Source organism: Haplochromis burtoni, unplaced genomic scaffold (assembly GCF_018398535.1).
Source record: "Haplochromis burtoni strain Fernald_Lab_line unplaced genomic scaffold, NCSU_Asbu1 Contig_58, whole genome shotgun sequence".
NCBI classification, from domain to species: domain Eukaryota; kingdom Metazoa; phylum Chordata; class Actinopteri; order Cichliformes; family Cichlidae; genus Haplochromis; species Haplochromis burtoni.
The window spans coordinates 1,776,094-1,920,272 of record NW_024582419.1 but is presented as its reverse complement, the minus strand read 5'-3'; the positions used below and the strand labels follow the sequence as shown (position 1 = coordinate 1,920,272).

General features: G+C 41.1%; 4 protein-coding genes and 1 long non-coding RNA gene across 10 annotated transcripts in view; 4 read left to right on the top strand and 1 right to left on the bottom strand.

The window, feature by feature from the left end:
* pou6f2 (POU class 6 homeobox 2) overlaps positions 1-23,615 on the top strand; it is a 78,166-nt gene extending 54,551 nt beyond the window's left edge. For 2 of the 3 annotated variants that reach the window (XM_014333645.2, XM_014333648.2), the window contains 5 exons: positions 4,736-4,873; positions 9,724-9,933; positions 11,738-11,891; positions 15,686-15,854; positions 20,161-23,615. In XM_014333645.2, coding sequence (XP_014189131.1) covers positions 4,736-4,873; positions 9,724-9,933; positions 11,738-11,891; positions 15,686-15,854; positions 20,161-20,668 — 1,179 coding nt within the window. In that variant the 3' untranslated portion in view covers positions 20,669-23,615. The remainder of the gene's footprint in view (positions 1-4,735; positions 4,874-9,723; positions 9,934-11,737; positions 11,892-15,685; positions 15,855-20,160) is intronic. The other variant, XM_014333649.2, reaches the window with a different exon arrangement.
* A 12,558-nt stretch (positions 23,616-36,173) lies between these two features.
* Positions 36,174-38,022, top strand: otulina (OTU deubiquitinase with linear linkage specificity a). The gene is made up of 3 exons (XM_005922524.3): positions 36,174-36,413; positions 36,549-36,670; positions 37,367-38,022. The coding sequence occupies exons 1-3, from the start codon at positions 36,300-36,302 to the stop codon at positions 37,767-37,769; spliced, it is 639 nt and encodes a 212-aa protein (XP_005922586.1). The 5' UTR covers positions 36,174-36,299; the 3' UTR covers positions 37,770-38,022.
* Positions 38,023-38,854: 832 nt separating this feature from the next.
* LOC102308253 (ubiquitin thioesterase otulin) lies at positions 38,855-60,795 on the top strand. 3 transcript variants are annotated; one of them, XM_005922525.3, is made up of 11 exons: positions 38,856-39,187; positions 41,870-42,161; positions 42,843-43,409; positions 46,508-46,726; positions 46,967-47,257; positions 47,644-47,708; positions 47,841-47,947; positions 48,063-48,206; positions 50,946-51,077; positions 56,845-57,114; positions 57,571-60,795. In XM_005922525.3, exons 2-11 carry the CDS (start codon positions 42,010-42,012, stop codon positions 57,778-57,780), a joined length of 2,157 nt encoding a protein of 718 aa, XP_005922587.1. In that variant the 5' UTR covers positions 38,856-39,187; positions 41,870-42,009; the 3' UTR covers positions 57,781-60,795. The 3 variants fall into 3 exon arrangements, with proteins under 3 accessions (XP_014189137.1, XP_005922587.1, XP_005922588.1); XM_014333651.2 differs by lacking the exon at positions 41,870-42,161 and having other exon boundaries at positions 38,855-39,187; XM_005922526.3 differs by lacking the exons at positions 38,856-39,187; positions 41,870-42,161; positions 42,843-43,409 and adding an exon at positions 43,439-46,369.
* A 1,454-nt stretch (positions 60,796-62,249) lies between these two features.
* Positions 62,250-74,983, bottom strand: ankha (ANKH inorganic pyrophosphate transport regulator a). The gene is made up of 12 exons (XM_005922527.3): positions 74,357-74,983; positions 73,127-73,343; positions 72,801-72,919; positions 72,570-72,653; positions 72,315-72,485; positions 72,087-72,221; positions 71,400-71,492; positions 71,220-71,312; positions 66,242-66,371; positions 66,006-66,129; positions 65,715-65,814; positions 62,250-63,663 (listed from the first exon to the last, which is right to left on the bottom strand). The coding sequence occupies exons 1-12, from the start codon at positions 74,450-74,452 to the stop codon at positions 63,535-63,537; spliced, it is 1,491 nt and encodes a 496-aa protein (XP_005922589.1). The 5' UTR covers positions 74,453-74,983; the 3' UTR covers positions 62,250-63,534.
* Positions 74,984-89,393: 14,410 nt separating this feature from the next.
* myca lies at positions 89,394-128,911 on the top strand. 2 transcript variants are annotated; one of them, XR_001336317.2, is made up of 5 exons: positions 89,394-90,048; positions 90,391-91,115; positions 91,461-93,384; positions 121,695-121,885; positions 128,401-128,911. It is a non-coding gene; the product is annotated as an MYC proto-oncogene, bHLH transcription factor a (long non-coding RNA). The 2 variants fall into 2 exon arrangements; XR_001336318.2 differs by having other exon boundaries at positions 121,695-121,988.
* The last annotated feature ends 15,268 nt before the right edge of the window (positions 128,912-144,179 follow it).

The following is a 144,179-nucleotide window of genomic DNA, read 5'->3' as shown; positions in this document are numbered from 1 at the left end:
CCTGACAGACACAGAACGTGTTTTCTCATGTCACAGCTGATTACATTCACTCCGGAGTGGGAAAAGAGCAGGGAGGAGACAGAGATGTGGGGCGAGGACGGACGAGGGAAGCTTCCATGTTGCTCCAGATAAAGGACATTCTCCTCATACAGAAACAATAGTGGTATTGACTGATGATTTACCCTGCTGGGTCCACTTTGATTCAGCTGTGGCTGGATGATTGAGGGTAAAACTTTCCGATGTTTTTGTAGATGATTGTTTCTACCTGTAAAAAGTTTGTATGTAACCACTTTCAGCATCAGGTCAATTCTCTTTGAAATTTCCCTGTTAGGTTAAACGCACGTTTGATTCTTTTCTTGACTCACAGATGAGCAGAAAATACGCTTCGCACAAATCCCCGAGCCCGAGCGTAGACAAATCTGCCCCCCCCCCTCTTGCTTGCACCTCCACCACTTGTCCATTTATCTTTGCTCTTTTTTTGTCTAGTGCAGGCCCCGAAAAGGGGGGAAAAAAGCAATTAAGTTTAAAACGGCCACATGAAAAGAGCAAAAACCAAGAATAAACTCCAGTTGTTCGTGTCAGACGATTTTATTTTCAGGGGTCTCTCCACGGTTTGCGGGGACACTATTTTTCCCTCTATTCCTGAGATTACACGGGTTGCTGCACCAGGTGACCCTCATGGTCAAACAAGGCGACGGAGAGCCCGGCGGAGTTTAAAGACTCCCCCCTTCATACCGAAAAAGATGCATTTTTAACAATTTGCAGGCTTTTTTTTCCCTCCCCGCCAGACACATTTATTTTGTGTGTGTTTATCCCCGTGTATCCTTGCAAGTTTGCCTATATTAAACCAGGAGAGCGAAGCAGCTGGAGGGGGCTAAAGGTGACAAAATGTTGTCACATGATATAATGGAGGCTTTGAATTTGCTGGCTTGAATTTTACCTTAAAACTGTTAGTTGTTTTTTTTTTAAATAAACACACCGACGTGAGCTTATTTCAACACTTGCGTTAAACCGGAGCATTCCGATCTGCCAAAAATCTTCTCAGACGCACTTTTTCGTAGCGAATGAAAAGAATAAACCACAATGGTTAACATGCAGGCTCTACAAACTGGATGATCACTGTTTATCTCTTCCAACACATGCAATCAGTACAAATGCTAGGCCAGCTCTGTCATTTTGTGCCTCCCGCCGAGGTGTTGAGAGGAGTCACCGTGGCGGAAAATCACCTGTTTAGGTGTTGAACACAGCCTCGCCTCTCCTTATTCCTTGCTCTCCTTCCAACTGCTATCCATATTATCCCGTGCCAGAGACGCGGCAATAAAGCCTGCTCTCTTTTCACCTAGATTTACCCGAATAACATAGCATCTGAAAGGCCTATCATCGAATGAGGCTCAATGATAATATTTCAGATAAATCTGAAAGCTTCTCCAACAACCCATCACTCACACAATGACGCCGAGCGCAGCAGATTTTCAGGCAGACTCTGGGCGTGCTCGCCTGAGCAGATCACATTATCTGTGTGTTGATCTGTAGCCTCTGTTTAACTCTGTTTAACTGACCGTGTTGGCTCTTCTCTGTCTCCCCATTCACAATCGCAGCGCCCTCAGTGCTGTGTTTTCACCCAAATGGCTCAAAGAACTCTCAAGTCAGCATTTTACATTCACAGCCTGTCTCACCTGGGCTACCACAGCGGCCGGAGCAGCTTTTATTTCTTCTTCAGGTAGACGAGGGGAGGAGATCGTCTGCCTCTCAGTTTCTCAGTCTCGCTACAAGTCGCTTCATACTTGTGGTATTTTTCAGGATTAGCAGTTTTTAGGCTTTGCTGCTGATGATAACGTGGGCGATAATGCTGCTTTGTGTGCGTTCTGTGTGAAAGACAAAGCTGGTCAAATAGATCACGCCCTGTGATCTCCATTTCTTTTCTCTTTTTTTTGCTTTTCCTTTTTTGTTTTTGTTTTTGAAAAGACATTTTAAAAGCCAAGAAAGCACTACTGGGAGCAGCATGCCAGAGGAGGATGTGGAGCCGTTTCAGCTTTCATGTGTCACCGACTTTTCAAAACATTCTCGACTGATTCTCAAAGTTTTTCCACAACAATCATCAATTCACATTCGCCTTTGAGCGTATACGAAGTCAGCGGTGATGACTCCTTTTTATCCGTCTTCCAGGAAAGCATTACTGCTGTTATTTTTTCATCACAATAAAGGTACTTTTGCTACGAATCTCTCTACAATTTTTGCTTTTGTATAATGATAGTAATAAAGGTAAAAGTATAATCAAAGCTTTTCCAGACACAAAATTGGGCTCCATACGGCACAGTTATTTTTTTGGCTATATAATTAATAAAATTTCATCTTATCCTATCGAGACTCTTCATCCTCTTATGGGGACATTACATTTTGGCTTTTCTGCCTCTTATACTTCCTTCTAATCAATAAATACAGTTTTTAAACAACGGTCACAGAGCTGTGCTATGCTGTAAAATAAACCCACTGTCCCCATCTGTGTCTGTTTTAATTTGATGCTCAGTTTTTATCTTTATAAGGTCCAACTAATGCCAAATAGCTAGAGGAAATTATAAATGCACCCCAAACAAGAGCTCAGGCCTCCGGAGGATAAGCTTGAGTAAATTAAACCCCACTTAAAAGTTGCATCTGGAAAGCCAAAACCTGTTTAGTGGGAGTCAAAGTTTTCTGTACGTAGAAAAAAATCCATGTGTAATATAACCACTTACACTTTTATCAGGATATGCCATTTGTCAGTACAGTCACCGTTATAAATCAGGTTTTTCCTGGGTTATGTAGGAGCCTCGGGGGGGCTACTTTGTACCTAAGCACAATCGGTGTGTATGCAGTAAAGGCAGTGAGTCTGTGTTACTTGACAGAAAACTGTGTTTCCCTGTTATTTATGACTGTCTGACAAAATGAAACCCAATTAACAAAGCTGGTTAAATAACAATAATGTTGGTTTTATTGATTCTACTTAAAACCGCTGCAAAAAATTAAACATTTTTGCATGAAAAATCCTTTAAATATGTCACTGATAAGTAGTCACGTATAAAACCGAATTAATTGCTTACACTGCCAAATGCTTCCAGCCCCTTGAGATTATTAATGTGCACATGAAATTTGAATTATAATTTATCAGTGTTTAGCAAAGATGTGGGTCAAAGGGCAGTTTAGTAAAAGCAAATGCATCTTTTAGAGAAAATATAAGAGTAAAGTCTTACTCTTGTTTTTTATCTTCTAATGGGGACATAATGGAGATTCAAACATACTAAAAATGACACATTGTGTAAGAAATACTGGCTGCCATATGATACGTACATGCATCTCCCATTGTTGCTTCTGTACATTGATGCTCTTTAATGTAGCAGCACTGTAAACTCAGATAATCCTGCCTGTAGTCGATGTGCTGTAGCTGTGCTGCTTAGGTTAGTCTTTATTTCAGCTTGAATTCTCTTATGCTACATATATACAGCTAAAAGTAGGCGCGCAGTTTTTCAGCGTTTTGAGATGTTCAGATATCCAAAGGACAACTGCTGGACACATAAAAGACAATCTTGCGATTATCGAGGAAAAACTGGATGACTTTCAGACGAGAGGAGGCAATATCAATCACGGCCAATTTGAGGCCACCAACATGAAATATGATTTCATAAGACAAATGCAGTGTCATTCTTAATGTGCTTAACCTTTACTGTCAATGAAAAAGTATCGATCGCTCGGTGGCATTTTTTCATCATTTGATTTCGAAAAGTGTAATAATATATATATGGTGGTGGGGTACGGTAAAAGATGAATGGCGACTGGGTGATCTCAGATGAACAGAGCTGAATTCGCTGCAGAGAAAGTGTGGAAAAGTTGATGTTTCTGGGGAGACTTTTTGTCGCAGCACGCTGTATTTTAAATCTTGTAAATAAACCCTGCTTTTAATTTAAGCATGTACCCGACCAGCATTAGCAGCGGGGAGCGGGCAGCCTGCTTCTTAAGCAGTGTTTCTATTATTTCTCTATTCTGTTGAGTAATTGGGAGGTCTCCTATCTCTTCTTGGTCTTTGATCTACTTACTCAACCTAATAAGACTTTGCTCTGCTGCACTACAACCAAATCAGCAGTGCATTTTCAGCCCCCTAATAAGTGGTTAGCTTGATTTATATGGGTAATCTCAGCAATGTGGCAGAGCTCTACAACCTCTCCCTGATGCACCGAGCCTCTTTTCACAACCACAGGCCAGACCAGATGAGTCCATTACAGCGAGGGCAAAGGCGGTCATTTTAACCCTCCTTTGCTTCAGCTGTAACAGTGAGTCAGAGGATTTCTGAGTCGAAGCATATTGAAGCGGTTTTACGATACAGTGATGCATGGCCACGCCGCCTGGCTCTATTGTGAGAGCGGGAAGCTGTTGGGTCATTGCTGCGGGTGGAAAGACTCGGCTCGGCCCGTGGGGAGCCCCGGGGGCCAGAGAAAGCACTTAGAGTGGTAAAATGGCCACTTATTCACAGCCGCCCTCCTGTTTTCGCTGCTCCTCCCTACCCTCGAGCCTCCCACTGGGTCCAGGAGCACAGACCTCTGGGAACTATATGATGGACTGTGCAGCCCTCACTGCAGTTGGCCTATTCTGGCCCCACAAACAATAAACAAAAGTGTGACGCCTGTAAACCTGCATCTGTAGGAATCTGTATTGTGCTGTAAACATCTACACTGGTGCCATCAAACAATGTCTTCGCCCTCTCCAGATGAATCCTCTGGCCAGCCAGGCGGCGGTAGCGGCAGCAGCAGCCATGGGATCCATCGCCGGCTCACAGGTGTTTGGCAACGCCCTGTCAAACCTGCAAGGGGCCACCGGGCAGCTGGTCACCAACGCACAAGGACAGGTGAGTGCAACGAGCTTAAATATAGGGCTGAATAAAAACTCCAGAGAGCTCTAGAAGATGCTGGGAGTTCATCTATCACGTATAAAAAAGTGCAGCTCAGAATAAACCGTCTGATCTTTCCACGCAGACTTCTAGTAGCTAGTCTTAAAGTTGTTTGTCTACAATCCAGTAGCCGCCCCACATCATGTTAAGCATTTTGGGAATAAACAAAGCCCTTCCTTCTTTTATCCTCACGCGCAGCAAAACGCTGACCTTGTCATATTCACAGGGTGGCTGCAGAATTGTTCCATCAGTAGCCAGAGGCTTGAACGATGATGCTTGTCATTGCAGGGCCTTATCTAATGAATCATCTTATCTCAGGTGCACACAGCACATATTAAAGGAAGATTGTATGGACCGCGTGCCCTTTCGTGCCACATCGTGTTATTTACTTTAACCCCTGTTTCATCGCTGTTTCACACTTGCACTGTATGCTGATGTTGAAGCATTTCTTAGCACAAAAACATGCTGGATTTTAAAATTAACCGACTGCAGGAGCATTTCAGAGCCACCAGTTCGACCGCGCCTCACTGCGTATAGTAAAGTGTGTCCGAACTCTTGATGCTAAACGTTGCTAATGAGACAGTATGGACTTCCCTGGCTCACAAGGTGCCTGGAGCACTGGGAACAGATCACTGTGGATATGGACTTGACGGGATGCTCTGTGCTTTTGTAGTGTCTTGGTGGCTGACACTCCCTGACATAATCAGGTCACAGAGACGGTCAAAGCCTTAGGCTACATCCTTTGCTCCCCACCTCATTATTCCTCAGCATTATTCAGACGGAGGGCTCTGAAACATGCACTGCCCTATCAGAAGGTCCTGCCCCTCCTCCCCCCAACCACAGAAAATATTATACAGGCTAATGCGTACCTCAAACAAGGCTGGAGGTCTAACAAACACACACAGCGGCTTTATTTTGTCTTTACTAGAGAGCAGCTATTATCTTTAAGATGTGTCTTAAACTGAATTTAGGGACAAGTTATGTGTCATGTCTGTAATACATGAGTAAAAAGTTACCTTTCCTTGAATTTAAATTGTGCCTCTGTGCCGCTTCCTCTGCCAACTCTCCCAAAAGACCTTTTCATAAGCAAGCGCTCTGAGAACCTTGAGAAGTGTCAGACCTGGTGGATGTTTGGAGTTCAGTATGTTTTTAAATCTTAATTATATTGGCCCAAACTTTTTTTTATTCTCCAAGGGAAATCAATGAGGCTCTTTTATCCTCACTGCCTCTGCAACAGTGATTAACAGCTGCGGATAAAAGGCACAATTATTAAGTCACTGTCACTCCTGAGATCTTTTTTTTCTTTTTAAACAAATCTCTGGCCGTTTTTGAACCTCTTCTCTTCGGTGCAAATTCTTTTCTCGCTGTTTTAAAATGCAGTTAAAACTGCATTGAGCACTGGGGACATTAAGGGCTGTTTCCTGACTTAAATCCCTGAAACGATCCTGGTATGGTTAGGACAGATTCCTTGGCTTTGTGCATGAACATCACATCTCTCCCAGCATCTTCTACCTTTCACGACATGTGCTGACGCAACAGGTAAGAGTTGCACTTGCTGTTAACCTGCAAAGTTAGTTAAAACAGGTGAAGCTGAGCCACAATACTATATAGAGTTAATTGTATATGAATACAGGAAATAGAGATAGAATAGAGACAGATAGGAAAGAGGAAATATCTTCTGTGGTGCACCATTATTAGTCTGCTGTTTGAAGCTTTAATTTGCTGTAAGCGCTAGCTTTCTTTAGACTTGTATGTTGACACAAGTCCAAACTTCCCAAACATTTTCCTTCCCGAGTTTCAATTCACTGCATGAACAGTGGTGGAGAGAAAATGGGCAGAGATATTGCCTGGCCACCATGGCTAAAGACACAGATTGCCCTGGCCGGAGAGATGAGATGGCATTTCTGCGGAAACAAGAGCAGCATAATCTTAATGAGTTCTGCTGGGTGGATAGAGGCACGTTTCTCACATGTCATTCCACGAACTGGAAAGGGAAGCAAACATGGGAAGCCAAATAAAGGCGAGAAAACGGAAAGGCATGCGAGGAGAGGGAGTTAGCAGTGAATGGGAGGAGTACCTGAAGGCTGCGTATTTATGAAATGGTTGTGTGATGAAAGAAACCGACAGCTGGACATTTTCAAATAGGAAATGATTTTATTTATCCATGAAATTCAGGCTAGCTGTAGAGTAAGAGAATTCACTTCTGGTTGCTTCAGGGGACTGCAGGTTTGGAAGTACACAGTCAGAAAACATGAGCAGAGTAGCTTCATATATAAATATATTATCATAATAGCTTTAGCAATTGCTAAAAAAGACTCAAAAACAGGACTTTAACTGTGCTGTTAACTAGATAAATTAGTTTGTCACATAAAAACATTTTCTAGCTTCACTACTAGAGTAGCTTTGGTTGAATCATAGTTTAGCTCCCTCCCCCTGCTCTTTAAGCCGCCTTTCTTCTGATTGGCTGTCCCTTACAAACAGAAGATCTGAAGTGCTGGTGGGTGGGGCTTCTATGCTCACTGCCAGAGATAACGTAATTCACTCATTCACTAACTCGTGTGTAGAAGTATGTTTTGGAAAAATGTAGCTTTTAATTTGTAAAACGTGCACCACTCAGTTTTGTTCACAACCAATTAACTTATGCTTGCTACCTGCAGTCTGCACGATGCCATCCACACATTTTGTTATATATGGAAAAAGTTGTTCCAATAACCAAGCCTGCACCACTAAGGCAAAAAAGCAGGAGAACTGAAGAAACGAAAACAACTGTGTCTGAGGAGAAAGCCAGAAAAGGTGCATATTTTCCAGGTGTTTCCTGAGGAGTGATAATGATTAGAAGGAAAAAAGTTGCTTTGACTGACAGAGATCACTCACACATAAACTGACCTAATTGTTTGGGACTCGTGTTTTTTAAGGTAAATAAGGAAAAAGAGAGGTTCATTTTGCTCTACTATAACAAAGTGTCTCTTGCATTACGGTTAAATGATGGCCTTTGACCAAAGCGTTCTGCTCAACACTCACTGCTAAAAGATTAATTGTGGTCATAAAAAAATCATTGAGGCTCAGTGCTCAGAAATGAAAAATAAATAGGATTAGTTGATTCAGGACTTCCCATAAGCTTATACAACAAAGCCCTCCCTCCTGACCATAAGTTAACACCGAGGTACTTCACTACACTGTCACATCCCTGCCCTGCCCTTCCAGCCTGAGTGAAGAGTTGTGACAGCGCCACGAAACATCTGCCTGAGATATGCAGATGGTGAAGGATGGCATAGCGGGACGGGGATGAGAGCTAAGCTGTCAGTCGCCTGCTCTTTTATTATGCTTATAGAACAACCACTTAGTCCAATGACGATGAATAATTGAGCGGAACAAGTTCCCTGCCACCGTGGCATGCAAAGCGGGATCAGTGGGACTCAGGAGACACAAGCGTCAGGCAGGGCAATAAAATATGCTAAGTGGCAGAAGAGCATTACAGGGAATTTGTAAAGCCAGCGCGGAGAGAGAGATAAATTATCTCTCCCCTAATGCGAAGCAACGTAAGCAAATGAGCCGTGGCAGGGATGAATTACAGATTGTCGGCCCACCTTTCTCTCGCTGATCCCTCCCTATTATGTCAAAGAGACGGGGGTAGGGGGAAAGGGGAGGCGGACCGTGCGCTAAAACACATTAGCGGTGGTGGAAACAGGAGCTAGGGACCAGAGAAGCCTGTGCCTCTGCTTTGCTCTGGGCTGAGGTGCAGAAGCTCAGACTGAAATATAAACATAAAAAGAAAGCGTCCAAGACAGTGCAATCTTAGCAAAAGTAGCTCTTTGCCCGGTTGCCAAATAACAGAATTTAGAATGATGGGCGTCTCATCCGTGTTGAGCTGCTCTCTGGTGTAATGAGGCTTGGTGGAGGAGGGCGGCCAGCGGGGGGGCCAGGGCGACTGCTGCTCAGGAGCTGCCCAGAACCAGTCCCCAGATGACATTAACCTTCATCATGGTGAAGAGGCGCTAAGTCCCCCCTAAAGCGCCACTCTTGGCCACACTCTGGCAGCTCTGAGAGCTAAAATGTTGCAGTGACACTCTGCTGCCCCCTTTGATCTGCCCTTCCTGATTACAGCCACAGAGGAGAGGAGAGCAGGGGATGGAGGGAGGGAGGAGGAGGGGTGAAGTACCCCTGGGACCCTGAGAGTTGAATTAGAGACACGGGGTCCTGTCTCACTCTCTGCTGCTCCTCTTCTCTCCTCTTATTGTTTCTTTTCTTACTTGTTCTCTCCACTTCTTCCTGCCAGGCCTGGTGTGTGTGTGAGTGGGTGAAATGGGGGTCTCTGTCTCTCAGCAGCCTCACTGCTTCTCACCAGAGACAGACAAAGACACTTAAGCACAAACACACACACACACTCACAATCATCCCAGTCTTGGCCTGGTGATGGATAATACACTCAGTGGTGTGCACCATCACACACACAGGTATTCAGCGCTGACCTTTGCAGTGCGCTCCCAGCAGTCTGCTTTGGCTTCACTTGCTCTAGGCTGTAAAACCACCTCAGTGACAGATGATCAGTGGACACTTCTGCATGTTTTTTCCTCCCCGAATCACAAACAGACCAGCTCAAAAGCAGAGCACTCTCATTAACCGCAGAACATGAGATATGACCAGTTTAAACTTCATTTCCAATCAGAAACACATAAAAAAAAAGCCTAAAGACTCACAGCAGTAGATATCATTACAACTGATACCTCCAGTAGCATTTAGCCTCTCCGCTCTTTCTACTTTTTAAAACCACCCAGCTGATTTTGTCTCCTCTCTTACCCCCTTTGTAGATAATTGGAACAATCCCACTGATGCCCAACTCTGCAGGGCCCTCCAGCCAATCAGGGGGTGGCAACCCAGCACTGCAGGTACAGCCAATTACACCTCAGCTTCTGACCAACGCTCAAGGCCAGATCATCGCCACAGTGATCGGCAATCAGATCCTGCCTGTCATCAACACCCAGGGAATCACGCTGTCACCAATCAAGCCTGGACAGCAGGTAACATATATGCTCATGTACAAACACACTCTCACACACACGTATAAAAAGGAGGAAGGCTTGCAGAGCAGCTTATTACATTCTTAAACTCGTACTCCTCAAGTGATCACGAGCTATGTTTTAAAAACTGTCGAATGAGCAACACCTAGTGGAGTCAAACTAGAGTTAGCCTGTTTATTCATGAAAGCAAAAGCCAAGGCAGCTCTGTTTTATGATAAACACCTCATATTTTTCCCGCTTCAACACTCATAATGCTCATTTGCATCACTCCACTTGGAAAATTGTAGCTCCTGGTGCAATTTTCACAATGCATGCATGTGTGTGTGTGTGTGTGTGTGTGTGTGTGTGTGTGTGTGTGTGTGTGTGTGTGTGTGTGTGTGTGTGCTTGTCAACCAACCTTTCAGCTTCAGTCTCAGCGAGACTGCTAAACCCCTGCAGAGCCCAACATAAGAAAAAAAAACACACCACTTTTCATCACCCCACTTAAAACTGAAACACTCCTCGCTCTGTTTTCCACCTGCTTTCCGTTTCACTCACCCTCCTCCTCCTGCCTCAGTCACACTCTCCATCCTTACGATTTGTCCTTTCTGACCTGAACATGAAAAATTTTGTTTTATTTAAAGAGAGACACACAAAAAACCCCAGCTCTGTTTTTTCCTTTTTGTTTGAGTTCACACTGTAAGTAGGAACACTCGAGCAAACACCTCCTCCCATGTTCGGCGAACGCGTGCAGCACCAGATGCATTCACGCCGACAGTGAAAAGTTATTGACTTGATAATGATGATGTCAGGGCTGAATTATAGGGTAAAAGTTCACATTGAAGGCCTCTACAGTCCAGGATGGATGAACTCTTAGCGGGCGGACACCTAATTCTGGGTCCCTCCCCCCCCCCGAGAACGGCAGATCATACTCTTGAATGAATTAATGCATTTGTAATAATGTTTATGCTTTTGTCTACACTTCAAAGCCCCGCATGTACACATTGTTCCGCGGGCATAATTTACGGTTGTCACAGCCTGCAGTCTCGAATATTTCCAGTGAAGCTAGATAATTCTCTGAGCCTGTCAACAGTCCTGACAGTGTGTGCATTGCTGTTGACACCCCCCACCATCCAAACAAACACATGCCACAGAGAAAATAATTAATAGCACAGAAGGAGAAGAAGAAGCCTGCCCAGTTTATGGCGGAGACAGCTTTTAAGAGTGGAGACACACCATCTTGATCTTGTAAAAGCAATTCAAATGTGCATAAAACATGAAAATACACTGTTTCTTTTTTTTTTTCCATCAGAGCACGTAGCCTGCAGATCATGAATTATGTTTGATATGGGGACTGCTGTGTCCACATGTTTTTATTTAGGATTCAGGCTGCCGTTATTAGTATCAAGATACAGAGCAGAAGAAGATTCTTAATTGTTTTTCTGCAGATAGGTGATTATAAAGCTCACAGAGACAGTGGAGTGCCTGAGCTGAACAAGCTTCCTTTTAGACCCTCACTGCCAAATACAGTGGTAAACTACTGCTCTAGTCTATTGAGCAGACTATTGGCACTATAGTCTGCTCTGTCAGTGCAAATACTGCAGGCAGTAATCATCAGGTACAAGGTAAATCTAATTATATTCACCTTCTAAGTGGCTAATTTAATAGCTGCTGATTAATTGATTAGATTTGATATTGTGGCCCAATCACCATAATGACTTGATTACTGTAAATTCTGATTATTGTGACGATGTGCACAGAGAGTAAAACATGCTGTCAGTGTATCGTGTCAGCTCTCCCTCTCTCTCTCTGTGTTTGTGTCCAGCTGCCTCAGGCTCAGCAGGGTCAGACAGGCCCCGCATCATCTCAGCCCAACCTGCTCCACATGCCCCACAGACAGAGTCCTCTCCACCAGGCCTCTTCTTCCTCCTCCACCTCCTCCTCTTCCTCGGCTCTCAGCGTGGGGCAGCTGGTCAGCAGTAAGTGTCCAACACAGCTCAGCTCACAGCATTTTATAATGTGATTTATAACGAGAGGAATTACACAACTAGCGGGACGTAGCCATGGAAATATTTTTCTGTCATTCAATACAGCCGAGGTGGAAGGTTGTCGATCGCTGAAAGAGCAATGTGTTGTCATTATCCCCGGTGTTTCATTCCACATAACACTGCGGATTTCTCCAATTGTCAGAGATGTTTTTATTTCAAGTTGAGGCATGCTCTTATTTTCTTAAAGAATAAAAGTAACAACATTCCGTGTGTTAGTTCACATCTCAGCACTTTGTGACAAAGGTCTATATCAAATGCTTTGTGTGGTTGCATTACATTATTGCATCGTTCTATACCTACAATCTTTATTTATTATATGTTTATTTAACTTTTTTGCTCAATATAAGTCCATTTATAAGGAAATAAAAGTAGAAATAATATATTTAGATGTCGACAGAATTTAGTGAAACTGAGAGAAGATAAGCACGTCACAATGATAAAATGAAATAAAGAAAAACAGAAAAAAATGCCTTCCCCCAAATACTACCTTAATGAAGTCAGCATCTAAGCGAAGGCAAGAACTAAAAAACAACCTTAAAATGCATAAATATGATTAAAAACAGGGAATAGTACCATTATTGAACTATATATAAAAAATGCCATAGTATTGATGTATAGCATAGATGAGAACCTTCAGATGTACCTGCTATACATCAATACTATGGCAGTACATTGCCTAGCAACACAGCCTATGAACTACCTAACAACAGGCTAACATGACTCATTTTTAGCGTTTATGCACATATAATACCTTATAAAAACATTGTAGAGTTTTCATTTTATGACAGTAAAATCAAAAACAACTACCTAACAATAGGCTAAAAACACAGGGCAAACAAAACCATAAAGTGGGCGTGTACCAGTCGCAATAACACACAACTACTGAAAACTGATCTAAAGCAGCATTTTTAAACAATCAAAACCAAACCAAAACAAGGAAATCCAACACAGAAACCAAAATTGAGGACCAAATTTAAAGCTGCGGATTAAAACATTTGGTGTTCTAGTTGGAATTTAAAGCAGCTGGATTTATATATGAATAACCAATAATAAAAAGATTTAACGATCAGGAGTCAACATAAGCTGACACAAACTCAAACTTGTAAACTGTTGCAATCTAATATGAACACAATAAATATATATAATAGAAATAAATCGAATCACTGAAAGAGATGTTAATTAAAATTTTTTGCCCAATACTGCAACATCAATGACAGAAATCTCAGAAACAAATATATTAAAACCAGAGAAAATAAAAACAAAATCTGCGTTGCTGCATTAACTACATGTTTCTCCTTTTTTTCTAATTCTAATAAACAAACCTTTAGCATCGCTACTTCACATCTTCATTACTCTCAGTGTAGACAGCTTTTGACTGATCCCTGCCTGCTAGGATTGTTTTATTTTTTCCTTTACTGTCATTTCTTTGGTTTATTAGACAATCCAAACTGGCGTCTGTTATGTAAAATGAGCATAAGTTTCATTCTGCCAGCGCGTGGGCTTTGGCAGGGCCTTATAAATCACTGGTCCACAGCCTGTCAGCGTGCAGCTATTGCCTTTAAAAACTCTGTTTTATTCAGATAAATTTCATTTGTCAGAGTCGATTCTCTTAAGCTCCATGTAAACTCATTTCAAAGGCAGCTACAATGCCACTGAATCTAATTTAAAAAAAAGTCGCCATTGATCAACTTGTTGTGGACTTTGTGTTTAGTTTATGTTTACTTGCAGCTCAGAAAATATCTTATGAGGACAAAAATCATAGCGGGCCACTTGTATGGTAAATAAAATTAATGTTTTATGCTGAGTGCGAGCCATATCACTTCCTCTCAATATCACTTACAGCATTCATAGGCAAAGCAAAATCCCGTGACAGAATCAGAGCGACAGAAGCATTCGCTGGCCAAAAACAAAGTGCCAGAAACAGATTGAAAACCTCAAGATTTCTGTTAATAGAAGGACTAACGCCAGCAACATTTTTTATTGAGTTTGTTTTAATTTTTTTTATTTGCAGTGGAGAAGGACAGCTAAGCTACTGAAGCAGAAAAAAGTGCTCTCCTTAATATAATCTGGAAGAGTGTTAGGATTCATTTAAGCTAATGCAGGTGTGGATGCATATATTGCGATCAGACAGCTATTTGGAGGAGTAATGATCATTGATCACCTTCCTAATTTGAAGTAGACATTATTGGGTTTTGTGAACAAGAAACAGTTAATCAGAGTACTATTAAGCAGATACTGTAGATTCATCATCGTAAGCAACAACAATAACATTGTTTTTACATCATATCCATACAGCTGCTTCCAGAACAAAGATGCTTAAATAGCTTAAACCTTTTTGCGATTGCAGAGGCCCGTGGGATCAAATCACGTGTTCGGATAAATAGGATGTCTGATCATCAGGTTTGCCTGGTGTTCGCACTTTTCTGAGTCATGTTTTCCAAATTTCTACACTACAAACTTCATCATCAGTTATTAGCACTTCAAGTAAAAATAAAAGCATAAAAGAAGTATTTTTCTGCTAAACTGAAAGACAAACATTGGCACATAATAGCAAAAGTCTAGCCTGTAATTTATGAAGGCAGCATTTTCTTCCTAATTTTCCTTTCAAGCAGATACATTGATTGCTTCACTTGTTTTTGTCCTGTCGTAATTATTAAGAGTAAAAAGTGTATTACTGTTGTAAAGAAAAGTCAGCCTCCTTTTCTTTGTTTCAGTGCTTTTAAAACTGAGCCTTTTGTCCACTAATCTGTCTGTTTTTGTGAGGCCTCTCATTATTGCGAGGTAAATGAGAAGGTCTTTAATCTTAAATCGTGTTTGGGTAAAGAAAAATATGGATCCGGCTGCCGCTAGTCTTTCAAACCGCTACGCAAATAGGCTCCAGTGGGAATGATGGGAGGATGCTCATCACTGTGAAGATGATAGGAAGCTGCGAGTCCTCTGTGTGTTCACACGTATGGAGCACGGCGCATACGCTACACGTCACTTATGAGGCACAGCGAGATGGCAGGCCCATAGATTTTTGCTTAAATACGCTTGGAGGATTCCTTTAATAATTCATTGATAATGACCAGGATGAATAATTCAGAGGCACAAACTTTGCTTTAGTAAGCAGGATGCCAGGGCACCTGACATTGATGTACAACGTGAAATCACTTTTTATTAGCGGAGAAATTCTTCAGTGAAGTTTTCAAATGTGGAGCTTCGCAAACAGCCTCTCTTTGTGTAAAAGCAGGGTATCGTTTGTGAGCGAGGCTCGCCGCTGCTTTGTAGGCTTGAACTGTGTTGACTTGGGGGGGTCAGATGGGTGAAATAATTTCTTTATACATTCTTTAATGTTTTTCTGAGAAAGCCAGCTTCAAAATATATGTGTATTCATACAGAGAGCTATAGTAGCACAGCACCTATCTGTCTTTCCTTTGAATTAACAAGCCATGTGTCGTCTGTTTTTTGTCCATATGCTTTTATATGTGAGATTAAAGATTTACACTTGCCAAAGCCGAAGCCACAACACGCCTGTATTCAAACCTCAGATGAGTTTATTCTTCAAAACATTTCTCAGATATGTGTAGAGAGAAATAATAAGTTCTGACCCAGAGCAGGACTATTTTTTTTTAAAGTTGTTTAGAGGCATCATGATCGCATATGGTTGGATGTTTGCCTCATTCACTCTGAAAAATAAGGTGAGCAGAGGGCTAATAAAATGAGATGTGTGTGTTGTATTGTAGACCCGCAAACCGCCCCCAGCGAGGTGGACGGGGTCAACCTGGAGGAGATTCGTGAATTTGCCAAAGCATTCAAGATCCGCCGGCTGTCCCTGGGCCTGACACAGACTCAGGTGGGCCAGGCGCTCAGCGCAGCCGAGGGGCCGGCTTACAGCCAGTCTGCCATCTGCAGGTAAGGACAAACGCAGGGGGAAAAAATAAAAACAACTCGACTACTATTGTCTACCTGTATTTCTAATCAGTGAAAGCAGCGCAGCTGCAATGAGCTGTCGGGTGCTCTCATCCGTGTTTTAACAGGCATCGTTAACATATTAAAATACATAATTGGCTGACAAACGAAGCTCTCGTGTCTCTACTTAAACTCCTTCCCCTGACATGACAGCTGGCCGTCACTTATGCAAAATACATACACAAGTATTACACGGAGCACTTAAAGCATTTAATAATTACTAAGGCCCGGTGCTGTTCGCTCTGGCTGAACATGAGGGAGCTTGACGGCGATGATGTATTAATAAGACTGCCGTGTCTTACTGCTTCCACGAGGACAGTTTAGTCATAAATGGGACATTATACATTCATGAGACTATCAGACAATCAGTGTTTCATTCCTCCTGTTGTTCCACTTGACTAACGTTTTACATGCAGATACCAAATGAGCCACGTTTCCATTTCGAGACAGAATAATTGGGCCACATGGTGTCCAAATATTGCTTTTAAAAGAGAACTAAACGGTGTAAAATAGAAAACAAAAGTATTTTAAGTGTCCAGATTAGATATGGAAGTTAACGCTAACTGGGTTTTGTTTTCCTCAAATCTAATCTTCTCTTGTTTTGCATCCATCTCTTTCAATAAAAGTCCCTAATCTTGTTTCTGTATTAAATTTAATGTCCCTTCAAAGTGCATGTGCATTTGCTGATGACCTGTACTGTTTATGTGACACGGCACTGCCACGCACCTTTAAAAATTTCATCACATCAACATCAAACAGCCGATAAAATGTGAAACACTACAGGAGCGGGGGGTTCTTATGAGGCCCGCACTAATGTTTAAAGTCGTCAAATCACACATGAAATATTTACAGCCAGACATAATTCAAATATTTATAACACACATTAAAAGCCATTAGCTTCAAAAATAAACACTCTGTGGGCTGTTATTCATGCCGTTAAGACAATTTTTTTGTTGTTTGTATGACACTGGACATGATGTCCTGATGTTTTAAGTAGTGGGGCTAACTTCACATGCTTTAGTTTAGTTAACATCAACATAGACATGAAGTTTGAGGAGGAAACGGGACGTCACAGTAGCTCTGGGGCTGCGGCTCCCGACGTAGACAGTGAACAGACACTGACAGATGCTTCCATCTTGTCTGCTTTCATTGCTCACAATGTTTCCAGGCACTTTATTAGTTTATCTAAACAGGCACAGGCTTTACATGAGGGTAACATCAAGCCAGGGATGTGCCTGAGTGGCCCCTTTTGGGAAAATACGCTAAATGAAAACGTAAAGTAAATAAAATCGCTATCTTTTGTTTTTATTACAGGGTTTAAGATGGATATTTTGAATTGTTTCAAACTGCTGAGCTCAGGTTTAAAATATTTGATGGTTTAAACATATTTTTTATCCAGATGTGAACAAACAGTTAATAAAAATAACAAGCTTAGGAAAGAAGAACACCAGTCATATATATAGTTTTATATGGCTCATATGAGAGCTATAAACTAAATTCAGATTTCCATAATGGTTCAACAAACGTAGCCAAACATTTTAACATCAACATAATGCAGCCTTAACAACGACACAATCTAAATCAATCTAAACAAGCCGAGCAACATGAACAGTGTTAGTCTTTGAATAATTATGATGGTAACTGTCAAGATACATCATTTTGCAACAATTTAGAGTTTAAAAGGAAACAAGAACACAAAGTCTGGACTTGTAATAAACCTGACGTAAAATGAAGTAGAGTGAGGCGAGCTTGATTGTATGTATGTCCCACTCAGATAGCTCTCTGTGGGTATTGAATGTAAACCCTGCAGCAAACTGTAACTCAGTCCAAACATGCAGCATGTCTAAGCAGAGCTCCTTAGGTACTTTTAAGAAGAGCCAGAGAGGCTCGCTCCCTCGTGCTGATGCACTAGAGGAGGGGAGTGCATACCCCAGCTGAGCAGCTCTCAACTCATTTTAGTATCCGCAGTTCCTGTTGATCCATGAAATGTCCTGTCTCTGGTGACTCTTCATATTTACTAATGTATTCCCCTCAGTATGGAGCCCTCCTCTTTTTCCTGTGTTTAGGAGGAGGACGGGGTTATAAATAATACCGCCTGTCGACAAAGAGGAATGCACCAACGAGGTGTAGAAACAGAGAAAGTTCATGCATGCATGGGCATCTGGGCCTCTGTTTCCCTCGCTATTAAAAACCGTCTCTTTTTGCATTGTTTGCTCCACAGAGAGCAGTGCTTCAGTGTAGCTTTCTTTCTAGAGTTATTTCACTGAAAAACATTTGAAACCAACACTTTCTGTCCAATAATGTTTGGAAGTGATGCTTTTAAGAGTTGATGTTGTTAGTACCAAATCATCTGTAGACCTTATTTATTGGGTATGTAGTTAAATTTAAGGTTAACTAAAACCATAACCACAGCATCTCTGGTTTGAGACTAAATTTTGGTATGTTTCATCTTGCTACCTAAATCTTTGCTGCTTTCTGTAATCTGCTATCAAATAAAAGCAAAAATCCTGAGATAATCCAGAGAATGCTCAAATCACCAGTGCTCATGAAAAGAATAATGGAAAGAGGTAGAAAAATCATAAAGATTTTTATTTTCCTGGACCAGAGAAATAAAAATATTGTAATTAAACATCCTGATTTTCTCCTTAAATAAAAACTGCTGATACTGGACTACTTTAAATGGACATGCATTTGGAAACATGGTGAAAGTGTCGTGTCCGTGACTTTCTTTCTTGTCAAAATGAGAAATAGCCACAAAACCACACCACAACTTTTTTGGTACAGTTAACCTTTGTAGGTTTTTAGACTAAAAAACATTTGAAAATAACACTTGTCTCTGTCATGTTCCCATAATGTTTGGGAATAAGGCCTTTAAGAGTAACTGTTATTAGAAACATGTGTCGTTATGTCTCATCTCACTATCTAAATTTCTGTCACTTTCCATAACCTGCTATTAAAAAAATTATGACATACTTTGAAGAAATAAATGGAAATTACCATGCTAATATCACTAGTGCAAGGAACTGCTCATAGCGGTGTACTGTAATTGGACACTTGTTGGAAACTTATTAAAACTGCAGCGTCTGCCGTTTCTTCTCATGTTTTTTTGTCAACGTGACAAATAGCCACAAAACATTGTCACTTCAGCTTTGTTGATCAAGTTTTTATGTCCAAATAATATCTTCGGCAAATATTAGCTGCCCGGTTTGTGGTTTCTTTTATTAGAAATATGTACATTTTCGTACGATCAACTTTGAATTGATTACAGAACACAAACTGTCGTAAGGCTCGCAAAGTCCACAGTCATGGATATTTCTTTCAAAAACTTGTTAAAGTACTAGTGTCTTTAATAAAAAGGCAAATGTGCTGTTAGTTTATTAACAGATTTTCCAAACTCTGTCATGTCTTTCTTATCAAATACTTACCTCAAACTGCACTGTTGTTATTCAGTTCCATACAAGGAAAAAAGCAGTGAACACACTGATATTTGGGCTGTTGCCATTCAAACTCCTGAACAAAATGACATGATGTTGAATCCTAAATAGTTGTTCTTCCATTCTTAGTAAACATCATCTAATTCAGACTTCATATCATGTCCAAACTGCACCCGACAGTCGCTGAGCTGCCAGCTAGCATTGCTTTTTAAAACTCTGCCTTCCTCTCGTCTTACTTCCTGTGACTTGAGAAATGCAGAGAAATGGCTGAATTATGAGTAAAGTTGCAGGACTTGTAAATGTATTCTTATTAAATATAAAATGAGAGGTTGTTAGAAGATGAAAGAAAGGTTAAAAATGTATTAAATGTACATTTTGATGAATAATTCAAGCTCTTTTTGTAAATAAATGATGGTGCCATATTTAACTGCATGCATAAGTGGATTTTTGGGGGGAAGGTGGGGTGGGGGTTTATTTCACCTGAGCAGAAGATTTTTGTGATTTTGGTTCATGAGAAATATTTAAAAGAGCAAATATTTCGATTGCTAGCCATTGGCAATATCTCCTTGTTCCACTATTGCCAGTTTGGGACAGAGAACCAGAGCCTCGTCCAGAAAATTAACACATCACTGGCAAAGCATCGCCTCGAGCTGCTGCAGCTCAGGTGTGTCCAGGTGCAGGATGCAGAGTTTGTTCACCTGGATGTTAGTCTCAGTCCCTGTGGCATTCTGGTTGAGGAGACTTAAAGGCAGGCAGCTTATCCCTTGTTCTGGCAGGGCACCTAAGTAAGATTGTTTTTTCTCAATTCTCCCCAGACACACCATCCTGAGAAGCCACTTTTTCCTACCACAGGAAGCCCAAGAGAACACTATAGGTAACAGTCTTACAGGCAAACTGAACCCTGGCCTTTTATATCCTGCCAGGTTTGAGAAGTTGGACATCACCCCTAAAAGCGCCCAGAAGATTAAGCCCGTTCTGGAGCGCTGGATGGCCGAGGCTGAAGCCCGCCACCGATCCGGCATGCAGAACCTGACTGAGTTTATCGGCAGCGAACCTTCGAAAAAACGCAAGCGGAGGACCTCTTTCACCCCACAGGCGCTCGAGATCCTCAACAGCCACTTTGAGAAGAACACGCACCCCTCCGGACAGGAAATGACGGAAATAGCGGAGAAACTGAACTATGACAGGGAGGTGGTGCGTGTCTGGTTCTGCAACAAGAGGCAAGCCTTGAAAAACACAATAAAGCGTTTGAAACAGCCCGACCTCGGCGCTGCCGCACCAATGGACCCTCTCACTGATTCTCTAGAGGAGCTCCCGAAATGAACGAGCTCTCTGACCAAACAGTGGAGTGGAAAAGTGGCAGCCATTAAAAACAACAAAAGGTGGATGAACTCCTCTCGAAATGAGAACTGACAAAAATGTTGCCCAAGTCACCCGGATGGACAGTCATGAGTTTGCAAACGAAAAACTATGTGTTGTCAGTGTGATTACCACAATTATGTAAATTACCTTGGCGAAACCAAAAACATGAAAAAAGAGATTAATATCTGAGAATTATGTAAAAAACATACGGTGTGCTGTTTCAAAGAGTTTTTAGATTCTGGCCTTACAGACCAGACTGTCGCCCAAATTTTGGTTCCCACCAGGAGGGATTTAGTAGAGAGATCATACCAAATCGAAACACTATTTACCAAAGTCTGTTGCATCTGAATAATTTTGTAATGTAAATGTGCTCTAAATTTTTACATTTGTACTGGCAGAATCTAAGCTATATCTGTGAGGTTGAGTATACATTTTATCTTTGTCTCGCTTACTTTTTTCTTCATTGTTTGTATGTAAATACTTAAAAAAGGGAAAAAAGAAAAATGCTGTCTTCAAATTGAAATCACGCTGATTAAAAAAAAAAATCTCTTTTTGGACATAAAAAAAATTTAACCGTTGCTGTTAAACAATTGCATAATAATGTTGTTTGCCTCCGACTTGTGTTTCATCTGCAAATATTTTCAGTCACGGTGTAACTTTGTACAACTTTTACAGGTATTTATTAATAAGTTAATGAGATGGATTCGAAGGATGGACTTAAGAAACTATGGACTGTCACATGATAACTATGACGATGATGATGATGAGGAGGAGGAGGGGTTTCGGTGTCTGTCAAGTCTACTGCAGCTTTGTTTCGAGCTACTGTGTCATTCTATTGCCAAAGCCTGATAGCCAAAGAACACACACAACTTCAGCTCAAGGACTGGGGGAAAATTTTACCTTTTTATTTATCTGTTCCCACGACTTTCTCTCCCCTTTTTCTAAAGTGTTTTATTCTGTGGGTCAAGTTGAACGAAACAACAACAAAAAAAGAGTCAAAACTGTCATGTCAAACAGCTCCAAAAAGTGTCTGCCGTGATGAAAATGTATTTTCTTTTTGAGCCGATTTGCTACTGCATGCTTCAAATCGCACCACATGATAAGATAGTGTATATGAATTTCACCAGGAAGGCCAAAATTAACATTAAAAATCGGAATTTTCATAATTATTTTACATGAAATGAGCCAAACGTGTGGTTGAAGCATTTTTTGTTGCCACTGACCAAACATCAGTGTGTTCTTTTGCAAAGATAAATTGCTCTTTTACCACTGTATTTTGCATTCCTTTCAACTAAGTCAATGTCATGCTCATAAAATCAAAAAATACACCATCCTTTATCTTACACCTTTTAATTTAAGAGGTTAACTTGAAGTGTTCAATTTCAGTCCACTGATTTTTTGAGTAATTCACACTCCATTCCTGCGCGCTCTTACTTTGTCAGAAACGTCAATAATCCAGGGGGGAAAAAAGAAAAGAGAAAGAAAACCCTCTTAAACCGTCACTGCAAATATTTGGCTCCTGCAAAAACCCTCATATGAAAAAAAAATAGGTGAATGCTGAGAATAAGTGTCACATGTCAGAGTGAGTGAACTTAATTTGAAGTGAGGTGAAATTTGATGCAATTTATTCAGAATCATGTGTCTGCTCGATATATGTCCTTTCATGTCACATTGGTTATCTCAGTTTTTCACTCCTTTTTGTGAACTGCCAGGTTCTTCTGCGCTGCCTGGAAAACACACACCCACTGTAAATGGTAGAAAAACACTTGAAAAAGCTTTACATGTCTGTGTTTTTAAAGAAATCACTGAGGTTGTCTTGAAAAGGCAGAAAAGGCAATCGCAGACTGTGGAGAATTTCACTAAATTTTCATCTGCACATCCACAGCAGCTCCTGCTGTACTTCTTTTCACAGATATTTGTTTTGTTTTTCTTTTCGATGCATTCACACTTACAGATTTTGTGCATTTTTATTTTGCTTCTAGAAGAAGAAAAAACACTTAACTTCAGGCAAACCTTTGGCCAAGAAATAAACCTCTGCACAGATGTTAGAAAGCAGCAGTGGATCCGTTGTGACGCTTAACAATAAAAGCTGTAACCAAAACAAAAAAAATAAAGGACGACACAGAAAGGAGTCATGCCTTTGCTCAACTTTTCAATGCTGGACCAAAGCTCTATAGTTATGCACATTGTACAGAGAAATAGATTCATGATGTTGACAATCTTTAAAATCTGAGAAGAAAAGGATTGAAGAGTAGAATTGTACATTAGTTCATCCAAGGTTTACCTCAGTACTGTTCTTGTGAGAATCATAAAAATGCCATACAAGCATCCGCAGGTCAGTAGAAAAGATGAAAAAGATGACAACTCTGCACTGTGTGTGTCCATGTTCACCTTCAATGGGAAGGAGACGCTTGTGGGTTTTCTTTTTATTACGTGACACATGATTGTTTTATTTTTGTGAAGTGGTCTCCTGAGCCACATGTGACTCATCTTTTATATTGTTGTAGTATTATTTCTTTTTTTTGTGCCATACGTTCACCTCTCAGTTTCCACAGCTCTGTAGACCTACATAGAGGGAAAAGGAGATTACAGTAATGTTGCTCTTAGCTCAATTAGGATTATTTGTTTACCACCCTTAAATACGTTTGTGAAATTTTACTAACACAGACAAACTGGCTTGAAATTTTGTTCATAGTCAAAGAACTAGAAACCAAAGCTGAAGAGCCTGCAGAGGTTGATTTATTTTATTTTCGTTTTTATATATAGACTGAAAACTGTAATCTATAGAGCAATATCTGTTTGGTCAGTTAAGCAGCACTTTGTGTATTTCTAAAAAACAAAAATTTAAAAAAAAGCTTCAAGTCTGTCACATTGATTTGTACCATAATTAGTAATAAACAATTGTTTGACATGAGTTTTGTGTTTGTGTGTTATGATAGAATCTGTCATTTAAGGCCAGAACATAGTAACGTGTGGGAACCTGTGATTGTTTTAGCTAATATAGTTATGCTTTTTCTATGAAACGACATCCAAAATAGCCACTAGAAATATGATTGGCAGGAACTGACATTGCTAATGTGCTCAATTAATTCATAAAAATTTATTTCGCGCCACACTCTAACTTCTCTACATCACATTTTGACCAAGGTCGTTAGTAAGAGAAAACTCATCTGTTGAGATGATGCTGTTTGCACACAAAGCAGAGATGCTAACAGATCTCAGAACAGTGAAAGCAGCTAGTGGCAGCTTGGCTAGCATGCTGGTCTCTAATCAGTTTCCAATCAAATACAAGAGGTTTATCCACAATGCATATGTGCAAACAAGCCTCTCAGCTTGAATAGCTCAAGCCTTTTTTAACAGGACTCAGACACTAACCTAAGATTTCTGTTGTTGGACGTCAAGCAGAGTCAATCCTGCTTCCAGAGACCACAGGCAACAGCAGCCACAAGATGACGGGAAAAACACCCAATAAGCACTATAACAGAACAATGTTTGAGAACAAAGGAGAGAGAACATGTTCACAGTGGTAAAATTGTCTACTTTTAGATTTCACTAGGCAAGTGCCTTTCTTGCCTCAATGGAAATTGCACTGATATTTTTAAAATGTGCCTTTCTGACTAGAGAAATGTTTTAAATTTCACAAAACAGCTATCCGACGCACAATTATGTGCAAACCCTGCCTGTAATAAATCTGTAGTAGAACAGGAGGCTGAGCATGAGCCTGAAAATTATGCTCAGTGGTTTTTTTATGGGAATTTTCTTTTGTATACATACTGTAATTTCCTGTCACCACCTGTTTTGTTCTTGGTCTCCCCCTGTGCCATACCATTAAAAAACACCCTGGAAGTCCCCCTTATGGCAGATAAATTATCTTATGATGTAGAAAAAAACCGTTGACCTAACTAGCTTAGTAATTCTGATTATGCCAGCTCTAAATATTGCATTATATTTAAATTGGCTGGGGATTAAAATAGAAATAGGACAGAAACTTTTTTTCATTATAAATTGAAATGTGCAATATTGAAGTTTAATGCATTATTTAGTTCAGTCTAGGCAAGTAAGTGTTTTATTACACATTAATACAAAACATACCACTTTCTTTAAAAGCACTTTAAAAACCAACAACAAGACTGTTCAAAGAGCTATGCAGTGAAACCAAACATTAAGGACAAACACAGGCCAAGATAAAAGATATGGGGCCGCAAAGTTAAATAAAAGAGTACATAAAAACTGAATTAAATTCACAGTCAGCACTGGGTCAAAAGTCAGGAAGTAATTTATAACTTTATTTAATACACTATTATATCTACATGGCAGAAACTCAATTCATTTAGGCTTGTAAAAACGGTAAATAAGATCTGCTGAAGTTCACACTGTGTATCAGAAATGTTCAGGGGATGAAAGGTGATTTAAGCGAGTTGGTTGTTGGTGCTGGCCGCTCTGACTATTTCAGAAACTGATCTACTTCCCACACAACCATCTCAGGGTTTAAAGAGGATGGTATAAGAGAAAATATCCAGTGAGCGTAGGTTCTCTGGGCAAAAACGTTTCACTGACATCACAGGTCAATTTCAATTTCACAACCTTAAAACAGCTGCTAAATTATCTGCAGTGGGGGGGTGGGGGGGCTGGAGCCTATCATATCGCTACCATAGGGCGAGAGGCAGGTACACCCTGAACAGGTCACCAGTCTGTCGCAGGGCTAACACAGAGAGGCAGACAACCATTTGCACTCACATTCACACCTACGGGCAATTTAGAATCACCAGCTAACCTAACCCCACTTACTGCATGTCTTTTGGACTGTACCAGGAGAAAACCCACGCAAACACATGCAAAGTCCACATAAAACAGCTCAGGCCTGATGGTAGAATTAAATTCAGGAGCTTCTTGCTGTAAGTCAACAGTATTAACCACGGTGGCACTGTGCTGCTCTGCTGCTAATTAAAAATTCTAGCTAACCTCCAGCTAACGGCAACTAGCATAGGCGAGTAGCAGTTATAAGCCACATTAGCTTATGTCTCTAGTGCAATTTATGCAGTTTAGATTGATTTTGATAGATTGCCTATTTATTTCCCTGTTGGTTAACCTGTTTGTTATTGTACATCTTTTAATTGAAATTAGGTCATTATGGAGGAAAAAATGTAACAAGCTAGCAGAGGGTAGTAACATTAGCAACCATTTTGGCTTTGTAGCTACAGTTTGCTCTATTTATACACAAAATATTTAAACGATACTAATCATTGACAGTAAATACTCTGAATAAATGTAATCAAGTTGAAACAAATTTTTTTGTTACACTATATTTTCTCCCAAATACCGTTGAGCTATTTTGTGTTTCAGGGCACAAGGTGCTGTCGAGTTCAAAGTTTTGAGCAACATACAAATATCTTTTTAAAAAACATCTCTGATTCTCCTTTCATCTTTTCAAAGTCGGAGTTATTGAGAGTGCCAAATAAAATCACTTGTCCTGACTCTCTCTCTTTGGGAGGTCATGGTCAAGTGCATCTTGAATCACCCCGAACAAACTTCCACATCAGAGGTGATGTAGAGTTATTTGACCCGTTTGACCTATTGTTAATGGAAGGGTGGGTGAATGCATGTAACTGGCCATTTAAAGTGTTTTGATGAGAGAAGACGCTGTAAAAAAAAAAAAAGAGGCGCGTATTTTAATACTTACCTCTTTATTTGCATTTGCTTGGGGTCACCAGAGAAGAATACGTGTCAGGTTTGCTTCTCATCAAAGCTTCATGTGTTCGCCTCACCAAATAACAACAAGACAAGTGTAAAGAAGGAGAAATATATAAATAAACAGGGAGAAAGCCTTTTGAAACTAAACTCAAAAGTTTGATACAGCTTCCCTGTCCATGATGCCTTTGAAAAATGGGCAGGCTGCTGAAAAGAAAGTAGTAAATAAATAAATAATAATAATAAAAAGCACAGACAACATAAATTATTAACATTAGACTGAAAACTGATGTTCAAGATGCTTTTTCGTCTTCCTTTCAGCCCTCTCTCTCACTCCCTCTCCGCCCTTCATTTCAAAACGCTGGATGTATTTTTGAGTAGCGATGGCTGAGGTGTACGCAGCTCGAGCGAGTTATTTGATATTCTTTTGTTTTCCATCCGCGCCATTTTCATTGTCTTTGCCATTAACAATGTAATTGTGCAGATGCAGCTCCTGACCCATATCTGTTTTCTCGAGCTGTTTGTATTCTGCTGCTGATAAAAGTTTACTTTCCATCCTCTCTCTGCAGCAGTACCGCACGGCTTTTGATTGAAGTCTAACGGCTCAGTTAAAAGGAGCTCTCATCATATATTATGGAGTAAATGTCGAGCTTTTTATCAGTCATGAATCGGTCGTGAATAGGGTATGAATGTGTCACGCTGACAGGTTTTGTTCGTATTTGTGCGCAATTTTTAAGTTTTAACCACTTAAATCTTGTTGAATCAAGAACGCTGAATCCTATTGCTAAAGCCTGTCTCTTGTTGATGCTCTTCATCCTTTTTGTAAAGGGAATCAAACTATGTTGAGACATCATAAACATTTGAAAGCGTTTTTTTTATTAGCTGATCAAAGGAATGTATACAAAGGAATCTCCTCACACTCACAAAACTTTTCAAAAAATGATACGAATGCACTTAGAGCACCTTTATTAATGCTCTTTCAGTTTCAGCTTAGGATACTGTATGTCAGAATAAGACCAAACAGAAGATAAAAAGAAAAAGAAAAGAGCAAAATCAAAGGTTAAAATGTACAAAGCTGATCATCTTCATAAGACAACCTCTTCTTCTACGCTTGCCAGCCAATTTTACCTGTTCAACTGCTCATTTACATAAAAATTTAATCAGCCAGTCACATGGCATCAGTTAAATGCATTTAGGCATGTGGACATGATCAAGATGACTTGCTAAATTTCAAACTGAGCATCAGAAAGGGAAGGAAAGGTCATTTAAGTGCTTTTGAACGTGATGTGCTCCAGTGAAAAATATCCAGTGAGTTGCATCTCTCTGGATGAAGATGCCTGTTGATGTCAGAGGAGAAGAGGTCAAACTGCTTCAAGCTGATAGGTTGGTAGGTCAAATTACCACTCGTTGTAACCAGAGTAACAAATAGCTATTTGAGTTTGTTACAAAAGTAACAAGTGGCATCTGGTGTGGTGTTCTGCAGCAGCAGCAGAACACCACACCAGATGACACTCCAGTTAACTAAGAACAGGAAACTGAGGTTACAATTCATTATGGGTCACCAAACTGGAGAGTAACACATTGGAAAATCTTTCCTGGCGTAATGAGTCTTGATTTCTGCTGTCACATTCAGATGGTAGGGAACTTAGTGTAAGCACGAAAGCATGGATGCATCCTGCTTTATATCATCGGTGTAGGGGATATTTTCTTGGCACATTTTGGGCCCCTTAGCACCAACTAAGCATTTTTAAAACTCTACGGCACATTGGATATGAAGCCAACCTATCTGCAGCAACTGTGTGATGCTCTAATGTCAATATGGACCAAAATCTCTGACAAATGTTGTCCAGCACCTTGTTGAATCTAAACAAGGTTTAGAAATTAAGACAGATGTAAAAAACAAAAACAAAAGTGCCTGACCAGGTACTAGGATGGTGAAAAATAAGGTAGGTTTGTTGCCCCTGGTAACTGAGTATGCAATAAAGCTGAAACAGTTAGTCAAAAAACTAATAAATAAGTTATTATAAAATGATTTTTGTAGATTTTTAAAAAACAAAAACTCCCATAATCTAACCTTTTTTTCCAGCTTCCTTTCTAACTTTAGATTTTAGAAAAAGACCAAAGACCTAACTGATTACATGGATTAGTAATGTCTTCATTAAAAGTATATTAAAATAATACTTAAAAATTAAATTTGAACATGCTTACTTTAGTGTGGGTCAAGATTCTGACATCTTTTATATTTTAAACTTCCCAAACCTAACAAATATAATTCTGTACTGTATTTATGTTTTTCACCAACAAACACTTCTGAGCGTTTAGGATTTTATAGTAGATTGAGTTATAAGCGAACTCCTCTGAGTGTCTAATGAAGGATATTAAGCATAATAAGTGAAAATGCTTTTACAGTGTTTCACAAACTCTCTCTCACATGCCCAAATTCATAAGCCAAAAAAAGTTTACACTCTCCAATTTTTAGCATTTGTTAACAATAAAAAAAATCAAATAAGTTGTGTTTTTTGGTGAAATATCATTTTGTTTTCTCTTCGTGTTTTACCCCCCCGGTCATCCACGCCCCACCAGTGGGGCCCCTGCACCCCACAGTTTGAGAACCACTGGCTTGGAGAAATACACAGTAAAACAAAAGGAAGACTCAACACGTATTTTGAAGAAAACTCTTGGAAAACCTACATTTGATTCTTTTCTTCTTTCTTTGCTAAGATCTAAGTGCAGAATACAGTAGTCAGAGGCCTTTGTGGTGTGTGATGTTTCTAGTAAAGACAGTCGCCCAGTAAAGATGAGTTTTGATCTCGGAATCTTTGTGAATGATTGTTTTTTATATATAAATATATATATATATATATTTATTTCTGAACCTGCAGAAGCTAGCAGGAGCAGCTGAGGTCTCCTTAAGAAGAATTTAAAGTAAAACTGTAAGTCCTGTTTTTGTAGCTCAGTTTTTTGGGGAGTTTCTTTTTTTTGTCTTCTGAGCAGATTCAAAGTGAAGACTCTTGACTGTCTGACTGGTTGAAATAAAACATTCCTGTTCAACCTGCAGCCACCTGAAATTGTCCTGAATGGGGAGAGGGAGCAGAAATATAATGACACGTCGGCGCTCCAAATGGATTATGTTTCAATATCAGTCAGGACACAGAAACAGAAAGGTGGAGGGAGAGAGTGCATGTGTTGGATGCAGATGGTTTTAAATTGCTGCCTTTGTTTTCCATCAGGCATGATGCATTCACTTTCCTTATCTTTCAGACAATGCGCGGTGGGCTGATGTTCTGGGTAAATGAACTGTCTGTATATCCCTCACCCTCCGCTCCTCCGCCTTCTTGTTTTCACTTCCTCCTCGGGGTTGAGATGTTGGTACACTGACTGTGAAGCCCGAGCTGCTCAGGCGTCTCCCACTTTGCTGCTCTGCACACCCAGATGCCTCTGGGGGTGCAATTACCAATCCTCACATGCAATCGAGGTTGGCCATGCATATGATCCCTTTTGCTTTCACTCTTGTTTCTGTTTTGGTTTTTTTTTTCCCCTGCCCTTTTTTTCAGCATTATTAGCAATGACACAATGCGAGGTATTTGCAGGTAGAGGAGTTAATAGCCTGGTCTTTACAGAGACACCTGTCTGACTTGAGCAGCTGATTGCATCGGCCCATTTAACTTTCTAGCAGCCCGGGTTTTGAATGCATGTCTTTAGGCTGTGATGTCTCTGTTTTAGAGCGGGAGCGTGTTTGCAAAGTACCACGAGCAAACCTGGGGAGAAGCTGCAGCTGCGCGCCTGCTCACTCTGCTTCCCACCTGCTTCACACAAACACGATCTATAAAGAAAATGGTCAATAACGCTTCAATGAATAGTTCACATCCAGCTCTTTAATACAAGCTTTTAGCCGTAAAAATACAAATACTGAATGCGTCACTTTGAACAGAGTAAGCAGCCAGACACTTGGATATTTGGCAAAAATAAAATAAAATAAAACCTTTATGTGTAATATAGCTAAAGGCCCCATCACGAACTCGTTTTTGCTCCTGATTAAATACATAATGTTACTTTGACCTTGCGTTATATTTTATTATACCTTTACAAACATTTGTGAAAGAATAGGTTAGTGTAAAGAGCTCACAATTCAAGTGTGGAGCTGTAACAGGATGCTGCTCTTGGAACAAGTCAGTTTGTGAAATTTCTTCCCTTCAGCTGTAAGTGGTGTTATTGCAAAGTGGAAGTGTTTAGGAACCACAGCAAATGGACACGAAACTGCAGATCACATAAAGTTACACAGCGGGATATGAGAGTGCTGAGGTGCATAGTGCATAAGTTTTTGTGCATTAACATCAGCACAAAAACTGTGTGCAGCGAGCTTCATGGCATGGTCAGGCAGCTCCTGAAGGTGTAACAAGTAGGTGATGCAGTACTTTTGAAAACAGAGTAATACATTTAACAGTATGCAACAAAAAGAAAGTGGACTTACACCAATCAGGCATAAGATCATGAAGCGAGTAGGATATATTAGGGAGCAAGTGATCGATGAAAAGTGGTCCAAGAAGGAAAAGTAATTAACCAGAGACAAAGGTCATGGGCAGTCGAAGCTCAGTGGTGCAAGTGGTGAGCGAAGGATGGCCGGTCCGGTCCGATCCAACAAATTGTTCTGATAGAAACAATAGAAAGGTGTCAGAATAGACAGTGCATCAAAGTTTTTTGTGTATGAGGATGCACAGCTGGAGACCAGTCAGAGCGCCTATGCTGACCGCTGGGCAGCGCCAAAAATACCAACAACGGTCATGTGAGCATTAGAATTGGAACAGGGAGTAATAGGCAGGTCAGTGCTGTTCTGGCAGCAAAAGGGGCACCAACACAATACAATACACAACACAATATTTGGCAGGTGGTCAAAATGTTGTGCCTGATTGGTGTAATCCTCCAAACTTCAAACAAATATATCCAATTTTCTTTGTTTGAAAAGTGAAGTTAATGTGCCAGCAGGGGGCGACTTCTGTAGGTGCAAAAAGAAGTTTGATTGATGAGAAGACACACTCGGCTTATGACTTTAGTAAATACTAGTTTCACGTCTTTCAGAGCATAACATGTTATCTATTTATTTTAAATATGGACCCCACCAGAGTCCAAAAAAACAATAAAAACAATAAAGTTGGCTATGCTTTAAGATGGGACTACAAAACAAAAGGTGAGTCTAAGGCTTCATGACATGACTTCACTAACTGGCGGATGATGTCACAGTGGCCATGTCCACCTCTCGTATACAGACTGTAGCTCATATGCTTTGCTTCAAAAAATTCACTCATAATTTTACAGTTTTAATGACACAGATGATGTCTTTGAAAATGCTGTTACTCTGAATCCGGTGGCATTCATTTAGAAGTTGCTGGCATAAGTAGTAAGACCGATATTAAAGTGGACAAGTAACACTTTTTCTGAGCAGGTTTAATTGTGTAATAAGTCAAAATCAAATGAAATAAAACATTTTGTCACAAATTTAAATTGCTGTATCAGTATATCTCTTATCTCAATGGGTTAGGATTATTTATATATATACTGTATGTAAATAAAACACTTAAGAACTTTGCACCTTAATTATGTCTGTACAGTCTCTTAGAGCAGAAGCCATAGCAACGCTGAGGGCATGCATCCTTTGTCCTCTGACAGATGCCTTGGCAACTAAGGGAAAAAAATAGTTTACTTCTCTAAACAGTTTACTTAATAGTTTACTTCTCTAGTTTACTTCTCTACCCCCCCCCAAATCTGTATACTGGAAACACTGGTGATTTGGATAACACGTATACCATATTTATGCATAAAGAGTTTGGGGACTCATCGTATCCATTTAGCACTAGGAAATGTGCTGCAAACTTGTGACCTAATCTCATGACCAAACAGAAACGCCGCTCCATATGTTGCTTGAAATGGACGACCATGAGCTACACGCGGCAGATTAAAAAGTGAAACAGTTTCCCTTCTGTCAGGTAGTTTATACGCAGCACGTGAAAAGGCCCTCTGGCAAAGTGCAACTCTTCTGCGCATGGGTCATCGCAGCTTTAAGAGCTAGAGGAAAATGACTGGCCCTGCCCTCCATCATCCTCTCATCCAACTGACCTCTACGTAGGGTATAGTATACTTACAGCACACACAGAGGGGGAGAGGGAGAGAAAAGAGAATGATTGCATATCTGAAGGCATCAAGAGAGCGGATATGGATGGGAGAGGAGTGTGACATGGTCGGACACGTCTTTGCTTTCTTATTAGTGAAGGCCTGCGCAGACACTTTGGGCCTTTTTTATGGGGCCATGATGAAACCCCTCTTCGTGCATCTGCAGAAAATGACCAGGGGAAATCACAGATGAGAATCACTCAAAGACAGGCAGATGTCAACAGGCCCATAATGATAGCTGATGGCCCCAGAACACTTTCCCTTCTTCCCCTCTCAGCCTCACCTGCCCAAGTTGCAGTCCTAGAAAACATAATTAGAGGTAAAACAGAGAGACGGAAGCTTTAGCTCTCTGTTTTCTGTAACCAGTGCTCTTTGTTTTATACATCAGGGAGTCCTTTTTTTTCTCCCCCATTCCCAACCTCTCTTTCACTTCGTGGAGAAAAGGAGGAGGAGGAGGAGGAGGAGGAGAGCTCCCTCTGTGAGACGCCAAGGTGCTCCCAGTCCATTGTGCTGCTGGCTGTCAGGTTAAATTAGGGAGTACAGGCTCTGTGAGTGTAAAAAAATCAATACTTGATGGAAGATTGCTCCCCGGAAAATCTGTTTTGATTCCAGGATTAATTCTTGACCAAAGGCTCCTGCAAAATGACATGCCATTAGCCTGAAAATGAACACATTCTGCAGTGGAAATTGGATGGAAATGTGTCAGGTGATTGCCCCGGCTGGTTGTTTTGACTCTTTGAGCGAGGGGGACTGAAGGTGTGGCTGCTGCGAATGAGGCCTCCGGGCCGACTCCATTTCCAGAACAGAGACAACTCCACCGTGGCCTCAGAGTATTCTCAAGGCCATTGTTGTCCACGGCTGCAAATGCACTCCACCAAGGTGAAATGCATTTACCCGCTGTCCACTCTCTCCTGTGTTTTCCATAAAGCGTGGCATGAAGAATGAGAAAATCTGAAAATAAAACAAGGGGCTTGTTTTATTTTTTCCCCATTTCTCCCACTCTCTCTTCTCAACAGTGGGAAAAAGGGAGGTGAGATGCATTATGGATGAGTGAATAATGTGTTTGTCATGACGGATGACATTTCTTTCTTTGAAAACTTAAACAGGAAGCTGTAAAGATGCACCAGACTGTGATTCAAGCAGCGGCGTCTGAGCAGTTTCTTGCACTGAAATTATGTTTTATTGTGAAATACACAAGATTCATTTATTTTGCATTTATATTGTTCCACATTTTGCTAATCAGCTGTTTTTTAAATGAAAAAAAAAAGAATAAGAGGTGGGCAGATCAATACAAATAATGATAGTATCGATACCAGTGCTGATATTGGTATTACTTCGATACTAACATGATAAGATCGATACTTTGTTTCTATCCTTGAAGATCTTATTTAATAAAAATAAACCTTAAACAGACACTATGAAAAATGTCTGAACCGTTTTGTGTTGAATGTCAGGTCTACTTTATTTATAGTATGTAGCACATTTACATTCACAGTTTTAAAAAGCATGGACGGCTGAAAGGTGTGTTTGTGTTAAATAATTATTGTGAAAATTTTAAATCACAGGGAATTAGTGGTCAATCAAATGTGTTCACAATTTGCAAATGAATGATGATTCATCTGATAAATCATAACACACTGCTCTCACCTACATAAGCTGGTTTCCTAAGTCAAAAGTGTCAATATTGGTACTGGTATTGGCAATAGTGCTCGGTATCAGATCGATACCAAAATTTGCAGTAATGCACAGCACTAATAAAAAGTCCTTTACAACATGTCCTAAAGAGCTACATGGAAAATTACATTATTGTTTATTTTTCCGTCTTTGTGTTGTTCTGGTTTTTATATGATCTTGCTATATGCCACATATAAGCATATGCCACACCCAAGCCATGTTTTGACTTATTATTTGATTTAATTGGGATGCTGTAAGAATTTTCGCTAATCACTGCCTCTCCAAATAATCCTCTCGACAGTGCATAATTACAAACACTAAAGAAACGCCCAAACCCATATTTTTAATCCTTCCATTTTATCTTAAAAACCTTGCAATCAAACGTGATGATGGTTTACATACTCAAGTATGTATAAGTATGTTGCAGTTATTAAGTAATAAAACAAAATAAGCAGTACTGACAGATGAAGCATCCTCTGTGCAATTATGATGATTTAAAAAAAACCCACACAGATAAAATATAAAAAGAATTAGAAGACGAGAATAAAGCAAACAGACTGCAGGAAACCTTCTGAGCTGAACCACAGTGATGATGGTGATGATGATGGTGTTGATGTAGCGTGTGGACCACACTCAGTTTTAAAGTAGGTCTTCAGCGCCCTCTGCAGGCTCAAACTGTCAGTGGCTGCTGGGTAAAATAACTAGGTGGCAGTGCGCACCCTAGGATGTCATTTTACACATCAATACCACCGAAGAAGAGTGTTCTTTAAAGGGAAATTCCTCCCTTAAAATAAGACCTTCCTGAATTAACTTTTGGTTCAGGTGTATGCATACAAACCATCACAGACAGGCTGTCAGTGAAGCAGAAGCTCAGAATGTTCCTTTGCACAAATTGTTTCCTTCAAGTAAAGCAAAGATGTAACTATGCAGAGCGTGAATGTGATATCAGAATAATTCATCTTATCTGTAACTTGGCTCGGGATAGACTGGTGACCTATCCAAGGTGTGGAAGCTGTACTTTTCCTTTCTTTGTTTTTTGTTTACATTTATTAATTATTAGTTTTCATTATCTTAGAATTTTGTGTGTTTTGTTGTTTTTGTTGTTTTTGTTTTTTTTAAACTTTTAGTTCTTAATTTTAAGATCACGCCCAGTTTGATCAATATACTTTAACTTTTTACTTTATGTCACAATCACCTGTGTCACTTTCTGACATGACATTTTATTGCAAGATGGACAAATAAACTTTTTCCTATTAATACATATACAAAGACTTCTTTTTTTTTATTGTTTTCTTACAGGTTATTGTGGTGTTTTTTGTTTTGTTTTGTTTTTTTTAATTTCCTCCTGCAGCTCCTGAATTTGGACACACATTGGCCCATGAACTAAAATTAGTTTGGCACTCCCAGAAGAGGCGGGCGGATTAATCCAGATATCGATAGCATTGATACCAACACTGGTATTGGTATTAGATTAGTGTGAAAGGATTGATATTTTGTTTCTATCCTGTAAGCTTACTATTTAGCTCATTGAATTATGTTAAATTATTTCTTTTGGAAAAATATACATATACCTCAAACACACACTATGAAAGTTGTCTGAACCTTTCTATGTTGATTTTCATGTGCCTATAGTAGATAATCTATACAAGCTGAACCAAGGTGCTTCAGGGATGGGTACATTTACATTCCATGTCCAAATAATCCAGCTTCAAAATACACGAAAATCTGACAAGTGTGTTTTGATATGTTAAGTAAGTACTGTAGAAAGTAAAAATCACAATGATTTAGCAGTCATTAAAATGATGATGATTATCTCATCATAAATCATGACACACTGCTCTCCCCTACATAAGCCGCCTTTATAGATTAAAAGTATCGGCATTGGTATCGGTAGCACTGCCGTTGAATTGAATGACTAACGGCTTTTTGTACTCCAGGCCAGAGGGTGGCGCGCACGCACATACAGTTTTCCATCGAGGATAAAGCGCGCTTGCCGTAGAAGAAGAAGCAGGAGATAGCTTAGATGCTAGTGCGTTTAAAACGGTGTTTTTACTTTTAAATCGTCATGTCCTGGGTTAAAGCTCTGCCTGTGAGCGGAGACGATGTCTTCGACGAGAGTGCGGACGAGCTTAGTTTACAGAGTAAGGAGTGGACCTCCAACATGAAGAAGCGACTGAGGGTAAAGTTAGCTCACATCAGAAACGGATCCTGAAATGTTAACTCACACCGGCTCTGCGTGCTAAACGTCCTGTGTGTGTGTTTGTGATGTGGTGTGCTGTCCTTCTGTGTTTAACTCGCTCATGTTTTCTCTCAGGACGGGTATGTGGACGGAGTTGATACCGGGGAGGATGCCTCGCTTCAGGTGGGATTCAGCCTGGGCTTCAAGGAGGGAGCAGCTCAGACTGTGGCTGTGGGACGACTCAGAGGAATCGTCAGGTAAACCATCAATAACGTCATACATCTGCCCCGCATGTGACTTGTCACGTGATATTGTTTTCCTTACAATAACATGATAACATCTAATAAGATGTCACATATTAAAGTGACATCATTTCAAAAAGAGTTGAGGTGATTTGAGCTTTGTGGCATGGTGTGTTATCCTGCTGGGTAAACACAACAATTTAAATGCTGCTGGTATTAAGAGGCCCAAAGTGTGCCAAGAAAATGACCCACGCTGTTACACCAGCAGCAGCCTGAACACTTGATAAAAGGTGGGCTTGACTCAAATAGGATGTGTATAAAGTAGCCAATAAGGCACCAACAGGAATGGACTCTGCCTATAATCATGTAGTTTAGAGTCAGTCATTGTTCCTGTCAATAGAAACTGTCCAATGAGAAATTTTTACAAAGTGTTATTTATGTTTTTCCCCCTCAGTTTCTAAAAAATCACGAGATTGTAATAATTGCTCAATGAAGGATATATTAAGGATAAACAATCAAATATAACAGACAGCATCCACAGTGAAATCTCTGTAATTGAGAAGTCCTCGTTCATGCCACATGGAAATCCTCTCAGAGGTTTCAGCCTCATTCTTGCACAGAAACATCCCGAGTCTCTTTTGTACCGACTGTCATTGAAGTGTCCTTTGTGTGCCATTGAATGTGACTCTGTTGTTTCTTTGTGTCTCGCAGCGCTATATGGTGCTGGTGCCAGATCCAGCATCCGGAAAAGCCCGTCCCATCCTCTGTGACTGACCTTCTGCACAGGGTCACGCAGCATGAAGACAGAATAGCGAACGGTATCAAGAACGCTCTGGAGAATCCTCCGCCCAGTGTGAGCGACGTCTCCGAGAGCATGGAGGACCTGGAGGTGGAACGGGCAGACCGGGGCTGCTGCGAGCAGCGCTGTGAAGAGTCGGACTGCTGTAGGAAGGGAGAGACAATGGACTCGGACTTTCCTCACAGGCCACAAAGGATCTGCTCGGGGTCCACTGAGGAGCTGCACCTCCTCCTGCAGTGCTGCGTTGACGTGGTGTCAGAACTGGGAATGCCACAGGAGCTCATCGGCCACATAGAGGAACTGAGGAAGCTGTAGTGACTGAAAGGGTTCGAGTGATGACTGAAACTGTGACGCTAAATAGGCTTGGTGTGAAGATCTTTCTCACAAAAAAAACATGAAGATGTATATAATGTTTTATATACTTATGGATTTTTGTATTTTAAAGTGTTTGGAAATAAACTGAAATTTCCTGCTGCATGTTTGGATCGTTGCCTCTAAAATGAGAATAGTCTATAGCAGTAGTCCCCAATCTTTTTTGCACCACGGACCGGTTTATGCCCGACAATATTTTCACGGACCGGCCTTTAAGGTGTTGCGGATAAATACAACAAAATAAAACTAGTACCGGTACCGAAAAAATGAAGATTTATTCATAACACACGTGAAAAGACCCAGGAAAACCGAGTTAATGATAAAAACGATAACAAAATAATGCTGAAAACCAATAAAAACCATGCATTTCACACCTGAGCCTTAACTCTCGTGGCCCGGTACTGGTCCGAGGCCCGGGGGTTGGGGACAGCTGGTCTATAGAACTCAGTTTTTAGGAAATAATTCGGTTAACTTTCAGTATCCTAAAATGTCTTAGCAAATGAAATGACAGCGATAGAGCCATCAGTATTGACTTCCATTTTTGTTGGAGGTCTATATATATATATATATATATATATGTGTGTGTGTGTGTGTGTGTGTGTGTGTGTGTATGAGTTAAAAAAAAGGTTTTTGTTTTGTCTTATAAAACGTTTTCAAACAATTAAAGACTGAAGTGAAATTTAAATCAATTAAAAACAAAAAGCCAATAGGAAATAAACATAAAAACTAATAAGATATAAACCATAGCAACTCTGGTCCTGAGAGCTGTCGGCGATGCCTTTAATTGCATCTGCCTCTGTAGTTCGAAAGCATAACCTTATCAAATCGACTTTGATATGAACAAATAAAAGCAGCACGTACTCACATTTAAACACGATGAACGGTAAATGTTTGGCCTTTCTGCTTGAAAGACTTAAAACGTTAATTTTCTGTCAAACGTTTTGATGAGTGAAGACTAAAAACCGATTTGCACAAGTGTTCCTGAAATTCCTACTTTCACCTGAATGCATCAAAAAAGAACTCTCGGCGCACACGAGCATGACGTCATGCGCTCGGACCAAGCCGTGACCCGCTGCTCCTGCTAAGCTAAGGTGGTTCGTACCAACAGATGGTCCGCGTCAAACGCTCCGAAAACCCGCTTTCCTATGAAATGTGCCGCATTAAGCGATAACGGCGCAGTCGTAGGAAGAGCTAGTCACCGCGGCAGCAGCGTTTTCAGTGAGCGCCAGTTACTCTCCGGGAACGCATGCTTGTATTTTAAGTTTACCGCAGCTAGCTGGCTAGCTCGTCAGCTCACCAAAAGTGAAACAGGAACGAGACTGAAAGCTCCAGGAGTTTGACTTCAGCACAGCCAAAACAAGGTGTGTTTTCACGACCTGACCTTGTCTTTTATTTGTACCAGCTAAGAAGTGTGCAGCCGTTATTATTAATGTTACTTTGCCGTGTATGACAGGTGTAGCTGTGTTCATTTAATAAAGTCGTGTGGTTTAAAAAAAAAGAAGAAGAGGGAAATGCCCTCGCGACAGGAGTTTTTAGCCATACTGCCACTGCATTGTTTTACTGTGCTTCATCACAGGCTGCCAAAAGGTGTTTTTGTATGAGGATCACACGTTTCCATACTGTAATGTATTCAGTCTGTAGTCCGAATGATTTTCAGTCGGACTGAATTATATACTGAATGATATTCAATCTCTAGTGAGTATAGAGAATCCCACATCAATATGTGTGTGTTATTCTTTTATGTTATATGTTATTGATTAGCTTGAAGACATGCCATGACTGTGCACCCCAGCTGTGGACATTGGTCTTAGGGGCACACTGTTGGATTACATCACTTCTAAATGATAACAAACATCTATTTCTGCAAGAAAAGAAAGTGTTTACACATACGGGACAACACGGAGTTATGGTCAGAGGTTTGCATGCCCTCATCATGTGCATAAATGTCACATTAAATCTGAGCTTTTAATGATTTCTTTTTCCAAGGTGGAATGATTGTGCAAAAAAAAAACAACAACCCAAGAATCGGGTGCTCAAAAGTATACATTCAGCCTCAAATATATGCATTGATATTTGGTAAACTGTCCCTTAACAAGTGGCACCTTAAGCAGATCTTTTTGGTGGCCATGAACAATCGTTTGACTTAATTCTGGCTTGATTTGTGAACTCTGCTCTTGCCAGAATTTGTAGAGTTCTTTTAAATTTGTTGGTTTCCTGGCATAGACCTGTTGTAGTCCACAAATAGGATGGAGATGAGGGATTTGGGAAGCCCGTTCAGGAAGTTTAATGTTAGCCTGCTTTTTCTTATCTAAATGTATGTTTGGGATCATTGTCCTGCTGGAGCATCCGACTTGTGTCCAAGTTTCAACCGTCTAGTTTTTGATCTGAGGTAGAGTTGAAGAATTTGGAGGTAGTCATCCTACTTCATAATTCCATTCAGTTTGCGCAATTTACCACTGACACGAAAACAGCCCAGAGCGTGATACTATCACTGCCAGGCTTGACAGCTGGAAGCTTCGCTTTTACTCCTCCACACATACCTCTTGTCATTGTGGAGAAATACTCAATCCCTATCTCCTCAATCCCTATCTCGCCTGGCCATCAAACATGTATCCAGAAGGCTTTTGGCTTGTCTACGTGGGCAGTTGCAAATTTCATTCAAGCTTGAAGGTGTCAATTTTGGAGCAGGAGCTTCTTTCTTGGACGGCAACATCTTAGTCCATGGCGATTTAAAACTCTTCATGGTGGAGAATGATGCTGGTATTTCAGCAATTTCCAGTTCATGACAGGCTTAAGCCTTCGTGGTTCCTGAACATCCAAATCAATTCCCCCTCATCCGAGGGAGTCTGTTTGGGTCCTCTTCCAGATCTTGGCAAAATGGTGACATATCTGAATAACGGGTACTTATGTACAACTGGTTGAAGTGATGATCTTGGAATCTGCGGTTGTTTAGAAATGGCTTCAAGAGACCTTCAGTTCCTTGGACTTTCCTGTTGTTCAGCGTATAGGTCAGCTCAATGAGTGCTGTCAAACAAATCCTCTTTATGATGACAAAGAGAAACTACCAATTGTAGTCAGTCATGATCATTAACCAGAAGTTAATGGGCTTTGGCCTTGCCAATTTAAAAGGAAAAAAAGAAAGAAAATCCCAAATAAATTCAAACTTGTACATCCAATTCTTGTTTGTATTTTTTTTAAGTCATAAAGATCATTAAAAGCCAAAAATCATCATGACATTTGTGCTCATGATGAATGCATTTTAACTTCTTTATGCGACGTAACAATATAGCCGCGATTGACCTAATAATATCTGTCAACAAATTCATCAGTCAGGGGATAATTTTGGGTCTTTTTCTTGGCTCAGTGGGGGCCTTTAGGAGCACACTCATTGGTTCAGATATAATTAGCAAATAGTCTGTTACCTTAGGAAAGACTGGCTTATTCATTTTCCTAATATCTTTGGTGATTTTATAAACAAAAGTAAATTAAACCTCACTTAAAAAAAAAAAGAGTTGTTGTTCATTTATTTATTTTTATCACAGTCTGGCTGGGTGCTGTCTTTTTTGCCTCATTGGGCAACATTTAAGGAGTCTTGAGCTTTTCCATATAGTTTATGCATGTAAGCATGAATAATGTGGGGTAATCATGTTTGGTTATATCTCAGGGTTTTTCCATGTTGGATGTGACCTTTCAGGTCCACCTACAGTAAATACAATAAGTCTTTGTTGCCTTATTCAACAGAAATCTGTGTGTTGTTGTGTTTCCTGGATGTTTGAAAAACAAAATATTTATCGTGTTTGAGAAAATGAATCCCCGTTGAACATAAAAGCTTTATCGTTCATAATGGACAAAATCTGCATGTACCAAAATATTGTATTTTATTAAATACAACAAATTGTGTAATTACAGTAGCAGGAACTTGTTACATAACAAACTGTAACGTGTTAGATCACAGTCAGTGTGTTGATCACTCATTCTGTGCTTTTTAGCTGTCAACACACTTTTTATAGGACATAAACATGGTTTCTCCCTTGCGTTAGCAGCAGCTTATCCCTCCGTCGTCATCATGGAGTCCTGAAATCTTCAGGCTTCGGCGACTCGCCAGGTCGCTTGTGGTTGCTTTGGACCAGAGGCCTCTTCAGCCTACAGCCTGTCCGACCTCCCAGGCTGAGGGAGCGAGCAGATGGGGAACTGGTGCTGTTGTCGCCATGAAAGTCCCTGCGGCAGTTTGGAGGAAAGAAGCGGTTTGCTGACCAGTGACTCGAAGGCCACCCAGTTCACAGGCTGTAAAGCTGTGGCTGGCAATTGCGGTCCTGAAGGAGATGATTGCATGAGGTGAGATGACTGGGAAAACACAGACAGGGAAACTCAAAGTCTGAGTGTGTGAAGGGTGCTGGGTGCTAATAAGACTTGGTGACCTAATCTGGTACAACAGACACACTTTCACAGGATTTCCCAGCAGTGTTTCGTTTCTCAGGTTCCTCCATAAGCAGCAGACCACAAACAATTTTAGAGCTGACTCAGAACACTTTCAGCTGAGACTTTTAAACGCTTGAAGAAAGCTTTGGAGTTTGCGGTAATATTGGATTTAAGCATCTAAAACACGCAGACAGTACCTGCATCTGTGGTCACAAAAGCAGCATTAAATGCTGGAAAATGGGTGAAAACAAAATGATGATTAGATTTTCCCCTGTGGGTTGTGTAGGATGCACCATGTGACCCAATGACAGCACAAAACAGAGTACTGAGATCAGAAACAGGGTGAGGGGGACTTCCAAAGGTCTTAAAGTGTTTGTGGAAGTCAAAACATTTGTCATTTCATGAACTAACTGGTAATCAAAGAGATAATGTTTTGAACAAAGGTTATCTGCTTCCTCTCCACCTACAGGGTTGAAGGAATCCTGAAACATTTCAACAGTGTCTTATCTTTGGTCACAAAACATTGTTTTTCTGGGCATGAAAAGGGTGTAGCCGAGGCTCTGTGGCATTGTTAATGAATACTGTGTTGTCACTTAGGGATGAGGAGCGGAAGATGAGTCCTGAGACCGGAGAGCAGGAGCCTAATAACACTCAGGAAAATGGACCCTTGAAGCAGGAAGTCATTCAAATAGAGATGCCTCCGCCCTGCAACATGTCTGAAGAAAACGCCACCGGAGTACAAGATACAGAGGAATCTCCTGCTCACAGTCGTCAACTTCCAATGCAGTGCGCTTTGGGGTCTGTCCAGGATGAGCACGCCAAGGCAGATTCTGAGGTTTTAAAAGCACCAGAGATAGAAGAAAACCCCCCCACGCAATACAAATTCCCAGATGGCACCTCTCTGACACCTGAGGTGGTCTGCTTTGAAAAAACTCCGCATACTGAGGCAAACACAACAGTAGAGCAAACTGCAGCGAGCACAACTCATCATGACGAAGAAGAAAAAGTGACTGTTGAAGCTGCAGCTAAACCATCAGGGGAGTTTTCTGAAAATCACCAAGTGTCATCAGTGTCAAACATGCTGTTGGCTGCAGCTGCCCCGGCAGCCCAGCTGTCGTCTGCGTCTGTGGGAAAGCAGGAGCCTGAACCTGAGCCTCTGACATGGTGAGTTACATGAAATGAACCTGTAAGCTTAGAATTTAGCTTCCCTTTTATAATGATTTTAATATTTATTCTGAAGAGCTGGACAGAAAGTTCCAGTGCAGTTCAATGTCATATGTTGTCTGTATTTCTTTTAGAAGAAAATATGAACTTCTTAAAGCGCTTCTTTCTTTGTTGTGTGCGCATGTTTGTGTGCTCGTTTTACCATGACATTTCCTGCATTAAAAATATAACGCCTTACTTAAAAGTACCACAATATCTTAGCACCTGTATAATGTCAAATACTGTAAGACTCCCTCTAACAGCTCCAGGGTCTAAAATTAAAATATTGTGACACAAATGCGACACGTTCTTCTACACGTGGTGGTTGTTTAATCAAGTTTCGGCAACACCAAATATTTATTTTGCTTTTAGTGGTTGGACACATTGATATGTGTATTGTATCACTTCCCTTTGCCATACAGGTGTTGATACATTGCTGCCAAATGTAGTTCGTTTTGCTAAAACAGGAAGCTGCTCTAAACGTCTGTCAACAACTTGACTTACCGGAGGATCTGCTTTATGACTCTGGGTTTAAGATGATATAGCTCTGCCAATGCTGTAAATTCCTCTCATACCAAGCAGATTAGTTTGTTTATTCTTTTTTAAATTTTTAGTTTGATATGAATTGTGATGTCAAGTGTCCAATTTTGTCCCACCTAGCAGTGGTGAAATCCCTGGATCGAGATTGGGATCAGTTCCAAAAGTTAATCGCTTCCAAGTTGGGGGGCAAAAAAACACCTCTGTTTATATTTTCTTTCAAATACGCCAAAGTCTTTTTGAGTAATCCTGCAACAGAAAGACAAACTGAACCGCTCCTTTGGAGGTAACGATTGAGGGTAAACTAAGTGACTGGTTTTTATATAGCCCTTTTCTACTTGAGCACTAAGAAAGCAGTTTATACAACATGTCTCATAACCCATTCATGCACATTCACACTCCAGAAGATGTATCAGGATCAACGTGTGGTTGAGTGTTTTGCCCAAGGATACTTTAGCATGCAGTCCACAAACCTCCCAATTAGTAGTACTGTACTACCACCTGAACACAGCCTCCAAGTGATTAGGAGTTGTAGTGAAGAAGAAGGCAGACAAAATACAAAGCTCTTTACTTGAATTAACACACTGTTTAGAGTGAATATTATCATTACATATATTACAGTGAATAAACAGATGGTTACTCCTCTCAGCTCTGAAAAGCTGATGGGGTATTGAGATCACCCTGCCAGGCAGGCGCGTAGCTGTGAAGTGTGGACACGAAAGTTTATGAATGCAATAACTGGAGAACGAGGCAACATAGTATTTCAAAACTGATACCACAGATGCTACTTAAATCTCAGACGAGTGTGAATCCCGGACATCGGAGTCAGAGATCAACTTTTCAGATTTTTCAAATTTATACCATAGGTGCATTTAATAGGAGGCTGAGGGTAGCACAGACAACCGCTGGTATTTTTTTCTTCTGATGTATTGTTACACATATGTCTTGCAATATATAAAGTATTGTAGAATCACTGGGGATCAAAGTACTGTGATAGTATTGTGAGTTACTCTGTGACTCCCAATGCTGCTTGCTGCAGTCTTACTTTGGTGGTTTACTCAATTATAATAATCCAGATGAAACAGCTTGGCCTCCTTAAAAATGGTTTAAAGACAGAAGACGGTCTTATTGTTTCTAGAGGATCGTAACATTTTCTAATCACATCTGTGTCTGGTTTGGACAGCTGCTAAATTCTTTTCTTTCTTTTTTGTCGTTTAAGTTTTTATTTGTTTTATAACAACCAAAGGAATAACAAATCTTAAACGTAAAGCAGCCAAGTCGGCGCTTACCATACCATTCATGAATCTGATCGTCCCAGTGGTGCAAGAGCAGTCCCAGGATTTCTTGAAGTTCTCTGTATTGTTATTTAGCTTGGCCAGCAGGTGTTCATATGACACTTTCTCCAGCATGAATTCCAACCAGTTTTTAATGTCCGGAGCAGAAGTGGTATTACATGACCTGTATAATCTGTGACCACTCCCAACTGTATCACTGTATTTTGGTGTTTTAATATTAGGTATTATTGTCCGATTCCCCCAATAGGCATAGTCTTGGTGACATGGGTATCACCATGCACATTCTTATGTGTTATAATTCTATTTTCCAAAATGGGGAAACGTATTTACAGTCCCAGATCGCATGTATAAAGGTTCCTGGTTCTGCTTGACATTTCCAACATAAATAATTGGTAAGTAGACCCGTTCTACAAAGGCTAGATGGAGTAAAAAAAACTGTACTATCTTATAATGACTCTTTAATGTTTCCTATTATGTGACAGTATCTTTAACCATCCATCATCATTATTTGGACAGCCAAGGTCCCTCTGCCAGATAATCCTGAGAGCTTTACAGACTGTTTGTATGCTATTAAATAATTTGTGAAATGCGGATGCCTTGTGTTTGATACTGAGTAGATCCATACATTTTTGTATGTATGAAATTATCTTTAACAATGCAGCATCTAATCTATAAGTATTTCCAAAAGTTATCTTTTTGTTTTTTAACATTATATCTAAGCATGAAAACCCAAAAAAACACCCCGCCTGTGTATATACATCACCTATATTGTGTGTCCCCTCCATAAGTCACTTTCTAGTATGCAATTTATTCCCAACACAGATAAAAAGGTTGAACCATAATGAGGAGTACAGCTGTTTAAAATGTGACATGGCATGCATCCCGTGTCTCTTTTCTTTCTTTGTTTGCTTCTTGTCCTAAGTTCACCATCCCTTTAATCATTAACCTCCTTTTTTTATTTTTAGATCTGTGGTTGCATTAGACCATCAAACTGTTGCAGAATCACTGATCAGGGTCGTTTTATGACCATGCTGTTAACGCTCTATAGGCCTTGACTTACTACTTTTGGTTTTTCAAGTATGACATGAGGTGATAAGGGCTTCTATGGATAGCTTTATTACTGAACATTATTACACATGTACGACTGTTGTGTAATCACTTGCTTTTACATTTGTGCAAGCAATAGTCCATTTATTTTTTTTACCTTTCTTATTGCTGTCTGCTCAGTGCCGGGACAGATGATTCAAACAGCAGAGAGCCCAGTCTTGAAGACCCAAAAAGCCATGATGTCTCTCAGTTGTCTTCTGGATTGGAGCCCACGGAACTCGACCACAGCGGTGAGGGACAGGACTCTGCCAGCTCAGTGAAGGAGCCAGAAACCACAGCTCCAGCAGACGCCAGAGAGAGGCCAGTGGGTTCAGAGTTTGCAATAACAAAACAAACAAGGTATTTGTTTACGTGAACTCTGGACTTGTGGCGGCAGAGTGGCACTGTGGCCACTAGGGGGCGAACTCTTACCATTGCATCTTCTATGACAGTCAGCCCTCCTCATACCTGCAGTTTTCCTACAGCTAAATGTGTGCTTTACATTTCTAAATACAACTTAAGTTGCACATTTGCAAGTTTGAGTTTAAGACATGAATGGTAAACTTGGCTTTATACACAAAACGTGCATTTTCTTTTCAGCTTGCCGTTAGATGAAGATAAAAGGTCAGATGCGGAGCATACACCTGCAATGTCAGAGGAGGTCGTGTCTGTGGAGAAAACCAAGCAGGAACCAATGTTAGTGCAGGATAACGATGAAGATCTCCCCAAGGTCAAGCGGAACGATGAAGAGATAAAAGAGGAGAGGCCAACTGAGGCCGAGACTGAACCTGTGAAAGATGCTGAAGGCGAGGAGGTTACAGGAAAAAAGGAGCAGCTGGCAGAGAGCGCAACCAAGAATGTTATGGCTGACACCACGGAGAAGGAAGACAGGTCTGTAAAGATCACCTCTGTTCACTTTATAGTCCTGAATTGAATCACAGCATCTGTTGAAAGAATAAAGGAGGTAAAACCACTTTTACCCAAGAAACAGATGGGATTATGAGACAAAAATGTAGCAAAATACACACAAATTATGTGTTTGGTATTTATAGTCAAGTTTATGTTTATTTATTTTTTTATTTTTTTGCAAATGTCACAGAAAAATGAAATCTGGACTTACACATTTGAAGTGTGAGTATTTTTAGTGAGATTAAGTTGTCCCTGTCCCAGTTGGCATTGACTTAAAATTGCTCGATATGGAGATCCAGGACCAGGCTTTGGATACACAAAAATAACTTGTTGTTTGATTAAAAATAAGTGTTTCTGTTTTATCATAGTGAAGAAGATTTGTACAGAGGCGAAGAGGAGCTGTCTGCGTCACAGCCCGAGCTGGAGACAAAACGTCAGTACATCCTCCGCTTCTATTGCATCAGTGATTTTCAACAAGTGCAGCTTTTGTCTGTCATTTGAAATCTGGACAATAGTCTTTTTGTTCTGCCCATCGTCTCACCTTTCTCTGCTATCCCTCGCTCAGTTTTAAAGGTGGAGGACAGATGCAGTTTGTCACCGGTGGTGAATATTCTGTTGTACAGTGAGAGGGAGTGGAAGGGAAATACTCTTAAAAGCGCTCTCATTAAAAAGGTTGGTGCCTGAAGTTTCTCAGAAGAATCATTTCAGGTTAAAGCCAGTTCTTATTTATTTATTTTTACATTAATGGCTAGGATGTTTCCTCTAATGTCCCCGTGTGTTGGTGCAGGGTTATAAGGAGATGTCCCAGAGCTTTGCCAGCGTACGAAGAGTCAGGGGGGACAACTACTGTGCCCTCAGAGCCACGCTGTTCCAAGTGTTGTCCCACAGCACCCAGTTGCCTGCGTGGCTGCAGAATGAGGACGTCATCATGGTAAATTTTCACTTCTGCATCTTATCGTTCAGAGCTCATGCTGAAACCAGCCCCAGCATTGCCAAGAGTTGAAACCACTGCTGTCAGCAATTGCTGTAAGAAATTGCAGCTTCCACATTTTGTCCACCCGCCATGCTCTGTGCAACTGTTCAGACCTGTTTGTGTGAGAGGCCGTTCTCCAAAGGCAACAAAGCAGAACTGACTTTACACTGGGCACAGCAGCAGTGGAAAAGAGGAACTAGAAAAGTACCATGTACCGTAAACCTCAGTCACACAGGCGCAGGTTGGCGACTCCATGACAACCATTGGTTGCTAAGGAAAAATTGCTATTCCCCAATAAAAACCAAATGACAATCTGAATTTCAGTCATTTAGCAGTTCCTGGAAGTCACAAGGATTTACCAGGGGATCCCATGTGACTGGGGTACTATATTAGTGCTGATTACAGTGATAATTGGCTGCTTTGAGATTCAACATGTTGTGCGTTCAGAGATGCACTTTCACATCTCATGCTTGTAACGAGTGGTTATTAAAGTTACTGTTCGGAGGAGTCTGGCCATTTTCCTCTGACATCAACAAAGCATTTTTCACCCAGCGATCAGTGTCTGTTAATCCAAGAGATGGTTCTGTGGGAAAATCCCAACAGATCATCAGTTTCTGAAATACTTACACCAGCCTGTGGGCGATCGTGGCTCAAGAGTTGGGAGTTCATCATCGCCAGTGTGTGAATGTGTGTGTGAATGGGTGGATGACTGGATGTGTAAAGTGCTTTGGGGTCCTTAGGGACTAGTAAAGCGCTATATAAATACAGGCCATTTACCATTTTACCAGAAACTATGCCACCTTCAAAGTTTGTTAAATCTTCCCCATTCTGATGCCTATTTTGGACTTCAGCAGGTCGTCTTGATCATGTCTAAGTGCATTGAGTTGCTTTCATGTGATTGGCTGATGAGATATTTTTCTAAACAAGCAGCTTTACCTCATGAAATGGCAGGTAAGCGTATGTAGTTTGCCTGCCATGTCACTTACCTGCTAATTAGTGCTAAAGACTTGTAATAAACCGCACAATTTCACTCACAAAGAATAGCAACAGAGTTCTTAGTCATGGCATGGTATTTGCTAGATAAATATCTTAAGTCCTCCAGACTGTACCTCAAAGCAGCCAGTCCTAATAATACATAACTTTAACTGCTGATGAAGTTTAGATTAATCACTTATCAAATTTGCCCCTCATAAAAGTAAAGGGGAAATTGGCTATAGACCAAAACTAGGTTTCCTTATGCGCAATACTGAGATTGTGATTATGTAAAATGCAGCAGCAGAATGGGTTTTTGGGGTGTGACTACTCCTGCAAGCTTGACTGGCACACATATAGTTAAAGGTATGTTATTTAAAAGAAAAAAAGGATACTGTACTGTACTAGAACTGTGTGTAAATACACCTTCCAACAACTTGATGCGTTCTCATAAACATATAATTAATCAATAAAAAATACATAAAAGTGGGCATTTCCCTTATGACATTTTCCTTCTTACCCACGGTGTTTTACATTTGGGGCTAGAGACCGGCCACATAAGTATTGTCTCAAAAGCAGAGAAGTAGAGACGTCTCAGGCCTTAGTGTGCCCTGAAAGGACATTAATAATTGTTCCTGGATCTTCAGACTCAAGACATGAAGCATCATACCTGTTTTATTTTCAGAGAAGGGCCTTCTACAGATGGGGAAAACCTCCAAGGTGGCTCTGCATCCAGTGTTTTGTTTTTTTGTTGTTGTTGTTTTTGCCTGTTTTTATTTCAAAGGACTTTGTGGTTTTTGACCTGTGAAAGGTGCCGTATAAATAAAGTTTACTCACTTACTAGTAGAAACAGGCTGGCTGGCCGTGCCCGTTACCGGGTACAGTCTATGTAATTTCTTTTTTTTTTAACCTGTCTTGCTAACTAAAACTTATTTGTCCTACAGCAGCCACCGTAGCTAGGAGTATGCACTGTAGTTATTCTGTCTGCCTTCTCTCTCCCCAAGCGGTCGCGGCAAATGGCCGCCCCACCCTGAGCCTGGTTCTGCCGGAGGTTTCTTCCTGTTAAAAGGGAGTTTTTCCTTCCCACTGTCGCCAAAGTGCTTGCTCATAGGGCGTTATATGATTGTTGGGTTTTTGTCTGTATGTATTATTGTAGGGTGCACCTTACAATATAAGAATAAGATTAATAAGAATAAGAATAACTTTATTTATCCAGAGGGAAATTCTTTTGTCATGTACATGCTCAAAGTAGCAGGAGAGACAGAGGAACAGATGAATAAGATATACAATATATACAATAAGAGCAGTAATATACAGTAATAATGCACCTTGAGGCGACTGTTGTTGTGATTTGGCGCTATATAAATAAAATTGAATTGATTTGAATTGGGAGGAATAAGAAAACAAACCTCGGTTGACTGCAATCTGCAATATACCTAATCCAACAGTGAAAACTTTACACAGCGTAACTTTAAGAATGTATTATCTTAGTTAACAGTTTTCAATTTTCCTGCGACTTGTGTCCATTTTATAAACAAAAAATGTGTTTTATGCTGACAACATAGTCACTAACTCCTTGGTCTGAGAAGTCACGTTGCTAATATCGAATGGTTAATTATATACAGCTGTTGGTAGAAAAGAACCAAAAATTTACTGCAGAAGTGATCATTGCCCCGTCTTGTAAACACTGTTAATGTTACATAACGTAATTCTTTGTGTTTACAGCTGCCAAAACAACTGGAGGCTCAGGATGGGCTGATAAGTCAGTGGACATTTCCTGGAGAGTGCCTGCAGAGAGATGGGACAGGAGATGCCGTCCAGCAGCTTAAAGGCTACATGGAGCTTCTCCGTAACACGGTACTGGCTGCAGACCTTAACAGAAACTCTCACACAGCAAGAAAGTATTTCAAAAACACAACAAGCGTAAACCACAGCGCTATTTTTATGCCATTTGTGGACACTCGAGGGTATTGATATTCACCCATGAAGGGTTGGCTGATTGCTACCATATGTTAAAGGGAGGTAGTTTTCTAAAGGATGTGTGGCTTCTTTTTTCCTGTGTGTCATTAAAGCAGCCTGGTAATGCTCTGAGGGGATTTAGAGGAATAGCAGGAACTGAACTGATAAAAGCACTTTACCAGTCTGAGGCTTGGTGTTGAATTTATATTCAGTCGCTGCCTGGTAGGATGAGGAATTCTGGTGTTTACATACCTCTGTTGTGTTACGAGATGTAGCTGTGTATCTGACAGTATAATCTGTGGTCTGTCTCGTAGTCTGCGCAGTTTGTGTCATTTAAGTGTATAGGGGAAAGACACTCAATACAGCAGCTTTGCAATAGATAAAAATGGGGATATCTGATTCTGTAGTGTGTATCATCATAAAGGAAATAACCAACAAAAGATCCTTTTTGACCAGATCAGCCTGGGGACCAACGTCAAGAACAGATCAGTAACTACAACCGTCATTTTCACACCTTTGAAAACTATAAAGTGGTGTATTTACAAAAAAAAAAAATCTCCCCGCAACAACAACCTTGGGGTCGTAATTTGTTGTTGATGCTTCCATCCATACCAAAAATAATTGAAACCATCAGTGCTTCCATTAATCTCTATACCATAAGGTTTCAATTTAGTGCAAGAATCCATGTGCCAAATAGCATTTGGCCCTTTATTGCTTAATAATCTGTTGGATTGACCCGCTGCACCACATATCCCATTTGAATAGCTCAAAGGTGTCCAGCGTTATCCTTGACTCTGTCCATTGTGCTGTAGTTCTTTATGCACAAATGACATCACCTCATCTAAATCGGTGTGTTGTCTTCTGGATAGACCCATTTCCTAACATCGTTTCTTCAAAGTCTGGATGCTTATGATAATGTGCTGATTCTGAGGTAAAATCATGAGTAGTTATTTGGTGCCACTATAAAAGTAAAATTTACTTAGGTCATCTAATGTTGGCAAAGCAAAGTTGTTGCACAAAGAGACGGGCTGTATTTAAATACACCTGCCCTGTATTTTTTTTTTTCTACCTTCAGCGGCCCGTCGTAAACAAATGAATGTGTCATTATGCAAACAAATAAATGTTTTCAGCCAAGATATGTCAAGTGACCGAGTGCGTGCAACACAGTAGTCAATTTGCTCATTGACAAAGACTCATTCAGACTGATGGTGGCTACATGCTGGCAATCTGCCTGCATTTATGAATTAGAAAGCAGTTATTTGCAAACCTGCAAAAATCTCTCTGAGAGCGATTGCAGTCAGTCCAAGTCAGACTGTGACTGTTTGCACAAAGGTTGCATTCCCTTTAGGTGCAATCAGCTTGTGATCAAAGATGCTCGTGAGTGTGCAACACCCTCAAGCTCTGAGCAACCATTTAGTCACCACAAGTTGCAGTCAGCTACAGAATGTGAAAAAAATTCAATACACTCACCAATCAGAGGCAAGGAGGATGCTTTTTACCCATGTTACTGAGCTGTTGGCGTGCTCTGAATTAATATGTAGTATTTGAGTTTAACTTAATTAAACTTTAGCTATCCAGTGTTGGATTGCTTTTTGGTTGAGTTGAAGTTTGCTTAGCTAATGTTATCTGCTCGAGATGAGTCCTCTTCTTCATTGTTTCCCCAGAGTTTTTTTATTATCATTATTTTTATTTTATTTTATTTTTTATAAAGTATTGACATTGTGGTGCCAGTTTAGCTTAATGGATGAGCAAATGATCATCTGCCACATGACCAGAGTGCAGCAGTGTGTTCGCTGCTCCACTATCCAATAAAGGTGAAAATGCCCCAAATTTTTCAGGTCTGTACGTGACTTACTCAACCTTTTGAGCCACAGCCACCCTGATACAGAAACTTGAAGGACATACACACATTTTAATAAATGTGAAACTGCAGGGGAAAAGGGATTCCTAGTGCAATTTGGAGAAAAATCAAAGATCAGATTGTTTGAAGTCCAACTACAAGTGACAGGCTCATCGGGTGTGTCTGTGTTACCCAGAGATCATTACTAACATGCTGAACATTTGTATTAAGAACCGTTCTCCTTGGCAGGTGCAGACAGCAAGTGTTAAATAGTAACAGTAATTATATGAAGTGGAAAAATGTTGAGTGTAAAGTAATGCATTGTCATAAAGGGCATCAAGCTTTTTTATCCTTAACACTTAACATCCAGGTCCCGGACTGTCGTCAGCTTACACTTTGACTAAGTGTGCCTTTGTTCCACTGACTCTCAATGCTTTCTTCTTGCTGGTTGTCAGATTGACTGTTGATATTTGACCTGTTGCCTACTGACAGGTGATGTAATCTCCTTTGTAACAAAACATTCAAACAGCTGTCGCCTGATGGCTTCAGGGCACTAGACACGTTCCCACTATTCTTGTGCAATAAACCCTCTATTGTTGTGTCGGGTTTGGAAACACAATCACACAATCCGACCAAAGATGTACGTCATATTTCTTGGCGATTTCCAGTGGGGAAAAAAGGACAGTAAAACGTCAACAAGCAAGTCCAACTGAAGTATTTGTATGATACTGTCTGACTGTTGTTCCTTCATTCCACAGTTTCACCCAACTATGCTGGCACCATGATTCTCGTTTGCTTTGTTTACAGCTGTACACTGCTGACTGGTTTTATTAAAAAAAAAAGAGAAAGAAAGAAGAAGAAGCAAACAAAAAAAAACACTCAAAACAGAACCATTGTAGAAACCTCAAAAGAAAGAAAATGTCCCAATATTCCTGTCAGGAAATCATGACTGGTCCTAGATTTAGTGTTCTATTGATCAGCCATCATGCATGACATCTGTGTTTGTTCTTGAGTCATAATCGCATTGATATTAGGTTCTGTCTGAACAAAAAGGATTACATACTATTATGGGAGGTGATAAGAGAAAGAGGAATTTTTGCCTTAAAGAAAATTCGATTAAAATAAACAAATAAGACTTACAGTACTTTTCTGCTCTAGCACTTGAAGTCAATTAAATTATGTGTTATTGATTTGGTCAGTGAAGTGGCAGAGGGGGTTGTTAATTAGTTTCAGCTGCTTTAGAGTTCGTGAAATTACCAAGAGGCATTACCAGTGGGGCAACAATTTGACAACCCCCAAAACAATTTTTCCCCTCCTCATCTTCTCTTCGTTTTTTTCCATTTGTTTTGCATTTTTCAAGGTGTCACTACTGGTACTATGAGGCGATACCTGGACCCTACAGTGGTTGCACTGTAGTTCTAACTCTTGCAGGATGGCACATCAATACGTGCCATTGCCAGATGTTTTTTTTGTCTCCCAGCACAGTGTCAAGAGCATGAAAGAGATTCTATGAGACAGACAGTTACTCTAGGAGAGGTGGACCGGGCTGTAGAAGGCCCTTAACCCATCAGCAGGATCTGTTTCTTCTTGTTTATGCAAGGACAAATAGAATTAGCCTTGCCAGAGCAATGACCTCCAGCAGGCTACCCATGTGGGTTTCTGACCACGTGGCTGAAACAGACTTCATGAGGGCCCAACATCATCTAGTGGGCCCTGAGCTTACTGCCTAGCACCGTAAAGCACGATTGGCATTGGCCATAGAATACCAAAATTGGCACACTGGCCTGCTGTGCTTTTCACAGATGAGTGCTGGTTCACCCTGAGCACATGTGAAAGAGTTTGGAGAATCCCAGGCATGCATGCAAACTCATGGGGGTTTGCATGCATGCGAGTAACAAATTACTCAGTACCATTTTAAGCTACAGCAATGAAATTTTGGCAAAACCGACTAGCTTGACACATCATTTTTTCACTTCAGTTTTCGGGGACTCTTTGAACTTAGCGCTCTGTAGCTTGATACTTCTTATTTCCATCAAACAACATGGCATCCTTTTCTTCCTAACACATTACCCAGTCTGTACAAGTGTAGATTTTTCCCCATGGACGTTTGATGTGTTTTCAAAGTATTCCTTTAACATATTTGAGCAGTGCATTTCCATCTTACACACACTCTCTGATTGGCAGTTTTGAAGTTCAGCATCCTGACCAGCAACACTTCGACTGACTGGAGGATCTAGTTACCCCCAACCTTCCAATTAGCAAACACATCCCTGTACCTCCTTAACCACAGCTGCCCCATCCCAACAACTAGGGATGGACCGATCCGATATTACGTATCGGTCCGATACTGACCTAAATTACTGGATTGGATATTGGAGAGAGATAAAAAATGTAATCAGATTCATTAAATATCTCAAAAGCACCTCACAAAACTTGCAACCAATGACTGTAGAAAAGGTCATTGCTTGCGACACGGCGTAACTCAGCTCATGACCCTAGCATGTTGGGGCAGTATGTGTCACGTGATAGAGCAGCTGTGGCGTGCGAGACCTCTCGGCAGTCGCTACCAAACCGGCATTTCATCTCCGAGAAAGTTAACCCAGAAAGAAGTAAAGCAAGTGTGTAAGTTCATCTTTGAATGTTTGTAAAGCATTTTAGCGTTACGATTAACAACCAATATATGGAGTGACTGCCTCTTCTCTCCCCTTCCTCTCCTGTTGCTACTTCAATCATGAAACTGATCAATGACCCACTCCCGTCTCTCTTGTTTGTTTTTGGCCCACTTCGCGCCAGAAAGAGGAAACCAGCAGCTAAACAACAGCAGCACGTTTAAGCTTGATAAGCTGTTGTTAGAATTTATTTAATATTACTTTCTACACCAGGATCCTTTTCTACATAGCTGACGGCTCGTAACTGTGCAGGGGCGGATCTAGCAAAGTTTAGCCAGGGGGGCCGATAGGGCATGAACAGGGAGAAGGGGGCACAAAGAAATACTTTTCTTTCTTATTCTCATTTAAAATGTCCAGCTTTAATTAAATAATTATCTGAATCTTACACCCAAAGTTTTAATCTGATGTAAAATGAATAGAAGTCCATTACTGTATATAGTAACTATTAAGTCTAATATATACCCTAGTAAGCTATACTACTTTTTCCTTTGGGAACCATCTGTGCGGTCTGCAATTCTGTTGAAGAAAGATGTTGAATCTATTTAATTATTGTAGAAAAATAATTTATTTCTGTGCATTTATTTATTTATTTTTACACGTGCATTAAATTAAAGTTGATTACATCGATTAAGCATCACGAGGTGGAGGGTGGTTCCCTATTTTTTTTTTTGTTGGCAACCCTATTAGTTAGGTTGTTTAATATTTCTGCTAAGTACTCTTTAAAATACCAGAATAGGGAGGATGGTGTGGGTTTAACTTTATTAGCTCAGTGTTGCTGAACTATGAAATATTTTGGGTGCAGTGTATTTTTTGCATACAGGTTTATCAGAATAGCTTTAGTGTTTTGTTTTGTTTTTGTTTTTTTTAAATGTATGAACCTATACAAAATGCAGCAAGATATTAAAAAAACATTTTTATTGTTTAAAAAAAATACACTATATCGGATTCATATCGGTATCGGCAGATATACAAATTTATGATATCTGTATCGGACGTAAAAAAGTGGTATCGTGCCATCTCTACCAACAACCTGCCCTCATTATCTGAGCTTTAAGTTCCATAACCTGAAATTATGTCTGAAAAAAGCAGTAAATTCTCATGTATAGCCAGCTGTTTTAGACCTCTTCAGTGACTGATACACTTTGTTTGTCTCCAGTGGCAGGCAGCGGTGGACTGTGCCACCAACGCTGAGCGTCAGCAGCTCTGTGAGCGAGTGTTTCAGGGTGGAGAAGAGGAGCTCGGTCTGCTGGAGGCTCTCAAGCTGCTGATGCTGAGCAGAGCGGCAGAGTTGCACAGCTGCATGCAGGGCGGTGAAGACGTCCCCCTCTTCTGCTGGCTGCTGTTCGCACGGGACTCCTCCGACTGTCCACGCTCTTTCCTCTCCAACCACCTCAGCCACGTGGGCCTGACCGCAGGTCTGGAGCAGGTGGGAAGCGTCTCTGTTGTTTTTGACAACTTTATGGTAAAAGGTTGCTGGGAATTTTCTTTCCCACTGAGTAAACATCTGTCGCACTCAGTAACAAAAACAACAATTCGGGCTGAACATCACGAGGTGGGTGTGTTAACATTTTTGTCATGTGAGAGCCGAATAGTAAAACATGCCGGCGCTTGCTCTGTTTTTTGTTTTCCGCTTGTTTTGAGTGATGCACCATTGACCCCGGGGGCGGAGGTAGTTCTCAACTGCTGAGCGTTTTAATTGTTATTTTCATTTTTTGAATAACAGATTTTACAAGCTCTGCTTCTAAAGAGAGACTCCACCCGTAAATGTTTTGTGCTGAAGCAGCTGATCAAACATGGAGCTGTTTGAGAAGTCTGCTGGAGTTCCTCTGTAACTGTGCAATTATCCCCTCCCCCCTCCCTTTGCGTTTTCTCTCTTGGGCAGGTGGAGATGTTCCTGCTGGGCTACGCCCTGCAGTGTACCATTCAAGTTTACAGACTGTACAAGGCAGACACAGAGGAGTTTGTCACCTACTACCCGGACGACCATAGGGACGACTGGGAATCTGTGTGCCTCGTCACAGAGGATGATCGCCACTACAATGTGCCCGTTGTAGAAGCTGCAGAAACACAAAAGGAGCTCCCCTCCAGCTGATTGCCACTGCAGAAAAACCTCCTGCCATACAAACACCCCTCAGGTTGATCAAGATTTATCAATTAAAGGTATAGTTTTGGGAAGTGTGCTTATTAATTGACAGCCAGCAGTAAGTTTGCTTAGTTTAGTACAAAGAATGGAAGTAAAGGGTACAAACATACAACCACCAGCACTTTTGATTGTTTGTTTTTGTTTTTGTTTTTTTACTTTAATCCACACAGAAATCAATGACACATTATGATTTTCTTCTTCTCTGGACAGAGGCGCCTCGCTAACCTTTCTCTATTTCCTTTATTATCTATTAACCTTTTGTGGTAATCAAAGATTTTATCCTCTTGCTAAATTAGTAACAGGTTATATAATTGGCTTCAGAAATTTTAAGCCAGGCTTTCGTTAAATTTACATGTAAATTTCACGTAACAGAGACTAAGCCAGCGAAAACACACCCATGCTGTTGAGGAGAGCAGAACAGGTTAGACAGACACACATGCATCAGCACGAATCAGCTGCTGCAGCTGTGCCGAGCATGGGTCACATCTGTCTGTACTGTTAGATGAAAAAGGGATCACAGATCTGTTGCTTTAAATTATGAGCGATCTTTATCACTGTGCACACACTCCACCAGAAGTAGAGGTGAATGCACGTTAAGAGCCTGGTCTCAGTTTTAATCTCCATCATAAAAAAGCTGTTTAAATATCAGCAGGAAAGAGAAACAAGACAAACTCTTCTGTTGTGATCGCTAGTTGGCTTAAATTAAGATACTTCTGAAGGAAAGGTGCTGGTGGGAGGATGTTCTTACCTTTGGAATGAGTGGTAACCTGAAACCTGCAGACCTCCACAAGAGATTGATGATTTTTGTTTTGGGCCTTTTATTAGAGATGTTCCTGGCTAGTCATCATTTCTAAAAGGCAAAATAATAACTCAAACCTTTAGAATTGAGCAGACCTTAAATCAGGGATGTCAAACTCATTTTAAGTGGGCCGGACAGATGAAAATCTCCTTTGTGTCAGCGTGAAGAAGCTTAACTACACATTTAATCTCAATATAAGAAGAAGTGCGATTTCAACACTACGTCTCAAAAGAAATGCTGCTGCAGCAGACAAAAGAATTCTGGGATTTCATTACAAGAAATAAATGTTACAAATTACAGAAAAGTTCTGGTAGCTCATTGCCCAGAATGTCCTGCAATTATGAAGCATACTTTTTTTTTATTTTTAATTCAGATAAAATGCTCTATTTTATTTATCAGTTTTGCTGTGGACACACTGTAAAAAAGGAGAAACTTCTCTAGTAGATGGTGCAGCTTTTCTGTCATTTAATTGGTTATCCAGTACACAATTACTATGGTGCAGTATGTGTGGCTGTGGAGGCGATCTTAATTAGTAGGAAAAGCAGTAAAACACACAGAAAACAGTCCAATATAAGTCCACGATTTCTTACATTGTCTAAAGATATCCAGTTGGCCAGATTGGAGTCTTTGCCAGGCCGATTCCAGCCCCCGGGACTTACGTTTTAAATTTGTCAAGTTAAAAATTTGACATTCTGCAAACACATTCCACGTTAATGAAAAAGTCCTTTTTTCATTCATGCAAGCACACCCCGGTGCAGAATGTGGTTAAACCTGGCTTTAGCTGCTTGTTTAACCAGCTATTTCAGCAGCTGACTAGCGGGGGGAGGGCAACATTTAAATAACTAGTCAACTGGTACTGTTTGACAAATATTATGGTCTGCTGTGTAGTAGGGCCCATTCTATAAGTTTTTTCATCAGTTGTAGTGAATTACTGCCTGAATGTTGCACTGATTACAGAGCGTATCCGTCTATGCACTGCACCCATACAGTCTGTATGTGGAGCTTTCTGGATAACCTTGCGAGCATTAGCTGACACGTTGACACATCTGGCCGCAAAAACCAAAGTGCTTAAGGCCATTAAGTAAACGTAACGTCACAGTGACTGTGTCCATCTTCGGTATACAGTTTATGTTTTTGGCAGAGAACAGCTAGCTGTCTCCCCCCGCTTACAGTCCTTATGCTAAGCTAAGCTGACTGCCTCCTGCTTCACATGTCTAACTCAGCAAATAAGCACACGTCCCAAAAATCTTGACCTATTCCTTTAAAAAACAAAAAAAAAACAAAAAACAACACACAACAAAATGCTGATTCAAGACCACGTACAAGATTTGGTTTACATGTTCTTGTACACACTGTACTGTATACACAGTTTTCTATTTGGATATGTGTACATATCGGATATCCTGTGATTTTCTCAGATAGACGCAGATTCCTTTGCAGGGTGTCATTTTGGAAGGAAAAAAAGCCCAAATTTTCTCAGAAGTTTTTTGTTTTTTTTTAATGTAAAATTTTGAGTGAAGCTGCCAACAGCGCCAAAAACGTTAGGTGATGGTATTTACACTGGATGTTGGGCACTTTGAGTGTTAATTTATTGTTTTGTTTTTTAAAACAAGTGTGACCGTCTAAATTCATTAAGTGAAGCAACTGAATTAGTCAATGAAGGGTTGGACGATTTATCAGGTTCAACACCAGATGACGATCAGAAGATTACTCGCATCCTCTGTGTCAGAGGTGTGATTTGTGGCAGTCTGTGTGTGCATGTGTGTTTGACTTTGTGTGTATGTGTGTGTTAAACTCAATGTGTAACATGCTGCCTTTTAACCAAGCTGTTCTGAAGGGAAGAAATGTGCCAATGTTGCTGCTAACACTGGCAACAGACCCAACCACCAGCCGCTGGACTCAGAAAAGGCTCGCTTGGTCCTCCGTGTTGCCTTAGAAATAATGCACAGTAAGAATGAATGTTGGATATTGGTGATAAGAGGCCATTTATGTCTTAATTCCAGAGCAGGTAAAGGTGATTAAAGAAAATGTTATGCCATTTGCAGGAATGTTCTTGCACTGTCAAAAGTTTTGGACAGCATTTAAATAAAATGATTTTTTTGGGGTGGTGGGGGTAAAGTTCTGGATTGAGGTCTGTAGACAAAATAAAACAGTGTAAAAACGTTCTTAAAGTGGAGCTTTCCTCTTTGTCTTATGTATACTATTACAATAGTGGATGCTCATTTAAAATAGGGCCAGTGTGCTCGGCATATGCACAAGTAATCGTTTTCATCCCATTTAAGTTTTCTTTTTTCTAATCTTGGCTCTGCATGAGGTCAGTGAGGGAGAGGATATCTCTAATATGGTCATCTCACAAGCTCCACCCACAAGTTTGCAAGGGGCAGCCAATTAGAATAAAGTTGTGTTAAACAGGATGAGGATGAGTTTAAAAGCATCTTAAACTGGGTCTTTATGCAGCTCATCCTCTGTGCGAAACAAGCCATCTCTTTAAGACTTGCATATTTTAACTCTTCACCCTCGGATACCTTCTTCTGGTCACCCTTGTTTCTCTTTCCCAAACTGGTGTCTGACCTGCTTCCAGAACAAAATGACTGGCTACGCATCAGAGGTCTAGGTATACCCTTGGAAAAACCTGGAAATTACTCCAGATAGATGTGTAGATAGCCACATCTTTGTAGATATATACTGAATTGTCAACCCTGACCATCTAGGGTACTGGGGGAGGTTGTCAGATGTCTTTATGGCAGAAAAGAGTAAAAGCCCACTTTCTTCTGATTGGTCGCCTGACATCTGAACCTGGTGCTTGTGAGCACTGCTTCCTTCGCTTGCCAGCGTTTTTATTTTGTTAATACCAAATTCAGATGTTGAAAAGAACAAAAACATTAGTTTGTAATCACAAAAGTTTTGCAAGATTGGTCAAATTTGTCAACAGAGCCCGCACGATGAGACTTGCACAGATTTATGAAAACAGTGTTTGTATTTTAATACATGTTTTAAACTTATTAAATCTCACCCCTGACACAAATGTCATATAATGAATAAAAAAAAAATTAAGCTGAAAGAGTCCAAAATCCACTATAAATTCAGTTCCCTTTAGTTTTCAAAGCCAAAAATAAAACAATACAGGCCTAAAAAAAAAATTCTGCCGTAACCAATAAATGACATTTTCTCGGATCCATTCATACACGCTCTGACGGAGTATAATGCAGATTTAACAATGGTTACCTGCTTATTGTGGGAGAGAACAGCAGGTTTAACTTTCACTCACTGGTTGTGTGAAACTGCTTTTATATTTCTGTTAGCAGGCGTTCATGTGGGGGAAAGGGTGAAACGTCAGCTCAGTTTGAAAAATTTCGTTCTCTGAAAATACTGACGGCAATCTAGTGAAACTTTACTCTGGTCACTGAAAACGGAGCTCTGAAGTTTTATTCTGCTACTGAATAAAAACATTTTCCATCGAGAAGTTAAAATTTCAGGTCAATTATCTCGAGATATAAATATTTGAATCAAAATCTTTCCTGGGAATTATTGTTCAAATGTATTTTTTCTGTGGCAGAAATGAGCTTCCATACAAAACAGTCTGTTTGGCTTTCCTGAAGGAATAAACACAAGATTAAAATTTATTTCACAACCAAAATGGCATTTTTAATTAAAACCCTCCAAACTTGCAGAGTAGTGGGAATATTTTACAAAACCAAATTTTCTGACTACATAACATGGACTTGTTTACACATTTAACAAGTGAAAGGCTGCTGGTTTGATTCCAGCTGAAGACAACCCCAAGGGGATTTGTATCAGGAGGGGCATCTGGTGCAAAACAGTCAATTTAAACTTGTGGAGCGACCCTGCTCCCGAGGAAGCAGCAAAAAGGTTGCTTTTATATGAAAACCCCCTTTATTAAACTTTAGCAACACACAAGAGAAGGAAAAAAATATAATTTTTGAAGTTATTAAACCCTCATTGATTACTTGTACATAGCCCAAGCTTCAAATAAGTACAGTGTATCGATACTGTGAGCACCCACCGCTGTGTACATGACAAATGTATAACAGATCCACTTCAGGGGGAGAAAAACATGATTTTGCAGTGGTATCTGTTAGACTCAAAGAAACAAGAAGGTAAAGCCAGTTCCAGGTAAGCATGAAGATTATTAATAAAGCAATTTATTTGCCAAATAAGAATGCCTTTACAGTATATACAGTACATATGACAGCCTGAATACCACCAGGAAAATGCTGGGCAAAACAAAAGTTGACTCCCAGACTGCATGGAAAGAGAACAATCATAACTATTTTTTTGGCGTTTTGGTTCGTTTTGAAACACGCAGTGATATATAACGAGGGATTCCTGACCCCCCTGGGCAATTAAATATACACGATGCATTACCTATATAAAACAACAATAATCTGTACACCGTTGTATGGAAAATACGATTGCACAACCCAACAAGTCCCACAGTATGTCTATATCTGAATCCAAGCAAGGCCTTGCTGCTTAATCGTCGATTAAAGAACATAAAGAACTCTTTTGGCAACTCCACCACCACTCGACAGACGCTTCCATTCTCGCCGCTGAGGAGGAAGAGCTCTCCCGTGTCGATTTCCCTTGTTTACCAACACATGAAAATGATTATTACGCCCCGCAGATTATGAGCACTGAAGATCGGAAGACGCTAACGGTATTTACATTGATGGATGAACACGTGGAGGTGCATGGCTTTCTTTACAGTGTGCGCATTAATGGTGAGGTGGTCGACGTGAAGAAGAAGACCTCAGTTCTGTCGAGGGGACCTCTGAAACCAAAACCATACTCGGGGGTCCCCTCTCTCCTCTCCTCCAGCACCGTATGTCCCACATTGAGCTCGGCTTTACCTTCCTCCTCCTCCTCCTCCGCTCCCTCGGATCTCACTCCTGTTCCTCCTCGTCCTCCTCCTGGAGCTCCTCGATGGCATCCATCTGATTCCTGGAGCACACCTCGCTCATGGGGGCCGAGTTCTCGCCCTCCACCACCAGCTCGTTGGACATCTCGTTTTTCTGTGGACAAAGCAGACGGGGGAAATGGAAACAAAATCGTTACTGTGCTGAATCAAATGAGTAAAAATGAAGCCACTGTGAGTCCAGAGGTTACAAAATCCATCCAGCAGCACCTCTAAAGTCACTAATTAACACCTTACATCTCTGTTTAATCTGGATAAAAACAGTGTAAAAAAGCAGTTTGCAGGTTTGTGCCTGATTATTTCTTGGCTGAGCACAATGATTTCACCATGAAGCTGCCTGGCTCAAACACCAGGAGGGCACAGCGTTTTAGCCAAGAAACACCACGGCCTTCTGGCTATGATCTCAGCCTGTTATGTTATCCAATTAGGTGTTTTTGTGCGGATTAATGAGCTGTAAGGTGTTAATCAGAGAGCTTTAGCCTTACTTGTAGGCAGATTTAGTTTCCTTTAAACAGGGAAAGACCAACTTTCCTTTATGTCTTCATGCAAAGCCAGGCTGACTACTGATTCATATTGAGTAGAAAAATACGATGCACCATTCATGAAACACATACATAAATATTCCTTTAAAATAAAAAGCAAAGCTGGAGATTGTTTATTTGCCTAAAATGGAAGAAACGCCATGTTTTCAGATAGTTTTTTTTTTTTTTTTTTTAAATACAACATGAACACGGTGCAGCTTCCCGCTTCAACAGGATGCCGGGAGTAACAAGGTTGTTCATCTGAAACCGGCTGTCCTTACAAATTAACATTTTCCTAAAATAAACAAAGAGAATGTTATATTTCTGACAATCAGAGAGGTGTGGTCACAGAATAGCAAGTACAAGTTTATTAAAGCTGTACCGTTTTCAATTTTACTTTTTTTTTTTTAAAAGACAAACAGAACATTAAAGGTGACACTTTATGATGATGTCAACTTGATATTTTTTTTTTTTTTTTTTTAAAATTCTAGAATTCTGCTAGAGGAGCTTTGCATAACTTACAGCTCAAAATAATCCTTCATAATAATCATGCTGTTAGTTCGACTTGTCTGTCGTTTTAGCTTCTCCTTTGTGCAAGCTTTCTACTGGTTGGCTGCTCCTTGTAAACAGAAACATTAAACAGTGGCCGGGAGTTCTGTACCTGAGGTGACTGTATTAGACTCGGTCACAAAGGCCTACAAACCGTGACCCTCGGTGACCTTCGTTGCTATGGAAAAAAAGTCCCTGACAGGTCACAAATCACAAAGAGTGCTTCTGCACTAAAAACCTCCTTGGACTGCTTTGGTAGTGAAACCATTCACCTTCAAATTAAAAGCTGAGCTTGACCTGCAACCAGTAAACTTTTATTTTGAAAGCGAACTTTGTTTCCAATTTGTATTGGACTTCACAGTTTCAATTTAATTTGTTGCTTTAAATTAAAAAAAAAAAAAAATTATATTTTGAGGAAATGCAATTTTCAAAATTAGAGATAAAATCCAAGCAATCCGATGATCCCTTATGACCAATCAATCATCATCCTGTTAATACTCCGGATTAACAGGAGGGCAGTGCGTTTGCAGACGTGTTGCTATCTTCCCAACAAACCACAGGCCACTCTGGTGTTTTAGTGACCAAAGCAATGACAAGGAGGATATATATTTTTTTGTGTAGCGCCATCTTTGCCAGAAGCCACTTGCCAACTGGTCTGGGAATTCAACCTGTGGTTGCTAACTAATCTCTAGGAGTGCAAAACTGAAGCCTGAGGGATGGCCACTGTCACTGACCTCACAGAGATCAGTCTGAAGCCTGAGCTTGTGGTTCACCAACATGTTATTTCAAACTTTGGCCAAGTTTCACGTGAGCATCCACCAGTAATCCAACAGTAATGAGAGAAAGCTAGGAGAAGCATAGCAGGTCCACTTTAAGCCCATGCACAGGGATAAATAAAAATGCCCAAGCCTTCTCCTCGCATGTGTGCTTTGATGGAAGGATAATGACTAAACAGGAAAATTATAATTAGTGAGGCACACGCCGTCTGTTCACAGACCCATAAAGAGCAAAAAAAAAAAAGAAAACGCAAAAAGGTGTGTACTCATGTTTAGAATGACCTCAGTCCAGGTGTTCTCACCTGTTGTCGATAAACATAGCAGGCTGCTATAGCAACCATTGTGGACTCCCCTATGAAACCAGCGAGGAGGGATCCGACCCCGAGTGTGGCCCCGTGAACCCTGAAACACACACAAAAAAGGAGCAGATCAAGTTTTGAACACCGTGAACTAAACATGGACCGGTGCGGACGTGAATTTGCCCGTCAGGAGTAAAAAGTGAGAAACCGCAGCTACGTATTGCATAACTGTAATCCTGACTCACAGCGCTGACCTCTGTGAACCTCTCAGTGCTCTCTGAAGTGGCAGCTTACCCCATATAAGGCAGCACAACTAGACTGGTGATGAGGACAATGATGCGCAGAACCGAGCTGGGGGCCAGCACAAAGGTCTTTTTCAGGGTCATGAGCCATCCAGTCAAATGAGCCCGAACAGTCACTGCAAACACACAGAAAACAGAAACACTCCCTCGCTTGTCCGAACGAAACACCAGTACAAACCACAGCTGGGAGCAAAAATGAAGCTGAAAGAGAAAAAAGGTACGTCTTACCTGGCAGGGGAAAAAAGGAGAAAATCCTGAGTGGGACCACGCACAGCTTAGCGAAACTATCCTCCACTCCAATTACATCAACCAGGATCTTCTCTGACACATGAGGACTCCAAAACACCACAAAGCAAAGCTGTGCAGGAAACGAACAAAGACTAAATTAATTTATCCCCCGCTATGCCTCATTAGATTTCATTAGTTCATTATCTCGAGGGGCTTCGGACCGGACGCGGGCCCCTTTGAAGCTCCCACAAAACAAGCAAGCGAGCGAACGCATGATGGACGGCGTTATTGTTCCTAGAAGGCGTTTCCGAAGCACGTGCAACATTACTGTAGCCATCTCAAAGCAATTACCCTGCGAGCGGAGCATTAATAGTGTTAAACAGGACAGCAAGCTGATCTGAACATGAATAATACATCGCTTTGTTTCGAATTGTAAAAACAGTTTCTCTGCACGCCGCACTTGGACTTAGATCAGAGGGGCTCTTCTATAAAGAGAGATTAATGAGTGAGGGAGGTATGTTGAGCCTAAAGCTAGAGTATTCAGTGTCACAACACAAGCGCTCTCTTTAATGTGGCAGGTCATCACAGCTAATGCTGAACACATACCGTGGTCTGGGAACAGGTCGTGTGCATTCAGTGATTCTTTCAGCTTAAAGCATGCCTTAAAGGTCATGCAGATTGCAACGTGCAACCGGTTGAGCTGAATCCAAGTCAAGCCAGAAGGATGCTGCACAGTGCAGAGAAATGCACTGCGCAGTCAAATGAATTCACATGCAGAAAATAAAGATTTTTATGCTCAGTTCCTCCCCTTTTATGTGAGCGTGCTCAGAGCCTGAAACAGGAAGACTGGGTTAACAGAGAAAGCTGATAACAGGTTATCACGCCCGTAGTTATCGCTGACTGGGTTTTTTATGTTTTGTCTAAAAAGTCTGACCTTGTCAAATTTGCTTCATAGCTCATCCCTCTGGAGTTCCCGGAGATGCATTCATGTTTTGACTAACCAACAGCCACTCTCCATTTGTTACCAACTACAAGTACTTGCCGTCCTCCAGCTGTTTTTCAGGATTCCTGAAATGTCTCAACTTGGAACAAAACACTGATGATCTGATCATCTGACAACCAGCATGTAAATAAAATGCACTCGATCACCTGGTGTCATATTTAATCATCCTCACTTGCTGAGTCTACTCTCAGCCTTATGCAAAGCACCCAGACCTTCCAGGAGTCCTCGCTCACCTCTACTTGCTTTCCTGCTGCTTTGTGTAACTACTTCCTGTCACATGCTGTCACCCTAGCCCTCTCTAAAACCTGAATAAGTAGAGAACAGACTATTAATTCTGCTGGGCATTCCAGCTTCCTCGTACACAAATTTGGCCTTGCTGGGTGAGGCGGTGATCCACACTTTGAAACAGTTGACAAATAGAAAGCAGAATGATATAATCACACACAATAAATATCTCCAGTAGGGCTCAATCCCCACAGAGTTCACCCACAGGTGAAAACTGTAATCTAATTCAGGGTCATGAGAAGTCCTGATATGAGGTGCCCTCTGAACAGGCTGCCAGATTGTCACAGACCTAACACACCATCTTATCACTCTAAACTAGTCTCAACAGATAAATGTAAAATGCAACACCAGCTGAAAAAACCCCCCCACCTGTTACTGCTCTAGTTTTCATCGCTCTGTAAACCTGCCTCTAGCTCAGCACCCATCGACCCAGATTCTCTCGTTCAGGTCTCTCTTATGCCATCTAATCTGAAAATGAATGATGACTAATCCCACCATCACAGAGATGCAGCGAACTCTGGGTTTAAACTCCAGTCCTGTGTGGTGCACTCTGTGGTGGAACCAGAAGTTTCCATATTACATTATTAATACTACATAGCCAGGATGTTAAACATGCAGTGCAGCGGATGGCTGTGAAAACTGAAGAAGGAGGGAGGATGACTCTTTTTTTCCCCCTCCTAACTTAGTGAATAAAAAAGGTACTCATTGTTACTTCTTCTTCCCAAAACTAGTGTTTACTCTTTTTAGGCACTGAAAATTACACCTCCAGATTCAGAAGAATTACACAGTAAATGTTGTGAAATTACACCCCAAGTTGCCGACTGGATTATAAAGTCCTAACTTTTTACACGCGAAAGGCGCTCAGTCTGGAGGCTTTTAAATTAAAGTTATAACGCAACAATTTTATAATTTAGTTCGGTTCTGTGGTCGATGATAATTGCTCTCAATCGGCAGCATTTGACTCAGCTCATTTATGGCAAGGAACGAGTAAAAAGTCACTTTTCTGTTCACTGGCATGTTGAATGGAGCCTTTCAGAGTCAGTCATGATATTTGTCCTTACACACCTTCACAAAAATTAAAAACTGTCAAAAGTGCAAGATTGAATTGATTTTCTTGCCCAGTAAAAACACTTCAAATAGTAAAAAAACAACAACACCTGATGTTCCAGCAGTTGTGATCGCTCAAACCTGCCACTAGCTCAGCACCCACCTACCCAGATTCTCCCACTCAGGTCTTTCTCATGCAGGCTAATCTGAAAATGAATGACGACTAATCCCACCATCACTGCAACCAGACCACTTTATTTAAATCACTGTTTATCTATGCATCACTTTAAGCCTGTGGCTCACCATCATGGTGCTTTTCTTTGATTAATGGCTGTTTGGGTTGGAGACATAGTAAGACACAATGCTCTGCAGTATTTTCAACATCGCAGGAAGTTTCAGATTTCTGATCCTCTGAACCAAAGTTTGGGTGAGGATTACTTCTTTTGATGATTTCACCTGGCGTCGCCTCACCAGTTATCATTACTTTAGCTAAAAAATTTTGAGGCGAGCAATTTATCTGGCCCGAGCGAAGCCGCCAATCTCCCCTGACTCAACCGCGGTTACTCTAAACAAGGTGAGACACCCCAGCAAGGTCTGTTTGCATAAGATTTAATTATCCGTTACGTAAGGTTAGTCACTCCCCTCCTCAGATACGCCTCGTCTACCTCCTCCAGTTGTTTTCACTCTGCTGCATTTCCTGCATGCGTAATTAATACAAGTCAGAGCATGAGGGCTTGTTTTCGACACAGCACCTATCTGCCTGTGGTGCTTTGCCGAACACACACCCTCACATAGAGGTTTACAGCTCTGGGATTCCACATCTGGTGTGCCATTCTTCTCCTCCTCTTTCTCCTCCTTAAAAAAGACCCAACCTTTGCCACAAACTTCCTGTTTTTCTTATTCAAGCTGTTAGGACAGCTAACTGAAGAAAAAGCTCATTCTCACTCGTCGCATTAATACCGAACAGAAGGCGAATATGATCAGGAAGAGCGTTTTTGCCGATTTAAAGGCATAACTGTCCAAACATTTAGCAGAGAAACAAAAACAGTGCGCAGCAGCGTGCATAATGACGCAGGAGCACTCATTATTTAGCAGAAAAGCATACCTGCAAGGGGCTTTTGAAATGTGTTAAATGACATGTTTTATGTGAATGCCCATTTTGTGATGCTCTTAAAACTTGGGTGGGACTGGGACAAAAAATAAATAAATATAGGCCCTTAGCCTGCTCACAAATTCCACCCTAATGTGTCTCCCTGCAACCTGAAACCAAGACGGCACAGCGAAGGAAGAGTACATATGAGTCATTAAAAAGTCGATCACTTAGAACCTTAGTACAGAGCAAACAGGGTTAGAGACATGCAAAAGCCATGTTGAACATGTTTGTGCAGAACACTGAACCAGTTTTGTTGGTCATGTTGGTCTGACTGACAGCATCTTTAACCTGTGATGAGGCAAGATTAAAAGTAGGCAAACAAGGCAGGCGGCTGCCAAAAAAACAAAAACGCAAAGGTTAGTGATGTTTGCACTCTCACATTCAAGATTAGTCTTTGAAAGACAAACATCAGGAAATGCTGCCAAACAGATTTGCATGTTTTCCATGTGTGAAACAGGAATACCTGGCTTGGGCTAGGAGCTTTTTTTTGTCAGATGTCAGATCAGCAAACAGCACCTCACACATTGGAACTCAATACAAGCTATCAGTTAGAAATGTGAGGCAACACGTTTAAGTAATAGTGGGGCTAAATTACAGCAACGCCTGCAGAGCAACTAGGCGCTTTTTTTCGTTTCTGAGCTAAAAACAACAAAAAAGGATGCGTTAAATTGCTTCAACATAATCCGGTATGGTGTGCAAAAATCAAAAGTCACCTTTCTTTTCTTTATATTTTGAGAGGAAAATGAGAAATAGCTGCAGCCATTAATTGAAACGTGCAAACACACGTGGAAATACAGTATATAAGATTCTAATGAACTCTCTTTAGCATACCTTGGTCTTTTCTGAGACCATTTCTGACGAGGCTTTAGTAACCATAGATAGATCGACCGGAGGGTCAGATGTAGATCTTGTGTCAGGTCTTTACTAGACTTTTTCCCCCACATTAGACGACACTTCCTTTGTCCTTCATGTGTCCAATTTTCTCAAATTTTGGCACAACACACCAACACATGCAGAGCTTTCAGCTTATAGCTCTTTGTAAACCTTCCTGTTGGTGGAAAAAAAAAATCTGTCTTACTGTGTCATCTTTGCCATTTTTCATATATTTAAGTTAAAGCACCGGAATAAATGATGTTTCGTGAAAAGCTGCTAGTAACAAAATCTAGCATTGGTTGTTTGCCAAGCGGTCTGTTATGTCTAGACACAACAAGTTTGTGGAGTTTGGTGCCTTTTCCTGCTTGACTGATTTATAGCTAAGTGTCAAGTGGCTTAACATTCCTGTGAAAATGGTCAGGTACAAGGACTGGACTGAAAATGATTTAAAAAAAAAAAAAACATAAAAATTGCAGCCAATGTCCAAAAAAAACAAACAAAAAACCTTCTGGCAAAATTACAAGTCTGGCTCCTTGGAAGCAAATTACGATGAAGTGATGGGTGGCTCAAGACTCTGCACTGTGCCCCCCGCATAAAAAAAGAAAGAAAGATCTTACCGTGAGTGACAGCGCCAGACAGCAGAATGTAAACTTCTTAATATGCGACTTGGTGACAAGGCTGCCAGCGTTCAGCTTGTTGCTGGGATTATTCTACAAGTGAGAGAAGCTCATTAGTGTTCTAGACAAAAAGCAGACTTATTTCTACTGTAAACACTAGCAGGGACAGTCTGAGAATACCTTGTCAAAGGCTGGGTATACTGCTCTCAGTTCAGTCAGCCAACCGTAGGGCATGTGGCCTACCGGGTATGTGGCTGTGAGCACAGCAACGGCCTGGAATGACAAAGACACGACAGCTAGAAGTCATCAGCACATCGGCGCTAGTGCTGAAAATACCACCCGCGCCACACAAGCGGCTAAATTAATGATAGAGGCCTAACAATAGCCGACGCGAGAGGAGCACATGCGTCTCTCACTTTCCCAGCAGCGTTCGGGTTTTGAAAAAGTTTGCGACCGGCCTTGAGCTTGTTATTGTGTCCCGAACAACAATGGGCAGCGAACAGTACAGCCATGGAGGAATGTTTTCACTCAGTGTTATGAAGCCCTGAGTTTCACATGTACATGGTGAATCACCCAAACCACTGGCAGCCAGTGTTGTCAATGATTTCCAGTTCATTCTGGTAAACAGCTTTGTATTGTCTCTAGTAGTTGGGGATCTCTGTAAGCCAGAAAGCTCCAGAGGGAGTTTGTTAGCTTTACATCTGCAGTAACTTGAGGGGGGGGGGGGGGGGGTCATTAGTAGCTGCGAAAGTCTCTCTTTACGATCCTGTGAACGCATCGCAACAATTAGCATAGAATAGCATATGAAGCAGTTTGCAGCAAGTTCGTAATTAAAAGAAATACAATAAACACGAGTGATACGCTCACCTCTGTGGCATCACTGGTGCCCTTGAGGTCACGAGACACAAAGAGGTTGACGATGGGTCGACTGATGCGCTGAGTGGCCAAGATGAGCGCGAGAGGCCACCAGAAACTCAGCATCTTTTTGATGGTGGCGTCGCCCTGCAGGGACAGAGAGAGGAGACGTGCTTGAGACTAGTTTTATTATTACGAAACATGCAAAAAAACCCAAAAAAGTCAGCACATAGCACATACCCCCACGTCAAGCCCGCTGGAGTCCGGGATGTTGTCGTGGATGTTGCAGTAGTAACCCAGCCCGACGATGCTGAAACGAACCAAAGCACCCATATACAGCGAAAGTATCGGGATGAGTAAGGGCTCCACACATTCCAGGTTACTGTGCAGGAGAATGGCCACGAAGACGATCTGCGGGAGAGGAGAGCGATCACATAACACGCTCACGGGTGAATTAAAGTTTGATTGAAAGCGAACGCGGGTGTGTCTCGTCACCTGAGCCACCACGTCAGAGATGGATGCAGAGCCGACGATAACGCTGTACTTGTGCTTCAGAAGGATCCCTGCGTGAATCCATGCCTTCAAACAATAAAGAGAGGTCAGCTCGAGACGCAAAGCGGCATTTTGCCCATTTTTCTGATCGCAGCCGGGCCGTATATTGGTGTGTTGTAGAAAACAAAACAGAGTTGATTAAAACCCGCCTGGTACGTTGAAACCAATGCTTACCATTGCATCCAACAAAGGGAACGCAGCCAGGTACAAGAAGGCCTTCCTTGTCTTGTGCCCCACAGATTCATCCACATGGTGGAGCTTATTAATAATGTAGTATCCTAAATCTGTGTATGCTGCAGGAGAAAAGGGGAAGGGGGCCACGGGTGGGTGAGAAGAGGTTAATGAGAAGATTTCTTCCCACGCTCGATTGTTTTGTGAAAGCTGCAGTAATGAACTCTTTAGGTCTGGCGCGTACAGACACACAAACACCAAAACGTTGCATTTTTAGGATGCGGTTTAAACACTGTCATCAGGCGTTCACAAACAACCCTTAAACACACCTATCAAGATATGCAGGATGAATGCGATGGCCCCGGCCGCCACCATGCAGAACACAGCCTTCCTCCGGTCCCGCTTGCTGTTGACAAACACCAAGCCCACATTCTTAAAGTCGCTCATTGGGCCGGTGAAGAACTTCATCAGGGAGTAGGCCAGACCGTAGCTGGCCAGCATTTCCACTGCATCCTCTTTGACTGTGGCTATGCCCCTGTTGAGGGCCTGGAAAAGATATGGCATGGAGGGAGGGAGGGGAGAGGAAGAGGTGAGACAGCACGTGAGGCATGACCAGCCCGCATGAGCGTGACTTGGTCTAACTTTATCTCTAGCCAGACAGCACCACAGCCCTTAACAGTCCTTCAATAAAAAAAAATTATTTTTTTTAAAGTAAAACACACAGAGGAATATGTGCCTGTCCTTTACAAGCGATCACACACAGTCACCCTGAGAAAACACAACTACAGCTGCTTTCTCTTTTTGCAGGACTCTGTGCTATTTACAGAGCCATTACATAAGCTTAATCCTGACATCTCCAAGCCTCTATGTGCGTGTGTGTGTGTTTTTAATTCTCACACTATCTGCACAGGCTCTCTGGGGTAAAAAGCAGCCATGAGATCACTCATTTGGCTAAGAAAGGACAGGAAATGTCCAGACAGGAAATATGACAATTAAAGGAAAATGTTGGGTGCGTTTTAATCCGTTCTCTATCATCTGCAAGTGGATCAGATTGACTGATAAATGACAGGAAAGAGGCGTGCTGTTAATAACACTGACAGCTCAGTGCGTTTCACGGCAGCAATGGCGACATTGTTTGTTTTTTTCCAGAATAAAAAAAGGAAGAAGAAAAAAAACATCAGGCCCTTCGTGTGGGTGAGAGATCCGCCTCTTTTGCTAAATAATGTACATAAACCTAATGGATGTCTCGACAGTCACATACACGACACCCCTCACGGCTAAGCTAGCCGCAGTTGAAGCCCCAAACCAGGGGGACTAAACGAGACTCGAAATGACTGGTGCCAGCTCGGGGAAGCGGTCGGTGTTTTCTGGGGCCATTTAAAAAAACGCTAAATAAATAAAAGATGCTAGTTGACACACCGAAGCACTCTCCCCGTCACAGCGGCGGCGTAATAAAACGGCCGTTAGCCGCCGCTAGCGAAGCCAAAGCTGCGGTGCCGTGAGTCTTCCTACCCCCCTCCCCTCCCGTAACCTGAAAACAAGCCAGCCGGAGCCGTTACCTGTTCTCCGAGGTCGATGGCAACATTGGTGATAGCCAAAGGCACCAAAAAGCGGATGAGAGGCCAGTAAGGGCTGAGAGATGGAAACTCCACCATAGTACAAGCCGGGATGACAGAGCGAGGGGCATCTGCCTCGGTCTTGATTGATGAGGAGGAAAAAGCAGAAGATTAGCGGCGAGGAGAGGCAGTCGGAGCACCTGTGTTTCTGCCGTCGGAGGGGGGGTTAAGTGGGGCAGCGGCGGCGGGAGGAGCCGGGGCGCTCCGGTAGCGGCTGCGCTTCACGAGGTTGTGGTGCTGCTGAGAGGATCCGAAGGTCAATGGAAATCTCACACCGGCGCATCTTCCTTGCAAATCGTCATCATCAAGGGGGTGGAGAGGAGAGGGGAGACGCGAGGTGACATCAAACAAAAAAAGGAGGGGACTGGGACGAACCGAGGTGGAGATTCGGATTTTTTATTTTTTTTTTTAAAAGAAGGAGACGCGATAATCCGGAGCAGCTCGGCTGGATTATCAGTTTCCGACAGCGTCGTGTTTGATTTCACTGCGCCTGTGCTGGGGCAGTCCGGCTGCTTTTCGACCCTCCCAGAGGCTGGAACCCACTGCTGCCCGCACGTGGGCCTGGCATCCCGGCCGTGACGTCACCGCCAAGTATAAATCTGGCTTTTTATGACAGCGGAGCACGCGACACACAGGAGAGCTAGCAGCAGGGGGTGGTTCGGTAGAGATGAATAATCAGTTCACAACCGTAAAAGAAAGTAAATCTAACTGGACTCTGGAGGGCAATCACATAGTAAAGCAATCATATACACCTACGCATGTCAGGTGTATCTCCACGAGGAGAGTTTGGTCTCATAAATCCTTCTATGTTGCACATTAAACCTGCTTTGAAGACACTTAGGTTTACGCAGCATAAACGGGTAAACGTACAAAGACATACACTGCCACCTGCTGGACAAAGACATTTTAATGTGCAACTGGATGAACAGGGGTGTACCAACAGCATTCTCATGGGGTGCCACTGGCTCACTGTGTAATATATGGGATGATAATATTAATCGAATATGGTATTTGCAAACGTAGTCAACATTTGATTCTATTTAATGCACTATCCAGTAGCTAATTAGCAATTTGTTAGTTGTATGATCTGTTGTAGTGTCTAAATATGATTCAAAACAAATAATCACATATAAATTCAATATAATACACTCACTTTCAGAGTGGACCCTTTAGTTACCAAACGTGAGTCCAAGCTTGATCATGTTCAGCAGAATTTTACAGACAAGTTAATGAGCAATTTGTGACAAAACTGATAACAGGGGAAACATTCCTCTAAACCAGGGGTGTGAAACTTAAGGCTCAGGGACCAGAATAGACTCAGCTAATGGTCCAATCCAGCCCACTGGATCGCTCTGGAAAATGTGAAGAAGAACCCGTCTCGAATGCCAGTCGTACTATACCAAAGTCATTAACTGATTATTTCTTTATAACAACAAAAACTATATATATTCTCTGCTCAGTCTGAACAATGAACTTTCATGAATTTTATCTGTAGTTTTAAATTAAAAAAAATCTCTCACTGCAGGATTAAAGCAATAAAAATATGAATGAATCAATATTTGTTATCCAGTAAAATACTGCATATGGTTCTGTGTAAGGAATACCTTTACACACACTCTCTCTCTGTCTCTCTGTCTCTCTCTCTCTCTCAGATAAAACTGAGGTTATTGTACTCGGCCCTGAAAATCTTAGAAATATGGTATCTAACCAGATTCTTACTCTGGATGGCATTACCTTGGCCTCCAGTAACACTGTGAGGAACCTTGGAGTCATTTTTGACCAGCATATGTCCTTCAATGCACATATTAAACAAATATGTAAGACTGCTTTCTTCCATTTGCGCAACATCTCTAAAATTAGAAAAATCCTGTCTCAGAGTGACGCTTAAAAACTAGTTCATGCATTTATTACCTCCAGGCTGGACTATTGCAATTCATTATTATCAGGATGTCCTAAAAACTCCCTGAAAAGTCTTCAGTTAATCCAAAATGCTGCAGCAAGAGTACTGACAGGGACTAGAAAGAGAGAGCAGATTTCTCCTGTTTTGGCTTCCCTTCATTGGCTCCCTGTTAAATCCAGAATTGAATTCAAAATCCTGCTCCTCACATACAAGGTCTTAAATAATCAGGCCCCATCTTATCTTAATGACCTTGTAGTACCATATCACCCTATTAGAGCACTTCGCTCTCGCTCTGCAGGCCTACTTGTTGTTCCTAGAGTATTTAAAAGTAGAATGGGAGGCAGAGCCTTCAGTTTTCAGGCCCCTCTTCTGTGGAACCAGCTTCCAGTTTGGATTCGGGAGACAGACACTATCTCTACTTTTAAGATTAGGCTTAAAACTTTCCTTTTTGCTAAAGCATATAGTTAGGGCTGGACCAGGTGACCCTGAATCCTCCCTTAGTTATGCTGCAATAGACGTAGGCTGCCGGGGGATTCCCATGATGCATTGAGTTTTTCCTTTCCAGTCACCTTTCTCACTCACTATGTGTTAACAGACCTCTCTGCATTGAATCATATCTGTTATTAACCTCTGTCTCTCTTCCACAGCATGTCTTTATCCTGTCTTCCTTCTGTTGCCCCAACCGGTCGCAGCAGATGGCCGCCCCTCCCTGAGCCTGGTTCTGCCGGAGGTTTCTTCCTGTTAAAAGGGAGTTTTTCCATCCAACTGTCGCCAAAGTACTTGCTCATAGGGTGTCATATGATCAGAATCAGAATCACAATCAGAAAGGGGTTTATTGCCAAATGTTGAGCAGGTTTACAACATTAGGAAATTGCTGCGGTGCTTCAGTGCAAACATAGTGTCATAAATAGCACTTAAATAGCACTTATTTTTGTTTGTTGGGTTTTTCTCTGTGTGTATTATTGTAGGGTGCACCTTACAATATAAAGCGCCTTGAGGCGACTGTTGTTGTGATTTGGCGCAGTATAAATAAAATTGAATTGAATTGTGTGATAGGCCTCAGCCTCTATGGATCTTGTGCTCGGGGCATGTTCCTGTGCTGCCATGATTAGTACCTCTGAGCTGTCTTTTTTCAGTCCAGCTTTGTCCAGCCACTGGTTGGATTTCTGGATGCCAGCCACTTACTCTATCTACCGGTGGTACATACCGTGCAGGGGCCTGTCCTTCCATCATGGTTCTTCTCATTGTTCCTCTTCTCTCTCAGGTTTCTGCTCCCTGAAGTATTCTCTAAGCAGGCGGTCTGTTGTGGCCATCTTCGTGATGTACTCAAGTATGTTCGGGTGTTCGTCTCATCCTGGACGGTCGTTTTGACACTGACTAATCCTTGGCCACCTTACTTCCGCTAAGTTTACAGTCTCAGGGAGGTGGACTTGGGCTGAAACCCTCCATGCATGGTCAGGAGCTTCCTTGTCTTGATGTCAGCGGCTTCTATCTCCTCGTTTGGTCAGGTTATTATCCCAGCAGGGCATCTAATCACCGACAGGGCTTGTTCTTCCCATTCAGCTGACTCTTCAGGAGGCTTTGCTGGTTCACACACATGTGATCTTTCTTTTTAAACCTAATCCAATAGTGAGAGGTGCTATGATGTACGGATTGATGACAGTGACAAAAACACAGGGCAGACAGTCTCTGCAATCCCTTTAAAACTAAAGGCTCCTGATAAGGGGGAAACATTTCATTTTATCATATTAATATATTACTCCATATTAAGCTGTCAAATTTGGTTACTTTTTATTTAAACACAGTGTCTTAGTATTTATATTAACAGACTCAGCTTCACTATAATCAGTCCTTTAATTAACTGTGAAAACCTGTAACACAAAGAAAAAAAAATCTATTTTTGCCACTTTAGTCCAGGACATATGCAGTTAAAAGGAACAGGGCTGTGCGATGTGATGCTTTTTTTCCCGCATGGAAACAGAACCAAACCTTGAGGTCACTTTACTGGCTTTGGTTTAAGGTTTTCTATCATAGTTAATTAGACTTGCTCTCATTGTCTTTTTAAATTCCTCAGTTTTCTTGCTTACTTTGTTTAACCTGTAATGTCAAGACTCGTGACTGCAGCCCTCCCTGAGTAATCCTCAGTCAAAGAACACAAAAGTTGTTTGTGCCTTTGATTGGTGCCTGAGGGAGGCTCTGCGGTGGTTCTAAGAGTTGACACAGCCATTTACAAGCAGACATGCCATTCCCATGCAGCTGTAACTAGAGTCAGATGTTTGCTCATATCTGCAAGTGCACTTTGTATTTGCATTGTCATTACGTCCAGTTGTGTCCACGTGATTCTTCGTGATGATAAGACAACTCTGTGGGTTTTTATTTGATAAAACAGTAAAGAAATGTATTCCCAACTTTGTACTCTGACTCATTAAGTGGGTGGGGTAACAAAGGACAGAGTGGTCACCAGGTAAGTCTGAGAATGTGTTTGAGTGTTACTTTGTGAATGCTGCAACCAGGCCTGGACTGAGACAAAAAAATCAGCCCTGGCATTTCTGGTCCAGGTGGCCCACCATGATCAGTCAAAAAGAAAAAAAATTAACTACCTAGCAACAACACCTTTTTGTGACTGCCAGGGCTTTATATGAGCTGTTCCTGGTACTACTATTAACAGTGCAGCAGCTAAGATGATGATTCATTTGACATATTTTGCTCAATCTATTTCTAGTTTCTTCTTCTATTTCTCTGTCAGCTCCACATTTTCACTTTTGTTTGTCCATCTTTATCAGCCACTTCTCCCACACTAAACTCTGTTCAACAAGGTGCATGACCGCACAGGGATAGTGGGGGAGGGGCTGGACAAGTTAAGAGATTTGACTGGGCAACCATACTCTGATTAGTAACTCTATAGTACTGTGGTAAACTCTAGGTGCACCGATTTATTGAACTGTGCAAACACATATGGAAATACAGTATGTAAGGTAAGAAAAACAGCGTTTTTACCATTTTAAGGTCTGTGAAAGTCAATATTTTGTTTGTCCACCTTTATTCTTCAACACAGCCTGAACTCTCTTAGTCAAGCTTTGTCATTTCTTTAAGTAGGCTTCAGGAATAGTTCTCCAGGCTTCTTGAAGGGCATACAAGGCTCTTCTTTTTGGATGTTTGTTGCCTTTTATTCTGTTCTCTGTCAACATGATCCCACACTGCTTCAATAATGTTGAGGTCCGGGCTCTAGGGAGGTCAATCAGTGACTGATAGTGTCTCATTGTATGTTTTTCTATGCGTTCACTGTATTGGCAGTGTATTTGGGATTATCAGCTGTTGTCAACCAGCTGTTTGCCAGATGGTTTTGCATGGTGGTTCAAAATCTGATGGTACTTTCTTGCTTTCATAATTCTTGGTGTTGGATCAGATCTCCAAACCATGACAGAGCCTCCACTGTGTTTTACAGATGGCCGTAGACACTCACCATTTGACCTCTTTTACTTTATCTGAGTCATTGCTCTTCCATTGAGATCATTTGTGATGAGGCTTTGTTGAACAGTAGAATAATCAAATAAAGGGCCAGATAACAATTTCTAAAAGACATAACTTTCATATACTGACTTTCATTAGGCCTGCCACCTTTTCACTTGTCCTCCATTTGTTTAGTTTCCTCAAACTTTTTAAGGACTCACTGCACTACATGCTGATATATGCTAAGTTTTTACTTATACTGTATCTTTTTGGGAATCACCATGTTGGTGCAGAACATGTCAAACTGTGTTTTCTTTTTCATTTTTCCATATATTCAACTAAAGAAAATGGAAGAAACTGTGTGTTTCGTGACAGGCTGTTAGTAACAAAGTGCCTAAAGAGACAATGCATACATACACAATAAATAGGTTCTTTCCTAAGTTGCCTGTTATGTGTTGACACAATACTGGTTCATCTCTTGAGTTAGGTGGTTCTTTTTATGCTTGAATGATTCAGAGGTCTGTGTGCAGTGGTTTTACAAACAAGAAAAACACTCCTGTGAAACTGGCCGAGTACAAGGGCTGAAAATGAGTGAAAAAGCAACCATTGTCCAAAGAAAACCTTTAAAGGATCTTCAGAAAGCTGGAGAACTAAAAGTCTGGCTCACTGAAAAATGAACTATAAATAAATAATGGGTGACTCGAGACTTTTGCACATTACTGTGTATGAAAATACTGGACCTGGTTTCATTTAGTTCAGGCTGTGGTTTGTTGCTGAACAATTTGGTGACTTTTGATGTGATCTCTGATATAGACATGAAGACAGTCCTTTGACATTTATGTACCTCCTGCGACATTAATTCTGTTACTTGGTAGCTCCTGGGTACATATAAGGGTGATAAAATGTATTTATATAGCACTTTTCAAAACAAACATTATAAAAAAGCTTTACACCCACACACAGTGCAACAAAGTACATAGTCATGTTTAAAAAAGGCAGGCATGGGAAGTGCAAAGGAAAATAAATAAATGTAAAATTATGGGTGCACTGTAAACATAATAGAACTATGCAAGAATTAAAAGAAATGCATTTTCCATACTTAACACTCATTGGTTTTTGAGATTTTGTGCAGTAAGATGCTGCAGTTTAGAGACGCTCAAAGCACAAGTGACTAATACACTTTTATGGGCTCTTTTCACACATAAACCTTATATTTCTTTGCTATCAAACCAAATCAAAGTCACCTAAGATGAATTTTAATGTATATTTACAGGAACGAATTTAGTTGTGGTGCATTGAATCGATGTGTCTGGGTTTTAACCTCCCAATGAGCTTAGATCAGTTAGGAAGAGGAGTAAATGAATGGACGGATGGATGGTAAAGTTAAAGTTCGCCCTCTAGTGGCCACATTTGGAGCAGACGAACAGTTCTGAACACTGACCTGACTGAAATAGTTTAAGTCTTGGTCCCAAACTCAACTTATTTTATTGTTTTGCATATATTAGTTTAATAACTTTTATTATTTATTATTATTATCTTTTATTTTAGTCTTTATAACTTATTTTGAATTCGCTAAACTCTCTATAATTGGGTTAAAACTACCTTACTGTACCTTAGTATTTGCTAGGAAAATATGAAATGGGTGCAGCGATTCGCTATGGCCACCTATATTATTCAACACAGCTTGAACTCGCTTAGATAAGCTTTCTTGTCTTGATTATACTTTTCTGCTTTCATATTTCCATCAATTTTGACAAATTTTTCATGTAAAATTGTCCCCTTGTCTGTGTTAATGCTGACCTGGCTGAATGGAAAGATCCATAGTATCGTATTTTGTCTCCATATAATCTTTTAATACAAGATATCCTTAACTACATGAGCTATCTTGTGCATGTGATGTTCTGATTGTGATTCTGTAACTGTGGCAGGTCTCTGTAAATGACTCTGTGCTTGTTACTCTTTATTAAAAGTTACACAGACTGGTGTTGCTCTCTTTTGTTAAAACTTAAAGACACATGAGCACAAGCTGTTGTTGTTGTTTTTTTTAAAATAGTTTTTCAGCTAATAGCTTTTTGGGAACCACCTTGCTGGTGAAGAAATTATTTTAGTGCCTAAAGATTCAGTTTGAAACTTTGAAACAAGAAAAACATTCCTCAGAAAATGTCCGGTACAAGGACTGGACTGAAAATGAGTGAAAAAGAAGCCAATGTCCAAAGAAAAAGAAGGCCCAGAGAACTATTTCTCACAACAACCTTTAAAAAACAAACAAGAAAGTCCAGCTTCACAGCAGCAAAATATAAATGAGGTTTAGAGGGGTGGCTCAAGACTTTTACACAGTACTGTATACAGCATGAAAAATGTAGCTTCAAATCTACGATAAAGTCTAAGCGAGGCAATGGAAACCTGAGCTTCATCCAACTTCACCAAAATATCTAAATTTAGTATGGAAAAAAATCAGCTGCTGTTGAATGTACAGCGGTCATTAACGTCACTGCATGTTAGTCATGTACTGAAATACACAGAGGGGAACTACATGTTTGACAAAGATAACTGAGAAATGGCTAAACAGTGTCAAATAAAGGTTCATCACTCACCTCTCTCTTCCTCCTCCCCTGTGTTTACATGCCTTTAATCTTTCTTGCAATTCATCACATTCTGACTTTTGTGTGTGTGTGAAAACTAAACCGAACAAGCAAAATGTGATAGCTGGGATCTTTATCACACCTTTATTCACCAGCCACATGAACAACAACTTCACCTCCTTCCAGAGAAGAATTTAAAGCTCCATATGAGGAATTTTGTCAAGCTAGCAGACCCAGTTGTCACTAAAGGTTGCGCACTCATTGAAATGCAGAAATGACCCATTGTCATGTATGCTGCATCCACCTTGCCTAGAGGTAAAAAAGCCATAAAGTGCAAAGAGCAGGGAAGCTTGCATTATTCAGACCTTTATAGCTGTAGAAAATGTCATGCTTTTATAAAACCTATCACACAAGAAAGCTAAAGCTGCTGCAATGATTTGCAAGAATGTTACTGAGGTGCAACTTGCACAATCCAGTTTCGGGCGCCATCTGATTGCGCCAGTCTTGTTCGTCAGACAAGAGAGTGAGCGGTCATGAATGCTCACTAGTGTTTCACTCACTATAATTAAAGAACGCTGGCATCAATTTTGATTTTAGATCATTTAGCAGGAGTCTAAGGAGCTTGGAAAGAAAGCAACTGGACTTCTTTAAGTTTCGTGAAGTTGCCTCACCCCAAGAGGCTTCCTCAGTTCTAAAACCAAAAGGTTGAGAGTCGCAGATATTTAAACTCTGGTGGGAGCCAATAAGTTTCTAGTGAAACCACTGCGATGCCTCCATTAGCATCAACGCTAATGGAGATTTTCCGCGTTAATGCGGTTATGGCGTTAACGTCATTTTAATCTAGATTAACGCTGACAGCACTATTTTAATTAGATAACACCAAATCCCAAAAACAGTCACCTCAAGGTGCTTTATTGTAAGGTAAAGGCTGTACAATAACACAGAGAAAACCCCAGCAATCACATGTCCCCCTACGATCAAGCACTTTGGCGACAGTGGGAAGGAAAAACTCCCTTTTAACAGGAAGAAACCTTCAGCAGAACCAGGATGTATAAAAATCCCTCAGATAAACACACTGCCATCCTACATGGTGGTATGATTTATCTATTATTTATTTGCTTCTCGATTACTTTGTATTCATCTGTTGTCTGGGTTTGTTTGAAAATGTCCATGTGAGGAAGGATGGCTCACCTACCTGCACAGCAAATCCACCTTCAGGTTACAAATAAAGTAACCTGAACCTGCACAGGAGTTTGGGTCGTCATTTTTTCCAGTGCAAAAGAAAGAAACAACGACTAAGCCACAAAAACACTGTGGTTTAGCTCTCGCAAGCTACGTCAATAACCATCCGCTGTCACTGTTAATAATTGATGACACAATTAGCTCTCTAGCTGTCTGACACATCTGCTGTCAACTCATTGTTGACTGCTTGGCTGGCAACCTGCTCTCGCCAGCTAAGCTGCACGGATATCGATTTCCCGCCTCGTTCCGAATCGTCCTGCTGAATGGCATCCCGGCTGCACGAGAAGAGAAACACATGCTGGATTTATCAGCGCATCTGCTGTTGGGTTTCTCCAGTTATTTGTGTCAGCCCGTCTCTTTTTAAATCTCTTAGTGCAGTTTTATGCGTCGCGCCGATCAGACTCCATCGGTGTTTCACATCTGTGGATTTTCCTTTGCGTAGAATACAGGATTTTTGGTTTCCTGCAAAGTGACGATGACTTTTCTGTATTATACTACGTCACACAACCCCAAGATCCGATATAAAAGAGAGAACAGAACTGCTGTTAGATCCACATTGTGGACATTTTAGACTCTGTCTTCACAGCCAATGTTAAACACACCAAGTGACCTTAAATTGTACGATGGTGTGAGTAGCTTTCTGTGTTAGCTCTGCAGTAGACTGATGACCTGCCCAGAATAGGCTCCGGTCTGTGTGATCCCAAACTGGATAAATGGAAGAAGATGGATGGATGGATAATGAACAAATTGCATTCATTAACTTTACAACCATTTACTGTTCTAGCGTTTTGAACTGAGCTAGCTGTATTAAATTTTTTTATTGATTTTCAGCATGAATATTGTAACCAAAACTGTAAAATGTAGGCAAGTGAAGTGAAGTCCAGGTGAAGGTTTATACTAAAGGAAATGCTCCAAGTTTCCATCAAAGCTTAAATTCCACACAGATGTCAACATCCCCGCCTCTGCTGAACGCGCTGCACGTGAGAGTGAGCAGATCAGAAATGAGGTAAGCCCAGAAGAGCAGGATGTGGGTCACAAGAAGGAGACCAGTTCTCACGATTAATTCAACAGTTAGAGTAAATGAGGCGTCTGTGGCTAGCACCTGAGCCGCAGACACCTCCACTTATACTAGACTGTATATCTAATAGACCCAGGGCTCCCCAGCTTTAAAAACAGACTGAAATATTTGCTCAAAGACTCACAGACTCGTAAACATCGATGGCTGTTTTTTGTTGTTCGAGGCTTATGGCCGTGCGGTTGTTCTATTATTTTTGTGATCTTTTGCATGTAACCTCCCAAGGGACTGTAGGTGCAAATTAGCTTTATGCTAACTCTGATACAATAGATCAAATATAACCAGATAGATGAATAAATAAATAACCTGGCCACTGGAAGAATTGAAGAAGCATTTTTTTTTTCACTCTCAGTACATAAAAGAGAAATCATATGAAAATATGAGAAATTTCTGGGAGGGCAGCATTGGACTGAATAAATTCATCAGGGAGGCTGGCTCTGTGACTGGCTGCACAACGGGCACTTTTGGAGATGAGGTTACTGAACAAACTGTCATCCATCATGGATAATCCTGACCACCCACTGTCCCACTTACTGGACAGGTCACCAGAAAGCACCTTGGCTAACAGATACGAGGACAGATAGAGGAAAGCTTTCATACCTCATACAGTAACTCTATAATGCGACACAGAGTCATCTTGTATGTCAGCCCTACACTCTCACAACATGTGAACACACATTATGATTCCTTACTGCACTGTCCACTACGCTTCACACTGTTTTATAGAGAGCCACTTAATGCCATCTAATGTTTGCTATTCTATTTTTTTTTTTTGCTACATTTATTAAGCTATTAAGATTTTTAAGATCAGGTAACACCGTCTAAGGTCGTACCTTTAAAACGTGTGGGGATTGGGCTTGTGGACATCTCTTCCACGGTCTCCACACTGTAAAGATACCAGTGACTCTTGTAAAAAGCAGCTGAAGACATTTTTTATAGACAAGCGTTTAATTAAATTGTTGTTTAAGTAGCATTTTGCTTTACACTGTTGTGATATCTTTTATTTGTTGTTTTATTGGGGAGAACTTTGTGATTTTTTTCTAAAGGAGTACAACTTCTGTGCTGTTGCAGTGTATTTCCTGGCTTAAGGTGACCTCTACAAATTCTGCTTGATGTTTGCTCACAGATACTAGATGCTAGTAAACACAATTCAGGATCTAAAGGCAGTGATTCCCCAGATATTAGCCATTATATTGCAGAGATGATACCCCAAGAAACCAACATTTATACAAAGACAGATGCACAAAAGAACCCATATTTATACCACATCTAAAGTGCATACCTGAGAATTTAGGTTTGGATTTATGTAATATCTGTGAAGTGAGGTGACAAACTATTACAGCATAAATCATGCAAGCATTCAGGCCCACATCCACACCTATGGCCAGTCACCATAATGTGCATGTGTTTGGTCTGTGTGAGCAAGCTGGAGACAAACGGTGCAGGCACAGGGATGATGATGAGCTGTTAGCACTTCATCTGCAGTGTTATGGCTCCATTTCCTTAAGTTTAGTTTCTTTGTAACATAGAAAAACTGAGATGCATTATTGTCCTTAAGCCACTTAAGCTCATAGTCACCAGTTTGACCAGTTTAGTCCACTTAAGCTCAAAATGGGCTGATGTTGTTTACATTACATCTATTTTGTTTTATGGTGACATTACAATAACTTATTAGTTTTTTATACTAAAAATAAGCAGATTTCTTAGTATTAAAGTAATAGTATGAGATGTTAATGCTAAAAAATACTCCAGATTCAGATTAACATAACCACCTCACTTTCAGAAAACTAGGCCTCGACCTGGCAGACCTGCCATCCTCAAACTCAGACTCTTTTTGGGGAAAAGCGATTTTTTTTATATCAACCTTTTGCAGCTGGAGATGATGAAGAAGTAGTTTATTAGTTTTTATGTGTTTCTCTGTATACTTTGATTGAGTTTAAGAATGAGTTACTGCTAGCTTAATTCACATGGTGTCAATAAAAGCCCCTGGTCATGTTACTGTTGGTAGGATTTTGATGCGATATCAATGAGAAAGCATTAAGCGGCATTGCTGTAAGCGTAGTATTTATTGGTATAATAAACAAGAACCGTCAGGCATTGTTTTTGTATTTAAGGTAGCAGAGTGGTAGTACGACCGTAAATGACTTGAAGTGTTGGAGTAAGCTATAGCTAAGAGCCTCACTGTAATTTCCCCTAGGCAGACAACCTTTTCGGTTATTTGAAACACGTAACGCTTGTGTTGCAGGTTCTTGCCAGTTGTGCTAGTTTGAAGGGATTCAGGTGTAGCTCAGAAGGTAGAGCAGGTCATCTACTAATGGGAAGGATAGTGGTTGGTGGTTTTGTGTGAATGTTAGATATGCAGTAGTTAGGCATAGAAAAAAGTTGCATAGATGGAATTAAGGTAGAGCAGAAAAACGCTATTTAAGAATCGGTCTATTTACCATTTTAGTTATGTGTCTGATTTCAGCGTTTAATATTTAAACTTGATATTCAGGTTTAGAAAAGGATATTTAAAAAAGAATGACATAAGGTGAATTTAAACATTTTCAATTGAACATGACCTTCTGCATAATCTTCGTTTGTGTTTAAGCTGAACTTAATCATGTCCTCTTAAAGCAATGGGACTACCTGCTTTGGCTTTTTTTTCTTTTTTTTTTAAACATATTGTGAGTTGCCATTTCATTTTTTAGAGTAGACAATGAAAAATTGTGCATATCTCTAAAAACTCATGTCAGATGTTTGAGTCTGTTTATCAGTTTACCAAAGCCAAACTAGATTGGATTCTCTGCCCTCGATCCTCTGCAGGTTATTCCATGTCAGTCAGAGTCCATGGAGGAAGTTTAACCAGAAAGAAAACACACACACGCACACACAATCAAAATCTCTCCTGAGCTTTCACTTATCACAGGAAACCATTCCAGCCGCTCTCAAAGCTTCCCTCTGTGTCTCCATGCAGGCGCTCTCAAACACGGTAACACAAGAAACATCCGGAGCCGATAAACGCCACGACCATAACGCCTGAACCTGGTGGTTATGATCGCTATCCTCCACAAGCATCCCACAGCGGGGAAAGGAGAGGCGTGAGAGAACGGATGAAGGAATGAGTATGAAGGGAAGGACGGAGGGTGTAGTTTCAACTTGGGGATTTTCTTTGCTTTCCCCCTCCTCTTGTCTCCTTTGTCTTTGCTTATGTGGTTTCTTATACATTATTTAATGAAAAAGGAAAAAGTATACTCGTGTAAGTGATGCTGCGGGGTTATCTATTCATTTAAATGTAAGGCCTCACAGTGACACAGCGTCCATGGCGAAGTGTTTAATTAGTTAAGTGTAACTTAGATCAAAATGAAACGCTCAGAATTCAGTCCAGACGTTTCAGCTCCACGGCCCCGACTGATTTCAAACAAACTGAAAATAATTTGTTATGAAGGGGAAAAAGCTGCAGTGATGATGTCACTAAACACATAATCACAGATCGTTTTCATTAAAGAGGTCTTTTATGTTATAACCAACAGGACTCTGTTATATAAGAAGTGTTTAAAAAAGAGTAAAAGGGCCGTTTGCAGCAGTAACACACTCAGAGCTGCTGTCCTGGATTGATAAAAGTGTGTTTTTAAAAAGTGCAAATTGCACCATGTAATTCAATTTAAATGATTGTATTTTCAAGCACAAAACTCCTTCACCGTTTATGCTTTTGTCGTTTCCTATAATTGCTGCTTGTGTCCACAGCCTCGTGTTTTAAAATGCTTCTTAATGTCTGTCATGCGTAATGAAATACACACTCTGCTTGAGTCCAACTCATTGCTTTAGCAATTTGTTTAGCAGGATGCCTGACAACAGTAAGAGAGAAAGAGGGTGGAAAAGCCTACTGAGCATTTTTAACCAATTAACTTTGTCAGAATGGCAGGAGCTGGTGTTGCCATTAAATATCAAATTGCAACCGACTTCGTCAAACACAGTGCATTGCTAATTAAATGTGCCATTTACTGCTTCTCCACTCTATTTTTTAATGAAGTGACCCACTAACCCCAATAAAGATCTGCACCAACCCACTGAATTGGGCTATTTTGTCCCTGACCCTTTTATAGTTTAACTCACTCGACCCTGTTTTTTTCCCTTTCAATTCATAAAAAAAATAATCTTTGTTCACGCATGATTGCAGGATTTGTGAGGTTTGTGGTCACCTGTCTCAATCTGTAACCTTCCACCCACCTAGCTGCTGTCTGCTCCTGCAACGCTTCAAACAGCAGAGGGCGCTCTAAGCCCGTTAATCTCCATCGACAGCTCCTGTTACAACGGGATAGATCCATCCATCTGATTCCTTTAATTGCTTCCTTCCTGTTGTTAATTGGTGCCAATCTGTCCAAACTCAGCGCTGCATTACGCAGTCTGCAGGATTTGTATTGGACATTTTCTCTGTGAGTCTGTGTGTATTAACTCGAACTCCAAGATTTTAATTCTTCACCGAGTCCACGTTGTAATCAGCTGTTTGAACCGGTTCAGAGCTGTCAGTGTCTGCAGCTCCTGCTGCACCTGTGAGCTTTTATTGCGAAATCAAAAGGCACAAACTGCGCAAAAGTATGCGGCGCTTGCCTCATTTTTACACATTATTGCACATTTACAGTTTAAAAAAGGATTCCTGCTGTTATGTATTGTTTTGTTTTTTAAACAATATAATATAGTGTAAGGCCGTAATCCGGATCTGTGGACTGATTATTTAGGGATTGCCGTGTGTGCGCTATGACGCTCAGTGTTTGCGTATATTTCTGGCGCAGTAGTAGTAAAATAACTCAGCCCAATTATCTGCCACTACTACATGCATTAGTATTTTCTCTATGCAGTCAATGAAAGCACTACTCTACTCCACTCTGACCCCTCCCACTTGCAAAAAAAAATAGACCCATCTCAGAGAAAGAGGGCAGAAAATATGCAAAGATGCATCCACGGCGTACTTTGGACGCACGCGATTTTTACTTGACGCAAACGGCTGAATAATTGCGCTGATGGGCAGAGGCTGATATCGGGGGGTGCTGTGTGTTGTGTTGTAGTAGGAACGCTCTCGCGGATGGATACAGACAGAGAGAGTGCGAGATGCGGTTTACTTTATCGCGCGGTGCTCAACTCTCAGCTGCGATTCTGACTGTGCTGATGACAGAGTGCGCGTCGCTCTTGCCGGCTCGCCTCTGCAGCCTTTTAACTTCACATGCATGCTTCACCCGCAGGCTGACAGACAGCCGCCGTACCGCCTCTGTGGAAGGATTTACTGTCACTGCCGCACTGGAATAACTTTGCTGCTCCCTCGTTTTTTTTACATTTTCCTCCTCTTTTTGCGCCACTCGGCTCGCTTTTTTTTGCTCCCGTCTTTCGCCTACAGTTGAAAATCTGAAAGGTAAGGGTGGGGAGTGGGTTTGTGGAGCTTCGGTATGAGTGTGATGACTGGAACAGTTCAGTGAAAGTGTGATTTATTAATTTTTTTTCCTCACTCAGTCTCTTGCATTATTTAAATTACAATCCCGGTTAAGCACCTGCAGCAGTGGCGCATGCATGCATGCAAGGCGTGCACAGAGAGAGAGAGAGGGGGGGGGGAGGTGTCGATGTTGTCTTTTTTTTTTTTTTTTTTTTTGGAGGGAGTTGACCATGAAGCGGCTGCTTACACTCGGTGTTGCGGGCAGGGTCACGCTGTCTGCTCTCTGCTGTGAATCGACTAATCGCTCCGTTCTGTTTTCGCCAGCCTCGCCGTGAGGAGAGACGAAACCAAACGCACCATGCCGCGGAATCCAAGTTTGGCGAGTAAGAACTACGACTACGACTACCTGCAGCCCTATTTCTACTACGACGACGAGGAGGAGGATTTCTACCCTCAGCAGTTTCAGCCTCCGGCACCCAGCGAAGACATCTGGAAGAAATTTGAACTGCTGCCGACCCCTCCCCTCTCCCCGAGCCGCCGGCCGTCCCTGTCCAGCCTCGACCTTTCCATCGCGGATCAGCTGGAGATGGTGACCGAGTTCCTCGGGGATGACGTGGTCAACCAGAGCATCATCTGCGACTCCGACTACTCCCAGACCTTCCTCAAGTCCATCATCATCCAGGACTGCATGTGGAGCGGCTTTTCCGCCGCCGCCAAGCTGAAGAAGGTGGTGTCCGAGCGGCTCGCCTCCCTGCACGCCGCCCGGAAGGAGTCTGCGGCCGGTGACTGCGCAGAGCCCGCCGGCCCCGCGGCTGCTGCCGCCGCGGCTGCCGCCGCCGCTACTACGGCTCTTCCTGCGTGGAAACTGAACAGCAGCTACCTGCAAGACCTGAACACGTCTGCGTCGGAGTGCATCGACCCCTCGGTGGTTTTCCCGTATCCCGTAGCCGAGACGCCCAAGCAGAGCGCAGGGACCCCGCCTAGCAAGGATTTGGGACTGGACACGCCGCCTAACAGCAGCGGGAGCAGCAGCAGTTGTAGCGATTCAGGTGAGCTCTTATATATATGCCTGGGGAGGCACACCCCTCAGTGCAATTAGGGATTTTCTTTCTGTTGGCGGGGACATGCATGACATTATGACTGAAATGAGGCACATTCTTGCTTTTCATTCACACGAATTGCAGGCAGGAAGGTGGATCCTGCTGCCACTTCCACCCCATGTCATGCAGTAGACTGCTGTGAGATTAGCTGGAGGGAATGGCTGCATGTTAAGCAATCAACTGATGTGGCAGAGAGGGAAAGCCTGAACGGACTGCAGAGATGCTTTTAGAGGAGGATTACAACCCCGATGTGGCAGCAGAGTGTGTGACTGTGTTGTTTTTGCTCTTTTGCAGAGGAAGAGGATGAAGGTGATGATGATGAGGAGGAGGAGGAGGAGGAGGAGGAGGAGGAAGAAGAGGACGAACAGGAGGAAGAGGAGGAAATCGACGTGGTCACTGTGGAAAAGAGGCAGGTGGTGAAACGGTGCGACTCCAGCCCGCTGGAGACCAGGCACCCCAGCCCACTCGTGCTGAAGAGGTGCCACGTCTCCACCCACCAGCATAATTACGCCGCCCATCCATCCATGAGGCACGAGCAGCCGGCTGTCAAGAGGCTGAAGCTGGAGAGCAGCGGTGGAGGTGCCAGCAGCCACAGCAGGGTCCTCAAACAGATCAGCAGCAACCGCAAGTGTTCCAGCCCGCGAACGTCGGACACGGAGGACTACGACAAGAGAAGGACTCATAACGTGCTGGAGCGCCAAAGGAGGAACGAGCTGAAGCTGAGCTTCTTCGCTCTGCGGGACGAGATCCCCGAGGTGGCCAACAACGAGAAGGCGGCCAAGGTGGTCATCCTGAAGAAGGCCACGGAGTGCATCTACAGCATGCAGTCGGACGAACAGAGACTCCTCTCTCTGAAAGAGCAGCTGAGGAGGAGAAGCGAACAGTTAAAGCAGAGACTCGCACACCTGCAGGGTTGCCGTGCTTAAACTTTGAATCATAAACTTTTTTTAAATTTTTTTCTCAAAATAAAAGTTCATTACTTGGGGGTTGGGGGGGGGTTGGGTGTGTACAGTTGTTGCTGCATGCAGATGCAAAACGGATTAAGTTGTTTTGGAATCTGGTTTGATTACAATGTAAGAAGAAAAAAACTGCCTCATCTGATGAAGATATTTAAAAGTTTTATTTTATTAATAAAATGTTTAAAAATGTGGCTCACACTGTTGAAAGCCTGAACTTAAAATATGGATTTTTATGTTGTTGTTTTTTCTTGTTTTGTTTTTTTTGTACATAATTAATATTTCCTAAGAAAATGTATTTTTGGATTGCGATTGTCTGGATGTTCAGACCCACTGTTTTTGTTTTTTTTCATTATGTTCATAGATTCTTTTTCAAATATAAAACAAAAACCTGTTTCTTGAGCTTGTCTCTCATTCTTCACCACCATGACTAGCCACTCAGTCACACCTGAGTAGGGGGCGTCCACATGAATACATTAGAAAATGAGTGGTTGGGTAGAAAACTTATCTGAGCGTTATAAAACTTTGAGTCACTCCTCTCACTGATGGAAGGTAAGGGTCAAAACCTAAATAAGAGTACACGCTGTGTAAAAGTCCTGCTGCAGTGAATTTTAAGTGAAATCTGCATAAATGGTTTAAAAAAAACAAAAACGTTGATCACGTGTTTTGTGCAGAAAAGAGGGAATTCCTCTTCAGACTTAGAAGAAGCCACCTCAGCTCCTTAATACGAGTCCTGGATGCTTGTGGAAGTGCACAGAAAGGTGGGAAACTGCATGTCATGTTTAAACGCAGGTATAGTGAAGCTGTCTTTTAGATGAGGGCTGGTGCATTAAACAGCGCATCTGCGATCACATTTCTTAAAGTAGCACACTAATAAAAGTGTAGCACGGGAACTCGAAAGCTCGTTTATAATCTAAAACCACAGATAATAAATATCTAGATATAAATATACGTTATATCTTTATATTTAAATGTAATATGAACTGTCTACGTTGGAATAAATGAATAACGAGGTGAAGTTTATCTAGTTAGACCGTGGTAAAACCCCACCTGTTCCACCGTTGTCTCGAGCGGCTTTCCAGACTCAACGTGACGTCACACACGCCGTATCCCGAGCGCTCCCCCCCCCTCCACCTCTGAGCGCGTGGTCCTGGTCGCGAGCACATGGAAGTGAGGTTTGAGATTTGTGTCTGAGAGACGCGCGAGCGACTGTCGGGAAAACGGAATATAAAGTGAATTAAAGAAGCAGCCCGAGCAGCCCGGTAAGAGCTCCCCGCGCCCTGCGTCCATCTCTGCTTTTATATATTAAATGCTTATTGTTATTTTTTGAATTTAGGTGTGATAATAGAAGAAAGTAAATGTCATTCATGGTTCAGCCTGTCTTGTGAAAACTTAATTTAAAGGCGAACGGGATTTCTGGAGGTTTTAATTTGCTATTAATGGGACAAAAACAAAAATTATTGATCTCTGCACAAGTGTTATTTTCGTCTGGTTTTTCTATTATCTGTCCAACTCCTGCAGTTTTGGGGCTGTGGGATGTTTGAAGCACGTGTTCTGTGAGTCTATTGTTGTTTCAGGTGACCACACTGATCACATGCTTTGTTTACCTTGTTTGCTTCAGCTCAGGTTTTGTACTTGTGAGCCTTTATTCTCCATGGAGTGCTTGCTTCCTGCGTGGCTTTATGTTTGCTGTCAGTTTGATGGTACAGTTGTTATGAAGGACAACAAAAGGCGTCTGTGATTGCTTCATGTATATAGGCGTGGGGGGTCCTGGATTTAGGGGCTGTTTTGTGCATCAAGTGGAGAAGTTTCTGAGCCGTATTGTTTATGTTCCTGTTTGTGACTGCACATAAAGGCAGTTTTAGGCTGTGATGGTGGAGCAGCATGTCTGAGGCATGAGGTGCAGCCACGCTGAGACATAGGGAGCACCACAAAAGATGGGATTAGTGTGGATTCATTGTGTGGGCTTTCCTGAGTGGGTAGGGCTGTGTGTTGGGGTTTTGAAGATCTCATGCACCCACCCTGCTGCTGTCCAGAAAAACACCACATCCCTGTTAGAATAAAGGTCCTCATATAATTTCTCTGTGTTATGCTTTGGGCATCGGCGCCCAGTGGCGTGGTTTTGGTGTGAAACGGGGTAAAAGTAGGCTAGATTTCATGAGTATTTGTCCTGCCTTGGTTAAAAATAACGGCCATTTTAAGCCACAATCCTGTGGCTGTATTTCAGCGTGCAGTTCGAATCTGCCACACGCACAGACGTTGAGGTTTAGCCCAGTTTTATTAAAACCCTGATGCCTTTTCACCTGCGTATCACAAAAATGATGCCTAGTGGGTGTGTGAGGATTCAAATGGCTCACAGTATTTAAACTGGATCACACAGATGTGGTGTTTCAGAAATTTCACAACACTGCTGGCTTAACTCTGCGACAGTCTATCCTTGAGTTAAAGAGTATGACTCTTAAACGTTTGTAATAAGGCTACACTTGTCTTAAAGGACACCTGTTGCACTCATTTTCATTCTTTGGAGTCACAAAGAGTCACTTTTTATTTTCAGTTCAGAAAAACCCTTGTCTATCTCCTATTAGCCCTTTACAAGCTCATCACTGAACGCTCCATCTGAAACAAACTCCTTAAAATCCAACAGTTTTCTGATTGGCCAACTTAGGGGCTGCCTACCGAGGGGCTGCTGCCTGAACTTTCTGACTGTCCTCTATCTGTAGAAATCCATTATTTAAAGCACTACTGAGATTTTATTTTCCTTTAAAATACAACACAGTAGGTTTAACAGGAAAAAAAAGGCCTTCCTTAACTCAGTTTCATCACAAAGTCTTGTATTCTCTAACCTGCCTAATAATGATAAAGATTGTGAAGTTATAGTGTAATAAAGCTCAGAGAGTACTAATGTTTAAGAATAGATAGTAATAAAGTAGTGGGAGTAAAAAAACAAAAAAACATTAACATTTATGTTTCGAATAGTCAACCAATCATTCATACCTGGGTGGGAGTGGGCTGTATATAATAAGCCACACCTGCTCAGCTGCTTGTGTCTGTCTGGGTTCTCAGCCATCCAAGTCATGGTAATCCAAGCAACATGGAAAGAAAAGTGGTGGGACTTGTTTAAAGCCCCTTTTCTATTAGAACCTACTCAGATTGACTTGCTACAGTGTCAATGGAAAATTGTACTTAGTAGTCAGTATAATCTTTTAATGATATAAGTTTGCATATGGTAGAATACTGCATGTAATCACTTGTGTTTTGAAGTATATAGTTGGTGGCATATTGAAAGAATGTCTCATCCTAGGAGGTCTGTAACATTCCAGGGTGTTCTGGCGTTCACCCCCACATCCTAGGAGCATGGGAGAGGTCGTACCTTGTCTTATTGTTTTACGGTAGGATTAACGTAGCTATGTCAGTTTTAGTCTAAGTGCTTTTTTACATATAGATGAACTGTTGGATTTTCCAGACCAGCAGGTTAAGGGAAGTCGTTTATGGGGTCACACTCTGACACACACACACACACACACACACACACACACACGACACCTCCACATCCAATGTAAGGAACAACACCCACTGAGTATAAATAAAGACCGGGGCAGTCTCTCATTTGGTTAGTCTCTGAACCTCACTCTTGGTGTGTGAGTCCTGGTGACTGCCCTTGCTAGCAAGAAAATCTGTGTGTTTCTCCTCTCTGATTCTCTGCTGAAGAAGTGTTTTAGAATATATCTCTTAACACACAGTTTTTAGGGTTTTTCCATTAGGTCACATTACTGGGTACCAGGTACTAAATTAATACCTGCACAGCCGGGTTCCAAAGCGTTGTGAGCAGGTACTAAAATATGACGTCATCAGACTACCACCAATGCCAATTGCAAGCCACAGATTGGCTGGTCAGTAGCAGCCCTCAATGAGTTCACAAAAATAAAAACTGCCATTTTTTAAACCGGGAAGCGAGGAAATGTTTACAAAAAACAGCAGCGAGGTTTGACGAAATGCCGCAGACTGAGCAGCAGGTATATCGTCCCCTCGATGTCCACCTTTGTTCTAGCATTCATGTTGCATACTAATTAAGTCACGGGACGCTCGGCCACGTTGCCGACCACGCACATTAAATGGTACTAGATTGTAATGGAAAACGAGTCGATCTGAGTAGGTACTAATGGAAAAGGGGCTTAAGTTTCCTGAAGAAGTTTGACCTCTCATCTGAGAAACCTCTTTAGTTATAAGACCAAGAGAAGTAAGATGGCCTAAAAGAAGGTTGAAAGAAGTCATCTGTGTCCACTGTGAACAATCAGCCTTGAACAGGTTGCTTATGACACCAGCTGTCTGCCATCTACAGCCCAGTTTTTAGATCCACTCACATCTTGCATCCACATGATCAGTCATATGATGGGGTGAGGCAAGGTCTCACACTGGTTTCACCCAAAATTCGTGCGATGAGGCACATGATTAATAATGAGCCAAAGACCCTCTTAAGGGGCAACTCCCACTATTGCTCAAATATCTGGAACTCTCCACCATTTGATCTTAGAACTGAAGAAGCTTCTCGGATGAGCGGTGAAACATCTTCAGGAAACTTAAAAAAGTCCAGCCGCTTTTCTTTCCAAGCTCCTTGTTAAGACAAACATCTAAAGAGACAATCTCCATGAGGAGAATGGGCAGACTGATTGGAGCTGCAGAAGAGCATCTCTGAATGCAGAAAATGTCGATCATTGAAGCAGATGGGCTACAGCAGCAGAAGACCACAATAGATGCCACTGTCAGCTAAGAGTTTAGATTTAACAAGGGCTCAAAATGGGACAATAAAAGACTGGAAAAATGATGCTGCAGTGTTAGGATGGGAGGGTCAGAATTTAATGTAAATCACATAAAATCATGGATCTACCCTGACTTGTATCAACAGTTCACGTTGCTGCTGCTGGTGTAATGGTGTGGGAGATATTTTCTTGACACACTGAGTAAAGTTGCTTTCTTGAACATTACAGTGAGTTCACTGTCCTCAAATAACCTCCATAGTCACCAGATCTCAATCCATTACACCACCTTTGGTATGTGGTGCAGCAGGAGATTTGCATCATGAATGTGCAGCCGACAAATCTGTTGCAACTTTGTGATACCATCATGTCAACATGGACCAGAATCTGACGAAGCTTTTTGGATGAAGAAGGCAGTTCTGACAGCAAAAGTGGGTCCAACCTGCTACTAGCAAGTCGTACCTAATGAACTGTCTAGGAAATGTATCTGCTGTAATATATATATAAAGATCCAGCCTCAGAAACATGAAACGTAGCTGCTGACATTTGTTTTAAAAGATGTGATTTCTGTCGAATATGAGTATCACCCCGAGGAAGTCAGATTCAAAAATATTTCCTATTCCTCGAGTAAGGAATGGAATTTCATTTGCATTGCTATAATTACATCAGCTCTTGGCTTGTCTGACACACTGAGACCTTGTACCTCTCACTGGAGCTGTTTTGCAGTAAACGGTGTGTGTGTTGGACTGTAACTTGGAGACCTGTGTGATTTCCAGCCAAATTCAAAGTGAGCCAAACTCCACTGCAGCAACTGCACACATACTTAGAGGCCCAGGGATGCACAGAGGTCTGCTGTTATGTAATCTGTGTTTTTCAGTCTTGGAAACTGGAACAGATTAAAGTAAAGCAGCTGATTCTCCTGAAAACTTTACTTTCCTGCCAGATTCGGCTTTTCTCTCACTTAACGGCATGGTTATTATCAGATGACATCACCTTCCTCTTTGGGAGTGTGCAGCCCTGTTTGCATTCTCTCTTTCTGTGTTGTCAGTGTGTTTTGATAGGCACCGAGACTGTTTAGAAATACGTTGATGAGAAATATGAGTCAGGCACTAGATGCAGCATCCATCTAACTGTAAAATAGTAAGCAATTTAGCCCATCTTACTGACGTTATCAGTGGTGCCAAGAACAGTGTTTTCAGACCACATTTTTTCAGTAATGTGGAGCCATTACTCATCCAAATGTAATGAGATAGCATGAGTTTCCTTCCATTAGTTGTTAGTTATTGCTTGGTGATATTAATTGTGTGTTCACATGGACTTCTCAATGAACAATGATGCCTCATTGGTATTTGTTGCACCTATTTTTAATATTTGTCAGCACAGTTGAGGTGGCTAAGCTATCATTATAATATCATTCCATTTCTGTGTTTTTTACTGCGTTGCAGCTTATCCTTCTCTGTATATAAAAGATGGAAGTGGCATCCGGGAAAAATGAAGCCAACATAGAAGTTCTTTAAACCGAGTTATTTTAATGTCAAACAGAAGGGCCAGTCCTCAGATTGCAAGAAGGAGAGTTGCTCTTGTATAGACGTTTATGGGAAATGGCCATTGTGGCTCCCTTTCTCTGTGACCTCAGTGAATACTTTCATGATTACTTTATGGATTCAGTTACTAGTTTTAGGTCTTTCTAAATAAACATAAAGTCCATTTTGTAAATTATCAAATTAAAGACAGCTGGATTCTTCAGAGTATGGTCATTAGCTCACTGAATTAAAAGTACAGTGTTGCAGTGGTAAATGGAGTCTTCTTCACACACTAAGGTTAATTATGGAGTTCCACAGGGTTCCATGCTAGGACCTTTTCTGTTTATATTATAGATGTTTCCCTTAGGCAGTAATCATTCGAAGTTATAGCATACATTTTCATTACTATGCAGATTATACCCAGTTATCTGTCCATGAAGTCAGATAACACACACCAATTAGTTAAGCTGCAGAAATGTCTTAAAGATATAAAGGTTCATGGGAAGTCCCTCAGGAGCCTAAATCTATTGCAGCATAACTCCGGAAGGATTGAGGGTCACCTGATCCAGCCCTAACTATAAGCCTTCTCAAAAAGGAAAGTTTTAAGCCTAATTTTACAAGCAGAGAGTGTCTGTGTCTGAAATCCAAACCGGGAGCTGGTTTCAACAATTACACCGTTAATTCTTGCAAATGACAAGGACACAGCTTTCCTGTCTTTACGCTGACACATACTGAGACGTTATAGTAAAAAGGAGGTCCGGTTTTAGTCATGCTGAACTGACCAGACTGAAAACTTATAGCAAACATACAGAAAACGTACTCTTACGTCCGTGCTCTGCACATTCTCCTGTGATTTGAGCCATGACACAACATAATAGATACAAAACATAGATCCACCAGGGTCACTACAGTTTTATCCAGATAAGTACAAAGTTTTACCACATCGATAGTAGTTTATTGGTCATCTTCTTAATAATTTTACTGTTGCTGGCAGATTTGAGGTCAGTGTCCTTAGAAAGGAGTGTTGTGGGGTGCTTTCTGCTGTGTCTGGCTGTTATGTAACAGTATTGGTCACTCTAGGAAGTGATGTCATCGACTATGCTTGTAAAATATACATTTCTAAAATGAAAAGTTTTAGAACGCAACATGATCCAAGTCAAACAGATTCCAGCCTCCTCTCAGTTCACCAAAAGTGTCTTCCTTTGTCACAATGTAGCTTTTCGAGCTGCTCTTCAACCCACATTCAGATGGAAAACAAGCTGCTGAATACCGTAGCCGGTCAGCCTTTGCATTTCTACACGCAGAGGACATGAATGCATGCTGTAGCAGAGTGCGGCGAGTATTGTCATGCGCTGCTTTGTTTACAGCAGTCCTCATCAAAGCAGGACGGACCGGCTGGATTAGAGCTCGTTCTCCCACAAGAGTTCGATGCTCCACACAGGGGGCCAAGAAGAGGGCAGGATGTAAAGTTAAGTCTACTGGCTTTATAGACACAGAACATACAACTATATACTTTACTTGCTGATCTTATTATCTCTGGTTATTAGCTGTGCTCCCATTTCTAACACGTCACACCATAGATCTGATAGCTCTGTGTGGTTGGATGGACTGCAGCCCTCCTGTGACCTGGATGGATGATTACATGAGATCTGAATATAATATTAAGCATGGAAGCTTATGGATGTTCCTTATGAGGATATTTTAATAAACCAAGCAAATATTCAGTGATTTCAGCTAGTCTGATTTAAAAATGTTGCGTATGTGCTGTTTTATTTTGTCTTTAACGTTAAATCTGTGGGGGTTTTGGCTTTTGGAATACCAAAATAAGCAATTTGAAGATGCCATCTTGTGCTCCTGAATACTGGTGTTGACAATCTTTTGTTAACGGGGGCATCAACCTGGATTTCTTGGTGCCGGAGTTTTGATTAATGACCCTGGCTGCAGAGTTGTAACCTAGATACCAAAAATACCAGTGACATGACAGAGGAGACGCTTACTTATGTAGGACTGATTTAAAGTTGTATCTGTGTTTCTTATGTTTAAGAGGAATTATCCTCAATGGAAAGTCCAAGGACTCACCAATCAGTGTTCAGATGCGTTAAAATCTCCCTGCATTCAGACCCTGTGTTGCAATCAGTCACACTGATGAGCCGTTTCATCCACAGTTAAAGAAACTCATATCTGACCTCTGGTTTTAAAACTGTCCCATACACTTTTTTACTTTTTAAATAATTGGCTGCAAAAGTAGAAATTTATTCCATTTTGGGCAAGAAAAAGGTTTAAGGCTGGTTCTAAAACTGAGTCAGTCCTCTACGGTTGCAACGATTCACCGAATAACTCAATTACACAAAATCCTCGATGCAAATTCTTTGCTCTGATGCTGCGTTTAATCCACGACTCTGTAGCATTCAGTTGTCACCATGTAAACATGACCGCTTCACCCAAATTTTTTGACTAAAAAACAGACCTGCAATAAGCGTATTTAGGAGCCACCACATGTCTCCACAAAAAGACTGATAACAGAAGAGCAACAGTGGCGTCTGCACATATGTAGTAAAGAACTAAAAGGTGGAACTGTTACTGGGAAGGTGAGCTCAGGTGGAGTAAAAGAAAATGTTTTTTCTAGCATCCAGGGATGCGTTCGTTACTGTAATTGCCATCAAAACTTGCATTGGGAAAAGGCTGACAGCAGGCCTTCAACAATCCACCACCTGTACAACGAGCTCCAACGTGAAGGAAAAATTACTTTTCACGTGCTCCCATCCACCACCGTTTGTTTTACACTTTCAGTAAAGCTATAGAAGTTAAAATAAAGATGTATATATGCAGAACTGTCAATGTAGTTTGGCAGTTTTCTGAAAGCCGTCACACTTTTTTTACTGCAGTGATACCTGCAAAAAGCAGGGCCGAGTCTAAAGGGGGGGCATGGGGTGCACCACACCATATTTATTTAAAGGCTTTAGTAGTCTTATTTAGATTAATGTAAATATAAATACATTATTTAAATAGTAGTAATATTTAAAAAAAATATGGGAGTTTTAGTCTGGACACTGAATTATTATTAATTATTAAGATCTCCACCATCAGAACATCTGTTTTCTGCAGCACTGAGCCACTGGTACTTATATAGAGCTTTTCTACTCCAACTAAACAGTCAAAGCATTGTTTTTACTACACGCCTCATTATCCATACACATAAATACATGCTTTCTAATGATAGCACACACACTGTTAAACTCTGATGGATTGCACGAGGTTCAGATGCTTCCAAAAGCACTCTGATGTGCAGATTGAGTGAGGTGTGGATGGAACCACCTACCTTCCTGCTCTGCTCCTGAACTAATACAGCTTTTGGTGCCTTCTGCCTCTTTTGACTGCTAACAGTTAGTTATGCTAAATGTTTATTCATATAGTGTGTGGTCCAGTTTCGGTGAGTGAAAGTGTTTGTTTGTTTGTTTTTTACATTTATTTGTGTATTTCTTTTATTTATATGTGTGTCTGTGCATGCCCTCATAAAGTCTATGCACGTAGCTTGTTAACTAAGTTCTCACACTAGTGGCTACGCCCGTTTTTTTTATACTTTAATCTAGGCTTTATTCTTTGTGTCAACTCTGTTTACAGTATTCACTTATGTACACATATGTATCTTTTATTATCAACATTTCTTCCCACCAGAACAATACTTATTCCTCAGCATAATTAGTCCATGTCATGTGAAAATATTTGAGAAAACTGCTTAACGCTCTTGCCTCTGGAAACACTTCTTACTTTAAAGCAATTGCTTTCAGCTTCTGCCCACTCATATTTAAATGTTTAAATAAAAGGCTTCAAATTTTTAAAATACTTTCTAGTATTAAAGCAGCATATCCAGTTAGGACCTACTTCATCTTTCAACTCTTGAACTCCACCATGAATTCCAGGAGTTTATTTAAAAAGTCCCTTAAAAGACAGAAAAGTTTTTTTCTTTTCTACACATTTCAGAGTTTCATTGAAGCTTTGGCACAGACGCCAGACTCTTACAGCTGCAGCTTTTATATCAAACAGAAAACTCAACTTACTGCTTTTTTTTTAATGTGTGTGAGTCACTGAATGTTTTTTTCCCCCCATGACACACCTCTCTTTCTGATTTCCCCTCTCAACGCTAGCACCCGACATCGTTTATGCCCCTAAATGATACACGGATGTAAACACACCCAGGAGGTCCTGGGAACCTTGGCTGCTGTCAGTCACATCGACAGGTAGACGTTCAGCAACTGTAGTACGGGGAGCAACTTCAGGGAGCAGGAGGTGAACCTTGTTCCACTTTCCCAGGTTCTCCTGGAGAGATGAGTCACACTCGGCAAACAATGTGTTTGGTTTTGCTGTCAGCTTACCTCAGGCGTGGAGGGAGAGAACAGACGCAAACTGTTTGACTGACCTACATTCTGTGTTTATGTGTCCTGCCACTGTGCTGTGGAAGGTCTTGCGTTTGAAAGGAAACATGCCTACACATTTAATGAGCCGCTTTCAGAATTCCTTTGTTGAGCTGACAGAGGCGAGGTGGAGCGGGAGACGAATAGACACCTTTTGTTTGCTTGTAGTATTTAAAGCTGAAGCCCACATGCGTTCTGGTGACGCTCGTGTCAAATAAAATGAGTAATCGGGCATGTCTTAGCAGTATTGTCATAAGCACAAGGAGCCGCTGTTGGTGGCCTTAACCCAAGTTCTTAAAAGCTTCAGTCCCAGATTATTTAAAGCTTATTTATTTTGTTGTAAAGTATTTTATCACTTCAGAAAAGAAACAAGCTGAGCCACTCAGCACAGTACCTGAACACCTTGGCTTCCGGGTTGCTTTTAAGTAAAACGGTTTTATTGTCTCTCAAATGTGTCTGTTCACATACACAATTATGGTTGGACAGAAACGCTCCGGTGCAGTCGTACAAAATCCTGACTGTGTTTTGCTAGAAGCAGATGACGTGAGCGTTTGGAGGATGGTTGGCAAGTGGGCCGGAACAGATCAAAAATAAAGCATGAAAAGCACTCGGGGACTCCAGTGCTCACTTTTCATTGTTTTTAGCATTTGGTTTCACCTCAGCTCTTTGTATGGTGTAACTTTGCATTCAGGCCAACAAAAGCACTGAGACCCAAAGAGTGGCCCACAGACCCACCGTACTACATACTTTGTAGACCCCCTCCATCTGACACCAGAGCTCACTGCAGGCAAACGGGCCATCCCCAGATTGGAGCGGACAGCGAACACGCCACCTCATGAATCCAGCTGTAGTTTCTGGGGGATCCAGTAATATTTACATATCAAATGGTTCCATTAACATGTAGGCAAAGACAAAATTACCATGTCGCATGTTTCTCATGCAAATTCCTTGGTTCACCTTGAAGGTTTGTAAGAGTGCCCTAAACAACAATAAAAGGCACAAAACCATTTTACTTTAACAATTTTGCTGCTATTGTGTAGTAAGACTAACACATTTGTTTAAAATCATATTCACTTTTTTTTACAGTGCAGAAGATAGGTCTTTCTTTGAGTCTGTGTGGAAGGAGAGGGGGTAGTTATCACTGACTCCAGCCCACACAGAGACCTGTGATAAAGAAGCCTTTCACAGGACTCCCTGTGAAAAACTAAGTACACCTCAGTTTTCAGTAACTTGTTAGGAGCACATTTAGCAGCAGTGAGTTGAAGTAATGGCTCTCTATATGACTTCATGACTTTCTCACATCACTTTGGGGGAATTTTGGCCCACTTCTTCACAGCGTTGCTTCAATTCATTGAGGTTTGCAGGCATTCATTTATGGACAGCTCTTTTAACATGGACGTCCGTCAGGTTGCGGTCTGCCCATTGCAGCGCCTCGAGTCGTTTCTTTTTCAGCAATTATGTTGAAGATTTTTCACTGTGCTTTGGATCTGTTACTGCTAAGCTTCAGCTGTCAGACGGGTGGCTTCAGATATGACTCTAAAATACTTTGGGATACAGAGGAGTTCATGTTCAACTCAATGACTGCAAGGTGTCCTGTGGCTATAAAACAAGCCAAAATTATCACCCCTCCACCACCGTGCCTGACAGTTGGTATGAGGTGTTTGTGCCAATGTAGTGGTGCAAGCCATTATGACCAAACACTGTCTTTAACTGCGTGCTCATAGTGAAAGTGCCAAAGAGAACTAAACATCAAGCACCGCTTGAGCCATTGTTAACAGTCTTTTTATTTTTGGCAAATACCTGCAGATGAATTGGCTTTCTCAATTACTTTAGTGGGTTTGCAATTGAAGACATGAAGAACATTAAAGTAAATGTGGCATATTTATGACAGAAATTTAAACACACTTATGGAGACAGGAATGGTATGTGCCCAGTGCCTGAAATGAGCTTAAAATAATACACTTCAAGGGATCACAAGCAGAAGCAGATGGTGTTAAAAGGTAACAAGTGCAAAAATACCACATTATAGAAAGCCACAAATGTGCAGTTGCATATTATGTGACAGCATTGCAGCTGAACAATGGTGTGTTGTCTCTCAGGTTGGAATAGTCAGGGACTTATAACCTTATTTTTCAGTAAAATGACTGCCTGTAGCCGCATTATTGACCATCATAAAGCTCACTGATGGTTGCACTGTACATCTCAACAGCATTATCATTTACTCACATTATTGTAAACTTGTTAATAGCAGCCCGCACATTCAATTTTCTTTCTTTCATCTTTGATATTAAAGTAGGTGGCTTTGGTGCTCACTGTCAGAGCAGATCTTCCTGAGACATTTCCATGAGATGGCCAGAATGCATGGCTTTGCTTTGCAGGTGTTATAAGCCTTAGAGGAACAGCAGCTTATGCCGTCTGGCACACGGAAAAACATTAAATGCACCTAGGCTGGGTAATGATTGCGGTCAATATACATTTGCATGTGGAAAGAACTCAGACCAGATGAATGACTGTAGAGTTTTTTTCCTGCAAATTAACATAAAAGAACGTAATAGCTACGCTTGTTGTGGTTTCAACTTATTTATTCTATATGAAGTATTTTCTGGATAATCATGTGGTAAGCAGTTGGTGTAAAACATCACTGTGCTTTATTTCTCTCTGTTGTCTTACTGAAAGGCGAAAAAATACCAAAATGCAGTTTTATATGCTGATCCATGCCCTTTGCAACTTAAACATCCTCATGCTGTACAGATGTTTTATTTCCCACAGCAATGAAAAGCCAATCAGATTACAGCATCCAGCTTTGACATCCATTTATGACACAGAGGAGCGGGCGGTGTAACACGTGTTGAGTTCACGGTGCAGTTTAATGATCATTAAAGCACTGCTAATGAAATATTTATGGTGTCTTGCCAGTGCCAACTCTCTCCATCACTTGCTCATCAGGGGTTGGAGGTCAGCTGCTGTCTGCCTGGCAACACTCATTAGACTGATTAAAAGTCCTCGCAGAAGGTTAATGTAGTTTCACTCCCGCAGTGTCGCTAGCCTGCGTACTGTCAACGCGTGCTTCGCCAAATGAAAAGTTGTTTTAGTAAAGAGGTGAGAGGAGCGGCAGGCTTTTTAGCTTTACGTGGAAACACCTTTCTCACACGCTGGTGTTTTTTTAAAGCCAGGGTGAAAGCTGCCAGTCTCCAGTAACAAGCACGAGCACGTCTGGGGCTCGCACACTGCGCTTAGGTGTGACAGGACTCTGACACCTCGTCTTCACTACCTTTCGAGACAGGTTGTCGCTCAGGATCTCCAGCTGTCAGTCTGGACGATCACTCGGAGTTGGTGAAGGCTTGAGGCAAGGCAGTAGCTAATTTCCGTCGAAGTTAGTGTTTTCAGTGACATTTAAAGTTTTTATCAATAAGCGTGGCCTTTAAATGAAACCTGTAGACTGAATTTTGTGGTATTTTCAAGCACATTCACCTTATTTCCCACTCAGGTCTGATGGGGAGCCTCAGGCACTGTGATCCGGCTCCCTTTTGATGTGCTGACTGTCCGTCCCTGGGGTGGTTTTGATTGCCTCTTTACTCCCCTCCTATGTAAGTCAATAGGAGCCAGCCTGCCATCTGTGGGAATTGATACCTCTGCTGAATCATACTATTAAAGTGCACCTCCATCTTTCCACTATCTCCGCCTGCACCCTCTCACCCCTCTCTTCCCCTCCCCCTCTCCCTACTGAAGCTGTGTTGAGGGGACACGTCTTATCTTACTTCTAGAGATGCAGGAGACGTGTTTGCCAACTGGGGCCAAGGCCGTGTTCAAGCTGGAAATAGCACAGCGTTACAGAAGTCTGAGCGTTAGTGGTGGCGGTGAGAAGATGAAATACTAACGAGTCAGATTTGAATAATCATTTAAAGGCCTCTCGGATGCCAGAACGCTGCACAGCATTCCCTAATGTGACAGGATTGTAGCGGAGACGGGGAAATCCTTGCTGTCTCGGCTTTAATGACTGCAAAGCCAGGAAAAAAAAGAAATGCTTGTAACACATTCTTATGAATTTGATTGGTGTATTTCCAAACTACCTTTTAGTGGTCTCACTGAAAATAACCTGACATGGTGCCTGGATAGATTTGAAAACGGCGTTTTCGTCTGAAAACGCTCCGCGTCCACACTAGCGTTTTCAGTCATTTTCACAGAGTTGTGCGTCCACATTGAAACGGCCCAAAACGCTTACGTTCCAGTCCTGTGCATGCGCAAAAGCGAGTGAGAATTAAAGAATTTGAAGAAAAGCTATCTGGAGCATGTACAAACTGATATTAATCATTTTTAGGGCTGTCAAAATTGAGAGCAAACAAACAACTGCTGTATGATGCCGTCCGCTATCTTTGTTTAATTGGTCACATGACTGCATCAAATGCGTCATCGTTTTAGAAAGTCTGCGTTTTGAGCACCCACACTGTGACGGGACAGAAATGTATTCGTTTTCAAGAGTGTTTCCAAAACGCAGCTTTTTTCCTTGAGGAAAACGCCGTCTCAGTGTAGACGGGAGGCCAAAACGAAGAGAAAACGATGCGCATTAGTGTGGACGTAGCCACAGACAGACAACCATTCACACTCACTCCCGCATTCACACCTATGGGCAATTTAGATTAACCAATTAACCTATCCCCACAAAGTTGATTGTGAAATTTCTTTCCTTGTAGATATTCCACAAACTAGCTTGTTGCAATGTTTTCATGTTATTACGGTGAACTAAAAGTGCCAAATTCTGCCACATCTCAGTATCATTTGCTTCTGTTTCTAGTCACATGTTTATTATAGTTGGGTTTGGACTGTTGACCATTGGTTCTCCATTTAAATCGAGGCTGTAAGTATCTGAGAAACAATAGTTTGACATTTCTCACAATAATATGAAATCTCATAGGAAAAATGAGTAATTGTTACTAGCAGGCCTAAAGTGCATCTGCATGACTCGTAGAAACTAGCTGAACCAACACTCATCTTGCTCCAGTAATTAATAGAAAACTAATAGAAAAATTTCTGGACATCACACTACAGTCAAATGATTTCTTGTGTATGCATACTTGTTACTGTAGCACTGTCAAACCTTATATAAATGTGGGGTTTGCAGTCATTTGTTTGGCTGGATTGGAAGAAGCTCCTTAAACAAATGTTTATTTTTAGTTGGGATTAATGACAGCCTGTAAATTGTTACGCTCCTCATGGTTAGCTTTTTTTTTCTGTTATTCTTGGAGGACAGTTGTGAAAACACTGATAGTGACTACAGAGGAACAGGAGTGGCAGCCAGCTGACACCTCCCGTCTCTAATGGAGATACAGCGTGAGGAGCAGGAGGGGATTTTGTGCTGCTGCTGACTTGTCACTGGAGCTCACAGCAGGCTCATCCTGCTCCTGATTAATGGAGCTGTCTGCTGAGCCTCGAAGGGGGGAAGAACAGCGCTGTTTTCCCATTCCCTGTTTATTTGCCCACAACAGATGGGCCCCCCAGGGCCCCTGGCTCGTTTACACCTCTCCTGTATTATGTCCTCAGCATCCTTCATCTTAATCAGTGAACAGGTTCCTGCGCAGAGCCACCTAACCTACAGGTGACCTCTGTAACCTGTCCACCTTCACGAAGATACTAGATACTCTTAAAAACAACGGCTCATTAGTCCGATATCCTCGGGTCTGACTGCAGCAGGTTTTCCTCTTTCCCTTTTCAGCCTTCACTCTGCTGGAGCATGACGCACAGACAGAATGACATATCTGCTGGTGTGTTGTTGTTAAGACCCTCGAATGCAGGGTTTTTTTATGCCAAGGTTAGACTTCGGGTGCAGCGCTCATTTATAATGAGTAACATAGAGGGAATATATAAGTCCATATGCTTTAAGTTCTTATAATACAGTGTTATGTACAGCTGCCTGTCTGAATGAATGGGAAGAGAGTCAAATCTGCAGTTTTAAAGGTCACCAAAATGTAAAAACTGCATTTGTTGAATTAATAGTGAAACAAAACCAAAAGAAAATTTTTAAGCTTTTTGACGTTGTCCTCAGCATAAGGTTTGGAAAGCTTATCTTCCCCCACAGGTTACACCTCTACTCTGAAAAACATGAGAGGAAACTTTTATAAAGGCAGTTTTGTTACTGGAGATGGATGCAGGAAATATGTCATGTACCTGCCACATTTGATGTTAAAGTATTTTCCCAAATCACATTTATTTATAATGGAGTTCTTCAAGTGACCGTCTCTTCCTGCAAGTAGTGTCATTTGACCAATGTGTTCATGTCCTTTGTTGCTTGCTGCTGTTTCTGGAGGTTGTGAAAATCTCATTTTTTGTAAAATGGCATGTTTTGCTGTTGGTGCCGCAGCTGTGACAAAGACACGAGTGTTCGATTGTGTCTGTTTTTACCACTTTTCTATAACTGAAGAAGCTCAGAAGTTCCAGTAGTTTGAAAAGATGATAGTTTGCTATTGTCCTGCTGGAGGTTTCTTCCTGTTAAAGTGGAGTTTTTCCTTCCCACTGTCACCAAGTTTTTCCTTAACCTCCTAGGACCTGCCGTCCACATATGTGGACATCACATTTTGGGTTATTTAGACCAAAATACTCAATGTTGCTCTACAACGGCCTGATATTCACTTACGAGGACATTATACTGCTACTGTTCTATCAAAATTTTAAACGAATATCCTCATATGTGGCTCTCATTTTTCTTAAAAACAAAAATAAGGTAAAAAAAAATAAATCTTGTAATTCTTTGTTTTTACATTCATCGGGCCCCAATATGCCCAAATATCAAAGAGAAATTAAAAATGCATGCCGTGGAAGAGTTTGGGTCTTAGGAGGTTAAATGTGGTTGTCTGATTGTCTGGGTTTCTTTACCTTACAATATAAAGCACCTTCGGTTGTGATTTGGCGCTACGTAAATAAAAATGAATTGAACTGCCAGCTGCTAATACTGGCTTGACTGATTGTCGGGGTGCACTGATCTGAAATGGCATTCAGTTACCACTGATGCCTTTTAGTTACTGGAAGTGATCGATGAATGTCATATTAACCTTCAGATGTTCAGTGATGATCTGCCAGCTCTGCTTATAACCACCATCATCATCACTGCCTTATCGTGTTCTACATGAAATGATAAACAATAAGATATTTAAAGTATCAGTAAAGTATTTATCTTATTTAAAGTATCAGTTAACACTGAAATAGCAGGCACTGCATATCTTACACTTGTAGAGCACAAAATAGACAAACAATAAAATCCCTCATAATGGGGAACACTTTAACACATTAATTAAGACATATTAAATCCTAGTGTAGTGCTGCGATTGGCTGGCAGCATGTCCAGTGTGTACTCTGCTCTCACCCTATGACAGCTGAGACAGGCTTCAACCCCCCTGCGACCCTGAATTGGGTAAGTGGGGGAAAAAAAAATGGATAAATCCTAGTTGTGCCTTGGGCACAGAATAGTCAAGCGCTCACCCTGAATATGAATATAAAAATCATTGACTCCTGCTCATTGAAAAGAAGGATTTACTGCCGCTTCCATCACATATGCTGGTAAACTGATTATGTTTGGATCACAATAAGCTATCTAATGATATCACATAGCCTGAGTGGGGTTAATAATGGGTTATGAAAATGAAGGCCACAAATTACACATTTTTTAATATTTGCTTTCAGGTAATAAATAAAATATTTAAAATGAGACTCAAAGCTCAAAGGAAGAGCAAATATTCACATGTGGGAATCTGAAACAAACAGTTTTTGTTTGTTCTCAAATTACTGATTGAAACTTAGAAGGGGTTCGTTTAATTCAGGGAAGCCGTCCCCTCGTCTGCTCATGGACCGTTTTGAGGATTTTCTCATGCAAGCATCAAATATCCACGATTTCTGTGTGTTTTCTTTGATCATCACTTGTAAATTCAGCAAGAAGAAAAGTCCTGATTTGACCGTAGCCTGCCACACTCCATAGTTACCATTTTGCTGCATTCAACCAAGCCCTGATTAGCACCATTCGCAAAATGAACTGAGACTTCAAACAGAAACCAGAAAATTTCTGTTACCAAATTTTTTTTCTGGTGCAGTTTCTACATAGTCATATGCAAATGCAGCTGTTTAGACGTTTATACACTCATCGTGTGGTAAACTGGGGCTTTTTGTGATTTCTTTGAACTGCTTTTCCAGGGTAGAGTCATTGTACAGATTCTACATCTTTTAAAAAACAAGAGGGTGCATGTTTGAATTTATTAATTCATTAAATATTTTCTCTAATCCACACAGTGTCAAAAGTATAGATGTATACAAGCATTCCCATAAATGTTTCATTCAACGTCCCTTAGCAAGTTACACCTCAGCCAGACCCTTTTGGTAGCCACCAACTTCTGGCCTAATTCTGGCTGGATGTTTGACCACTCTTCATGACAGAATTGGTAGAGTTCATTTAGATGTGTTGATTTCCTGGGACCGACACAGCTTTGAAACACAGTCCACACCAGCATCACTGTCCACACAGTGAAGCCAGGAGCCGACCAAGAACCAAGAAAGACGCCCCTGCTCCAAAGTCGACACCCTCGTGGTTGACTGAAACTGCTCACACCGACAAGCCAAATGCTTTCTGGAGAAGTGTTTTATAGCACAAGATGAAAATGGAGGTAATTGGCCACAATGAGGCATATGTGGAGAAATAATGTTGAAGCTTTCAAACCGTAGAGCACTGTACCAGCTTCAGGCATGGTGGTGGTAGCATGATGCTCTTGGGCTGCTTTGCTGCCAGTGGTACTGATAAATTTCACAAAGTGGATGGAATAACGAAGGGCAAATTTGGTGAAACCACCTCCAAATTCTTCGTCACCTCAAATCAACAGCTAGATCGTTAACACTTGGACACAGCTGGATGTTCCCAAACATATATCAGAACAGGTTTAGGAATGAATAAAGCAAGCTAAGACTACTCTTAAATGCCGAGTCTGTGCCAGGAAACTAAACCAGTTAAAAGGAACTTTTCCAATTCTGCCAAGAAGAGTGGTCAAATATCCAGCCAGCATTATAGTAGACTGTCAAAGCGTCTGGTTGAGGATCAACTTGCTAAGGAACAGTATTAGTCAGGGTGTTTTTATATATTGGAGCCTGTATGCATACTTTTGACCATGTGTGGATAACAGAAAACACAAAATAAATTCAAGCAATCACATTCATGACCATGATGGAGTGTACTAAACTCACAACTGTGTGTTTACAGACACCATATAAAGACATACATTTATTTCCTACATGGTGACAAGTAAACAGCTTTTAATGTATGTAATCCAAACATGCTTGCAGTTTTCTTTGTAAAGACTGACACTTTCTGTCCCCGAGGATTAATTAATGAATAGAATTTGGCTGTGTTGCAGGTGCACTGAAAGTAGTAAGTTGCTCCATCAGCCATCCAACTCTCACAGTTTTCAATGCATTTAGTATTTTTAATGTGTGCCAGATTTTTTTTTTGTCTGATTACATTTATGGACTTGTGAATCTAATCATCAGGTTCTGCCAAATGAGACAAATTCAGCACCAGGCTGGAAAAATGCCTCGTCTGTGCTCTGCCACGTCTCGTGAGCCTTTCATTCACACAGCAGATTGTCCGCGCTTGTCTAAGATTCACGAGAAATTGTGCACATCTCGGATCAAGGCGACGGTTTAAAACTCCCCATTAATTGTTGTAAACGCACAAATGGAATCTTTTGTTTCACACTCGGATTTGGAGAATTGAGCGGGCCTCATCCTCCCGTGGTGACATTGGACATTGTTTCCTCTTCCTGCTGATGGCTGTTGTTCTTTTCACTATCGTAGAGAAGCAGGCTGGGACTTTTTTCAGTTGCTGCTGATTCACCACAGATTAGATTGCTGTTCTTATGTGTGAGATTGCTCAGTTGCACTGTAACATTACACGAAGCCCCGAGGTGTAAAGGAAGTTCTCTTTTTTATAGCTGTTTTAACAGCAGCACATAAAGAAAAAGACTCTTTGATGTGTTGGTTTACTTTGATAAGCCGTGTCCAAAGCATTCGTGACAGATTTGGTGAAACCCCAACAGCTGATGTTTAGTAGCTTACTTCCATCGATCATTTACCCCCGAGGTTAAACTCCTGCTACTCTCTGACTGATCTTGGCACTTTTTCGACTTACTGGCAAGAGAAACAGATGCTTCATTTATGGAGAATTAGCAGCATCTCCAAATGTTAACTGATAAAGGATTAAAAAACAAGCGAGTAGAGTCCCTTCACTGCTCAGATGCTTTTGTCCTCTCAGTCTTACCCCCCTCCCCCGTTTTTCTTTCCTGCAGCATGCATTCTAAATATCACCAAAACTCTCAAATTCTCACCCATTTTAGCAACTATTTAAGCTGCCAAATGATTGAGATAAAAAAAACTGTCACAGAGGCAGTTTTGTTGCTTTATTGCAGAAGGAAGCAGCTTAAACGCTTCAAATGCAGTCAGATTTTCACAGAAATGCTATTTAGCTGTGTTGCTTTTCAGTTGTTATGTCAGTTGCAAGAACACCAAAGTCTTCATATTTATATAAAAAAAAACTGTGAGTAAAAGATAGACAAAAAACATCCAGGGAAATCCATCTCCCTGCTTTTATTTCTTATATTATGTTGAAAACAAACACTACTTTTCTTCTTCCACACTCATGAAATGTGGAATTTTTATGTTTTTAAACATATTTTAACAAAAATACCTTTTTGTTTAAAAATTCTCTTTAAAAAGACCTTTTGCTAATAATTTCTTCATCTTGTCCTCAGATGTTGGTATCAGTCAATTTTGTAATATTAAAGTTTCAAAAACAAAACAATGTCCAAGCTTGTCATATTCAGCTTGATTCAGTTTTATTTGTTTATTGCCAAACCACAGCAGCCTCAGGGCACTTTATATTAGAAGATAAAGACTCTGTAGCAATATACAATCCACTGATCAGGAATTTAGTGAAGGTGGGAAGAAAGAATTCCCTTTTAACAGGAAGAAACTTTACCAGGCTCTAGAGATGAGGGGGAAAAGGACAGCAAGACATACACGCTACAGGAATGAGTATAAAAAAAGTTAACGACGAGCAGTACAGGGTGAGAAGAGATGCATGGAAATGAAGTGCTCAGTGCATCATGGGAAGTCCCCCCAGGAACCTGAGACGCAGCATAACTGAGGGATTGTTCAGGGTCACCTGATCCAGCCCTAGCTATGAGTTTTATAGAGCCTGCATTCTCATTTGGGGACATTATATTTGGGCTTTTCCGTACCTCAAACTTCATTGTGTTCTTTTAGCCTTTGTGCCCATATTAGGGCATAATATTAAAAACAACAACAACAACTTTTTATTCAAACATGATGTTTATTTTTTAAACTTATCAAGTCCAACTAATCAAAAACCCAAACAAGAGCTCGGGTCTCAGGAGGATATCTAAAAGGATCCTAAGAGTAGAGAGGGCGCCTGATCTCCTGCAGCTTAACATATTCACCATTCTTTTGTTTTTTAAGAGGTGGAACTTGTATTACATACATAAATGCATACACAGGTATGAGATTAGTGGTAGAGACATATGCCTGCTGTAAACCTGTGGTTATAAAAACTTTAATTATTTGGTGTTAAAGGAACTTAAAGTTGAATACAATTAAACAAAATTCAAGGCACTTGCTTAAACTCCAGGACCATCTTTTACTCTCTTGCTGTTGCAGAATGAAATGTGAACAACATTGAAGGAAAGCTGGATTTACTGACTTAAAGCTGGTTTATACTTCCTTCCTGATTCATTTGAATAAAATTTTGTGATGGCCAGAAAACAAAACCCACCCTGGAGTACCCGCATGCTTCACATTCCTCTGCACTTTGGTTACGTAGAGCACGTTCAGTATCGTCTCTGTTGGGTTCTGACCAACATGATTGTGGTGCTTCTCACTTTGCCTGGATGGGCTGCCCAGGTATATTCTTGCATCATGTTTCACTACTGTTCGGCTGACCTGGTGACTGTTACGGTTGTCCTGCATGTCACTGCAGAGAGTCTCTCCCTTCTTATCTACAGAAGTCCTTGTTCTGCTTTGGAAATCTCTAACCAGAACCTGCAGGAGGTGAGAAGTGGTTCACTTGCTGTTGTGCCGAGCTCTCTGAGGCTGCATAGCAGAACAAGGACTGCTGTCATTTCCTGCTGTTCAGCTCAGTGGAGTTCAGGGGAAATAGCTTTTTTAGTTTATTGCTGTGCTGCTACTGCCACAAACTCAAATAAGGACAAATAATATGAATCATCTAGACTTTCCAAATTTTAGAACCAAATGGAGCAACTTCTGATCAGCAAAGGACTCACTGGATGGAGTTAGCAACCCTCAAAAAGATTTCACAGTTTTTCAGCCTTTTTTAAATGAGGGGGTTCAGTTTGCATCGCATGAGAAATTTGGATGTTGTAGTAAAACTGCTAGTTTAGCCACTTTTCCAAACTCAGCGTATACCAGCTCTGTTCCTGAGGACTTAAAAGTGTGTGCTTTGTGGACAGTAAGCTACTTAGCTAAGCAGATTATGGTAACAGAGCAGAGAAAAAAAGTTTTAATCACTTTCTTACACTTTTTCTTTTGAGTTTTCAAAAATGTAGAAATAGACGACGTCCTTGAACCTCTAAATGTTGAGTGTGAGTCTGCTAATAAAATGCTTGGCAGAGTTGCTGTGTCCACTTACTGTATATATTGCGAAAATCTATGATTGGATAGTTTGGGGGAGGGGTTTAGGAAAGAGCCAATTAAGAAAGAAAATCCAGAAACCTCAATGCTGCGTGCCTTCATTCTTGCGTCCTGACGAACGCCGTGCTCGCAGCTCATCATATAGCTCGTCGTCTTTGTGTGTAATGCCCTCGGATGGCAGTCTAGCCCACCTCGGTTTAATCCCTTTGGCCCTGAGCCAACTCTAAATGCACAGATTGCCTCCTTTCACAGAGACAGCAGCGTCAGCAGGGCCCCGCCTCTCCGCTGAGCCCCCCCAACCGAGCAAACTCCCCCTCCCCGGGGGTCGCCGTCTCTCATGTCCTGAAAAGGAGGTTGAACCTGTGGGGAGCCTGTGGGTAACTGTAAAGTGGCCTGGTACTCATCAGCTGCTGGAGGTGTTTTGTCTACAGCTTTTTCATTCATTTACTCTGCAGTGTGAGTGTGCCTTTAACATTAAACAAGCAAAGGCCGACTTGTAAATATTTAGCCTTGCATGTTCGAGAGAGTTCAAAAGAGGCCGAAGAAGTGAATGAGAGGACACGCTCGTACTTCTGCAAGTCGGATAAAAGAAGCTGAAGTAACGTGTCCGTTAAACCTGCAGCACGGTGGTCAAGAGGCAGCAATTAATCACAGCTCTGTGTCCTTATTGTTGAACAGAGGACACAGAGCTTCCTGTTTCACATGTCTCTTGAGTTGTTGATTAATGCAGTGCCTCCAGCATCATGTGAAGCCAGGTTAGTTATTGGTTGTTGCTTAAAGCAGCAGGCTTGCAGCAGAATGAGGGTCTTTGAGTGACCGCCAGCGGATGCTTGCTATAACTGCTTTAATGTTTGGATCAGTTTGTTGGTGACAGTGAGATGATTTGAATAAATTATGATTTATTTATTTTTTTTGGTGCCAGTTTAGCTAACTGGTCGAGCAGGGTGACATTCGCCCCATGGCTTAAATGCAGAGGCCCGAGTTCGAGTCCAACCTGTGGCTCTTTGCTGCGTATCCTCCCCTCGTTTCCTGTCTTGTCTTTACTTCAAATCTGTCAACAAAGACAAAACCCATCTAAATTAAAAAAAAAAATCTATATAAAATAGATCAAATTTCAGTTAAAAGTTAACATTTTATCTCCATATCGTGAACATTTTTCCAGTTGCATCAAAGTGTGCATTTGCCACAATTTTCCACAATCTAACAAATTTTTTTGACCAACTTTGAGCATTAATATCGTAATAAATCATGGTTTTAATAGCAAAATGTCACCAATTTAACAGTTTAAAGACCGAGTCATGAATTCTTTTGTGTCTATTGAACCTAACAAATTTAAAAAAAAAGAAATAAAATATTAATTTGCCTGAGTTTTAATTTGGGATATTTTCTTCATCCAGCTGTTGTTTTTGTTATTCATTGCTTAAAATCTATATAATTTTTTAGGTTATTTGCGATTTTTCAGGTATCAAAATAGGAAAAATTGATGATGTAGAAGTATCAAATGGGATACATTTAGCATCAATCCGCCTCATCTGTTGTTTTTGACTCTTAAGGAGTTTTGAAGACTGGACGTTTTGCAGTGTGATCATTTCACAATCAACCAAAGGTCGGCATTTCAAAAGTGACGTAGAAGCATTTTTAGGTGGAGATAACATGACCACACCTTTCAAGTATAGAGGGTGTGACGTAACTGAAAGATGAAAGACAGCTGGGGTAGTTATCTATGCATTTGTGACGCATCACTGCAAACGTAAGACAAACATGCATTCGTATATTAATGAGAAAAGTAATCTGCATGTGGTCACGCCTCCAACGGACCCAAAAGAAAAAATCGTGCCTGAAATTTCACATTATTTTCAGAGCACGTCAAGCAGCATCTTAAAATGAACAAGAATTTAAAAAAGCAGAAGCATGGTTTGAGTAGATTTCTCTCCAACACCACCACTGTTACATCCTACAGCAAACAGGAGAACTAAAGGCCAATAAATGATGCTCGAAACAAAGGAATAAACCAGAAATAGCTATAATCTCAGCCATTTTCTTTAATTGCTGTAACGGTCTTCAACTCACCTGTCTTACCTAACCAAAAACATTTGTGAGTGGAGATTATAAAGTCATTTCAAATAAAACCCATGTTTTATTTGAGCTATCCACATTATGTTGGGTCTTTTGAGCCAGGTGGTAACACAAACGGTGGGAAAATATATCCCTGGCCCCAGTCTCCTGAAACTAGTAGACAAATTAGTAAATCGATTGCCTCAAGACCAATTAGATGTGTGCACGGTTAACTGCACACAGTCAAAGTAGCATCACAAGACACACAAGGTACAGTGAAACTAGTGAACGCACAGCACCAAAAGTGATGGCAGCAGGCTGCTCACACTGAATCAGATTCACTCTGACTGCCGAGCTGCTTCTTTTCATTTGGCAGAAACGGCAGTGAGGAGGAGACGTCAGGAGGGGCAAACAGAGGCTCCAATCCTGGGTGGAGGTTTGAACCTACTGGTTAACACAATGAAACCAAGAAAAGGTGAATTTCTCCCAATAGATGCAAACTCTATTATTCGCACTCTGGGGAAATTCACATGTACAAATGTTTTGAAAATTATTCGATCGTTTACACACTTAGAGAAAAAACGAAACTGTCTTCTTTTAAAAAAACGCTTTTTCATTCATTTCATTAGAAGATGGGTGGTTTGATACCGTTGCCATCGGGAAATTTTTAATTGTAAATCTGTATGCAGACATACGTTGCACATATGTGTGGCTGATAAAATTAATGAATGAAGAATAATCATTTGTTTGCTTATGTGCTTTTGGTTTGCATGTTCCACATTTTATCTAAAGTCTGTCACGCAGTCCACTGATTGACTTATCGGACGGTGCGGTCAGAAGGTCATGACCCTTAAAAAACACTGGAACTACATTAGAGGAAGTTGTGCAGCTAAACTTAACATTTTTACTGCTTTATCAATTCATAAATTTCACATCAGGACACATGTGGCTTCTTTAGATGCTTTTTTTTCTCCCCTTTGGCTACCGCAGCGATCCTTCGTTATTAAAATCTGAGTAATCAGATCTTTCATCTCTTGTGAAGTTCATTTGTCATGTGTCACATTGGTATGAAATTCATGCCTTGACTGCTTCCGCTTTATTCCCGTGTCTTCCTGAAGCTGCTGCTGCTGCTTTTGCCCTCTGGGCACAAAAATACATGAAATTCCTCATGACGTTGGGAAAAATCAGACACGGTGCAGCTTCATTATCTACAGCATCACATGGTTCACGGTTGAGTCAATCAGAAGAACTGACATCATGGAAAATGTCAGAGCTGACGGTGAGAAGGAGAGTTTTCATGAAAACGTTTTCTAAAGTTTGAACTCTTTAAGTTCATGTTTCTCTTACGTTAGGACATTAGGGGAAATTAGGGGCCTAAAAGCAGTGGAAAGACCCAAACTTAATTTTATTGCTGGTTATCTGAGGATGATAATGGTGTCATTCTTAAGGCAGGAAATAAGCACTGTTGCATCAGCATGCTAATGTGAGGGCTGGTTGTTCCTTTATTGGATTTGTGTAGGATGTTTCTTAATGACTGGATGTGGAGATGAAAGGAGAATAAACAGGAAGAAATTCCACGAATGTCACCGGGAACAGTATCAGCGTGACCATATGAATTATATCCCTCTTACAACTATTTCTACTGTGCCATAGAACAATTTCACGCAAATGTACTCATTAGCAGAGGAAGTCAGTAAAACAAAGCACAATGTGGACAAAGCCAGTGGTTTGTCAAGTTAGATTATGACCTGGCGTCCTCTAGGTGACCCCAAATTGGTAGTTTGGCTTTAAGGATTCTCGGATGTTTGCTGCATTATCCACGTATGTTCAGTTAACCTTCACAATAAAAATAGGTTAATAAAACATTTCCTGAAGCATAAAAGGGTCCTCATTTGATTCCAGCATCATGTGAAGCACTCACCGGAAGTAATAGATTTGATTTTTAGTATGCTGCTATCTCAGTTTATGCATGTTAAAGCAGCTTTTGCAGGTATTCTGCTGGTCTGGAGAAGGGGCACCTTGACTCGAGCATTAATCCTTTCAAAAGAAATGCAGACTTAAAGTATTTTTGGCAATTAGAGAAGAGATGGAGACCCGAATCAGGTGATAAAGAATAAACCTTCTGTTTATGAGTTCTAGTCCTGAACTTTTAAAGGAAAATTCAGACACCTGAATTTGTATGGAGTGCGCACGGCTTATTAACCCCTACGCCAGTGTGTTGTGGGCTTTGTGACAACTATACATTATTACTGAAAGATGGCAAGAGTTTTAGAAAATAGTCACATGAAGGAACAGATGGGCATGTGGATAAAAGGAGAAGTGAAACGTCTCCTGGCTTCTCCACCCACCTCACAAACTCTGCCATTCTCTAAAAAACAGTAGTTCTGTCTCAGCTGTCAACACTGCCATTAGACGGCTTTTTCGTAACGATGAGACACGTCACAGCGGCACTGTGTGACACTCCTGGATGAGAATGCATTTTTTTTTCTGTATTCGCAGTTGCAGCTTGGCACATGAAAGATGGCCCATCACCTAAAGAAAAGCGGAAAATAGTGAGTAGAGATTATTGTGCAAGCAACCTCAACCGGACTGTGTCATCTGTGGGGAGAAGCTGGGCAGCAGCTAGTTTTCGCGCCAACGGTGACGTCACAACCGCAGTTGCACGCCATGTTTTAGTGTTGCTTCAGCTAATACTCCACCTGAACGCAACCTGGTAATCAGTCAAGGGAGGAGATGGAAGGCAGTTAAGGTAGAGGTGTTACGACAGATCTGTTGGTGGGCATCGCAGTAAACACACGCTGTAAACTGGTGATCGTACATGAGACACAAACGTCTAATTGGGGGCTTTTGAATAACGTATGAACTGCAAAAGAAGAAAAAATAAACTTTAATCAAAGTGAATCCAGGCTGATCGCAGCAGACCCTTGTGCTTAATATTCACACAAGATAGATGTGGTTTGAGATGTCAACTTAAGGAGAGACGCTACAGTTTATCCACACAAATCTCTATCAGTGCAAAGTTATTTTCAAAGGACAGCTCAAACTAATATCTCAGACTGCGCCGGCCGACTTTGAGTAACGACGCTGAGCTGTCGAGTAACGTGGAAATAAATGTGGATCAGCAGGCAGATTAATGATAGAAAATCCCACCCGACAACAAAATACGCATTCATGCATTATTCATGTGCTCCAGTCCACACTGGAATATACAACCGCGATCACTACCATATACACTAGTGATCACTTTCATTAGATGTAGCTCTGGTGTCATATCTCACCACGGTTTTTCCTTTTGGTTTAAATCACTCAGCTAAGGTTTCACCGAACACCTCATGTTTCCTGTATGTGTCAGATAGGGATGTTTGGTTTTGTTTTATTATGATGATTTTTTTTTCTTTTTTAAAGTACTGCTCCAAAATGAGACAATCCAAGGTTTCATGAAGGACTATCGCTGCTCGAGTCTGAACACGCCCGTTTCACCCCCTCTTTGTCCTTGCTCGTTCTGAGATTGGGGGGGAAAAAAAACCCGGGTGACCATTCATTCTGCTCCTGCACCTGTTTAGTGGCGCGTCTTTCCCGTTTTACGTCTTGAATTTACAACCTTCAGCTGGAGGGACGACCTTTCACTCGGCCTCTGTGGCAGAGAGGCAGCAGCTGTGGTGACTTCACTGGCTCCTCGTGTAAAGAAAAAAAGATGCTGAAGGCGGGTGTTGGGGGTTCTCTTCTTACACCTTGAACTTCATAGCAGCTTGATATGACACACACTGCCTCCATCAGCTGTTAGTATCTATCTGATTGAGCTGATTTCAAAGATATGAAAAAGGCGCATTCATTCCTCCCTGTGGTCTCATTTGTACCCATTCATAAGAGTCAAAGAGAGGCAGGAAGAGCTAAGTGAAATGCCCACAGTTTTTCATATGTGTGGTCCCCCTTTTCTTTTCTTTTTTTCTGTGAGAAGGGAAACATTAGCAACGCTGACTCATTACAAAGAGCAGCTGAAAAGTCTGAGCCAATTTATTTCTGGTTTGGCAGAGAAAGGATAGTGTAGCACACTTCCACTGAAATTAGAGCGTCACAGTGTGAGATGAAGCCTCTGGTTTGTGAAAGGGTGATTTTTTTTCTTCTTTTTTCTTTTTAGGAAGCGCTCTCTCAGCCCGCTGGCTTTCCTCTGGAGCAGCTGTCGGTCAGCGTCAGTTGGTGAATCTCGGAAACACAGATCGCTAATGAGGCTGGAGCTCTCGAGGACTGCCTGGCCCTGAACTCAGCATCACACGGTGCTAAGTGACGAGGATCCCCTGCTGCACCCGGGGAGGCTTATGCATCTGAAACGTAAATATTATATACGTCACGTCGAATCAGGAGACGGGTGCTCTCGTCTGGCTTTGAGATCTCGCTGTGCTCGGGGTGGTCCTGCAAACCCAGGAAAGTCCAGGTCAGACCTTTCACCTCCCCCGGTGCCCTCCTGTTTCGCAGCTCCGCTCAAGAGGTTTTTGGGTAATGAGCTTGTTGTCGGTGATGGATAGGTCGCAGATCGCGCTGGCATCGGCACTCTTTTACATTCCTGTCGGTTCAAGTTACAACAGAGACATTAAGCAGCTGGAGTGGGATGAGTTTTAAGGAGCAGACGTTTCGTTCGGGTAGTGTGAAGCAGATGAACTTAGGTGAATGCGAGGGAAGAAAATTCAGTTGCCTTCGAGTTGTCTGTGATTTTTCATTTTAATTATCTGTGTAGCCAAGTATGTACGCAACATAAGAAAATCAACATAAATCAACATAAATCCAAATTACTGACAACCAATTTGTGAAGTGTGTTAGAATCTGAATATCCTCCAGTGAGATGGGCGAGATCCAAGCAGCCTGTGTAGGTGGATAAACATGAGTAGCTGTTCCTATTGAGACAACTGAAGACATGAGTCAAAACAGAGGCAAATTCATAATCCGTAATTATGGAAAGATTAGGGATTAAAACACAACTTCAGACTCTGACTGGACCAGAATCACCTCAGAATTAAAGCTGTTTGTCACCAGATGTTGGCTGTGATACAGTTTTGTTGTTTACTATCTTTAAAGGTAGCAAAGAAGAAGCAATTTACATGATTTTTTTATGTATTTTGTTTTATGTAGGTATGCAGTACTGTGCAAATGTTTTGAGACACCTCTTATTTCTTGATATGTTGTTTGGAAAATGGGAAATTGGAGCCGCAATTTATTGAAGCATCTGCAAATACAGGATATCAGGCAGAGTTTGTACAGTTCCGATGAACTGAAAAGTCGATATTTTGTAAGACCACCTTTGTTCTCTTAGGAGAACTTTCTTGTAACTTCTTTAAATAGTGTTTAGAAATATTTCTCCCGGCTTCTTGAAGGACATTCAAAGCTCTTTTTGCTCTGTTCTCTGTCACGGTGATCCCACAGTGCTCCAACACACTTCTTCTACCCATGTATGCTTTTACCGAATTGGCACTGTGTTTGCGATCAGTGTTGTTGCATGGGATCTCAAAATGTGATGGTAGTTTTCTCTAATTCCACTAATTCTGACAAGTTCTCTGACACCACTGCCTTAAATGCAGCTCCAAACCATGCATACAGATAGCTGTAGACACTCACTGTCGTACCTCTCATGACCTCCAACCATACTGGCGACAATTTCAATTTTTCAAAGTTGGATTCATCAGTCCATAAGACCTGTTGCCACTGATTTTGAGCTCCCTGTTCTTAAGAATAGGTTCTTGACAGCCACCCTGCCACTAAGACCGTTTCTGATAATGTTTTGATGGTTAGGTGGATGAAACCGTGGCTCAGGGGTTGGGAAGCGTATCTGTAACCGGAAGGTCGCCGGTTCGATCCCCGGGCTCTCTGTCCTGGTCGTTGTGTCCTTGGGCAAGACACTTCACCCTACCGCCTACTGGTGTTGGCCAGAGGGGCCGATGGCGCGATATGGCAGCCTCGCTTCTGTCAGTCTGCCCCAGGGCAGCTGTGGCTAAAACTGTAGCTGCCTCCACCAGTGTGTGAATGCGAGAGTGAATGAATAGTGGCATTGTAAGGTGCCTTGAAAAGTGCTATATAAATCCAAACCATTATTAAAACAGTCCTTAACAGAAAACTATGGGAGAGTTGCATAATGTCTCTTTGAGGTGTCCTCGCCCAAAAGAGACAATCAGCAGAGGAACATATAATGTTGCTGCGCTGACAGATGTCTGCTGAGTGACAAGACTCTGCACGCAATGATTCTTAATTATTAGACTGAGATCTATTCTAGCTTTTGTAAATCCTTTAAAAGCAGAGTCACAAGGTAAAGAAATTATCTCTGACATGGCGACAAAGAAATCAATTGTAGTGCGCATATTGGAAGAACATATTGGAATTCCATTGTACGGTGAGGCTGGAAGCTTGTGAATGAATGAATGTTCGCCTTTTTAAAAGATCGGTTAGATTTGACAGCTAATGTGCAGCTTGTAGCGCTGACTAGTCCATCCATCCATCGGGCTAACACAGAGAGACAGACAACACAACTTAGAATTGCAAATTGTACGGCACTTTCATTTATGCTCTTAGGCAATTTATACTTTATAAGCAGCAAACTAACCCAACGTATAAGACTGAGGTAAATGTCTTTGTACTGTAGGAGGAAGCTGGAGTTCCTGGAGGGAACCCACATAAACACAGGGAGAACATGCAAACTCCACACATATGGTGGAGTCAAACTCAGGACCTTGTTGCTGTGAGGCAGCAGTGATAACCACTGCGCCACCGTGCTGCCCCTGCTGAGAATTCATAGCGCAGAATTTGACTTTTGGTGGATCTCAGCCAACTAGTTCTCCCTGTGACCTATTGTAGACGTGACTCCCTTCCAGCGCCACTGTTATCAAATGACTGACCTGGTTTATTCAACATCAGATGAATGGGATTTCCCGCAGTGCAACAAAGTCACTGTGGGAAATGTCATTCGGGCTGCATGCCTCAGTGTTATACCTGCGGTTAGTTCGCTGCTTATAAAGTATAAATAGCGTCAGAGCATAAATGAAAGTGCCGTACACCATCAGAGCCAGATATGAGCACGCAGCGCCAGCCTCTCCATAATGCTTACTATAAAGGTACATATGACACTCTGCTGGTGGGATCACTCAGCTGCACTCAGATACCAAACTGCAAATAGGGGTGAGATCACGTGAATAGGCAGTGGGGCACGGTGCCAGCCGGGTCGTGTTGGTTACAACCTCGCCCACATTCCTTTTAACACTCAGTCACCCGCTGGAAATACATTTTCACAGACACGTGGCTTTCCTGCTTTAGCAACCGCTCAGCTGCCTGGGGAGCCAACCACTGTGTGAACCGTGTAACGCTTCTATAACAGGGCAATGATGGAAGCACCAAATATGTCAGCGTGACAAGATCCTCTGTTATTTAAGTGCTTTTAAGGCATAGCTATAAGTTTAATCTGATGTCACCACACATTCACTCGCTTATCATTTCAGATAAAACTAAAAAGATAAGGGGAAAATGCAACCTAGAGTTTGGTTGCATCTTTTTTGATTTCCTTTCTGCTTATTAAAAAAAAACTAATTTGGCAGGTGTCTGTGGGCTGTAGTGATGAAAGTGGTTAGGCAGGTTAGAGCCAGACCTTTGATGATTACACCAGTGTTGTGCCGCGTTGACGTCTAACACCAACCAATCATGTGGTGGTGTCGGTTTTATTATTTTAAGGTTTTCTGATGTGTGAGACCAGTTGTTTTCGTGAAACACCCTCTATGGACAAGCAAGACCGTTTATTGTTAGTTTTTCCATTCGAAAGAAAAAAGGTGATGTCCCAGACTGTTGTTGTTGGAGGTTTGTTTTTCTTTTAAGCAACCTACTCAAGCTTAAGGTGACTCAACGCCTTCATCATGTGATTGGCAGATTTAGATTCCTGAGTAAATGCCCCATCAGGGGCAGTGACAGGAAGTGTCACACTGTGCTGCTTCTTTTATAATGTTGCCTTCAGCTTTATACCTAGAAGCTACACTAAACTGCCTGCCTGAGTGCTTGTTCGCCAAATTCATTAGTTTATTTAGTTACAGCTGGAGAAACTTTATTAGAAGCTTTGTCCAAACACAAAGAGCTTCGGTTTCACTTGATCCTTGAACTCGTAAAAGTCGCAAACGTGTTTTGAACTTTAAAGAAATGCATTTAAAATGATGCAAATGCTATTTAAACTATCACATTTGATTAAATCGTGCATTAAATGATCTTATAATGACAAAATCTTGAAAGCAGATGTTTTTTTTAGGGACCTAATGTAATTTTGTCTAGTAATACCAAAGATGAAAGCCTCCAAAGGAGTGCACAGTCTAATCAATAAACCTTTGTCTACAGGTGTTTTTTTTTAAGCAGGGATTTTACACTTTCACGATAAGAAAAAAAAAAATGGGCGGATTGATCCAAATATTTATAAGATCGATACCAGCGCTGGTAAAGGTACTGGATCAATACTATCACAATACTTTGTTTCTATCCTCTAGAGACGATTTCCATTAGCATCTACTCCTACTTGGATCGACTCGCCACGGCTGGTTTTCCCTTATAATCTAGTACTACCTCATGTGCGTGGTTGTCATCATGGCAATCCTGCTGAGCGTCCCGTGATGTATGCAACACAAACGCTACAACAAAGTTGGACGTAGAGATATACCTGCTGCTCGGTCTGTGGCTTTTCGTCAGACTCGGAGGACCACAGTTTTTATTTTCATGAACGAGACGCTCTCATGACTCATCAAGTGACGTCATTGACCCAATCTCACATTTTAGTACCTGCTTGAATCGCTTGGAACCCCGGATTGTGAAGGTACTAAAAAGTACCTGATACCAGGTACTGTGACCTAACGGAAAATCCTTAAAACTGTTTCGAACCGTGCAGAGTCAATCCGAGTAGGTACTAATAGAAAAGGGGCTTAAGTTCTGTAGGTAGCCAGATGAACTGTAATAAATTAATAATTTGGGGGGGAATTAAAACTATACCTCAAAAATGAACTGATGTATTTACTGATGTTCAAATATTAATATTAATGTAAACACAGCAAAATATAAATAAAATGTATTTTATTTTTCTTTAAAACCTTCGCCAATTTGCAAATTCCAAACACAGAGCTCCCAGGAAAATTTAATTAGTTCTATGGTAAATGGTCTGTATTTGTATAGCATTTTACTTGGTCCTAAGGACCCCAAAGCGCTTTACACTATACACAATCATCCACCCATTCACACACACATTCACACACTGGTGATGGCAAGCTACATTGTAGCCACAGCCGCCCTGGGGCGCACTGACAGAGGCGAGGCTGCTGGACACTGGCGCCACTGGGTTCTGCGCGTTTTTAGAGAGGATGTCAAGTATTCACGAGTGGTTGTGGTCCATAACCGCCGTTGACTGTACTGTACTAATGTATCTGATGCCAAAGCAACGTGCAACCTTAACCATTTTAAGACGCTGGCCAATCAGAAGAAATCAAACAATTACACAGAGGACAGTCTGACGTCAAAAAGGCGATAAAGTAGTGTACCGTTGACATTGCAAGACCCACTGTGAATGCAGGAATTTTTAAAAAAGCTCCATTTTCCATGCCCTTACATGTGAAGTAAAGGCCAGAACGTATAGAAAATGCTGTGTTTAGGGGCTTGAAATTGTTTAGACTGGATTAGTTTGAGCTTGATGTTCATAATAACCGGCCAATAAAAAGCAGACCTCAGTGTATTGGTTAAATTATGATTCAAGAGCATTATACAATCATTTCAACACAGTCCCAAGGTAGTTTGTGAAGTAGTCACAGCCTCTGATCTACTGATTTGAGTGTCAAGACGTGAATTTCCCACCCTATTTGCATGTCCTTGAACACAAATTAGTTTTTATCTCTCGTCTGTACTGATTCATATCCACGGTGGTGTAGCAGGTCACACTAGAGACCCAAGTCCTGCATGTCATAGATCTATATTACTTTTAACTTGTTTTTAATTTTAAAGGGCTTAGATTTAACAACAACTGATTACATTCAGCCACTGAAACTTCCTTATGTCTGGGATTGAAGCTAAACTCAAGTTTGGCGCTGTTTAATTGATGTCACCTGACATAATTGAGTCATTTGATTGGCCGATTATCTCTGCTTACTTGCTTCTATGCATTTTTATTGCAGGTACGATTTGATTAATGTGGGTTTTGGCTCGTCTGGACAGAAACATCAGCAATCTGTCAGCACACTGCAATCCTGTATGTAATGCATTACAGTGTAATGAGCTAGATCCAGGCTTTGGAGGGTCAAACTCATGTGGGGACACTGTGGACATAAAATGTAAGATGTGGCGGTGCGACAGGTTAATTGCAGGAAGCATATCAGGGTGATTTGGGTTCACCAGAAGTCAGAACTGATGTATTTTTAACCTGTGTGAAGAACCCACTCAAAACAAAGAGGTGACACCTGCAAAAGGAGGCTATTTATTTTCAAATTCTGGCAGTTTTGTGACCCCACCTTTGAGCTCAATGCAGCTTTAATAGTTCCCAAAAAGAAGAGTAGAGCCTAACTTTATTTAGATCATTTACTTGTGCTAACTGGAAACCTTAAAGCTTCGATCTTAATCTTGTGTACTGTTTGATAGATAAACTGAGCTTTGGGTAAATGTGTGAGTGTTAAACTTTCCCCGCTCTCATCTGAATTTCACAGCAAATTTTGCACTGACTCCCGAGTCATAATGAAAGGACAGCTCATTTACAGAGCTGAAAGTTTTTTTTTTGATAACTTGCATTATGAAACTAAGGTTTGTCCACAAACAGTCACATCGGGACTCTGACTCGCTCCTGTCTGCCCTGTGTTTTGCAGGCTTCTGCTGCTGCTGTGATGGTGGTGTTGCAGACCCCCCATGCCGGCCAGATCTTTCTGCAGCTTCTGCACCGACACATGATCTGACTAGGAAGGATGCAAAGGTGGAAGCAGACCGTGCTGGATTCAGTTTCACAGCATCTTACTGGAGCAAACACACACAACATACTGCAAGGTTTTCAGTAGTATCTACTTCCCCCTTTTTTTTCTTTTTTTTTGTTTGAGAGGACACGGATACACCCTGACTGGGCCCCTGTAGTGCTCTACATTGTGGCTGGGAAGTACCTAGTTTTACAACTGTCATGCTGGCCTGCTTAAAGGGACAGTGCTGATCAATTCGAAGCACATATTGAGGGGTCTTTTAGTCACCCTAACAAGGGGGTCACATGGATGTTTGAGTCGTCACCTGATATGTGAGGAATGTCAGAAGAGCCGTTTTCTGCATCAAGCACTGCATAAAAATACTGATTGATATTTGTTAAAAGAATGTCTTTAATAAAAAGTTGAATTGAATGGGGTGTGAGAGTTTCCTGCTTTTGAAAAACGAAAGAGAGAAGACTCACAACTCTACAGGTTCTTTTTAGTCTGAATGCATAGTGGATTTGTTTTGAACTGTTAATGAAATCCAACCATTCTGAGGTGAAAGGGAATCTGCCATGCAATCATTTCTAAAATCACAAATGTGTGTTTTCCAAGTGTTTTCTGGCACTTCACACTGTTGAATGGTAGGAAAAAGCTGCACACTTTGTCTGAATACATTTCTCAGCGTTTATGAAGGCAGAGTCCATAAAAGCGAGTTGAGTGCGCTCATTACATTGATGCCCGTCCTGGGTGTTCTGCATCACTGCCCTCTGTTTACAGCTGCAGAGAGTGAAAGTACTTAATCTGTACATGAACTCTCTGAACTTCACCATGAGGGTCATTTACACACAATGGACACCGGGCACTGTAACAGCACTTACTACAAAATCCTAAACGATACACACAGACCTGGCCAGAAACAGTTCCTGTGTTAAAGACTTGGCACCTAATAGATAACGCATCTCCTGATAGTAGTATAGTATAAAAAGAGCAAATGCTCATCATCTCTGATGGAGTAAACCCCAAAAATGACACCAAATGGTGCTGCTTCTCCTCTATGGCTGCTTTTAAGTCAGGGGTGGTCATTCCTATTAAAAGTACGAAGCATGAACGGTGCTTCAGGAAAACGCGATAAATGTTGCAGATTGTTGCCACTGTACCATACAAATGCCTATTTCTTTTCCTTTTTAAAAAAATATTTTGCAAGCTACATGCTTGGTCTGTGCTTACAGAGTAGCAGCAAAGAATGTGTCTGACTCGGTACACCACAGATGATCCATGATAGCTTTGCCTCTTGAATCCACACGACACCACATTTATGAAATTCTGAAGGTTTCTTTTAAACCAGTTTGATAGCGATGGTAAAACTGTGACTCAAAGTCTATTTGAACATTTTTTTCCAGTTTAAAGAACATAGAGTTTACCGAGCACCAATTGTCGAAGCCATGTTTAGATTTCACGCTGCAAGCGATTATTAAACATTACAACCACTCTCACTTTCAGTTTCAGCCTCTTAAGTGGAGCGATAATTATCTGGCTAAATGTGTTTTCAGTCTGTGTGATTGTCTTACGCTACAAGACAATCATTTTGAACGCTACAAAAAAAACTCAAGGGAAAAGTACTGTCATCAATAACATGATTAAGAGAAGTAGGACAGACTTTAAACATCTGAATGGGAAGCACCTAGACGTTGGTAAGATAAGAGTCCTGTACTGTGCAAAAGTCTCGAGATACCTCAATCTTTAAAATATGCTACTAGGAAAATGACAAATTGGTACAGCAGCTTATTGAAACGTGCAAACATACACATTCTTCAGCACAGCCTGAACTCTCTTAGGCTTTTCTTCTCATTCTTGAAGGACATTCAAAGCTCTTCTTTGGATTTTTCTGCCTTTTGTTCTCAAGTCGATCCCACATTGCTTCAGTAATGTTGAGGTCTGGGATCTGGGGAGGCCCAGATGATTGATAGAGCTCCTGTCTGTGTTTTATCCTTGTAACTGCCAGTGTGTTTGGGATCACTGTCATGCTGAACAGTGAAACCACTGCCAACTGGTGGTGGATGGTGAAATGGTGGATCAAAATCTGATGATATGCTTCTGTGTTCATAAGCCAATCGATTACGAGATCTCCAACACCACAGCCCCAAACCATGACTTCCCCTCCACCATGCTTTACAGATGGTTATAGATACATTTTCAGATTGGAGTTAGTTACTCAGTAAGACCTGTTAGAATTTGGCATAACTCAGTCTTCTCCCACATTTCTTACCCTTAGGAATGGCATCCTGACAGCCACCCTACCACTGAGACCATTTATGATGAGTTTTTAGCAAACAGTAGATGGATCAGTACAGTGGCATGGTGGTTAGCCTCACAGCAAGAAGGTCCTGAGTTCAATCCCACCATCAGGTGGGGATCTTTCTGTGCAGAGTTTGCATGTTCTCCCCGTGATGGATCAAATGAAGGGCCAGATGCATCTCTCAGGTTTTTGCTGGATTTTTTTCTGTTTCTTAAGGATAAGACTTGCACATGCTGTTAATCTGCTGTAGATATGTTCTTTAGTTGTGCTACCTATTCCTTTGTTCTCCACTTGTCTAGTTTCCTCAACTTTAAGGACAGACTAAGCAACATGGCCCATTTTCTGCTATCTCTTTAGGAATTACCGTGTTTGTCAAAAATACTATTTTATGTTTGTCAAACTGCTGTTTGTTTGGTATTAGATTCAAGTAAAGAAGCAGTGTGTTCTCTGACAGGCGGCTAGTAACAAAGTTCCTAAAGATAGGGGGAAAAAACTGTCTCTTTGCTAAGTTATGCACAGAAAGAACAATGATTCATTACTTGAGTTTTATGGCTTTTTAATGCTTCAATGAGTCATAGGTCAGATATAAGTGGCTTCACAACAACAAAAAAAGCATTCCTCTGAAAATGGTCAGGTACAAGGACTGGACTGAAAATGGGTGAAAAGGCAGCAAATGTTAAAAAAAACCCAAAAAACAAAAACCTTTAAAAGACCTTAAGAAAGAGTACTTTTTTGTAATTTAAATCCTTGGAGTAAAAATATTTTACAAAATAAAGGATTCAGACTGTTGCACAGTTTTATATTTATTGCCCAAAATTAGCACATTACAATGTCTGTAGTATATTAACTCGCTTGAATAAAGGAACTTCCTCCCCAAAAAACAAAAAGAAATCTTTTAGTAGGATTAAAATGGGAAAAACCGAGGGGGAATTCCCCTTTAATAGTTCATAACAAACTGAACAACTGAAGCTTAACATAAAATTAATCACCATGTGTTATGTTTATTTAAACCTTTCATTTTGAAAAGGAAATGATTACCACTACTTTCCTTTTGCTTTTGTTCTTAAAGCTAAGCTAAGCTAACAGTTTAATGGCTGTCGCGTCACAATTACTGTACAGACTTGAGCGCTGGCTTTGATCTTCTCATTTTACCGTCAGAATCAAAGCACACACTGGCTTTTATTTCCGGTATGTGTTGAGCTATTCCTTTAAAGCGCACAGCTGGAGGTGAAGTGCCATGTTCGTTTGAATGGCCAGCACTTCCAGATCCTTCTCCAGGTTTGACTGGAGAGCAGGTACGTCAGGCTCAGATCATCTTAGCAAAACATCCTTTTCTCTTCTCTCTGCCCTCCAGAAATCTTTGGATGTGGTCAGCTAAGTAATGAGTAATGAGTCATGCTCAGTAGACTGTATATCCTTCTGTCACCATCACTTTTTACTTTTATCTTGTAACCGAACCCCTGTTTTGCATGTAGACCTCCCTACTTCAGCTTTCACTTGAACCGCTCCGAAGCAGCTTTGGTCGTTCTAAGTCGACTGTTATGCGCGATTGCCGCCATAAACTGTGCTGGGTCAAGTTGTCTGATTTTTCTTTTTCTTCTTGTCAAGGTGTTGGATCTAGAAGAATAGCGAGGAGGTTAAACAAACTCAAAGCTCATTGAAATAAACCTCTGTCAACTCCCACTCCCTGTTTCTGAGTATAGGAATGCGCTGTTGTTGCGCTTCACATCCCACGCAGAATTGCTGCAGGCCTTCAGGTAATGAATGAACAGGGGATGCCCACCCAGCAACCACCAAACAAAGAAAAGTGGGCACACTCACTCCCAGACTGGTAAAGGATGACTGAGTTTCCCACCACCGTGTAACCTCACCGTGTCATTTGTCAGCATGTTTACTGCCCGTTTTTCATCTTCAGTGTGGAGATCTATACTGATTGATTTAATCATTAAATAGTGAAATTTATCCCTTAAATTTTAAAATAAACATTTTTTCTAACTGAAAAAGTATCTAAAATAAATTTGTGAGTACAGGTTGTCTAATAATGATTGCTTAAAAATGGTTATGGTGTGATGTGAAGTATTCGGGATCATTTAATATGAAATCTAAATGATGGGTAGTAGCTGCAGTGGCATTTTATGCACTTGTTTTACAGTCCACTAAACTTTAATGGAAACCTGCTTAACATGTGATTATTATTTTTTAACTAGGTCGCAATAAGGGAGCAAGGTGAAGTAAAGGACAGAGCGACGGTCTTATAGAAATGTGAATAGTTGGACATAATGCGACAGCCCTACCGTTCCCTCTAAAAGCTCATCTACATGTTTTAACGTGTCTCTTCAAAACCAAAAGTCCTTCTTGGAGAAAGTCTTGCCACCCGGCAGCCAGTAGGAACAGACACCCTGTAGAGACGGGTGGCAAAATGAGAGAAAAGTCAACATCACACGCCTGAACTGAATGATTTATTCAACATGAGTATATATTGAGACGGGTGGAGCAAAGCTGTTTCTTGGAAACACGTTTCTGTGTAAGTATATATGTAAGGCGTGTGTTTGAACACTAAAGGTCAGCAACATGTGTAATCATCTCAGATTTGTTATAAGTAACCTACGAGTAGCTCATCAGACTTATTACAGTTCTTGAGGTAATGATGAAGGTACAGAAAACAAATCCTGTGTGCCCACTTTCTCAACTCCCACAGCGATCCCAGCATCCTGTGTAAAAACTCCTTTGTACACTTGCTGGACACTTTATTTGGGATGAACTCTCTCCTGTTCCACCACATCTCAACGGTGCTCTATTGGACTGAGATCTGGTGACTGTGGAGGTCATTTGAGTAAAGCAAACCTCACTGTCATGCTCAGGCATCCACTTTTAGATTATTTGAGTTTTGTCACATAGTGCGTTATCCTCCTTTTGTCATAGAGTGATGCACACTAATATCCCCTACAGCATTAAACCAGCAGCCAGACAGAAATCAAGAGTCATCAGACCAGACAACGTTTATCAGTCTTCTGTTGTCCAGTTTCGGTGAGCTTGTTTTAAGTGTTGCCTCAGTATCTTGTTCATAGCTGACAGGAGGTGTTGTCTCCTACTGTTGTAGCTCGTCTGCATGTGGTTTTTTGAATTAATCTAGAGATGGTTGTATGGGAAAATCCCAGCAGATCAGCAGTTTCTGAAATACTCAAACCAGCACGTCTGTCACGAACAACCATGTTGCGATCAAAGTTGGTAAAATCAATTCTCTTCTCCACTCTGATGCTCAGTTTGAACTTCAGCAGGCTGTCTTGAACATGTCCACACGCCTAAATGCACTGAGTTGGTGCAGTGTGATTGGTTGATTATATATTCGTCTTAACAAGCGGTTGAACAGGTTTGCCTAAGAAATCAGCTGATGTGCACCATTATCTTTGATCTTTGCTATTTAAGTATTTTTCATTCTGAGTATCTGGACCTCGCAGCTTTTCTGCTCTCTGACAATACACTGCAAGTTTCCTCTTTTTTAGAACCTTATAAAAACCCCAGTCCTTGTTCTTTAGCCTGTTGGCAGTTCATTCAACCACAATTAAGCTTTCAGGAATTTGTCCATTTTATCGCTGAACTGACAAGACGATACCTTCATACTAGAGATGGACCGATCCGATATTACGTATCGGTATCGGTCCGATACTGACCTAAATTACTGGATCAGATATCGGAGAGAAATAAAAAATGTAATCCGATCCGTTAAATATCAAAAAAGCACCTCACAAAACTCGCCTCATAACCTTAGCAAGTCGGAGCAGTATGTGTCACGCGATAGAGCGGCTGTGGCGTGAGAGACCTGTCGGCGGTCTGGTTGAGCATTTGTAGCCTCGCTACCAACCCCGCATTTCATCTCCGACAAAGTTATCCCCGAGAGAAGTAAAGCAAGTGTGTAAGTCCATCTCTGAATGTTTGTAAAGCATTCCCGCGTTAAGCTTTACAACCGATATGTGGAGCGACTGCCTCTTCTCTCCCCCTCCCTCTCCTGCTGCTACTTCAATCATGAAACTGATCAGTGATCAGCTGATCGGCTTTTCTGTCGCGAGTCCGTCTCTCTTGTTTGTTTTTGGCCCACTTCGCGCCAGAAAGAGGAAACCAGCAGCTAAAGAACAGCAGCACGTTTAAGCTTGATAAGCTGTTGTTAGAATTTATTTAATATTACTTTCTACACCAGGATCCTTTTCTACATAGCTGACGGCTGGTAACTGTGGAGGGGCGGATCTAGCAAAGTTTAGCCAGGGGGGCCGATAGGGCATGAACAGGGAGAAGGGGGCACAAAGAAATACTTTTCTTTCTTATTCTCATTTAAAATGTCCAGCTTTTATTAAATAATTATCTGAATCTTACATCCAAAGTTTTAATCTGATGTAAAATGAATAGAAGTCCATTACTGTATATAGTAACTATTAAGTCTAATATATACCCTAGTAAGCTATACTACTTTTGAAGAAAGATGCTGAATCTATTTAATTATTCTTGAGAAATAAATGAGTTCTGTGCATTTTTCCCCACACTGCATCAAATTAAAGTTGATTATGTCGATTAAGCATCATGAGGTGGGGGGTGGTTCCCTATTATTATTATTATTTTTGCTGGGAGTTTTAGAGCCCTATTAGTTAGGTTGCTTACCCTTTACAATACCAGAATAGGGAGGATGGAGTAGGTTTAAGTTCATTAGATTGATCAGTGTTGCTGAACTATGAAATATTTTGGGTGCAGTATATTTTTTGCATACAGGTATAACAGAATAGCTTTAGTGTTTGGGGGTTTTTTGTAACTTGAGCATGAACTTATACAAAAAGCAGCAAGATATTTAAAATAAGATTTTTATTGATTAAAAAACACACTATATCGGATTCATATCGGTATCGGACATAAAAAAAAAAGTGGTATCGTGCCATCTCTACTTCATACAACACAAAATCTTTGTAAATCCATGATTTTTCTTCCCTAAAACCTTCCCAAGGCATGACTTAAATCATACAGAAAAGAGACGTACATAGTTAAATCAATGACTTCTTGCTTTCTATACCTTCAACAAAAGCATGCATTCTTTCCATTTTTCAAGGGCTCTAAAGATAGTGCTTGTGGCTCTTGGCTAAAGGACAAATATGTCTACAAAAACGTTTTCCTTCTTTGAACTGAACATTTTTGAGAGTCTTGAGGAAATTACATTTATTTAAAATTGATTATAAAATAGAGTGAATTCCCAAGTATTCCTAGTTAACATCTTGCAGCCACTCACTTTCATGCTGTAACCCATCAGGAACCACACATTAACCACTGCTTTAGATCTAGAACAAGCAAACCAGTGAATGAATGAAAGACACAGAATCACCTTTGTCTTTATCAGGACCTTCTTATCTTCTCAGAGATATTTTTGTTTAAATCTGCACAAATGTTATCCTACATGATAACAAGTTTCCTTATTGTCCACATCCAGAGTGTTTCAGGTCAGGAAATATCTGACAGTCTGACCTTATCTGTATGTTCACGCCCTGCGTCTTTTGATGTGGCTGCTCTGTTTGTTCACCAGCGCCAGCAGTCTGCTCTCTCCCATTCAGCAAACTGCCTCCTGCTAATTCCCTCACTCTGACCGGGCAGCGGCCATTGTTTCAGTTCCACACCAGGAGCTGCGTCTCATTCACACCTCGTGAGCTGCAGTCACCAGCTGCAGCGCGATCAGCAGCACCGCTGTGTGACTTCTCACAAGTTCAACACATACTTTGAAGAAAGTGGCAGGTTTGTCATTAATGCTACTGGGAGCTAAAACCTGAAAGCTTGAGCTTTTTATTCAAGTGTGTTGAGAAAATCTGGCCAGCATTTAATAAACAGCGAGAGCGATTATGGCATTTTTTCATCTATTCTTCTAAATTTTATCCAAACAACGAGGTGCTCCAACTTGATCCTCTGACAATCAGCTGATACTTTATTTACCTTCATATGAAAATTGTTTGACTTACAGGGAAGTCCACAGGGGTGGGGTGAATTTGCATTTTTAAGCCATCATAAGTTCATAAATACTGATATGTACATTAGAAATTTAAGGCTGAACAACACATTAAAGCTCAGGTTAAAACTGCAAACAAATCAGTTTTAGACCTTTTTCAAGTGTCACCTCTGACACTTGAAAAAGACGAAATCTTTTGTGCAGCACGACTTTTAGCTCATCCACCTGAAGGACCGACAAGGTTATGCCACGGTGAGAATCACTCCTCCTCCTGAAGCGTCGGTCAGACTTTAATCAAACTTAAACACAGCCGGATGAGGTTAGTGCGTACCTGACCACCAGTACCATGGCATATCTCTGTGATTTCAATGTCTGCGATGTATTTAACAGAAAAAAGCACTGGTGCCCTGGGTGTTTTATCTGATTTCACAAGTACATTTTAAGTAACGGTTAAAGTGTCTGATCAGAACAAGTTACAGCAAAAGAAAGGTCTCCTGTTTATATTTTGATTTCATTTTCATTTAATAAAACTCTATTAATCCTGAAGGAAATCCATTCATTGTCATGATCGACTGGGTCATCTGCCAGGCTCATCTTCTTGCCAGGAGTCGCTCTGGGGCATGTTGTCATATTTTAATACTCATCAAATGTTTAGTTTGAAACTATATTTAGTCAAACTATTAAAACGATGCTAAGTGTGTGACCGCTATACACGTATACAGCATGTCAAAAAAAAAAAAAGTTGCACTTGCAAGTTTTACTTTGACCTTTAGTTGATGTGATGACCAGCTTGCCCATTCTGGTAATAGTAATGTCATTATAATAGGGTTTTCCCCAAAAGGTCATCATAACCATGCGAAGCTAAGCTGCCATAAAGTCAGTCCACTTGACATCATAAAAGTTAAGAAACCAAAAAAATAATTTAATGGTTTATAACATTTGAACCTCGTGGATTTAAACATTCAAACTATACACAGTCATGTGAAAAAGAGGAGTTCATCCATCCATGTGTAAAACTAAGTGCACTTTTACTGCTTCCATTGGAATTAACAGGATAAGTAGCTGCCAGGTGCTGATAATGACTTACTGGTTATCAGAAAGTGTGAGCATCTCTGTAGACATGGCAGTTTGCTGGTCTGGAGTATTCAGTATTCACCCTCACCTGAGGTTAGAGCGTGCAGACAAACTGCAAAAAAATCCAAGTGGAGATGTTTCGCCACGATCCACAGTGCCATGTTTGGAGAAAACTAACCACAGCATATCAGCACAAATTTTTTTGTCCAGCTTTCAAGCACGGTGGTGGACTTGTATGCATACCGGAGTATTCAAGAATCAAATTTAAGGCAATCTGTCTGACTGATCATGAGCACAGCAGCAAATCTACAACAGAATGGCTCAAAAGGAAAAGAATCACTTTAAGCATATTTGCACTGCACAAGACACTAAATAATGTGGATTGCACAACACTGGTCATTATATTCTTCATTTCCAGTTAATACTTGTACAGCTGCTGTTATTGTGTATATAATATTTATATTTCTTCATACATTCTTATATATTTCTATACTGTGTATTGTGTATTTTGTTGTACAGTTATTTCATTTTTAACTTTAATTTTTATATTTTATTTTATTCCTTCCTAGTTAAATTTACCCTTTTTAATTTTCATATTTATTTCCTATCTTATTCAGAGCCTTTTCTTTTTTTCTTTAGGTCACAAGCAGTTGTCTAAGCATTTCACTGCATATCGTACTGTGTATGACTGTGTACGTGACAAATAAAATTTGAATTTGAAATTTGAAATTTGAATTTGAAATTTGAAATTGAAATTTGAATTTGAATCAAGGTGTTGCAAACCTCAACTCAACTGAAATGCTATGGTGGGGCCTTAAGAGAGCTGTGCATGAACAAATGCCTGCAAATTCAATGAACTGAGGCAACGCTGCCCAAAGGAGTGGGCCAAAGTTCTCCACAGTGTATATAGAAAATGATTGCTTCATGTTATTACTGTTACATGTGATTCTATAACGATAAAATCACGGGATACTTATTTTTTCACGGGACTGCAGTTTTCCTGCATATGACTGCACAATTTGTCAAAAGCTGCTGAGCAGTGCTTTACACTTGCAGTACATTTAACTCCAAGTAATAAAAGACAAGATAAGACAGCTGCATCCCTGCCAGTTTTTGTATGGTACGGTTAAATGAGCTGGAGAAGTGGGTGAAAATCTATTTTGCTGCAGTGAGCATGCACTTTTTAACCGACACGTTTTGGAAGATCTGGAAATTTCTCCAAAGATCAAATCAAATAAGTTTGGTTAGAAGTAAGGAGGACCGGTACTTTGTGAAACTGCAACTGTAAGGGAAGCAGTAACTAACAGAAACCATGATTCACTCACATCCTACCAGTTTTCAAATTGCTCAGGAAATGGCTGACAAACGGTCGTGACCACAGTTCTGATGGTGGCTTATTTTTACCACCATCTTCCCAGTATTTGTTGAACTAAAAGTAAAAGTATGTTGTTGTTAACAGTAACTTTCCAGAGGTGCTTTTAAACTCTTTTGACTCATCAGAGACAGAAATGATATGGCCAGCTTACATGTAACAGTTTGGTTACTCATCAATATGCCTTTCAGACTGCAGGGCAGCAACTTAACGGAAGGGCCTACAGTGCACTGCTTATTACAGTTCAGTATTTACTGAATATGAGCAAGAGCAGCAGGCTGTAGGGAACTCAGCAGCTTTACAGTTCATTGACAAGAAAACAGTGGCTGAAACTAAAGCGGAAACTATCTAGCACCAACAGCTCCACCACCATTAAAAATGGAAGGAGTTTCATTCACAGATTTGCACTCAATGAACCCGAGGCAGCACCCAGTGGTATTTGTGACACAGAGACAGCAAAATACACCAACAAACCACAGCAAAAAAACAAAAAAGCCTACATACAATATACCCTTCTCTTTGCAGGATTGTTGCAAAAAGTGCAAATATGGGTATTGCATTAACAAATTTTTTTTTTTTTAAGACTTAAAACATTTTTTTAAACATGTTTCATGCATAAAAAGCTGCTCCAGTGCAGTCTGTTAGTTGCATATAGTGTAATAAACCAGCATGCACCACTATGTTCTGTTTCATCTTGTTCTGTGGATCAGATTTCAGAGGATAGAAAGACTTACTTAATGGTTTTAATATCAGTAACATAGCATACTGTGACTTTACTGCTCTGTATTTTTACTACTAAAGGTCAGCCAGGGTGTGGAAAGATAAAAATAGAGAGGCCATTTAAGCATTAGTATGCCCTCATCAGCAAATCTTCAATTAAAGTAACTGCGCAGACTGGCAGTCATTTAATCCCTTTATCTATAGGATCTGGTCCTCTACACCTGTGCGTGTGTGTGTGTGTGTGTGCACATGTCCATGTGAGCCTTTACATTTGTATGTGACTGCATTGGGTATCTCCCCATCATCAAGTAATATTATACAGCCACTACAGTACAGATTATATCGTCTATTTTTCCCCCCTCGGTTTGCACAGGTCATAGAGGTGCGATACTTCCTGCAAAGCCCCAAAGTTGCGAATCTGTAGATTAAGAAGTGTCCAGAATTTCTGCAGGTGAGTGGTTAACCCTGCGTTCCCAGGCTGGGTGTAAATAAAATATAGTAAGGCAGCTGTGGGAGGTCTGCAACTTGGCAGGAGTGTTTAAAAAAGTCTGCCCACTCAAGAGTCAAACACCAGCACAGGCTGATACTTGCTCCTGTCCAACTGATCTGCCCGCCCACACATGGGAAAGCACTATCCAGGAATCACGCTCCATCGGTCTCCATGCCCAGTCAGGCACTTTTATTTCATTTAAAGCCATCACTTTGTTTGGGTTAAAAAGATTTCTTAAAATAACACTGCGCCCCGTAAGGCGCAGTAAAAGGCTAAAAAATTCCAACTTCAATTTAAACAGCGGCCTTTAATCAAAGGTCTGGCTCAGAGTCACAAATAATGATGATACAACTGAAAGTGGTTGTAATGCTGGGAGCGCACACTTACACTGCTGAACAAGTCACGGTATACAGAGCTGTCTTTTTGTATAGACTTAAAGAATGAGATATCAAACGACCCAGTTAGTGAGCCCCGCTCAGTCCTGCGAACTGAAATATAGATTCTGTCACTGCCATGACTGCCGGGCCTTTCACTTAGGTTTGTATTCCAATGTGGAAGTTTAGAGTAGTGATGGAAATTTATCCCCAAAAGCGATACATCATAGGTAATGCAGGCCTCTGTGTTCTTTCATCATTTAAGCAGCAGAGAAACAGACCAAGGTTCTCTAGAGAATGAAATTATGCGATTGATGTGCTTTATGAGCTCTGGGGTTGCTTGAAAATCCAATCTTAAGCTTGCGTCATGCTCATTGAAGAAGTCACCAGATATGAAGAGAGTAACAGAATCCAGCTCGGGGCCTGTATGTGTGGAGTTTGCATGTTCTCTGCGTGGGTTCTCTCCAGGTACTCCAGCTTCCTCCCACGGTCCGATCACTTGCACTTGGATAGGGTTAATCAGTAATTCTGATTTCAAGTACCGTCTTTGTGCTTGATTTCACCCAGCAAGAGCCAGCAACGTTGTGTAGAAAAATACACATATTCACAAACAACCAGAGGAGGTCACAGATCAGATCTAGGCCTGTGTGATTGAATTTATTTTCTCAACAACTTATTAAAGTCTGGGTCACAGCAGGGTTGGGGATTATCTGAGCTGTCATTAGGGGTGAAGTGGGGCACACCCCGGACAGGTCGCCTGGACTTTTCTGTCCATTTTGTGGGATCTAGCAGCTTGGTAACAACTAGCTTTTATGAAAAACATTGTACTCCATCAGGAATTTCCTGACCTTTAAGTTAAAAAAGTACACGCAAAAAGAGTTCAAATAAAGAGTGTAATAATGTTTATGAAAGTTAAGGTTAGTGCTTTTTCAGTCGTTTTTATCTTTTCTTCTGATTTACTTCTTCCAGGGTGGAAAGCATTGGGAGCAATCATATATGTAAACACTGATAGGTAGCCTTATTGCTAGCTTCACATAACACTGTAAGTGGGTTAAAGGTAAACAGCTGACTTTGGGAAACACAGTTTGATTTCTTGCCAGAGTAAGGTGATAAGATCAGTCTGACTTAGTGTGTACTGTGTATGCAAAGTATGGAGTTGGATCCAAGAAGTAATTCGCTTAGCTAGCATAAACACTGAAAACAGAAGGAAACAGTCAGAGCGGCTCTACCCCGACTACAAAGATGTACCAGTGTATGTAAAGCTCAGAGCAGACACAGCGTACGGGAAGCAATACGTTAGATATGTTACTAATTACGTTTTTAGGCATCATTAGGTAAACCTTGGGATCTGTTTTTTCCTGCAGAGCTGCTTTAATTCTTTGTGGTACAGATTCAAAAAGGTGCTGGAAACATTCCTCTGAGATTTTGGTCCATGTTGACATGACAGCATCACACATTTGCTGCAGATTTGTCGGCTGCACATCTACTATTCAACCACAAGTCAAAGAAGCTCTATTGGACTGAGATGCTGAGACTCTGAAGGCCATTTGACTGCAGTGAACAGTCTGATTTGTCTAACAGTTGAAAGCAGTACACTGTGGTCGTAAAGGGATGGACATGGTCAGCAACAACACTCAGGTAGGCTGTGGCGTTTAAATGATGCTCAGTTTGTACTGAGGTGCCCAAAGTTTGTCCAGAAAATATCCCCCACACCGTTACACCTTGTTCGTGTTTTTTGTGCTAAATTCTGACCCTAGCATCTGAATGTCGGAACAAAAACTGAGAGTTATCAGACCAGGAAAAGTTCCAATCACCCAATTTTGGTGACCCCAAACTGTGAACTGCAGCCTCAATTTCCTGTTTTTCACTGACAGTTATGACATCCAGTGTGGTTTTCTGTAGTTGTAGACTATCTGCTTTTGGGTGTGAAGCATTGTGCATTCAGAGATGCTCTTCTGCATACTTTAGTGGTAATGAGTGGTTATTTAAGTAGCTGTTGACTTCCCATCTGCTCAAAGCAGTCTAACCATTATCCTGTGACATCAACTAGACATTTTCACACAGTGAACTGTTGCTCACTGGATATTTTCTCTTTTTCTGATCAGCAATTTCTGAAATGCTCAGACCGGCTTATCTGGTACCAACAAACAGGCATTAAAAGGCACCTTTCTTCTCTATTCTATTGTTCAGGTTGAACTTCAGCCATCATCTTATCATCTTGATCATGTCTACATGCCTTTGTCCATTGAGTTTCTATAATGTGATTGGCTGATTAGTTAACGAGGAGCTGAAACTAACAAAGTGGACAGTGAGTATATAATCTTTTACATGTGTTCTATTAATTTTGTTTCTATATAACAAAGTAAAGAATACCTGTTACTTGTAACAACATAAAAACACAGATTTTATGGCTGTTTCAACTCATGCAGAAGAAAACAACTTCAGCCCTGAGTTTTGTTTTAATTTAAAATATTTTAGAGATGACCTGACGGCAGCGCATTTGGGATCACAAAAATTAAACAGTCTGTGTGCGGTCTGATTGCATCCGTATGAGAAAAGCACAAGTAACAGAACTCCCGGCGGAACGAGTGCACGTCACATGTCTCTCAATCCAGGAAGTGCCCTCGCCCGAACCAATCAGTGTTTCTCGCAGTGAACCTGCCTCCTGCTCAGGAGAATCTGTGCACGACATGACACCTTCAGATGATGCCCTGACCTGATTCGACATCGTCTGGAGTTCATGCGCGAAAACAGTTTATGATGACAAACACTTGCAGTGACTCTTGACATGCATTTGCATTTATGCTTTTTTTTTTTTCTGTCTCGAACGGGCTAATGAAACTGTCACGCAGACTTTTGACAAGTCTACAACTGTCTGCATTACACTCATCTCACACCTCAGCTTAAAAGAAAAAAACCTCAAACATTGTCACACAATAAAACACGACAAGGTTTTTTTTTTTTTTTATTCCTCAGAAAGATGCCGTTGATGGCTGTGGAAAGTGCACAGCCATATAGGTATTGAAAATTCAACTTAGCTTAATCTGTTTTGTTCAGCATCTTCACTCTGAGTCATGGTTAGGGGAAGTTGCTGCTCTCTTTATGCATATGTACCGGCTATGAAAACTAGTGCTGCTCTCACTCTAAATGATTTGTAAATTACATTGGTGTTTGCCTGGGGGCTTCCCCTGGTAAGCTTTCAATTCTTCAAGCATCCACTGAATATTTTGTACCCCTAACCTGAAACACATTATGTGTTCCACCCAATCACACCTGACTCAAGACTCTTCTTTTGAATTACGCATACCAGTAATGTACATTCATATATCACCTGGTCTCTCCTTAAAAACGACAACCATGAGAAGCCCTATTATCTGGTAATAATAATTAACACAGAG

Coding starts and splice junctions, on each gene's coding strand:
- otulina (XM_005922524.3), top strand. CDS start 36,300: ATGTCCTGGGTTAAAGCTCTGCCTGTGAGCGGAGACGATGTCTTCGAC. Junction 36,414..36,548: donor ACATGAAGAAGCGACTGAGG/GTAAAGTTAGCT, acceptor GTTTTCTCTCAG/GACGGGTATGTGGACGGAGT. Junction 36,671..37,366: donor CGACTCAGAGGAATCGTCAG/GTAAACCATCAA, acceptor TGTGTCTCGCAG/CGCTATATGGTGCTGGTGCC.
- LOC102308253 (XM_005922525.3), top strand. CDS start 42,010: ATGGGGAACTGGTGCTGTTGTCGCCATGAAAGTCCCTGCGGCAGTTTG. Junction 42,162..42,842: donor GAAGGAGATGATTGCATGAG/GTGAGATGACTG, acceptor GTTGTCACTTAG/GGATGAGGAGCGGAAGATGA. Junction 51,078..56,844: donor TGGAGCTTCTCCGTAACACG/GTACTGGCTGCA, acceptor GTTTGTCTCCAG/TGGCAGGCAGCGGTGGACTG.
- ankha (XM_005922527.3), bottom strand. CDS start 74,452: ATGGTGGAGTTTCCATCTCTCAGCCCTTACTGGCCTCTCATCCGCTTT. Junction 73,344..74,356: donor CCATCGACCTCGGAGAACAG/GTAACGGCTCCG, acceptor TATCTTTTCCAG/GCCCTCAACAGGGGCATAGC. Junction 72,486..72,569: donor TCTCTGACGTGGTGGCTCAG/GTGACGAGACAC, acceptor CCTCTCCCGCAG/ATCGTCTTCGTGGCCATTCT.